The 115,921-nt window shown below is 38.8% G+C and overlaps 8 protein-coding genes and 3 long non-coding RNA genes across 19 annotated transcripts; 8 read left to right on the top strand and 3 right to left on the bottom strand.

The window, feature by feature from the left end:
* Positions 1-5,738: 5,738 nt before the first annotated feature.
* tom1 (target of myb1 membrane trafficking protein) lies at positions 5,739-19,025 on the top strand. 2 transcript variants are annotated; one of them, XM_023293589.3, is made up of 16 exons: positions 5,739-5,925; positions 9,660-9,744; positions 9,837-9,915; positions 9,994-10,143; positions 10,256-10,390; positions 10,498-10,632; positions 11,774-11,890; positions 12,118-12,251; positions 12,988-13,030; positions 13,129-13,261; positions 13,452-13,515; positions 15,439-15,502; positions 15,822-15,887; positions 16,289-16,351; positions 16,974-17,013; positions 18,318-19,025. In XM_023293589.3, the coding sequence occupies exons 1-16, from the start codon at positions 5,874-5,876 to the stop codon at positions 18,410-18,412; spliced, it is 1,455 nt and encodes a 484-aa protein (XP_023149357.1). In that variant the 5' UTR covers positions 5,739-5,873; the 3' UTR covers positions 18,413-19,025. The 2 variants fall into 2 exon arrangements, with proteins under 2 accessions (XP_023149357.1, XP_023149360.1); XM_023293592.3 differs by lacking the exon at positions 10,498-10,632.
* A 12,039-nt stretch (positions 19,026-31,064) lies between these two features.
* On the bottom strand, positions 31,065-34,246 carry LOC129347574 (uncharacterized). The gene is made up of 3 exons (XR_008599761.1): positions 34,213-34,246; positions 33,216-33,316; positions 31,065-31,363 (listed from the first exon to the last, which is right to left on the bottom strand). It is a non-coding gene; the product is annotated as an uncharacterized LOC129347574 (long non-coding RNA).
* A 7,438-nt stretch (positions 34,247-41,684) lies between these two features.
* gcat (glycine C-acetyltransferase) lies at positions 41,685-50,014 on the top strand. Its single transcript, XM_023280645.3, has 9 exons — positions 41,685-41,965; positions 43,909-44,039; positions 44,419-44,520; positions 44,613-44,759; positions 47,442-47,596; positions 48,059-48,141; positions 48,551-48,722; positions 49,437-49,558; positions 49,678-50,014. The coding sequence occupies exons 1-9, from the start codon at positions 41,746-41,748 to the stop codon at positions 49,827-49,829; spliced, it is 1,284 nt and encodes a 427-aa protein (XP_023136413.1). The 5' UTR covers positions 41,685-41,745; the 3' UTR covers positions 49,830-50,014.
* A 1,789-nt stretch (positions 50,015-51,803) lies between these two features.
* On the top strand, positions 51,804-60,565 carry mcm5 (minichromosome maintenance complex component 5). The gene is made up of 16 exons (XM_023280682.3): positions 51,804-52,119; positions 53,146-53,272; positions 53,394-53,522; positions 54,099-54,271; positions 54,352-54,507; positions 54,724-54,893; positions 55,631-55,802; positions 55,906-56,017; positions 56,122-56,265; positions 57,366-57,431; positions 57,521-57,697; positions 57,779-57,891; positions 57,982-58,110; positions 58,211-58,353; positions 59,556-59,683; positions 60,218-60,565. The coding sequence occupies exons 1-16, from the start codon at positions 51,947-51,949 to the stop codon at positions 60,317-60,319; spliced, it is 2,214 nt and encodes a 737-aa protein (XP_023136450.2). The 5' UTR covers positions 51,804-51,946; the 3' UTR covers positions 60,320-60,565.
* On the bottom strand, positions 60,566-63,513 carry hmox1a (heme oxygenase 1a). Its single transcript, XM_023280696.3, has 6 exons — positions 63,435-63,513; positions 63,300-63,349; positions 63,099-63,210; positions 62,798-63,013; positions 61,999-62,271; positions 60,566-60,902 (listed from the first exon to the last, which is right to left on the bottom strand). The coding sequence occupies exons 2-6, from the start codon at positions 63,347-63,349 to the stop codon at positions 60,741-60,743; spliced, it is 813 nt and encodes a 270-aa protein (XP_023136464.2). The 5' UTR covers positions 63,435-63,513; the 3' UTR covers positions 60,566-60,740.
* Positions 63,514-65,987: 2,474 nt separating this feature from the next.
* On the top strand, positions 65,988-75,160 carry foxred2 (FAD-dependent oxidoreductase domain containing 2). Of its 2 annotated transcripts, none has more exons than XM_023280659.3 (10): positions 65,988-66,147; positions 67,858-68,075; positions 68,154-68,459; positions 68,546-68,797; positions 69,610-69,927; positions 70,777-70,943; positions 71,393-71,558; positions 72,157-72,383; positions 72,498-72,668; positions 73,950-75,160. In XM_023280659.3, the coding sequence occupies exons 2-10, from the start codon at positions 67,861-67,863 to the stop codon at positions 74,180-74,182; spliced, it is 2,055 nt and encodes a 684-aa protein (XP_023136427.2). In that variant the 5' UTR covers positions 65,988-66,147; positions 67,858-67,860; the 3' UTR covers positions 74,183-75,160. The 2 variants fall into 2 exon arrangements, with proteins under 2 accessions (XP_023136427.2, XP_023136437.2); XM_023280669.3 differs by having other exon boundaries at positions 65,990-66,147; positions 67,855-68,075.
* A 150-nt stretch (positions 75,161-75,310) lies between these two features.
* ankrd54 (ankyrin repeat domain 54) lies at positions 75,311-82,516 on the top strand. Its single transcript, XM_023280636.3, has 8 exons — positions 75,311-76,054; positions 77,468-77,515; positions 77,601-77,699; positions 77,974-78,045; positions 78,269-78,316; positions 80,709-80,833; positions 80,915-81,022; positions 81,155-82,516. The coding sequence occupies exons 1-8, from the start codon at positions 75,670-75,672 to the stop codon at positions 81,227-81,229; spliced, it is 960 nt and encodes a 319-aa protein (XP_023136404.2). The 5' UTR covers positions 75,311-75,669; the 3' UTR covers positions 81,230-82,516.
* Positions 82,517-83,884: 1,368 nt separating this feature from the next.
* On the top strand, positions 83,885-88,119 carry LOC129347576 (uncharacterized). Its single transcript, XR_008599764.1, has 2 exons — positions 83,885-84,749; positions 86,013-88,119. It is a non-coding gene; the product is annotated as an uncharacterized LOC129347576 (long non-coding RNA).
* Positions 88,120-95,254: 7,135 nt separating this feature from the next.
* On the bottom strand, positions 95,255-99,430 carry LOC129347575 (uncharacterized). 2 transcript variants are annotated; one of them, XR_008599763.1, is made up of 3 exons: positions 99,292-99,430; positions 96,941-97,089; positions 95,255-95,589 (listed from the first exon to the last, which is right to left on the bottom strand). It is a non-coding gene; the product is annotated as an uncharacterized LOC129347575 (long non-coding RNA). The 2 variants fall into 2 exon arrangements; XR_008599762.1 differs by lacking the exon at positions 99,292-99,430 and having other exon boundaries at positions 96,941-99,268.
* On the top strand, positions 99,176-105,518 carry hmgxb4a (HMG box domain containing 4a). Of its 6 annotated transcripts, none has more exons than XM_055005202.1 (13): positions 99,176-99,258; positions 99,891-99,981; positions 100,279-100,385; positions 100,540-100,615; positions 100,727-101,320; positions 101,473-101,676; positions 102,998-103,176; positions 103,278-103,359; positions 103,472-103,536; positions 103,634-103,730; positions 103,851-104,014; positions 104,603-104,725; positions 104,904-105,518. In XM_055005202.1, exons 2-13 carry the CDS (start codon positions 99,927-99,929, stop codon positions 104,946-104,948), a joined length of 1,791 nt encoding a protein of 596 aa, XP_054861177.1. In that variant the 5' UTR covers positions 99,176-99,258; positions 99,891-99,926; the 3' UTR covers positions 104,949-105,518. The 6 variants fall into 6 exon arrangements, with proteins under 6 accessions (XP_054861177.1, XP_023125743.1, XP_054861176.1 ...); XM_023269975.3 differs by having other exon boundaries at positions 100,279-100,415; XM_055005201.1 differs by having other exon boundaries at positions 99,891-99,996.
* A 769-nt stretch (positions 105,519-106,287) lies between these two features.
* Positions 106,288-113,159, top strand: si:dkeyp-69e1.8 (uncharacterized protein LOC100001340 homolog). Its single transcript, XM_023269978.3, has 3 exons — positions 106,288-106,446; positions 106,831-106,979; positions 109,418-113,159. The coding sequence occupies exons 1-3, from the start codon at positions 106,422-106,424 to the stop codon at positions 110,255-110,257; spliced, it is 1,014 nt and encodes a 337-aa protein (XP_023125746.2). The 5' UTR covers positions 106,288-106,421; the 3' UTR covers positions 110,258-113,159.
* Positions 113,160-115,921: the final 2,762 nt, after the last annotated feature.

Below are 115,921 nucleotides of genomic sequence, written 5' to 3'. Positions count from 1 at the left end.
CCAGAAGGTAAGAGTTCCTGTCCTGATTCTCTGTTCTCAGAGGTTCTCTGGTAGGCTGCAGGAGACTTTAGCGTTTGGGTTGTGCTAGTTTGGTTTTTGTATGGTTTCATTTGGACGACTATCTTGAGGCTCCTCCATGTGGTTTAGTGAGGTTTTCTGGAACAGTTCTACATAGCAACCTGCAGCAGAAAAGACTTTGAGAGTTTTTAGGAAGCTCTGGAGACCAGACTTTAGAGCAGCAGAAACATTTGTCAGCAGTTTGAGCAGGAGAAGGTGAGCTTCAGAGTAGAAATGAGACGGAAACCTTCTTGACCCGTGTGGTGAGGTCCTGTACCAAGAGTTTGAGCAGGTTGTGAAGAGTCTGTAGTTCTTTGGTCTGAAAGCACAAGAAGAGTCGACTCATTAAAGGAGAAAACAGGAGATATTGTTGGTTCTTCTGTCACTCTGCAGTTTCCAGTTTCCTTAGACTGAATATCAAGTTTATATTTTAAATGATTTCCCATGTGAGTCCAAGAAGACTTCAATAAACTCCCTCCATCCCCTGGACACAACATATTTTATTACCATGTTAAATGTTTGTTTTTTTTTTTTTTTTTTTTTTAATAAATTAATAAAAGTTTTTGAGTTTTAATCATAGTTTTTTCTCTTTGCTTGTTTAGTTTTGTCATCTGTATAAAAGGTGCTAAACAAATAAAGTTGAATTGATAAACTGAATAATTGACTAACTCATGATTGTGACAACAGAAGTATTTTCATTGTAATTTAAGGGTTTATTTCATTTTTAAGGTTGGGGTTAAAATCTTGACAGAAAAAGAAGATTAAAGAAATAAACTACATAACAAAAAGCAATTAAATCAAACAAGAAAAATTAATACAATAAAACTTTTTAAAAGTTTTATTGTTAAAAAGATTTAAGAAATTAAAGATGTAATTTTCTAATTAAACATTTAATTTTTTAATTAAATGTTTTGTCTTTTTAAAAGTTTAATAATCTAATTAAATGTTTTGCATTTTTTAAAATGTTTAATATTCTTTAATTTTATTTTTTAAATGTTTAATTATGGAAAATATTTTATCTGTAATTTTTAATATTTATATTTTAAAAATGTTGTTTAATTTCATAATGACATGCATTGTATGTTGTTGAATTATCTAATTCAATATTTTGTCTGTTTAATCGAGTTAAACATTAAATACAATTAAATTATATGTACATATACCACCTTTTAATGTTTACTTTTCTTTTTAAATGCTTCATTCTATTTTCTGTTTAATTCCTATTTGAAGTTTTATTGTCTTTATGATGTAATTTTCTAATTAAACATTTAATTTTTTAATTAAATGTTTTGTCTTTTTAAGGGTTTAATAATCTGATTAAATGTTTTGCATTTTTAAAAATGTTAAACATTCTTCTTGTTTGATTGTATTTTTTAAATGTTTAATGATGGAAAATACTTCATCTGTAATTTCTAATATTTGTATTTTAAAAATTTTGTTTAATTTCATAACGACATGTATTGTATCGTGTTGAATTATCTCATTCGATATTTTGTCTGTTTAATATAATTTAATGTAATTTAATGTTTAACTCTATTAAACAGACAAAATATCGAATGAGATAATTCAACACGATACAATACATGTCGTTATGAAATTAAACAAAATTTTTAAAATACAAATATTAGAAATTACAGATGAAGTATTTTCCATCATTAAACATTTAAAAAATACAATCAAACAAGAAGAATGTTTAACATTTTTAAAAATGCAAAACATTTAATCAGATTATTAAACCCTTAAAAAGACAAAACATGTGTTCCCGTATAGCTCAACGGGTTAAGCGGGTGACCTATGTACAGCGGCTGGTTCCTGACGCAGCGTCCCGGGTTCGAATCCCGCTAGTGGCCCTTTGCTGCAAGTCTTCCCCCGATTCTTCTCCCCTGTTTGTCTCTCACTATACCTCTCCAAAAAAGACAAAACATTTAATTAAAAAATTAAATGTTTAATTAGAAAATTATATCTTAAAGACAATAAAAGTTCAAATAGGAATTACACTGAAAATACAATGAAGGATTTAAAAAGAAAATTAAACATTAAAAGGTGGTAAAACATTTAAAAAGAAAAACCTTAAAGATTTAATCGAAACATTAACAGACTGTCTGAAGGTTCAAACTAACAGAGAACTACTCCAGAACTTTTAAGATTTCAGTCCTCAGACTGTGTGAAGGTTCAAACTAACAGAGAAGTACTCAGGAACTTAGAAGATATCAGTCCTTGGACTGTCTGGAAGTTCAATCTAACAGAGAACTACTGTGGGACTTAGAAAATTTCAGCCCTCAGACTGTGTGAAAGCTCAGGTCCTGAGGACTCGGGAGGTCTGGAGGCTTTGAAAGTCTTGGAACTGAGGGTTCAACCCTCCAGCACAAAGGCTAAAGTCCAACCTCCTGAGAAAAACGATCGAGTCGAGACTCAAGTTAAAAAAAACTCGAAAATGGCAAAAAAATAGATGATAAATGCGCAAAAAAAAAAAAAAGTATCACGCGCAGCTTAGAGGGAACAGTGGTCCCAAAACTGTTGATAAATTATTTCTCAGTAAAACCTCATAACCAGTTACATAAGCACACCCTCTTTACTGACCTCTTTACCAATAAACCCCAAGACATACTTTGCCAAAATCCATAATAATCCATAAAATCTTTATTTGCACCAGCCCCATGTGAAAATGACATCAGTCTGTATTTGTAGAGCATCTCATGAATGTAGCAGCACCGTTTAAATGTTTCATAACACAGAATATAAGCAAAGAGTATATAGGGATACAGACAAACATGGGAAATAAGAAACGTGCTCTTCAATAGTTATTGTCATTATTATTACTAGTAATATTATTTTTGTGTCCACTACAACCCATACAATCATCTAGTGTAGTCAAACAGGAATGTGTGCATGGCGAATCAAATCCAAAACAATCCATGAACCAACGACCACGTCTTGATTGCACTTCATATTATTGACCACTAGATGTCCTACTCGAGCACTGTGTGTCATTGAGGCCTCGAGTAATGAACCATGTTTTGAATGAAGTGTCGAAGCTTCAACAAAGCCTCGATCAGCCATCACTAGGTATACTGTGTGGTAATTTTATTAATCAACAATTTCTTTAAGCGTATGCAAAGTGTCATGTTCAAGTAATGCCTTTAAATGAAGCTTCAGAGTCCTGATTCTCTGGAGAAGTTTCTCACTTTGCCCTGTTGGTAATCCAGCCTTGACTGTAGGTCATCAGAGAGCAGCAGGCATTAGAACCTGGAGAAATGTGAAAACAAACAGCACACCCATGTGGCAGAGAAGCACACAAGCATCAGGATGTATAGACAATATGACTTAATCATGAATGTTGTCCAACAATTAACTATACACTGCTAAATCCTCATTAGAGTGGCAGGGGGTCTGGAGTCTATTCCAGCTGACTTAGGGTGAAGGCAGGGGACACCCTGGACAGGTCACCAGTCTATCACAGGACTACATATAGAGGGGTTCATATATAATTGAGAGACTTTTGAAGTCCATGGGATATATCTTGCATATATTTTTAGAAACAGTAAAATTTTAAAAAAACTAATGTTTTTTATGTTCGTTATGATCATGTCTTTACAAATTCCATAATTATTTATTATGGAAACAATCACTTATTTAAAAAAAAGACTGGATATCACTAAAATGTCAACTAAATAACTGTCCTGATTTAATAACGACCACCTTCTAATTAGCTAAACAATCACATCCGTCTTTTGCTTGTGTTTACATTGCTTTACAGCTGGAAACGACCAAGCAGCCTAGACACAGATGAGCAGTGTTTTTACCACTCAGACCTAAATATGGATAGAAACATAAAGGACCTTTGGTCTGTAACTATTACAGTTAACTGAAACACTTTCTGTCAAAATAGACATGTTCCCCTTCAAGGTAAATGGGCATAACACCCCTCTGGTCACCTGTTAAAATGAAGACTGAAGTCACTTAATTTAAACTGATATATAGTATTTATATTATACTTTCCTGTAGGTGTGTTTGAAAACATAAATGCATGTATGGCGTGTATGAAAATACTGCACAGGTCCAGTTGATTCTGATTTCAGATCAAGGTAGGAGAATGAAAAGATCTAAGTGACTTCAAAAGAGTTCTCATTGTTTGGGAACAGATGGCGAGAGCTTCAGTCACAAAGATTGCTCAGCTAGCTGGAGTTTCAACAGGAAGTGACTGAAGCGACATCTGCATATAGATCTGTGGGAGAGACATCAGTAAATAGAGTTGGAAGCCACAGTGAACAGCACATATTTGAAGAGCGGGATTCTCACACATTACAGCGACGTGCAGAAAACAGAGGAAAAAGTCTCCCTAAGGTGAATGAGATTGTCGGTGTATGATATGATCAGACTTTCAGTTGACCACTACATAGAGAAGGAAATGATGTTAGGGAAGCCGTGCATAAACCGTCACTACAAAGATAAATGCACATTTTATAGACCTGTGGTCTACAAACCATATGCACTGCTCTACATAGATGTGAAAAACAAGAGATCTGATCAGTCATATCCTTGACCTCTACAGTGATTAGATCTAGTGTCTCTGTTATTCTGTGCTGGTAATTAGCTGGCGTGGTTTAGAGTAAAGAGTTGCTGTAAGTCAGTACCAGTCGTTCTGAGGGATCATCTTTATCCTATAAATGTCAGAACATATGTGTGGGAAACAGCTCTTTTCTGATGGGAGCCTCTTCCAGGATGACAGTAACTCCCATCTACAGCAAATGAAGAGTCACTGAATGGTTTGATGAGCATGACATGAATCACAGTCATTAGCACTGTTGCTTCACACCTAGAAGATCCCGGGATCTAATCTGCTGATTGTTTTGGGTCTTTCTGTGTAGAATTTGGTTCCTCCAGTCTCCTCCCACAGTCCAAACACATGCATGGTGTGAGTTTACACAGCTGGCTGGTCTCCTGCCATCTTGATACTAGACTGGTGAAATGTCCAGGATGTTCCAGTCCTTTCGCCTGATGTCAGCTGGCATAACTTCCTCACAAAATGAACGGATGGATGGGTGTTTCATCCCTCCAGTAGAGCTCCAGAGACTTAAAGAATCAATGCAAAGTAAACTGTTGTGCCAGCAGGTGGTGATCCAACACCATACTAAGATGCCGTATTCAAAAAAATTCTTTGTGAATGTTCTTAAAGAAAATATTAGAAGTTTTACTGATATATATGTAATCACTAGTTATTTTTAGGATTTTTTTTTTTGGAAGATTTTTACTCATTTTTTGAAAGTATTTACAAGAATTTTCTTGCCATATTTGGGGAATTTTCTTAAAATAAAACTTTTAAGGGAAACTTTTAAGGAATTATTGGAATTTTCTTCCTGAAGGTTTTGCAAATTTTCAGAAATTTGGGGGATTTTTTTGCTGAATTTTTGGATTTTTTTCAGACAAGGAAACAGTATTTTTTTTGGTGCCTGTAAATGAGAACAACAGGAGGGTTAAACGTTGTCTCTTGCATAGAAATCAATTATAGATTTTCAAAATTAAAGCATGATAACTATTTTTTTGCCAGAATAGTTGATCTAAAGACACTTTTATCCTTTCAGCTGTGTGTGCAGACATGAGAAGTGCCTGTGAGTGGCGCAGTTCGTGTTTTAACCCTCTAACACAGAGCTGCTGGAGGCTGCTTTCCCTTTAAAACAGGACGCAGACGGTGTTCAGCTCCAGTCGGTGAGCTGCAGCCTTCATCAGCCTTCATCAGCCTTCAGCGGCTCCTTGTTGTCACGGCTCGGCTCGGTCCGGAGACGTCGCTGCTCTAGCCGGGCCTTTCTCCGCTCACCATGGAGTTTTTACTGGGGAATCCTTTCTCCACGCCGGTGGGACAAATGATCGGTGAGCTCTATTCTAACCGTCATTATTATAACAAAAAGAAAAACGAAAAAAAAGGCTCCATCATCTGGGCTTTGATGCTCCAGCATCTCTGCTGTTTAGTGTAATACATTCCCTCACTATAGGATATAATAAGGATGCATTAAAATCTAGAAATCAAGTGAAATTCATTGGGACTGACAAGAAGAAACAACAGCTTAATGTTTGATTGACGTGTCCGGCGGGCTATGGGGTGTTGGAGGCGGGAGAAGGAGGCCGAGGAGCTCGAAGTGATTGGTTGTTGCTGTGAAGGTTGAACCTGCAGAGCTGGGCGGAGTGGCCCACATCCTCTGACCCAAATCTGATGCACAGAGCCAATGATAGCACATTGTTTTCACAGACTGCTGGACACTGAGAGGTGGTCGTTAGAACAATTAGAGGAGAGCAGATGGATGCAGCAGATGGAGGGAGCATTATTCTGCATAAAAACTGTCATCTTTGACCAAAAAATATACTACATATAATCAGATATGCATGTAAGTGTCCATTATTTCATTATTTGTTAATGTTGGCTAAATTATAGCCCTCCATACTGAAAGAATTTGGATCCAAAGAGCCATATTTACCAGTATTGACTGTGGATATAGTGTTACACTTGTAGCTCTGACACCTGTAAACAGTCTGGTATGTCGTCAGACAGGATTTTTTTTAAACACTTGACTTGCATCTCATTACTGATCCTTATCACCGTCCCTCTGCGTTACTGATTTAACACCTAAAAACTCATCTCTGAAGACATATATAGTGATTTTCCCCCGTGAAAATCATCTCTAACTGCCCTGAAATGGCTCAGATTGGCCTGGCTTTGCAAGATCATATCTCCACAGCATTCTGTCTGTGCCGGACAGCGGTAAAAACTCAGCTATATTTCTGTTTCCCTAGACCACTCATTGCCATCTTGGGCGAGGGTAAACCCAGGATTAATTAAGAATGTCTGCAAAATCGTGATGTGAGAATTGTAATCCCCACCTTCATCCTAACCAGTCGAGGCACATGGCCGCCTTCCTTGAACCTGGTTCTGTCGAAGGTTTTTTGTTGTGTTATTCCTGGTAAAGGGGATGTTTTTAACTTCCTTCCAACTGTCACAAAATGCTTGCTCAAAAGGAATCCAAAGGGAACTCTGGAATTGTTAAGTTCTCTATTGCAAATTTATGAAGTTTTCAACTTACTACATGATATGCTATGAGATGAGATATGCTGTGAATTGGCGCTATATAAAAAAGAAAAGCACTCAGAGAGCGCAGTACTCGGCCAAGGCTGCTCAGTCGTTGCATGATTTCCGACAGATAAGTCTGCAGTGGTGGATTTGTAGAAGGATTGCAATCGTCGGTTGCATTCACTTGTCAGAGTTACAGTGACGCTGTGCCGCTATCTCGCAATGATACAGAAATCTTTAACAAATCCGTGGGTCCAGACTATAAGCCGCATCACTGCCAAAATCTAATCAGTTGGTCCTTTTGTCATTTCTGACCTTCCCTGAAAATTTCTTCCAAATCCGTTGGTCCGTTTTTGAGTAATGTTGCGCACAGACGGAAAGACAGACAAATGTAAGCCGATCGTCACATGACTCTGCCGCGTTCTTTGGCGGAGTAACACAATTTAATTAGATTGGGACGTTTGCATGCAGAGACCTGTCACTGAAATGGTTAATTCACCAAAAGAACCAAGCAGGCCTGTTTTACTGCAAAACAAAACCTGACATTTTCAGCAAGTGGGTTGTTACTCAGCTGTTGTTGTTTCCCAGAACAGTAACACTCAGAGAGTGGAAGAGGAGGAGGAAGCTGCATTAAATCCACAATGGAAACTTATATGTGACCACATAAATTTTAGTTGTAGCTTCTTTGCAGCCAACATTCAAAAGAAGTGGCTTAACAGAGGCATGAAAACCAAGAAAAACAGCCTGGTTTTAATATTAGAGACACATTCCGAACTAGTTATAAATAGGATCTCAGTATTCATGCATTTGAGACCATAAACCTGATTTAGATTTTCTTGTCTATTTTCATGAAAATTAGTGTACTACAGGTGACAAAGGTGGTTAAAAAATTTTAACGAAATGGGCAGTGTGGTTGTTGGTCCTTCCCCTAACTGAACCCCATCTCTCCATATGTCCATCCTTCACGTCCACTGAGCAGTACCAGTTCAACTCTTTCTTTGTTCAACAAAGCCACATTTAATCTGTGGAGGCAAAAAAATATATAGTTAATGAGATTTCCAATGTGTTCAGGCTTTAGTTTGTAATATGTCGGCCATGTTTGACAGGTAGCTGCTGTTTTATTCTGAAAAATATGAGTGAACCAGAAGCATCATTCAGTCATTAGAGTAGAGGGCATGGGAAACCTTTCCAAGAAAAGAAAACTATGATGCATTTTTCTCAAATTTGACATATATATTGAAATACTTTGGAGGAATTATTTTAAAGCCTCACTAAATCCTGTTTTTATAGGTTGGCTACTCTAATTCACATTAAAACACTGTACATTTATTCACAGATTTTCATCACTTTCGTCACTTATACTTGCTGGTACTGTTATTAAAAATAACTCACTTCTACAGTAACATCTACATCTTCTCTGCTTCACCCTGAAATTTTATAAAGCAGAAATTCACTTAAAAAGATGAAGAAAACCTGCCACAATGTATAGAAAGCAGCCTGAGTACAGAAAAGACTATGCAGCCTCCACACAGAACAGTGTCTGCTGCATTGCCAATAAAAGCTCAGACTGAGCGGTAGTAAGCTATTTTCAAACTGCACAGCCTCCTTGAAGGATCCCTCCTCACCATCACTCCCCTCGGTGCACATATAACCTCCAGCCACCCCCTCACATTCTGATGTAACTGGCTAGAAAGGAGGTGTGGGGGTGTAGGATTTTCATTCCAACATTAACATCTGTCTGCAAGACTGCAGAAGGAATCCCTAAGTCTGTCCTAGTTCGCTTCCTGGCTCCTCTGCAACAACCATCAGATCCTTTCGTGCAACATAATAGTGCCAGAAGATTCACACACTTCTCCTTTACCAGCAGTGAACAGGATGTTATGCTACCACAAGTCACAGGAAAATAGCTAATTGTGATTATTCAACTAATATTGTGATTATATTTGTGTTCTAATTCTTTACATCAGTTCGATATTCACCGTGTGACAGATTTAAAATGTGATGGAGCATTGCCACATAAGATGTCATCAGAGGTGTTCCTGTCACACAAGGAGGCATGAAGTTGTAAAACAACAAACACAATTTAAACCCTGACTCAGACATGTCGTGAAATGCATGAGGTGTGGCTACTAAAGTATGATGCTGGGCTAATGCCAGTTAAACCCTAGTGTGCATGTCTGAACCATGTAGCTGTGCTGATCAATAGGCAGCATAAACAACAGGTCAGAATTTGATCTGCAGGAATTAAAATGAAGTGAATTACTCATTTTTAGCAGCCACGTCTTGTGTAGTAAATGTAATTAGCTAATTGTTTTGGAAATCAATTCATTTTTCAGTCCAACTAGTGAGCCAGAAGGCTAAACAACAAGACTGAGGAATGGCTACTAAGGGATAGCTGAACTAACTGTCTCGCAAAGCAAAATGTGCCATAATACTTGGAAAAATTAATAACATCTTATTAGTAGGAAAATTTCTTGTCTAACAGTCTGCAGTTTCATGTCGTTCAGCAGTGTCAGATTTCTTTTTTGCCTACTTTTCACAGAGCGTGCGACCGGTTCCAGCCTGCCAACTGAAGACTGGGCGCTGAACATGGAAATCTGTGATACGATCAACAGCTCAGAGGAAGGGTGTGTGTTAGTGTGTTATCTATCAGCATCAGGAACAAACTCATCAACGGGAGGTTACATGCCTTTGACTGTAGAAAATTCTCTGTTTACAGCCCCAAAGATGCACTCAGAGCCGTAAAGAAAAGGATTGTAGGGAACAAGAACTTCAAGGAGGTTATGCTGACGCTCACTGTGAGTGCTGACACTCATTTTGTGCATAGTTTGTAATCTGTGAAGTTTTTTCCTCTGATTGTCTTCTTTTGATCGCAGGTTCTGGAGACCTGTGTGAAAAACTGTGGCTACAGGTTTCACATCCTGGTGACGACGAGGGACTTTATAGAAGGAGTTCTGGTCCGATCGATCATCCCGAGGAACAACCCTCCAGCGATCCTGCACGACCGAGTGCTCAGCATCATACAGGTGAGGCAAGAGGTGTGACGGCATCACATAAAAACAATCAGGCTGTCGTCAGTCTTTGTGTTGTCACGTTGCTTCGCTGTCTGGTAGTAATTTGTGGCTTTCTCTTGTCAAGGCGTGGGCTGATGCATTCCGCAGCTCACCCGACCTGACGGGCGTGGTGTCGGTCTACGAAGACCTGCGAAGGAAAGGACTGGAGTTTCCAATGACCGAACTAGACGGTTACTCACCAGTCCAAGCTTCAAAAAAGGTGCAAACAGGGCAGGGTGCTCTGTGTTTTTACTGCTGATGGTTGGGTGCTGCCTGTCATCTTTGGTCATTTTTCTCTCTGGTCATTTCTTTACCTTTGCCTATCAGACTTTGCCTGGGAATGGGCCTGCTGTTACTACTCTCCCTGCTGTGCTCCTGTCTTCCAAACCTCCGCTCATCCCACCTCAGACCTCTGAGCTAAAACTGGCCCTTGAGGGAAGCAATGCCCTCACTCCCAGCCAGGTGATGGGACTAGAAGGGGATATTTTACTATTTACATGTTACTGTACACTGTAAAAAAAAAAAAAAAAATGTAATTTTACTCATTTTTCTTTATTATTGCACTGATTTTTTCCCACAAAAATCTCCAAAATTACAAAAATAGACATGATTGGAAATAGTTAATTTATATTAACATTGAAAACCTGTAATTTCAAATAACCACAAATGTAATTCTTTAAAAAAAACTACTTTAAAAGATTAACATACTCTTGCAAATGTATTGTTATTTCACAAACCTTTCTATTTAAGATAAGATAAAATAAATTTTATTGATCCCACAGTGGAGAAAGTTCACCGTTACAGCAGCTCCAAAGGAGAAAAAAAAATATAAAGGCAGTACAAGAATAAACTAGAAACACACAGTAGTGCGAAAACACAGAGAACATTATATACACTCGTTTGTTTTTTTTAAGAAGACTATTTACATGTGGATATTTGATGTAAAGGTAAAATTAAAGCATAATACTATGAATATATTTCTAAAATGAGATACAATTCATGACAATTAAGAGAAAAAGAAAGTATTTGTTTTGTAGTTTTACACACATTTATTTATAAAATAATAGTAATATATAATGAATATTCTAATATAATGTATGTTAAAGTTACTGAATATGTATATAATAATATCCAATAAGCATGGGTAATCTGTCTCAACACAATTTTTTCTTATTGTAACTCACTTATTGTTGTATCTGTCTATCTTTTTATATATCTATATTCATCATTTTTTATAGGTATTTCATTGTTTTTATGCATCTAAATATCCTTCATTAAACATTTTTTTTAAATGCACATAAAAAAATCCTATATTTTAATTAAATGGCAATTTTCCAGTATTTATTTATTTTTAATCTTAATTGGTTTTTTTTTTGTTTTTTTTTTTCGGCAGCCCAGTTGCTGAAATAGTACATTTGGGTTTCTGGGTTTTATTTTTGTTATTTTTTACATTTATTTTTTACAGCGTATTCCAGTTGTACTCCTTTTTGCATCTGTTCTCAACTCATTTTTGCCTCTAACCTTGTATTGTAAAATCAATATTTACTGTCTACAAAGAGTTATTATAGTGGTGTTTATTCAGTAAATCCTGTTGGTATTCCAGATAAAAACGCTGAAGACAGAGCTGGGAGTGGTGCGGAGTAACCTGACCATGATGTCCGACATGATGAGTCAGCTGGATCCAGTCACGGTAAAACAAGCAGACATGGAGCTGCTGGAGGTAAAAAAAATACATCAACTGACTTGCATTTCAGCCAAACTTGTGTTTGATCACGGTGATGTGTGAAGTGTTCTCTGCTCTTTGTGTTGTGAGAGAATCATTTCCTTCCGTTGATGTTGTGTGATGCTGCGTTGCCCTTAACTGATCTCGTACTTTATAGACTTTGTATTGCATCTGCCCCTCCAACGCCCCCCGCCCACGCATTATTTGTCTGATTGTGTCATTAGCAGTTATACACAGTTTGTAAGGAAATGCAAGACAGGATAGTGAAGATTGTCCCCAGACTCAGCGAAGAGAAGCTGATAGAAGAGTTACTGGCAACTAATGATGAAATGAACACAGCCTTCACTCGCTACCACAGGTAACAGCCATGTTGTTATTGGTATTAGGGATCGAACAATATGGGTTTTCCAGGGCCAATACCGATTATTGGTGCTCAAGCAAGGCTGATAACCGATATTTGGAGCCGATATGCACTGCATTTAAGGTTTAACAGCATGTGATAACAGGAACCTGTCATTTATAACTGGGCTTCTTCATTAATAAGGTGGCTGAATATATAAAATGATTTGCAGTCTCTCTCTGTCTGTCATCACTCTGTCATCTCTGAAATGTCTCTCAAGCAGAGACTGTAAAAACTAACCAAGAAACACAAGATGTTTCCAAAAATCAGGAAATTAGCTCTTCTCACAGTGGCTGAAGCTATGCTAATGGCTAGCAGCTAAATTAGAAGGCAGCCACAGATTACCCTGAAACAGAGTCTGGAAAACAATAATTGATGCATTAAGATCAGGACTTTAGTGTAATTATTTGTGTAATTATGTAATTGGTGCATTTAATGCATCAATAATTGGCCCAAAATGTACCGAAAATGCTAAAAAATACCGAAAATCATTAAATTAAATGCACCAATAATTAGCCCAAAATTTACCAAAAACACATAAAAAACCCAAATATCGGCCACAATAATTGGCCAGGCTAATATTTGGTCTATCCATAATTGCTGTTGTTGTCATTATTATATTGCCTTATTTAGTAACAAAATAATCATGTTTTAACATAATGTGTTCGTAATAATTTTGTTTTGTTGTTCACAGGTTTGAAAGGCGAATAACAAACGGTCAAAGCACAGCACAGAAGGTAAATAACATGTCAATCACTTGTGAAGTACTTGTTTTTCTTCCTTCTCAGCTTGTAATGACGTTTAATGTTTGAATTCTGGACTTAATTCCTTTCAGAGTCACACATACGTCAACCTAACAGACCTCGATTTGAAAAGTGAATCTTTTAACCAATCGGGGGTTGTAACCAGCGACAGCTCACTCAGTTTGTCAAAAACTGACAGTTTGTCCAGTCAGATGGCAAAACTAAGTAAGTACCTCACTTTGATACATTCCCAGACTATTTATTTTTATTAATTTGCTTTGATTGAATTATTCCAAGCATGGTTGTTATTAATAATGAATGAATTATGTAAATGCACGTGTCGTCATACATGTTACTTTGTATTCTATGTGCAATAAAATTCACTGTCTGTTACTTTTTGCTGGTTTCTTTGCAGGCACAAGTGAATCAGATGACACATTATCACACAGAGTAAATGTCTTAACTCGACAAAGACCAAGGTACGGAAAGAGTTTCTATTCCTGACATTGAAGACATATATAAAGTACAGCAGGTAGAATATTCAGCTAAAAGTAATGAATGAATGGGTGAAAGAAATACTTTTTTAGCTCAAAATAATAAGAATTTGCTGAAATGATTTGCTAAAAGTATTGAGGAAATAGCCGAGTAAATAACTAAAAGCGATGAACAAGCAGTTGAAATACGTAGCCAAAAGTAATGACTAAATAGCTGACATAAATAGCTAAAAATAATAAATAAATAGTTGAAATTCACCACCATCATGACTGTCAATCTTTACCACTACCAATGATATTTATAGTGCAATCATAGTGGTCATTCTGGTGCAATAACTGTGGACTTTATATGCAATATTGTATACAGTGCCAATGCTCCTATTATGTTTTAAAACTTTACCGTTTATTGAATGTAGGGGTGAAAGAATGTGTATGTTTGTATAGTGTTTGTTTTAGGTGTGGCACAGCAGATGTCGTCCTGTTGGTTACAGTGACAATAAAGCTTTCTGATTCTGAATTAATTAGCTGAAAGCAGTAGAGGACAGGAGATGCTATGCCTTCCCCCCTTGTTGGCAAAATGACAAAAATGCATCCCTCTTGTTAACTTGCCATCCCCCCATCCATCTCCTAGTAGCAGAGAGAGTGCAGGGACAGAGGGGTACTTTAACTGGATAACTTGGTCCAGCCTGCCTGACTCATTGATTCTTTATTCACTGTTGCCAACTCTCACACTTTTGGAGTGAGAGTTGGCATCTTTCAGTCTGTCTCTTGCTCTCACACTTGCTAAACTAGTCTCAGGCAAATAACATGAAGCTTCAAGCCTGTTCTTTATGATAAAAAAAATGTCTGAAAGATCAGGCTTTTTTCACATTTCAGCATCACCACTAGAGTGAGCAAATGTCACAGTTTGACTGATAGAAAGCATAGCCTCTCTAATGACTGATTTAACCACCAAAATACAGTCTACATTAATAAAAACTGGTGTTACTGTAGCCTATAAATAACATGACTAATGTCTATATCAAATTAAAGAATAGACTTCTGTGAAATATAGTAAGCTTAATGACAGTAATATATTTTTTCCAACATATTTTAATTAAAGCAAGTTCAAGACCTACAGTGCAACTGGGATGCAGTCAACATTTTTCTTTTTTCCCCCCAGAAACAGTGAAAAACCAAGTATAACTTCTCTCTATAAACAACCCTCCCAGACCAACAAACACACCTCTTAGTTTAAAGACAAGAATCAAAGTGCAAGAGTGGAATAACTAAATAAAAAAAAATCAACAAGCATGAAAAAAATAAAAGTACATCTGAAAGTAGTATCAAAAAATAATAATAGTACAAAATGATAAGATATAAAAAAGGAAAAAACATTAGCAGGAATGAATAATGTCAGTAATATTAAATCTAAATAATGATCTCAATCATAGTACCAAGAATTAAGCTGTGTTGGTGTGTGTTGCTTGGTAAACCATCGCTCCTGTTAGAAAAATAACAGTTTACATAGTGACTAAAAGTAATCACTGAACAGTTAAGTTTGTCAACCAAAAGTAATGGATAAATGGTTGAAACGTCCATCTTCTTACAACTTCATCAAACCAACCTAACCATCAACACTTCAATGTGGTGTGGGATACTTGAGTGCTTTACAAACAGACTGCTGTGTGATTTTTTTATTTTTTTTTAACCCAGCAGATTCTGTTGATTTGTTCCAGTTATGTCACAATTCCATTTTTACACCAGTCATGAGACTTTTTCACAGGCTGTTTCTCACTTGTAAATATTGTTGAAGCTTAGTTCTGACTCATTCCTTCTAATTCCCTTTAAAGATATAAGCCAGTAAGTCACTTTAACACTCGCATGGCTTGCATGGCAGCTTACCAAAGTATAAATCTTGTTTTTCAGCGATCACGGTGAAGTGGACGGCTTGGCTCAAGCTCAGGACGGCAGACTACAAAACACTGGAACGGTGAGTAAAAACGGCGTATAATTCAAGTTTTACACAGTTGAACAGGTTCAGTCACAAGATTAACCACCTGCCATGATTGAACTTTTTCTTTTCAGTGATGCGATCTTTGGGAAAAAGCTTGTTTTTCTTAAGAAACTCAAAAAATACCAAATTCTGTGGTTTTATGTGCAACAAGTGTACTGATATTCATGGCGCTGTACATAATATCTGAGCTAAAGTACACAAATTCAAGGCCTAACTGCTGCTTGAGTGAACATGTATGTTGCTTTCTCTCAGTAACTCTTTCCCTCTTAAATGAACTCTCCGTCTATGCATGAAGGATGACAGTCCAGCGTCCACCCGCAGCTCCTCACCAAAGTTAGATTGGATGATTAAAAGGGGAATGGTGGGTCTGAGTCCAAAAAATCATGTCCTGGTTTCACACTGATTCCACCCTTCCATCCCCTCTGTCTCTTGGTTTCATCATGAGGTTGTAATTTACTTTTTCTGTGGCCTGGATTGCTTTTTCTTTGGCTCGTTCTGTGGGTTTTGGTGGTGCAGGTGTTGAGATGCAACACAGCAGTTTGCATGCTGGTTTTGGAGTCCAAGAGCATGATGTTGGGTTTGCTCTGTCCTACGTTGTTGTCATACCTGAAATCCTCTTGATTTATTGCTTTGTTTACCCACATTGGATTGTTCTTTTGAGTGTTTTTTATTTTTGTGGTTTTGGTGGTTTGGTGCATCTCCACAAAGTTTAAGCAGTGGTTCATATTTAACTCCAACTCATTGCTCTTCTTTCCTCCTTAGATTCCCATCACCCAGTCCAATGTAATGGATGATATTGAGAAATGGCTTGCATTGGATGATGAGGTTAGTGTCTGGATTACTACATTTAATCAAATTAATATGAGAATTGTGTGTTATGTTTTGTTTTTTTTACTCTATTGCACTTCTTTGCATATTTGTCTGCATATGTATACCATTCATTGAATAGATTAATTTTATTACCTGACTAACTGCTGAGTTTCCTTGGTACACAATCAAACCGGGACAAGTATCGACAGCTAAATAGAAACAGTGGACAGTAAAACCTCTGATCTGACTCCATCTCACCCCTAAACTTTGAAATGGTTGTGTTAAATGCTTTTTAAAAAACAACTAGAGCTTTGTTGGTGTTTGGTCCAACAGTTACATCCTTATTTTCATGCAAACCTCCTTGCAGTTTAAACTTTAAGAAGAAGCAGCTGCACTTTCTAACATTAATTGAAGATACCAGTGTAAGACATTAGAAATTATTAGGTATACTCACACTAAAGTAGTTACCTGTAAAATAAAAGCTTTAACTGCTGTTTTTTATCAGGAGTTGCTGCCATAATCTAGATACAGTTATTTGCAATGAAGCACAAGCATCTTGGTGTCAAAAATACCTGAAATGATCCTTTATCTATCTGTATTCTTCAACTGAAATGAGTCTCTTGTGTTTGTGACCCAGTATGATGACTTTGAGGACTCGGATGGTGTGACCAGTGAAGGTGAGGATCTTTACACTGTGCTTTCTTTTCAAAATGAGGAACTTTTATCATCCCTTTTTTTGGGCTTTCATGTACACCTTCAACCAGGGGTGAACTGGCCATCAGGCATACTGGCCACTATCCTGATGGGCCGGTGTCTTGTCGGCCCGTCAACAGGTCCCAGTCCTGTCCCTTTTGCCTTTAACCAGTAGGTGGCAGTAGAAGCTTCAATGAGCAAATGGTGCCTCCTAATACAACTACTCATATATTTGTAGCATAGACACTCTGTGAATGCTAGTTCTGGTAATTTATCAGTTACTTTGACTCTAGAGTTTTTGCGACTTCAGAAACTACTCATTTAACACAAACAACTCATAGATGTCTCACAAATAATTAAATTCTTATAAGTACAAAATTATAACTTTACACCCCTTTCAGACCTGCACTTTTTTGTGTTAATCTGATGGCATCTAAATGTGTTGGTTTCGTGTCTAAATGAAATCTGCCCACTTTTAAAAGTTGCAACCGCATCCACCCAGTAACAATCACATTTCAGTTTCAGCATGGCACAGGTCTGAAGTGCATGAAGTCCCATTAATGGTTAGGCATATGCAAACAGCAGTACTCTTGAGTTGTGTGAAGGATTAAGGAAGGTTTTTTTTCCATATTTTCTCTACATTATGTCACCAATATTGGTCCCAAAACATGGAAAGAGCAAAAGGCCCAGTATGCTGCCAAACTCCCATAATAAATATAAGCGTCTCTAAAGAGAGAGAATTGTGCACATTTATATATGTGGAACAACGACAGTAGTTTCATTATTTAGTCATAATCATAAATTATCCCCGACATGGAGACAGGGCCATTCAGGATCGAATAGCCGTCACTGTCACACACAAAGTTACAGTTTATCAGCTGCTGTTAAATGATTATTACACATCACATTTAGATTTAGCCTTTTGGTTGTTAGTCATCACCCGATGTTCTGTCCGGTTTTGCGAGTATGACAAATACTGCATGAGCACTGTCTGCCTCTTCTTCACTGTGATGGGCATGTCTGAATGAAGCTGTAAGCAACGTTAATGAAAAGAGACAGTGTCTGAAACGTCACTTTAACAGACTGATGAGGCCACAATGTTACATATATCGTGTGAAAAGGGCTTTACAAATATCTAAGATAGTTTTCTAATATTTAGGTTGACATTTTTCGACAACTTCCTTTTTTGAATCCCTACTTATTCTTATTATTCACATTTTTTCATTTCCATGCAGTAATTTTCCTTTCAGTGACTGATAAAATGAATCCTGTTTTTCTCTCTCTCTAGAATTTGACAAGTTTTTGGCAGAGAGAGCGAAAGCAGCTGATCGCCTGCCATCGCTGAGAGCTTCCTCACAGGACACCAACCACTCCGAGTCTTAAGCCAACAAACTTGCCAAACTAACGTTACCCATAAGGCTCCTGTGCTACCGGCTGGATAACGGGGATTCCTGATTGATGAAAAGTTCGGTGGCACATTTGATGGCGGAATTGCAGTCCGTGTTTGAGGAACTACGTCGTACATGTGTACTCTGCGCTTTACTGGAGAGCAAACATGTTTCTAACTGATAAAAAATAATGTTATTTGATGAAGGACTAAAGTTTTTACTTGATATTGTTCTGGGGGTTTGTCCATGAGCAAACATTTGCACATTTTATATGGTTACATTCCTGCTGTTGAAGGAGAAAGTGGATCTTGTTACAAAAATTTGCAACATAGATTATGTATTATATTGCTGTTATATAAATATATATATATATTGTTCATGATTATGATGATGGGTTAAGGAAAAGGCCCCTGATAAGGTAGCAAACACTAAACTTATAAGAGAAGCTCAGCTAAGACAAACTGTAATAGTTTGATGCTTCACATCGTTATTGATGTTGGATGTTGAAGAGTTTTTTACATCCAAATTTTCCCATGAAAATGTTTTACTTGAAGTTTAAAAGTCATGACACATGGCTGTCATTTATTAAACTAAAATTATTAACTGGAGTTCTGCTTATTCTCGTTCTCACTTGAGTTATTTTTTTGGTTCCAATTTCTGTCTGTTGGTAATTCAATTCGACCTGTGCCTACTAGCTGCCTTCAGTTTAGTTGACAGTAATCACCCTTTTTATTCCATGTTTTATTGTTGTTTGCTAACCCTACTCTAATCACAGTAACAGTGTTGCTAATCCATGCTAATGTTAGCTTTTTCTCAGGAGTAGAAGCTAAATATTTAGCTAGCTGTTACTGCTGACCAAGAGGACATACTGACTGATGGAAAACAGTAAAGAAAAAAGTTAAAAGAATTATCCTGATAATATGCATAATGGGGTTGCATGCGGTAGCGTGAGACAATCAATCAAGGCTGACAATGTTATGAAAATATGAAAAACAGAAGAGAGGACATAGCTTTGCTCTACCCATTCTTTTGGAAAACTGTTTGATGATGTCAATTCCAGCATTTCATGTGCTTCACTATTTTCTTCTACCAACTAAAAAGGCTATGCTAACAGGGTTGTTGTGGGACACGTTCCATGCATAATAATTGTTATTTAAATAATTATGTTGATTTAAAAAAAAAAAAAAACACAATTACAAGAGACATCAATGAAAAAAATAACACCAAAAAAAGAGATTTAAATTTAATTTTAACTGTTTTATTTGAGATTCCATTTGGTCATCTTCGGGGTGGGACGAGAAAAAAAGGCATTTTATGGGGTTATTTGGTATTTAAAAAATACTTTCAAGCATTCTTTTCTCCTAGTTTTTTAGATTTGGTCTAAGTAAATTGGATTATTTGAAATTTGTTGGGTGGGACATAAACTGCCCTCTAATCCTGGAATGACCCTTATGTGAGCAAGTTTTAATATTGTTAATTTAATCTTGATATTGTTTTTAATGTGACTATGCTGCTGCTGCTTTCTTAGCCAGGTACAAAAAAAAGGTCATTTTTTTCATTTTGTGAGACCGGAAGTGGTCATCAGCAAGTGTGGAGCCAAACAGAGTACGGTGCAAAGACCATAGATATGAATGAGTAGATAGGACACGCCCCTTTGAGCTGCGTGCTACTGCGAGGCTAAGCTAGTGGGGGCAAAGTTTCAGTGCATTACGTTGATGTAGACGGCGTGAAAACGTAAACAAGTATGCAGGCTCACTGTGCTGCATACAGTTACACACTACGTCGTACGATTGAGACAAGGAAACTTGGAATGACTTTTCATAGGTAAGAATAGTTTTTGGCTCTTTTTTCATTATGAAATCTTGTTGAGAGCTTCCAGTCTATGAGAGCTAACTAGTTAGCCACTAGCAAAACGCTAAGGCGAGCTAGCAGCTTGACAACCAAATACCAGACGATTAATAGTAGCTGTAGTATAGTTGTACAAGCAGTAGTAGTAATACTAAAAGTACAAGCAGCAGTAGTAGTATAAACAGCTGTTAGAGTCGTAGAAGTAGTATCAGCATTTGTAATAGTATTTCAAGTTGTAGTAGCAGTGCCAGTATCAGCAGCGGTACTGTACTACCACTACTACTAGTAGTAGTCACATTGCTATTACTGCCACCAATACTACCCATAGTAGTTATAAAGCCTAACTCATGTATATCCAGATTACCATCTATGTTCTTCCTCCAAACCCATTTTATGATTGGGATTACAGGCAGTTCTTTAGGACTGCTCTCAAATAATTGAAATGTTACTAAACAAGGTTTAACTTATCAAATTAAATAGCTCTAGTCTCCACTATATTGGCTAATTCGGTTCTTTGTACTTAATTTATTAGCATGATTTCTTTTTAATATGTTGTGTACAGACTTAATTACTTCTCTGTCTACTTTTCTTACTCCATGTAGGTTTCCCAGGGACTATGGGTTGAGGAGGAAGTGGAAGTTTGTCAGCTTAGACCTGGTGTCATTCCATCAGTGTTAAACTTCCCGGCTCATCTTGGAAGAGTACGTGCCAGAAAGACCACGACCAAGCAGCCTTGAGATCTTAGGCAGCGTCTACCTGAGGTGGGTGTCGACGGTGTTCACAGTCAGGTCTGTGGTAATCCTGTCAAAAAACAAAACAGAAGAAAATCTAGATTATAAATCAACATGTAACCAAAGCACTCTGTGTATAACGCTATAGTATAGGATATAGTACAGAAAATGTCAAAGTATGGTATACTTTACTCAAGAATAACATAGTATGGCCTGTAGTTCATAGTATAGCATGTCAGCAAAAAAACCCTATAGATTATTATGTGGTTCAAAAAGCGCAAAATGATAGGATGTTGCCTAAAACTGTCATGTATGATATGTGGTTGAAAAAATGTCATAGTGCAGTATATTGTCAAAATAGTATGTTATTCAAGAAAACATCAGTGTATAATGTCGTCTAAAAATGCCATAGAATAATATTTCATTGCACAACTAAAAGTATAGTAACTTTTAAAACTGTTCAAATTCTTATATGTTGCTAAACAACAACAAAAAAAAACTAAAAAAAATGTCACAGTAATATGTCAATCTAAAAAGCCTATAGTATAGAGTGTCACCCAACAAACGTCATAGTATAGCATGTCGTCCAAAAAACGTCATAGTATAGCATGTCGCTTTAAAAACGTCATAGTATAGCCTTTGGTCCACAAAACATTGTTATGTCCCGGCTGTCTGAAGTAGGTGAGGAGCAACACAAAAACAGTCCAAACGCTGGTTTCCAGAGGGTTAGATGAGTATTTATTTGAAAGAGTAAGTTTACAACAACACAACATGAGGGGGTTTAAAAACAAATGGGTGTTAGTAAAATAAAAATAAATAAACAAAACTAAAAGTGAACTTCATGTTGACATTGATGGGCATTCCAACCAGGAACAAAGTAAAAGATAATCAATACAAAAAAAACCTCTTCCTGTTCACCTCTTAAAACCCAAAAACACACTGCAGTAGCACCCTAAACTAAAACTACCAATGGGTTCCCTGTTTTCCTTTCTGAACAATTCAAAGGTTACTCTCTATCTCCCCACACATCCACCAACCACTGGAACACATCTCCAAAGTTCTGCTGGACCAGCTCAGCTTCCCCTCAGAAGAAGTGCTGCCACCTGCCAGATGAAGGAGCCTTTTGAGAGGCAGCTGGCATCGTGATTGGACTGTACTTTGGTCTGTTCCAATCCAGCTTCAGCTCCAGAGACGGCAGGCGGGACGAGTCAACGGAGGCCTGGTGGACGAAGGCATGAAGCTGAGTACAATCCAGAAAACAACAGAGGAGGAGTGCAGGGCGAGAACAACCAGAGTAGCATGGTATGTCTCTTAGAAAACATCATAGTATAGCCTTTGGTATGAAAAAACGCCATCATATACATCGTATATTGTACAAATAACAAGTCAAAGGAAAGAGACATACATTGTAGAATTGTAGTAATTGTGGGCTGACTGATTTACTGATTATAGGTATTTTATTTTTTACTGATTTACGGTAATAAATATATTTAAAAATGGCGCTACTTTGGCTCTGAATCTTTATCTACCTGTGGTCGCTCTGTCTTCTGGAGTGATTTGATTGGTTATACGTAACGAATAAAACTCCTTTAACTTAACATCTGTAAACAAAACAAAAACGTATCAACAAAGTTTTCTGTTAAAGTTTGTGTTCTTCTAAGTTTAACTCCAAGATTATAAATACTTTCATTTACTGCAAATGAATATCTACTCCAAATGTCTCACTAATAATCATTATCAGCCTTAAAAAAACACAAAACACCCCTCTATACTCGACCACACTTAGTACAGTCCGGTTCCCCCTTCTATAAATCTGCTTGGAATCATCCACTTCCTGTTTGTCAAAGTGGCCTTCTACCTGGACAGGTTTTGTTGGAGCTCATGCAACAAACATTTTGGGTAACTGCACTTTAATATGGATGGATGACACTGAATTAGAGTCTGTTTTAATGAGACTGAGTTAAGATGTGGAGCTCTGTCATTAAATAGTAAATTATTTCTCAGAATTCACAGAGAAAAGTCTGAAATGTTTGCTAGGTTAGCATCCCACATGTTCTTTGGCTCAGCTAAAGCTAACTCTCTCCAACTTCTGGATCTCTTGAGTTGCTTGTTGTTAAAATATCTTGCTAGAGGTGCTGAAGCTCAGAAAGTCTGAGATGTTTGTTCAAAATAAGCTCATTCTCAAGTCTTATCAGAACTGTCCTCTTTTGTTTTAACTTTCCCTAAACTTAGGAGTTAATGACAGAGCAGCACATCCAGACTCATTTATGTAGAGATTAAACTTCAGTGTCATTCATTGATGTTAAAGTGCAGTTTTTCAAATGTTTGTTGCACATGCTCCCGACCAAACCAGTCCAGGTGGAAGACGATGTGAAGAGAAAGAGGATGAATATCACAAATTTACGTTGGAAATAAATGTCCGTTAATTTGACATTGTCATGCAAATGATGTTCAAATCTTTGAGTGTTTGTTGATGTTTGTTTCTAAATGTTTTTGACACTCGGCCCCAAAGATTAAAACCTTTTACGGCTCACAAGCTGCAACAATTCACACATTATCAACTATCTTTCTGACTAAACTAAGATAAAAAGTGAAAAACTGCCTGATTCCTACATCATGAATGTAAATCTTTTTGTTTTTTATGACAGTAAACTGAATATATTTGGGTTTGACATTTTATAAACCAAAACAAGAAATGAATTACTGGAGAAAACAATCAACAGATTAATGGGCAAAGAAAATGTGTTTTCCAACATATATGGCTGAATTACTCCAACATTACAAGATATATACAATTTTAATTCAATTTTATTCATATAATGCCAATTACAGGTCAAATTGTCTCAAGACACTTTATATTTTTTGTCATATTTAAAATATGACAAAGTAAGAAATTTAAACCTCTTGACTAATCCAATTTATTATTTGGTTTGTAAGAGACTAATGGACAATTAAAATAACTTTCTCCACTAAAACTAATAAACATGAGGTCAAATAGAAGGAACAGTTTTAAATACTGCAGTCCCACGACGACAAGAATAAAGTTTGTCAACAAAAACTAAATCTGCAGGTGGATTCCATTAAAGTCCTAATAAATGATAATAAAGTGTGATACTAAAGGTTTGTGGTGCTAAAAATGTCAAAGTAAAGATATCAAGTTGAACATGTGGATGGAGGTTGATAAAAGTTGACCTCCTTTCATTTCTCTGGAGAGACTCCATGGATTTTATGGATGGTGGTTAAAGACCTGCTCTTCTAGTGGTCTTCCTTCTAGTCGCTGTAAAAAGTCAGTCCATCCTGACCGACTTCAACACCTCTTCATGACAACTTCTTCTGCCTCCGACCTCGTGGAAACTCCAGAAACTCGGGAAAACCTGTCGAGACTCGAAGAACTCGTGGAGACTCGAAAAACTCGTCGGGCGGGGGAAGGTGTGGTGGGTGGTGAGGGGAGGTGGGGGAGTAGAGGGGGGAGGCCGCCACCCACCTCCCCGCCTACTCTCCGCCCTGACTCCACCCAGACTCCGCCTTGGCTCCACCCATGTGGTCACTTCGGAAACTACGATGCCAAAGGGACGACGAATTTATTTCTTTTTATCTGATCTGTAGCTCAGTGAGTTAAGGATTTGCCTATGGAGCTGCAGGTCGCTGGTTCAAGACCAGACCCTTCTTAAATTTTATCAAAATCCTGACAAAGACAAAGAAAGAAAACTGCCGGTGGCGGGTCTTGAACCTGCGACCTTCCAGTTGGTAGTCTATCCTCTTATCCTCCTGAGCTACTTGCTCAGATACTAATTCTTCTTTTTTTTGCGCATTTATCATCTATTTTTTGTCGTTTTCGAGTTTTTTTTTTAACTAGAGTCTCGACTCGACCGTTTTTCTCAGGAGGCTGGACTTCAGCCTTTGTGCTGGAGGGTTGAACCCTCAATTCCAAGACTTTCCAAAGCCTCCACACCTCCCGAGTCCTCAGGACCTGAGCTTTCACACAGTCTGAGGGCTGAAATTTTCTAAGTCCCACAGTAGTTCTCTGTTAGTTTGAACCTTCAGACAGTCCAAGGACTGATATCCTCTAAGTTTCTGAGTAGTTCTCTGTTAGTTTGAACCTTCAGACAGTCTGAGGGCTGAAATTTTAAAAGTTTCTCAGTACTTCTCTGTTAGTTTGAACCTTTAGACAGTCTGAGGACTGAAATCTTAAAGTTTCTCAGTACTTCTCTGTTAGTTTGAACTTTCTGGTTAACAGAAGCCTTAAAACTTGTGACCATGAGTCTTGATTTCACATTTAGACCATCCATCTGAGTTCTTCTCAGACCTTCACCTGTGGGTTTTTTAGAAATCCTCAACAAACTTTGATTCTCTTCACTGAACAGTAAAGTTTGTGGAGATCAGAAGGTAACATTAGTTTGATCGATGCCTTCAACTACTGGTAGACTTTATCTGGAAAGCAGTTTTCTGAAATGAGTTCTTAGTAAATCTGTCCACAATCAAACCAAGAACATAGAAAGAGGAAATGTTTGATAAAACAACTTGATGTTTTCATTTCAGACTAGAAAACGCTTCAAGACCTTTATCTGTTTTTGCTCTTTTGATCGTTTTATTGTCTCTTCTGTTTAATTTGATCTTCTAAAGTCTAACTGGTGTCTTTTCAAATGTTTTGTCTTTAGTTTGATTCTTCTTAAACGTTTAGTTTTGCTCTTTTCTCACCTTTTATTCTTTTCTAATGTCTGATTTGATTTCGAAATGTTTTGTCTTTTTAATGTTTAATTCTTTTTTCAAATGTTTTATCGGCTTGTTTGAATTTTTTTTTCTTTCCCAATATTTAATTTTTTGATTAAATCTTTAAGGTTTTTCTTTTTAAATGCTTTACCACTTTTTAATGTTTAATTTTCTTTTTAAATGCTTCATTGTATTTTCTGTTTAATTCCTATTTGAAGTTTTATTGTCTTTAAGATGTAATTTTCTAATTAAACATTTAATTTTTTAATTAAATGTTTTGTCTTTTTAAAGATTTAATAATCTAATTAAATGTTTTGTATTTTTTAAAATGTTTAATATTCTTCTTGTTTAATTGTATTTTTTAAATGTTTAATATTCTTCTTGTTTAATTTTATTTTTTAAATGTGTAATTATCAAAAATATTTTATCTGTAATTTTTAATATTTGTATTTTAAAAGTTTTGTTTAATTTCATACTTACATGTATTGTATCTTGTTGAATTATCTCATTCAATATTTTGTCTGTTTAATATAGTTAAACATTAAATACAATTAAATGATATTAAACACAAAATATTGAATGAGATAATTCAATGTTATAATTAAATGTTATGTAGTTTATTTCTTTAATCTTCTTATCCTGTCAAGATTTTAACCCCAACCTTAAAAATGAAACAAACCCTTAAATCACAATGAAAATACTTCTGTTGTCACAATCATGAGTTAGTCAATTATTGAGTTTATCAATTCAACTTTATTTGTTTAGCACCTTTTACACAGATGACAAAACTAAACAAGCAAAGAGAAAAAAAACTATGCTCAAACTATGATTAAAACTCAAAAACATTTTTAAAAAAGATTTAACATGGTAATAAAATATGTTGTGTCCAGGGGATGGAGGGAGTTTATTGAAGTCTTCTTGGGCTCACATGGGAAATCATTTAAAATATAAACTTGATATTCAGTCTAAGGAAACTGCAGAGCCACAGAAGAACCAACAATATCTCCTGTTTTCTCCTTTAATGAGTCGACTCTTCTTGTGCTTTCAGACCAAAGAACTACAGACTCTTCACAACCTGCTCAAACTCTTGGTACAGGACCTCACCACACGGGTCAAGAAGGTTTCCTTCTCCTCATTTCTACTCTGAAGATCACCTTCTCCTGCTCAAACTGCTGACAAATGTTTCTGCTGCTCTAAAGTCTGGTCTCCAGAACTTCCTAAAAACTCTCAAAGTCTCTTCTGCTGCAGGTTGCTTTGTAGAACTGTTCCAGAAAACCTCACTAAACCACATGGAGGGGCCTCAAGATAGTCGTCCAAATGAAACCATACAAAAACCAAACTAGCACAACCCAAACACTAAAGTCTCCTGCAGCCTACCAGAAAACCTCTGAGAACAGAGAATCAGGACAGGAACTCTTACCTTCTGGACAACCAACGTTGGTTCACAAACAAGAATACAGAATGTGTCTGACCAAAAACCTCTGAAGACTCACTACAGCCAAGATAAAGACACAACTCAGCTGCACCAAACCCACTAATCACTGCACACAATAGCACCATGTGCTAACTGTGGCTAAAGAACCACATTTACCAAGACAACTATCAGTACAAAGCCCTGAAACACACCAAGAAACACTTTAAAGCCGATTTTACTGCTGGAAGCTGCAAGCCAATGCCTAAAAAAACTAACGCAACGGAGCCAAACTCGGTTCAGTGGTGAAGAAAAGCAGAGGAAATGTTTGTCTGCAGCTAAATAAAGCAGGAAGACACTGAGCTGCTCAGGTGTTTCTGATAACACCAAGCAGCCACCTGGACAGCCAATAGGAACACAGCTTACTGGAAGTCCAGAGGGCTGGGTTAGTGAAGGAAATTTAATTTAAAATTGAAGCAGAAAGTTAACAAAGAAAGTTGACAACCACCTTCTGATGCCTGAAATCTCTGTTTTCACACAAAGAACGCCTGAACATGTCAAACTGGTTCCATAGTAGAACCATCATTGTAAAAACGTCATAGTATGGTGTGTTGTTCAAAAAACATTAGGACCCGGCTGTCTAGGGTCGCCGAGGAGCAACACAAAAACAGGACAAACGCTGGTTTCCAGGGGTTTAGGAGGATTTTTATTTGAAAGAGGAAGTTTACAACAACACATGTGAGCAGAAAAATCACAAAGTCTGTCTTTAGTTCAACTGAAAATATTAGTTTTTGTCTTTTTTATTGACCAAACTTTTCAGGAAGTAGATGAACAATAATTAAAGCTCTCATGTAGAAGTCCAACTTATTTTATTGCCGTCCAATCAGATTCGAGGTCTTCACTCTGTAGGTTGTTTGTTCGGTGAGACTCTTGGACCTCCATCAGCTGACATGGGTGTTTGATGGTCTTCCTCTCTAGTGCCAGATGATTCATCCATGAATTCAGCAGCTACAGACTGAAATGAAGCTCATGCTGCCGTTATTGAATTCCTGTTCCAGATCAAATGTTCAGAGCTCACCTTGAATGCAGCCGTCTGCTGTCTGATAGTTTTTCTCATTGTAGTCTTCAATAAAGTCTTTTTCCTCATGTCAGGATGTGGTGAGACTCTTTCTCAGTCTCTGCAGACGTCCCACATTGTGCATCTCCAGAGAAGAAACAGAAAAACTGATCACTGCTTCAGCATCACAAACGCTCTCCAGCATTGAGAGTGTTTTAGGAATTCATTCATTGTGTTGTGAACTTTGAAGGAGCAGAAACTTTACAGCTGCCAAAGATATGAGCTCCAATTCTGGATGTTTGAGGAAATGAAGTTCATCAAATAAACACTTGATTTTTGCTGATAATGCTCATTAAATTACTGAAGAAATCTCAGATAAAAACCTGTAAACTCTCAGGCAGCTTTTGTTAAAGTTTGTCTATAATTCTATCATCATGTTCTGGAACCAGGACTCTGCAGAAGTTCCTTCAATCAGATACTTGTGTGTTTTTATTTAAGGCCTGAGGTTTGAACGTACAGCAGAGGATTAGAAAGGAATGATTTTAATATTTAAATCAGTCCAGTAAATGTTTGGAGTAAAAATGATTACAATTTTGATTTAGATAATTGGTGTCATAAATAATTTTGTAGATTCTAATATATCCAAATGAGTTCAGTGTATTTACATTTTATAGAATATTCGATTTCTTAATCTCAATACTGTAGAGTCTGACCCTAAATATTATAATAATGATGTAAATTTAAATAATATTTTAGTGCAGTCATAAACTTTAATCAGCTAAACTTACATAATAAATATCACTGTACAATCTTAACCTGAACATTCATATTATTGAGGTAAATTTACATAAATCATGATATTCCAGGGTCTCAACTGGAATATTTCTAACATGAATCTTTTTGTATTGTGCTGATAAACAACAATAACCCGACTTTCAGATAATATTTGTTGTCTGTGATTGTGAGACTAAATTCCTCCACATTCTGCAACTGGACTGCATTTCCCAAAATAAAAACATGAACAGAATTTAACACTCATGTATCCATGGCAACGCTAACGTTTCTGCTTCTTACCAAAGTTCACAACACAAGTAAAGATTTTAATGTAAAACTTCAGGGATGACTGCTAACCATAAGTATTCTGATCAATACTTCATGATCAACATCAGGACAGATGTTACAATTCCAGCTGTTCCATTAGACTGCAGTTATTCACAGAGAAATTAAAACATCACATTCCTCATAAAAACTAGATGGGACTTTTATTAAATAAAGTGTTGGTGAATAAACAGTGTAAAAAGTGCAAAGCAGCTCCATTAAATCAGGAGATGTGAGACTTCCACAGCATGGATCACCATCTGCTGTGTTGATTCATAGCTGAATGTCAGAATGAACTGAGCTAGAAAAGCTGCTTTGAGCTGCAACATTACGGTCTGACAATCCAACACCATCACAGTTTTCATCTGGTTGTTTTGCTCCAACATGCTGTGAAGTTCAGTTTTTACCTGAATCAATACAGAGATTCTATTTCCAACCAAGACTGGAATAAAAATTAGAATGTTATGAGTTTATTAATGTGTAACACGTAGTAGAATCAATGTAGCAAAAAGGTGAGTATGAACTATTACTACAATAGGAAGCTTAAATCTCAAAGAAATAATACAATTTAGTGTATATATATATGGGCTTTATTTCTGGCAGTGGAAACATTAGGTTTGCTCAAGAAGGATAATTGGACAAGGACAATATTTTAGTTAAACAGCTTTCATTTGATATTTATTATTAAAACGATCAACCTTAAATTGTAACAGATCATAAACCATCAAGGGGTCCGATAAATGACCATTTATGTCTGTCCAAATTCTAACAGAACAGTAAGTATAAACGATATGCTATCAAGCGCACTTGGAAAATAGACAAAAAAAAAAATGTAAAAATTGGACAATGCGACAATATGTGGTGTGTGTGTATGTGTGTTCAGTTCATCTACCTGGGTAGTATGATTTTGTTCAAAATGTCTTAGCTGGATTTCAGAAGAGACAAGTGCATCCTTCTCCTTTGCCGCCCAATAAAGCAGAGTTGAGGTCTCACACCCTCCACGTGCTGATGCACTCCTCACTTTACGAAGCTCACTGGAATCTGGCTCGCCGTTCAGCATCCACTTCAAACAGTATCAAAAAAAAACAACCTGCATACAGCAGTTGTTTTACAATTGCAATCTATATCTCACCACTCACTGTACGGTTTAATATTTCTCTATTTTGGAAGCATGATAACAGAAAACACAGCACATAAAGCTGTGTAAATGAATTAACTCAACAACATTACAGAATTCCCCATATTTTCATCAAATTAAACATATCACAAGATACATTCATTGTCTGTCTCCAATGTGGAGGTGTCATTTTTAATTATATGCTCAACCACAATGCGTTGCACAGTGAGTGGAGAGATACAGATCTTAATTGTAAAACAACTGCTGTATTTTTTTTTTTTTTAGATTTGCATCAACATGAATAACAGGATGCATAACGCTGCATACAGACACAACGTAACATCACCTCGTGGTGAAATTAGCTAGCATGCTAAGCTAATGTAAGATAAAATTGGACTCAGCGGAGCTTGATCCAACGGAAAACAATAAGAAAGATATCACTCAGCAGTTTAGCTGTGCTTTCTCAGCAGTAAAAGTCTCCACAGTGCAAATACTCCAAAGAAAAATACCTGGAACTAACTTTTAGAAGTTACCAGCTCAACATAATCCGATGAAAATAGTCTTGCTCTCGTCTCTGCTATTAAAAAAAAAAAAAATCTGCAGCACTACTGCGCACTCTGCTGGTGCAACGAGAAAACTGCACTGAGTTAAACCTATAAATACTGCCAGTTACTGTGTAGTGCAATTTATGGGTGTTATAAATGCAACTAAATCCTTTCAGATGGAAGGATTTACTTCTAAGTTCTAATTCAAGTTTCAGTTGGAGCACATTGCATTCACAAAGAAAAACAGCGAAACCTTCATAGCAACATTTAATAAACCTAAAGCTTCCCTGTTGGCTCATTGGTGGAGTTTGTTACTGAGCATCTGAACCTTAAATCCAGTGAGACGACCATCTTCAGTCGAGGCCAGTCAGAGAACTTCAAGACCTTCCATCAGCTGGACCAGATGTGGCATCATCTCCCTCTGAACATCTGGATGACAGGAGAAAAGACAGAAATCAAACACAGATCACAGAAATACAATTTATTCACTTTCATCATTTTATAAAAGTAGCATGAACTTTATTAAAACTTGACAACATCAGTAATGAAAGTAAATGTTTTTATCTCGTGTTGAAGCTAAATTTAAAGTCAATTTTAATCATCATTTATCCTGAGAGGAGTAAGAATGGAGCATTTCTTTCCTTTTTAGAATATTCCCTCGAAACATTCCGTTTATTGGCTTTAGAAGCATTTTTCTTTACTTGTTTATTTTTAAATCCCTCACACTAATGCACTTTGCTGGTTTGAAGATAATTTCATGTACAATGACAATAAAGATCTTCTATTATAACATATTTTGCTAAAACAAGAACTGCAAACCTTCTCAACAATCTCTCAGGCTGCAAAATTCCAACTGCAACAAGGAATTATCTGATGTAGTTCTTATTATAATCTTTACTGAGCCAGCCCTACAATTAATAAAAATCTGTATATGGATACGATTTTCTCTGATGGGACCACCATGGAAGCCGTAGTAATTATTAACTATCCTTTGAAGGGAAAGATTGGGTCTTCATTCAGGTGGATAAAAAAAATGCTCTCCCTTTAAAAAAAAAAAAAAAAAATGCAGACAATAAAGTAAATCTCTTCTGCACTGCACACATACTACACTTTTCTATAACTCTGGATGTCAGAGTAAAGGCAGACAGATCCACCCATCAGCCACAACATTCTGAACACTGACAGCTGAAGAGAACAACATTCATCATCTTGTTCTAATGCAACGTTCTGCTGGGAAACCTTGATGTTCATGTGGATGTTTGACATGTACCACCACCTAAACACTGCAGGACAAACAACCCTCTAGTCTCCATGGCAACAGCAGTCCTTGATGCCAGCTGCCTCCCTCAGCAGGACAAACTCAAACTGCTCAGGAGTGGTCCGAGGAACACGACAGAGCTAAGCTGTTCACCTGGGTTCCACACTCCCCACATCCACATCTGATGGAGCATCTGTGGGATGGTCCAGGATCAGCCTGGTCTAGGTAGGACCCACCCTGCAACCCACAGGATCCACAGAATCCACAGGACATCCCCAGAGGTTCTGATGAACCACTGGGTCAGAGGAGTTTTAGCAGCATAAAGGGACCAACACAGTATTAGTCAGGTGGTCATAATGTTATACTGTTATATTGTCATGCTGATTATATGATCACTAAATGTTACCATCAATTATAACGTCCACATTGATTAGGAAAAACAAAACTATCAGTTCATTTAGAAACTGTGAGGTTAAACCTAAAAACACAGACCTCAACAGCAGTTTGTTTCAAAGCAGAACACCAGCCGGTTTTCACGAAAGAAGCTTTCAGAGCAACAATTAAATCACAGTTTTGTTCTCATTAAGTTCAGAGTCAACCAAAATAATGTAAACACACATCAGGAAAAGAAAAACTTTCATAAATATTTCATTTGTATAAGTACTTCTATACATATAGATTCCTCTTTCAAAGTTTAATCAAATCACAATAACTCTGTGTCCTGTTGTACGATGTTTTCCCAACAGATGGCATTACTCTCATGAATGGAGCATCAACAAGTGACGTCTACAACACAACCGAAATGTCTGGAAGCCAGTGGCCACCACTTTGAGCACCTCTTGTAATTGTAGAGGCCAAAGATAACTTTTATTAATCTCGTGATGTCTGAATAAATTTGGCATTGAAATATTTATGCAAGTTTTTCTTTTCCTGATGTGTGTAAACATTACTTTGGCTGACTCTGTATAATGGGTTTCTGACAGGTCACCAGGCAACATCTTTTTATAATAATGACAAACATACCTGCATTCTACAGCAGTGATTTTCCTCATGTGCAGGTAAAGATGTGTGAGGAGCTTAGAGATGACAGGAGCAGGAGTCATCCTCACTAATTCAGCTTCCACCTAGAAACAGAAAGACCACAAACAAACACACTGATAGACTCTCAAACGTTCAACCTCACAGCCTCAAAATATCTGTTTAGGAAGTGTTGTGTTTCTAAATTCTGGTGAAAGCATTGACAGACATTCTCTTACAAGGTTGTGTAAAAAGCAGCCTGTCCTCTGAACTACTGAGAAATCTTCCTGAACAAAGTTTCTACGTGTAAATCGGCTCAACAAAAACTAAAGCCTCAGTCAGAGATACCAGGTATCGCAAATTATAAACAACTTTCTTTGTTAACTCAGACTTTCTGCTTCCATCTCACATAAAAAGGGGAGTTTAACTCGTCAGGTGACTGAAAATGAACGGCTTGTGCAGTTCTAGATCCAAAAGTAGGATGTTTCAACTCATGTTTTACTACAAATACATGCAAAAATAAATAAATACAATGTCTGGTTGTTAGTTTATTCACTATTAATGTCACTTTATATACTGGATTGAACTTGAGCAGTGGAAGAGAGAAGGGATTTAATGAAATTATGGAGATTCAGAGGTAATGTTGCGCAATGTTAAGCGCGGTTTAATTCAAACCAGCTGAAGGTTAAACTTCAGTGCAGCTGAACGAGTTTCAGTTAACCTTAAAGTATAATAACTTTTTTAAAAGCTAAAATACACAGCAGAGAAATACAGGTTGAGAAGTTCATTCTACTAATGACGGACAGCTGTGGCAGCAATTAACACAGGTGTTCAGCGGTAAGTTAGCCAACTGTGTTAATTAGCCCGCTAGCTCACTTAGCCGCTTAGCTAGCTAACGCGTCCGGACCAACTGCTCAAACACGACAAAACACAACTCTTCACAAGTCGCTGACTTAACGTACAACAAAACAACGCTACTGGTTACAAGTATGTATCTTCTTACCGTGTTTTACTCCAAAAACAAGTGATGTGACGCTGGAGCCAGTTTGCTCGACACAGTGCCGAGCTTTTGAAGTGAAAGTGTTCCGAGACAGCGTTTCGATCCCTGCTTCGGCGTTCCCAACAATCACGTGACTACCGAGCGCGAGGCCTCGTTACGTCACAGCATGTGTTGCGGTGCTCATAGACTGTATATGGCGGTGCTTCACGGGAATTATGAAGGGGTTGGACATTTCAATCTGTTCAGGTCTTAAAAGGGTCTGATTCACTCCTCAAACTGTGGGTTTCTGGGAGGAGATTAAGCTAGTACATTTGCCATTTGGAAAGAAGTCGGAGAGAGAACACATTTAGATAGAATTAAATTTAGATAGATTTAGTTACATTTCATACACTAAATAACACTCATAGATACATACACATAGATTCACACATACACAACACACATTCATTCATTCATAGAAACACACTACACATATAGTAGAATAGGTTATAGATAGGTACATAGAGAGAGTAGTTTGAGTGATTGGAAGAGCATGTTATGAGTTGTGAGAGTGCAAGGTGTCTATCTGAGCCCTACCTCTCCAGAGGAGAAGACCCACTCACTTACTGGGCATCACGTCAAACTGTATCCCTCTTCAGGATGGCCAGAAAATATCTCCACATGCCAGCAACATCTCTGCCATGTGAGTGGGTCTTCTCCAAAGCTGGAGAGGTAGTCAGCCACAAAAGAAACTGACAGAAACCATGCACTCCCTGGTTTAAACTCCATTTATACTGCCACAATGGCAAAGTTGCAGAAGCACTAGCATTCACTTCCACATCACATAATATTAACACAAAGTAGCACAATCACTTTCCTGTCCCCCAGTACCTCTATACACACCATATATATGTATATCTATACATACACACACACACACACACACACACACACACACACACACACACACGCACACACACACATTTAGATATATATATATTTATATACAAAAACACATATACATGCATGCAAACAAACATATATAACGTTTTAAAACGTTTATTGCAAGTACAAAGCAGTGTGAGACAAGCAGTCCTGCGGCTTTTTCAGTTTTCTCCACTTAGATGCAGTTCTGACACAGAGCCAGCAGATGTCACTCTTCTGGTTGTGTCAAATGCTTCGAAGCAGTGTGTCATTCTTGAATCAGTTGTGTCAAAGTGGTTCACTGCTTCATGAAGCTTCGATTTCACCATCACTACCAAAAACAAGGTCAACAGCAGCCAGAGATGCTAGCAGACGTTCCGACCATAGATATATATAGACGACTAGATACGTTAGCGCGCTGTCTTCTATATATATCTATGGACTTGTTGTCGTTTGGCGCCACACTTGCTGATGACCATTTCCGGTCTCAGAAAATGAAAAAACTGACCTTTTTTCTTACTGATTTTATTTTTTTGTTATTCTCAATATAAAATGAAAATCAAAACATTTTTTAAATTTCGTATATCCCTTTTTGATCATGAAAAGGAAAAACGCCTTGTATTTCAATTTTAATTTTTGTATTTTAGAACGAAAACCAAATAACCACTCGTTTTTTGTTTTTCAATACCCGTTTCAGAATGGAAAATCCAATTGCCAAAATATACACGGACGTTGGTTAAATGAATGCTAAGTAAATAGTTTCAAAGGAACAGAAGAAAAAAATACACACAGAGGGTAAACAGGGCAACTGTGAAACACTGTGTTTGTTTAAGGACTTAAGGAATGTCTTTTTGTAGCTGTAGCACACTGTATCCTTGCATTACTCATTTACTCATTACTACAAATGAATTATAAAGTAGTTTTAATTTTAAAAGAAATAAAGACTTAAAGGAAGTCAAATGTTTCAGTTTATATTGACCTCCACAGGCTGCCATGGTGGATCTGAACCAGTGGGGCTGGCAATGAGATTACCGTACATTTTCACATGAAGCACCCTGTTATTCACTGATTACATTGACATTTTACAGACTATTTTTGATTGTCACGGTAATATGAAACAAAGTCGCGTCCCATATGGGACACGTAATTTTGTTGCTTAATATGGGATGATTCCATTTTTCAAGGGACGGCTGGAAACCCTACAATCTCATAACGGTTTCCACAAGGTCGCAGTAAATACGCCTGATTTAGTGCAAGGATCATTTCCGTCCAATGACAATAACTATTGAAGAGCACGTTTCTTATTTCCCATGTTTGTCTGCATCCCTATATACTTTTTGCTTATATTCTGTGTTATGAAACATTTAAACGGTGCTGCTACATTCATGAGATGCTCTACAAATACAGAGTGATGTCATTTTCACATGGGGCTGGTGCAAATAAAGATTTTATGGATTATTATGGATTTTGGCAAAGTATGTCTTGGGGTTTATTGGTAAAGAGGTCAGTAAAGAGGGTGTGCTTATGTAACTGGTTATGAGGTTTTATTGAGAAATAATTTATCAGCAGTTTTGGGACCACTGTTCCCTCTAAGCTGCGCGTGATACTTTTTTTTTTTTTTTTTGAGCATTTATCATCTATTTTTTTGCCATTTTCGAGTTTTTTTTAACTTGAGTCTCGACTCGATCGTTTTTCTCAGGAGGTTGGACTTTAGCCTTTGTGCTGGAGGGTTGAACCCTCAGTTCCAAGACTTTCCAAAGCCTCCACACCTCCCGAGTCCTCAGGACCTGAGCTTTCACACAGTCTGAGGGCTGAAATTTTCTAAGTCCCACAGTAGTTCTCTGTTAGATTGAACTTCCAGACAGTCCAAGGACTGATATCTTCTAAGTTCCTGAGTAGTTCTCTGTTAGTTTGAACCTTCACACAGTCTGTTAATGTTTCGATTAAATCTTTAAGGTTTTTCTTTTTAAATGTTTTACCACCTTTTAATGTTTAATTTTCTTTTTAAATCCTTCATTGTATTTTCAGTGTAATTCCTATTTGAACTTTTATTGTCTTTAAGATATAATTTTCTAATTAAACATTTAATTTTTTAATTAAATGTTTTGTCTTTTTTGGATAGGTGTAGTGAGAGACAGACAGGAAACGGGGGAGAAGAGTCGGGGGAAGACTTGCAGCAAAGGGCCACTAGCGGGATTCGAACCCGGGACGCTGCATCGGGGACCAGCCCCTGTACATGAGTCACCTGCTTAACCCGTTGAGCTATATGGGCACCCATGTTTTGTCTTTTTAAGGGTTTAATAATCTGATTAAATGTTTTGCATTTTTAAAAATGTTAAACATTCTTCTTGTTTGATTGTATTTTTTAAATGTTTAATGATGGAAAATACTTCATCTGTAATTTCTAATATTTGTATTTTAAAAATTTTGTTTAATTTCATAACGACATGTATTGTATCGTGTTGAATTATCTCATTCGATATTTTGTCTGTTTAATAGAGTTAAACATTAAATTACATTAAATTATATTAAACAGACAAAATATCGAATGAGATAATTCAACACGATACAATACATGTCGTTATGAAATTAAACAAAATTTTTAAAATACAAATATTAGAAATTACAGATGAAGTATTTTCCATCATTAAACATTTAAAAAATACAATCAAACAAGAAGAATGTTTAACATTTTTAAAAATGCAAAACATTTAATCAGATTATTAAACCCTTAAAAAGACAAAACATTTAATTAAAAAATTAAATGTTTAATTAGAAAATTACATCATAAAGACAATAAAACTTCAAATAGGAATTAAACAGAAAATAGAATGAAGCATTTAAAAAGAAAAGTAAACATTAAAAGGTGGTATATGTACATATAATTTAATTGTATTTAATGTTTAACTCGATTAAACAGACAAAATATTGAATTAGATAATTCAACAACATACAATACATGTCATTATGAAATTAAACAAAATTTTTAAAATACAAATATTAAAAATTACAGATAAAATATTTTCCATCATTAAACATTTAAAAAATAAAATTAAACAAGAATATTAAACATTTAAAAAAAATGCAAAACATTTAATTAGATTATTAAACCTTTAAAAAGACAAAACACTGAATTAAAAAACTAAATATTTAATTAGAAAATTACATCTTAAATTTCTTAAATCTTTTTAACAATAAAACTTTTTAAAAGTTTTATTGTATAAATTTTTTTTTGTTTGATTTAATTGCTTTTTGTTATGTAGTTTATTTCTTTAATCTTCTTTTTCTGTCAAGATTTTAACCCCAACCTTAAAAATGAAATAAACCCTTAAATCACAATGAAAATACTTCTGTTGTCACAATCATGAGTTAGTCAATTATTCAGTTTATCAATTCAACTTTATTTGTTCAGCACCTTTTACACAGATGACAAAACTAAACAAGCAAAGAGAAAAAAAACTATGATTAAAACTCAAAAACATTAAAAACAAACAAACAAACAAACAAAAAAACATTTAACATGGTAATAAAATATGTTGTGTCCAGGGGATGGAGGGAGTTTATTGAAGTCTTCTTGGGCTCACATGGGAAATCATTTAAAATATAAACTTGATATTCAGTCTAAGGAAACTGCAGAGTGACAGAAGAACCAACATCTCCTGTTGTCTCCTTTTATGAGTCGACTCTTCTTGTGCTTTCAGACCAAAGAACTACAGACTCTTCACAACCTGCTCAAACTCTTGGTACAGGACCTCACCACACGGGTCAAGAAGGTTTCCTTCTCATTTCTACTCTGAAGATCACCTTCTCCTGCTCAAACTGCTGACAAATGTTTCTGCTGCTCTAAAGTCTGGTCTCCAGAACTTCCTAAAAACTGTCAAAGTCTCTTCTGCTGCAGGTTGCTTTGTAGAACTGTTGCAGAAAACCTCACTAAACCACATGGAGGGGCCTCAAGATAGTCGTCCAAATGAAACCATACAAAAACCAAACTAGCACAACCCAAATGCTAAAGTCTCCTACAGCCTACCAGAGAACCTCTAAGAACAGAGAATCAGGACAGGAACTCTTACCTTCTGGACAATCAACATTGGTTCTCAAACAAGAATACAGAATGTGTCTGACCAAAAACCTCTAAAGACTCACTACAGCCAAGATAAAGACACAACTCAGCTGCACCAAATCCACTAATCACTGCACACATTAGCACCATGTGCTAACTGTGGCTAAAGAACCACATTTACCAAGACAACTATCCAGTACAAAGCCCTAAAACACACCAAGAAACACATTAAAGCCGATTTTACTGCTGGAAGCTGCAAGCCAACGCCTAAAGAACAAACTAAAGCAACGAAGCCAAACCCGGTTCAGTGGTGAAGAGAAGCAGAGGAAATGTTTGTCTGCAGCTAAATAAAGCAGGAAGAGACTGAGCTGCTCAGGTGTTCCTGATAACACCAATCAGCCACCTGGACAGCCAATAGGAACACAGCTTCCTGGAAGTCCAGAGGGCTGGGTTAGTGAAGGAAATTTAGTTTAAAGTTGAAGCAGAAAGTTAATAAAGAAAGTTCAAAACCACCTTCTGATCCCTGAAATCTCTGAGTTTTCACACAAAGAACACCTGAACATGTCAAACTGGCTTCATAGTAGAACCATCATTGTAAAAACGTCATACTATGGTGTGTTGCTCAAAAAACATTAGGACCCGGCTGTCAGGGGACAAACATGTAAGAAACATGAGAACAGAGAGAATCCAACCAGTAGGTCACAGTTTATCATCCCCCAGTCATCTCCTGAAGTCCATATGGTGAGAGACATCAGTATCTGGTTGTTCATTTACCAGAGGATGCTTATAATCATGCTGATGTGGTCTGTACTCTACAGTATTTTAGTGACTCAATAAATGCCTAAGTTGTCTTTTTTTAAATGCTTTTTAGTTTTTAATAAACATTTAAGAGCCTATATGTAATCAATAAATGGCCTTTGTCTATCTTAAGAAAAATTCACTCAGAACTCTGATATGTTAACAGTACTAAATAAATCAATAAATACATGCATACACACATAAATAAGTTAATACATTAACTGTGTTAAGATAAGATTTAGATTTTTTCTAAAAAGTTGTTTATGTTTTTGCAGAATCCAGTATTGCTCACTGGTTGGTCATTAAGTTTTATTAGTTTGATTTCACTATTTAAAATGATGCTACCTCTTTTCAGACAGAACCTGTGATCATAAAACAATACAAAATTTTTAGTTCCGTGTTAATAAAGCACTTAAAGCTTTAAGTATGGCTAAATGCTTTTTTCAAAATTAAATATATCACTCCTTAGGTGGTAGTGGCCCCAAGTTCAGTAAAGTTGGAAAGATATTCACAGATTCGGACTTCCAGCATCAATAACTCATTAGATATAGGTTGTCTAAACATAAACGGTGCCTCTTTCCCATTGTTGCAAGGCAGACAATGTGCTACAAGCCCAGTTTTATCAAAAGTAGCTGTCTTTCAAGCTACAGGAATAACATTGGTGTCTATGGAGTGAACAGGGTCCGTCTGCAATTTGCAAAACCGCTGCAACAGTAAAGAGAGACAAATATTCAATAACTTCACTCTTATACATTGTAGTGTCACTAAAATCACTGCAGCCTTCAACTGGCTCCTGTTGACAAAGTGTTTTAACAGAAATGTAAATGCTGTAATTTGATTCTTTTAATGAACCATGTAACTTGAATGGATGTGATGCTGGTGTGACCACAGTGCACACGTCTGATGTTGCTCACAGTGGTCCAAGGGACGCTCAGGGAGTTTGTGTTTGCTCAGACTCATGAAAAATTACAGGGAACATTGTTTGGGACTCAAGCAGTTCCTTCTTTTACTCACTATCTCCCCAGCCTTAGAAAAAAAAAACCTGTTCACACGGCACAGATGAGGCTGAGGTACACAGGAAATGTTTGGCTCCATTGTACAAGTTTGGGTAAACGGTTTTGTGGGTTGCCCAGTAAGCCAGTGGGTCTGCCGTTCTTTCTACAATTGCATTCGCTGTGGCGCTTTGCATTTGCCAGGCTCTACTTGCGTCTTCGTCTAATAGGCTCCACAGTTGAACTGAAAAATATTGAAGATCATCATCATCATCACCAGAAATGTCAGTCATTCCCTATTCAGAAGAGAAAAAGAATACCTGTGGAAGGTGCTGCTGGTGGTGGAGGACGAGGCTGTGGTGGTGCTTGTGACGTAGATGACTGCTGCTTGGTATTCTTTATGTTAATTGTTGTGCATTCTGTTATTAAACGTTCTTTCACACTGGCTGCCACTCTGATTGGTGAATCCAAAAGTTTTGAACTGCAGAGCAACAAGTGTAGCAACAGTCAGTGAACTGTTCTTTTCTTTGGTTTGTAGTCTGTCAGCTAAGCACCTGACAAGGTTCTGTGCCAGGTGTTGTGGCATGGGGGTGGTGAGTTGGGAATATATATATATATGAAATCTGATTGGACAAAACAAGCCTTGCCCTAACGGTCCTGCCCTCTGATTGGTCCGCCACACATACACCCACCCTTGTTACATGACGCAGCCCCGCCTGCTTTCTGCGTTCATCCTGGTTTGGTGGCACTTTTTCACGCCTCAACAAACGACTCCACGCCGACATGTCTCTCGGAAAAGCTGCCCGGAATTTGGTGACACCGGCCCGGGGCGTCCTGCGCTCCTCCGCCGCGGCTCTGAACCGGAGCTACGCCGCCGTGGCCGAGGCCCGAGCGGTGCTGGAGAACGAGCTGGACACGATCCGAGCCGCGGGGACGTGGAAAGGAGAGAGGATCATCACCTCCAAGCAGGGACCTCAGATCAGCGTGGATGGCAGCCGTGGCAGTAAGTGACTGAGTTGACAGTGACAGCAGTTAATGGGTCCTTAAACGCAGCATTGGGTTTAAAGGTGCGAATGATTAATAGAGTCGTGTTGCTCCTCCAGCTGGAGCTCCAAGATTTCTCCATGTTGATCTTGGCAGGAGTTCACTGGAGTCACGTTGTTTCACTGTGGGGACACTCAGGACAAGTTTTAGGAAAACAACTACAAAAGCACAAGATCCAAGTTGCTTCACAATAGGGTAGAACAAATAATATATTACAGTTTAGGATATACATTATGCAGCACGTCTGATGATTGTTTTTATTATTATTGTTGTTGCTTTATTTAACTTTATTACAGAATGAGCAATAGTTGGAAGCTTCTCCTGACCCATAAATAACAGATGTCTCAATATCAGAGTGTTTACAGACAGGCCCTCTTATATTATCTTACTTTAATTATTATTATTCTAAGTTTTTAAAAATGTACCTTAAAAATCTGTAAAACCCAAATATAGAAAAAAATGCAAAAAATATAGAAATTTTATATATATATATATATATATATATATATATATATATATATTATATATATATATATATATATATATATATATATATATATGCGCGCAACAATAGCATATAAATAATAAAATAATAATAATTGGAAAAAATAAGACAAATTTTATTTTGTAACAGTGGGTCTTAAGGGTTAACACAGTCACTGCTCGTATGATAAATGGTCTATCACCTATGTTTGTTTTTTTAAATTTAATAAATACATGTTTGAGTTTTCATCTTTTTTAGGATTTAATATTTCTGTTAACTGTAGTTGTTGTCATTATTATTATTATTATTATTATTATTATTATTATTATTATTATTATTATTAATAATTGTGTAATATTTTATACAATTTAATTTTAAACTTTTTTTTTAGATTTAATATATATCTCGTCTTCAGTTAATATGTTTGTGGTGTCTCCTGATAATGAGCCATCATGTTTTAAATCTATTCCGCAATAAACTTTTAAAACACAATATCACAATATCTGTTTGAAAAAATCACAATTGGATATTTTCCCCAACTCCTTTACCACTACTTGAAATATATACACTACCATTTAAAAGTTTGTGGTCACTTAGAAATGTACTTATTTTTGAAAGAAAAGCAGTTTTTTTCAGTGAAGATGACATTAAATGAATCAGAAATCCAGTGTAGACATTGTTAATGTGGTAAATGACTATTCTAGCTGGAAACGACTGATTTTTAATGGAATATCTCCATAGAGGTACAGAGGAACATTTCCAGCAACCATCACTCCTGTGTTCTAATGCTACATTGTGTTAGCTAATGGTGTTGAAAGGCTCATTGATGATTAGAAAACCCTTGTGTAATTGAATAAGCGTGAGTTTTCCTGAAATTCTCTGGGTGACCCCGAACTTTTGAACAATAGTGTACATTTTGTAACTTTTTACAGAAAAATCCGTCATATCATCATAATATTAAAAGTAAACCTGTGTTTCATATCAGATTTGTAAAGAATAAATTAACTGAGCTCCAGCAGCTGATCTCTGCCTCGTTTGTTCTGTCTGCAGGGCAGCAGATCATGTTTACATTTCAGCATGAACCTTTGCCAGAGATTGACTCTGCTGATTAATGAATGGGCCTTTGACTCCAGGCTGTGACCCTCCTGTGTGAAACTCCCTCTGGTCAATTCACCTGCATGGCAGTCCCACAGTCCTGGGCTTTGTTTTCTTTCAGACTCTTTGTTCTAAAATAAAATGGACTTTTTTACTGTTTTGTCTTTTTGCCAAAAAATCCAGCTGAATCTCTATTGCAGGCTTATAGTTGCTCACAGTGGTTATTGTCTTACCGCTTTGACTTTGAAAGTGTTTGCATTTCATGGATAACAGTCTCAGACAATGACCTTTTCACCTTTGTCCATCTAAACACTCTCTCTTAGCCATTTTGAATTTCTGTGCCAACAATTACCTGGGGCTGTCCAGTCATCCGGAGGTGGTGCAGGCTGGAATTGACGCTCTGAAGTTATACGGTGCTGGACTGAGCTCCGTCAGATTCATCTGTGGGACACAGGTATGATGGTTAATGCACATTAATACATAAACAACAACAAAATGCATTTAAAGTGCTCAATTCATTGGGGTTAATTAGGGGTTTTCCTGGCTCAGAATGGGCCTTTGGTTAGTGACTACAAACAACTGTATATGATTAGATGTGCCTGTGTTACTTTATTTGCAAAAACTCTGAGTATTTTTCTGTTATTTCAGACAGTTTGATGAATAAAGATTTCTATTGTACTGAGCAAAGTAAACCACAGTTAACAAAACTGGTTAACATATTCAGTTGCTATTATATCTGCAATTCTTATCATTTTGAAATTGTCTTTAAGGAGCAACAAAATTTAACCTCTAAAGCAAAAACCCTATAAATGAGTTTTTTATGTGATTTCTAGGATCTCCACAAAAACCTCGAGCAGAAGCTGGCACAGTTTCACGAGAGGGAGGACTGCATCCTGTATGCCAGCTGTTTCGATGCCAACGCCGGACTTTTTGAGGTACAATTATAGATCCTGTCTCCTATCTCAATACAGAGCAGAAGTCATTTCCTTTTAATGATCAGTAAAGTATCAGATGCCTCTCACTACAGGTGCTGTTGGGCCCAGATGATGCTGTGCTGTCTGATGAACTAAACCACGCTTCAATCATCGATGGGATCCGTCTGTGTCGAGCAAAGAGGCTGCGCTACAAACACATGGACCTCAACGATCTGGAGATAAAACTCAAAGAGGCTCAGGTGTGTTTTTGTGTTTATGCTGCTGATAATGTTGTCTTTGTATCATAACATAAGTTGGATTTAAAACGTACAACAGAAATGAATACACTCCTGTGCAATGTCACCTGAAGCTCAAATCATTCAAAATGATGTCACCTTGCAGTAATTGTATGACTTGCAGAGTTCTTGAACAGCAGGTATTTGTTCCTAAATACCTTCCTAAAAATGTTCCTAAAAATTTAAAACTAACAGTTGAGATTTACTACATTTAAAACACAGTCTCCACAGTAGGAACTCAATGCAACTGACGCACTACACCTTTTATTACTGAGATTCTCTTTTTTTAAATACTTCATCTGTCCATACTTATTTTTAATGACCGACTCAGTCCTCCTTGGCATGGAGGGTAGGATACTACATGTCCAGAGATGTTCTTTAAAGACAGTCTTTTTTTTTTCCAGTTTCTATTTGCTGTAGGGGTTGTATTGCCCTGCGTTTTTAACCCTCCTCTTGTCCTCATTTATGGGCACCAAAAAATATTGTTTTCTTGTCTGAAAAAAATACAAAAATTCAGCAAAACAATTCCCCAAATTTCTGAAAATTTGCAAAACCTTCAGGAAGAAAATTCCAATAATTCCTTAAAAGTTTCCCTTTAAAGTTTTATTTTTAAAAAAAAAATCCCCCAAATTTGGCAAGAAAATTCTTGTAAATATTTTCCAAAAATGAGTAAAAATCTTCCAAAAAAATCTTTAAAATATCTAAAGTGATTACATGTATATCAGAAAAACTTTGAACATTTTCTTTAAGAACATTCACATAAAAATCGTTGGACATCAGAAGTTTCACTGTGAAAATATATTTTTTTCCACATTTTCAAACTTTAAAACGAGTCAATTTTGACCCGCAGGACGACACGAGGGTTAAAATACCCTAAAGGTATCATGTTGGATTCAAGTCAGGTGGTATATTTGGCCTAGGTATAGTTTTCGTGTTGTTTTTCCTTGGAAACTCATGCTTCTGCCAAGCGCCTGCAGAGTAGGAGTCCTCTTGTCATCTATCTATAAATTTTATCTCCTCAACAACTTTTGCACTCATGTTATGTCCATATTACAACACTCCGACTTCTGTGCTGCACCGTCAGGACTATGCATTCACTGTGGTAGTCCTGGCCAGGTTTACATCAATATGCTGGACCTCATCCCTTCCAAAGAATGTGTTCCCAATAATTATTAGGCTTCTATTCATGTTGTTCAGCAAAGTTTAATTTTGCAGGTTTCTACCGTGGAGCACGCGGGGCTTTATTTCTCGTACGCTCTTGTACATAGAAGTGGACATTATGCCATTTCCTTCCCACTAGCTGAGCTGTCACACAAAGTAATATCTTTGTCTGAAGCATACACCCATCTGTTTTTCAGAGCTAGATTGTGCAAACAGCACGATGTCCATGGCGTAATTTTAGCAGGACGACTGCTGCAGCTCTGATTAGTGGCACTATGGTTTGTTGTATACCACTGATGACTGCTGCAGCTGTGTTTCCTCCAATCTGTAGTAAATGACCAATCATCCTGCATCCTTGCCCATGTTTGTGAAGGCGCCGTCTTTTCCTTGTGGAGCCATGATGAAGCCATGCAGATGACACAGCCCATAGGTCCAAAAACTGTGAAACTTACTGTTTCTTGATCATTTTCTAACCATGTTCATTCAGTTAGGCTGTATTGCACAGGAATGTACTCACTGCTGCTGTGTACTGTATGTATTTATATTGGAGGAATTTTAAGAGGTTAGTAAATCACCACTGTCACTGTAAACTGCATGATGTGACATGCAATAAAACTTGGAGTTAGTGGGGCAGGTTGAAGACAAAGTCAGGGAAAATAAAACTCAAACTGCATATGGCTTTATGTCACTTCAAGTTGTTTTGTAATTTTGGATGAACCATTCTTTGAGCAAATTTCCCCTTTTCAGTATCATGTGAAGCAACTGAGGTCACTTTTACTGTTCTTTAGCTTCGTATTTCCCAAATTTTCATCAGCATGCATCACATCCTTTGCTTTGTGCACTTTGTGGAAATTTAATATTATTAAAACCAGCAATATGATAAATAATCATCAATGCGTTTCTTATCTGACATGCATACATTATTTCAAGATTCAAGACCTTTATGTTTATAACGCCGCCCTGGTGGCAGCAGAGAGAACAGTCTGTGGCTGGGGTGGGTGGACTCATTAGCAATCTTCCTGACCTTTAACCTGCATCGTTTGTTGTAAATGTCCTGCAGGTTGGGGAGGGTGGTTCTGATGGAGCAGACCACCCTCCTCAGGGCCAAGAAGTCCTGCTGGGTGCTGCTGCCCATCCAGGTGGTGATACTCCCAGCCAGAACACCCAGTGGTGCAGGTGTAGAAGTTCCTGAGCACCTTGAGAGTAAAGCTTAAAGTCCCTCAGGTGTCTGAGGTTTTAGAGACATTGTTGAGCTTTCTTCATCAGGGTGTTGATGTGACGGGATCACATCAGGCCCTGCGTGATGTTAACATTCAAACACTCATTCAGAAAAATTCACAAAAGTCAGTGTCCATTAGAGTTCCACGGTGCATTGATTCCATATTAATGATGTGACAGGGTCAGGTTAGGGGTAAAGTATTGATTAGAATCTGATGGGATCTGTGTCAGCTCTACTGATCATCGGTAGTGTTTTGTCCTCCTCAGTCATCTCGTATGCGGCTGGTGGTGACCGATGGAGTTTTCTCTATGGATGGAGACGTGGCTCCTTTACAAGGAATCTGTGATCTGGCTGAACAGTACGGAGCCATGGTGTTTATCGATGAATGTCACGCAACTGGATTCCTGGGCTCCCGGGGCAGGTGGGTGAGATGCCAACTGAACAAAAACTGCAGAAAATATCTTTAGTTCTGTATCTTAATTGATGTTCTATGTATGGTATAGCACTTTGTCCTGTTGGGTAAAGTGTGTAATTTCACTGGTAAAATGGGATGAGTGATGATGGCAGAGTGCCTTGTTAGATCTTTGCTTTTTGAAAGACACTTTAGTTGATGAACATTACTCATAAAAGAAATTCTGTTTTCAGGTTGTACACTCATCCCTTTGTTGTAAAATCTTTGAGAGAGGATGTTCAAATATGGGATAAATGTTCACTTGGACTCACTGATCAACTGATTAGAGTTTGATGGTTAAAATCACAACATGTTTTTGGGTATAACTAGGGTCATTAAAATCCTGCAGCATAACATGTGTTTTAATAAAGTGAAACTCCCACCATCAGGAAGAGGAAATAAACTTATGTTACTACCTCCTTTAATTTACAGAGGAACAGATGAGCTCCTTGGAGTGATGGACAGAGTTCATATTGTAAACTCCACTCTGGGAAAGGCGCTGGGTGGAGCAGCAGGTACGTCTGGATCAGATTTCTAAAATAATACAAGTTCTGCTTGCATAAAAGCTGCATTGAATAATTTTGGCTATGTGGAGAATAGAGGAATTCTAGTGCAAGAACAGAAGCTCTGGCATATTATTATCTTCCAGTTTGTGTAGGCAAGCAAGACAAATGTTTCTTATTTGCACATTTAGCAAGTGAATTAGCATCTACTTGGTCTGGTGCACTTGACAACCTCATGAATGCAGGTTCAGTCCAATACTGTTTTGTCTCATACGACCCCATTTTCACTGCATATTGTCTTTCGATAAAGATACTGATACTTGCAACTTTACCAAACAGCTGTCATGATACTAATACACAAGGTGTGACGTTTCAGTTCTATGTTCCTCTTTCCTTGTCTAATATGTTGTTTTTCTCTCAGGTGGCTACACAGTGGGTCCTAAGCCTCTCATTGACCTGCTGAGGCAGCGCTCGCGGCCCTACCTGTTCTCCAACTCGCTCCCCCCTCCCGTGGTCGGCTGTGCCACCAAGGCTGTGGAGCTGCTGCTAGCGTCCAATGAGATCGCACAGAGCATGACGGCCAAAACCATGAGGTGGGTTTGTGTGGAGGAGGAGTGGGGCTCTTTATGTGTATTATGTGTATCAGAAACATCCACCAGCTCATCGGTAGGAAAGTTAAGTCTTCAGAACATGTTGGAAGAAGATTAGAGCTGAGTTAGCTGAGATGTACAGTCATGGAGAAATGATTAGACCATCCCTGTTTTCTTCAGTTTCTTGTTCATTTTAATGCCTGGTACCACTAAAGGTATATTACCTGAGGAATACAATGAACACGGCAAAAAATGCAGCTGATTCATTAATACTTTATGTCCTATTTGACATGCTGAAGCTTAATTATATTCCCAGGGTATATAAGAGGTCATTTCATGTCATAAGCAGCACATGCAAAGGCCTAGAGTGGTTTCCTGCTGACATTCAAGCCGTAGCACAACTCACAAGTTATCAGCTCTCACATAATGCCTAAAACTAAAGAATTATGTGAAGCTACAAAGGCAGCCATCTTGGTACTGCTGGAAATTGGGATGAGACCCCCCCTCTTATGAGCTATCATGAGTTATCATTATATTTGTCGAAATAAATATGCTTTAATGGTACCAAGCATTAAAATGAACAAGAAATTGACGAAAACAAGGCTGGTCTAATCATTTTTTCCGTGACTGTACATGCTAATAGTGTTTATATGGATTAACCTGCAGCAACTGTTCGCTGTCTCTGATTTTGACTGTGATGTTTATCTTCATTACCAGATTCAGGAACAACATGACGAAGGCCGGCTTCACCATCGCAGGCTCCGCTCACCCCATCTGTCCTGTGATGCTCGGCGACGCACGGCTGGCCTCTGTGATGGCCGACGATATGCTGAAGTTCGGTGAGACGCCAGATGGAAACCTGATCTACAGAACTCAAAGCTTTGATCCCGTTGTACTGGGAAAGAAATGATCATTAACACAAAGTGCAGAAAATGTCTCAACTAATTTTCTTCTACAGGAGTGTATGTGATTGGATTCTCCTACCCGGTCGTACCAAAGGGCAAAGCCAGAATCCGCGTACAGATCTCGGCAGCGCACACGGACGAAGACATCGACCGCTGTGTCGACGCTTTCATCCAAACAGGCAGAAAGCACGGAGTCGTCTCCTGAATCCAGCAAATGAACAAAAATCAGAAAAGGAATCGGCAAACTGCTTGCCACTGCAGATTGCGCTGCTTGTTCCTCAAGACCTATGAATGGTATTGATGGAAGTGTTGGTTACATTTGTAGGTCAATGGAGCTAAATGTTATGTTTGTGTTTGCTCAGCTGAATAAAGCACTTTTGCTAAAGTCTAGGTGCTTGTGTTTAAAGAATAAGGGCTATGAATTCCATATTCCCCACACTACTTTTTGTGTGAGAGGAAATGTTTGTATTGAATCCTTGTTTCTGTTGACAGTAGATGAATTTAGGCTAGAAATTCATCTATTCTACAGATGGGACTTGGTGATTGTGAGGATTATATTGCTAAATTTAGTGATGCTGCTAGCAATATATTGTTGCATTATGAGCATTTATAATGAACATTGAACTCATCCTTAAAATCTAAAAGATCTGGGACTGGTTGTCTTGCTTTATAGTGAAATACTTTTAAGAAAACAGGCTTTTGATTATCAACTTTTAAAGACCCCTTCTGGAGAAAATCCTAGTTTGAAAGCTGGTGTGTTTTTTTTGTGTTTGTTTTAAACCTTGTCTCCATGTACATATCTTTTTTTGATATGCTGGAAAGGTGAAATTAGCAGTCAAACCATAGCTGAGCGTTTCCACCCTGAAACTGCAGTGTCCTGACAACAGTCTATAGAACAAGGATTCAGACTTCCAGAGTTTTATACGTAACAAACTTCAGGAACCAATCCTGTCAGCTTGCGGGGTGAAACTTCCTGTATCATTATTCCTTTTTAGGATCAGTTTCCACTTCAAACATCCATCAATCCATCATCTATACAACACTTACTCTTCATTAGAGTGGCTGGAGTCTATCCCAGCTGACTTAGGGTGAAGGCTGGACATGTCGCTAGACTATCACATATATTTATACATGAAAATACCACAGAAATATCCATTCTTTATGGTTTCTGCACACAAAAGTCATTCACACATTTCAGGCTATGGCATTGACTGTAATGTTAGTTTGAGCAGCAGATGGCCATATTCATTGTTTCCCTGAAGCCTCAAGTAGTGAACCTTTTGAAGCAATGGGCTGGAAAGCCTCAGTGATTCATGAGGCTTCATTTGACCACCACTACTTTTGACCCCATCATTGTATCATAAAGACAGACACCATATTAATAACTTCTTAATTTGGTATCACAAACATCATTCAACCATTTTATTCAGTTCAAAGCTTCACACACCAAAGCCATGGTGCCATTCTGTGCCTGTTTTGTGTTTATTGTCCACTTGAGTGTACAGTAGAGCAAATGAAGCACCATCATAAAGCTTTGGCCCATTTTTGAACCAGATAGATGGAAAGCTTCAATGCTTCATGAACCTCCACCTCTCCATTGCTATTTTAAAGGGAATTCTACCAAGAAAGAGATCTAAATGGAGAGACTATAAACATATTAAGAAGATAATGTATTAGAAGAGGAATATCTGGCACAAAGAAGTACTCTAAGCAGCATATTTTTGCCTTAAAATATGCCAGAAGTTTTAGTTATTATTATTTTCCTTATATCTTGAAGGATTTGTTCAGCAGTGAGGCTTTGTAAAGTATAACACATAAGAAAAACGAACGTCTTTAAAGCTGGATTAGTTTTACTGTAACTACAATTATTGTAAATACAGATTACTCTCTAATCCAGTGACGGCAGAGCTGCACAAGCATTTAAGGTGTTTTTAAAAATGTTGAACTTGTATTTAAAGCTTCATTTGTGCTTCTTTTTGGCTCAGTCTTGCTGTTCCTCCCATGCTTCTGTCGCCCCTCCTCCTGTTGTCCTTTTTCGCGCCATCACTGCTCTCGAGCCCCGCCCTTGCTGTGACGTAACGCCGCCGGGAAGCCTCTCCGACCAATCAGAACCGGAAGTCTTTCCTTTCAGCCAATCAGCAGACAAGAGCGAGAAGCAGCTCGCGGGAAACAGACGGGAAGTAGTTTAGTTTTTGCCGCGGAACAGTCGCACTGAGCAGTTTTGTCTCCGGCAGGTTACAGTCGGATATCTTTGCAGTTAGAAAAACCCGTTTTTTTCCGCCCAGCTTCTGTTCGTCTGTTTGATCGCCGAGCTGAATCAGAATGTCTGGTTTTGACGACCCCGGAGTTTATTACAGCGACAGCTTCGGAGGAGGAGAGGGACCCGGAGTGGACGAAGGCGGACAGAAGAGGATCCAGATCAAGAAGAGGTTCAGAGAGTTCCTCCGGCAGTTCAGAGAGGGAACCGACCGAACCGGCTTCACCTATAAATACAGGTGATTTACCCTCGTTACTGATTGTTTTAATAGCAGACGTGTGAGCTAAGTGAAGCTAATCAGCTGCATTAAGAAACACGTGTACAGCAACAGATCACAATACAGCCTGAAAATAAATGCCCATGAGTCACATTAGTTTTTAACAAGAAGCCTTTTACAAAGTTGGGATGACGAATTTGAAATAAGTGGACGTTAAGCAGGCAGGTGGCTGAAAGAAGGTGCATTATGGGAAATGTAGGATGCAGCAGGTTAAAATGTCTGAACCTCAGATGTTTCATGAAGAGAGGGGATCAGAGGAGGATTCCTCCAGGAAGTTTTGAGCATTTCATTTCTTGCATATTGCACGTTTTTTTTGCATATTTTTATGCTCCAGCCTTAATTTTTTGTTTGTTATTTTTGTATTAGTTTATGATGGACATGTCTCAGTTAAATTCAACTAGATTTCTTCTTGGTCAAAGCATGCAAAGTTTCATTTCGGTGGACAAATGCACAAAATATTGTCATCCTCCCTGAAATCTACACTTTTTAAAATTCTGTCGTTGGTGATCTTGTCCAGTCTGCCATTAAAGCAAATACTAGCATCAGAGATTTAGTTTTAAAGCTTTGTTTTAAGCTTAAGGATGATCACTTGACATAAGCTAAACTTAAGCTAAAGAAAGATCAGTTAACTTAAGCTAAAGAAAGATCAGTTATCTTAAGCTAAAATTAAGCTGAAGAACGATCACTTAAGCTAAACTTAAGCTAAAGAAAGGCCACTTAATTTAAGTTAAAGAAAGATCAGTAAACTTAAGTTAAAGAAAGATTAGCTCACTTAAGCTTAACTGAAGCTAATGAAAGGTCACTTAATTTAAGCTAAACAACGATCACTTCACTTAAGCTCAAGACAAATCAGTCAACTTAAGCAGAAGCTACAAAATTAGTATTTTGACTTCATACCTTCTGTTTTTGTGTTAAATGTTTAAGAGCACTTGCTTTCAGCCCAACACCATCATTAATTTTTCTGCCTTTTTTTCTCCTTTAAATCAGAGATGAGCTGAAGAGACACTACACCCTGGGGGAATACTGGGTGGAGGTGGAGATGGAGGACCTCGCCAGCTTTGACGAGGATCTGTCCGACTGTCTCTACAAGCTGCCTTCTGAGAACTTACCTCTGGTGAGTGTCGTACTTGTCTGTCTGCTTCTTCCAGTAGAATCTTTGTTGATTTAAAATCAGAATCAGCAGCTATGAAGTCTCGCAGCAGATGTCTGAATTAACGGTCTGTTCTAACTTCCAGCTGGAGGAAGCTGCCAAGGACGTGGCTGATGAGGTGACTCGTCCTCGGCCTGTAGGGGAGGAAACTGTCCAGGACATCCAGGTCATGCTGAAGAGCGACGCACATCACGCTTCCATCCGCAACCTCAAGGTACCTGCAGACCTCTTTGTGTCTCATATCACAGTAATAACAGGCAGTTTGATAACTCTTTCTGAAAGATGGAATGATAAATGATGGATGAAACTGTTTGCTGAAAGTAATGACAGCTGAAATATTAACCTCAAGGAACGGCAATGGGTGAAATGGCTAAAGTGTTAGACTAAAAAAGAAAGCAAAAAGCTAAAATATTTAGCTTAAAATTAATGAAATGTCTGAAATAGTTAGCTTAAAAGTTATTTAAAAATGTAAAATAGAAGTAATAAAATGCAGGAAAATTTTGGCTAAAAGCAATGAAAGAGCTAAAGTATTTGGTCTACAGTAATACAACTGGCTAAAATAATGAGCTTGTAAGCAATAAAAGGGCTAAAATATTTAGCATAAAAGTAATGAAGTAGGTGACGTGGTTTGATAAATCATAAACTAGGTGCAGTTGTTTGCTAACAGCAATGAAATAGCTTAAATATGTAGCCAAAAGTAATGCAATAGGTGAAATAGTTAGCTAAAAGTAATGAAATGGCTAAACTGTTCAGCTAAATATAATGCTTTCGTCGTGTCTCTCTTCTGCAGTCCGAGCAAGTGTCTCGTCTGGTGAAGGTTCACGGCATCATCATCTCAGCCACAGCAATCAAAGCGAAGGCCACCAAGGTGTGTCTGCAGTGTCGCGGCTGTCGCGCAACCATCAACAACGTCCCTCTGCCTCCAGGCCTGCAGGGTTACGCTCTGCCACGCAAGTGCAACAGGTGAGTAAAAGCAACAGGAACGACTTTCAGTTCGAGCTCTTTAAGCAGCTCGACCTCTAACCATTCGGCTGTTCTTCTAGCGAGAACGCAGGCAAGATGAAGTGTCCCGTGGACCCCTACTTCATCATCCCGGACCGCTGCGTTTGTGTCGACTTCCAGACGCTGCGCCTTCAGGAGTCTCCGGATGCCGTTCCACATGGAGAGATGCCGCGTCACCTGCAGCTTTACTGCGACAGGTGAGGAGCATTTAAACCTGGATGGAGCACTGCAAAAACTCAAAATCTTACCAAGTCTATTTGTCCTATTTTTAGTCAAAATGTCTCATCCCACTCGATTTAAGATAAATTCACTTCACTCCTGTTAATGTAACTCAAACGGAATGGTGCTGTGGAAAAAAAAATTCCCCACGGGGACAATAAAGTCTAAAAAAAGTCTTCTCCTCCCCACCGCAGGTATCTGTGTGACCGTGTGGTCCCAGGCAACAGGGTGACCATCATGGGTATCTACTCCATCAAAAAGATGGCTGCTGCAAAGGCCAAAGGCAAAGAGAAAGGCGCCGGCGTGGGCATCCGGGCCTCCTACCTGCGAGTGGTCGGCATCCAGGTGGACACAGAAGGAGCAGGTAGAGATGCTTTAAAATGCTCACGGAAATTTGTAGCATTTCAGAGATTCATAAGCCGCGGGGAAATATACAGGGTGTCCCAAAAAACTTGACATCATTTTAAAAGCAATTATCTTAAACTACGAAGTCTAGCTCAATGAAATTGAACAGTTTAGGTGTTGAACATCAGAAGTTTATTATGGGACCGTCATTCAAGGAATCTGGGTTTCCAAACTTGTTCTCCTTATGGGCTTCTTGGGGCTTTGCAAGAGTTTTTCCACGAACTTGCTTGACCTTCTCTTCTGATGTTGATGATGGTCTGCCAGGTCCTTTAGCCCTGCATAAGCAGCCTTCCTCTTTACATTTTTGGTACCAAGTCCAAATTTGTTTGCCAGTTGGTGCAGTTTTTCCAAATTTTGCATTGAAGGCAGTGTTGGATGACTGTGTGCTAGCATATTCCAAGACGCAAAGTGACTTCTCTTTGGGAGTGAACGGCATGGCTCAACCTGAAAACAGATACTCCTATTGTGGGGGGGCTCTGGAACCTAACCCCCACAATAGATGCGAGACCACTGCATTGCTTAATTCACAGGCTTTTATTGTGAAACAGGCTAACATTTAAACACTGTCTTCATCGGAGAGCTGACCACCCTTTTTTGTACTTTGGGAATTTGCTGTCTTTGAGCTAAAAAGAAGCTGCATTTTTGCTGGAAGATGCCCTGTTTCTCCTAATTCTGTTCTCTCTGTTTGTCCTCCAGGTCGTGGTGCTACTGGATCAGTGTCTCCACAGGAAGAGGAGGAGCTCAGAGGACTGGCTGCTTCTCCTAAAGTCTACGAATCTCTGGCCCACTCTGTAGCTCCGTCCATCTATGGCAGCGATGACCTGAAAAAGGCCATTACCTGTCTGCTGTTTGGAGGCTCGAGGAAAAGGTGAGGCTGTAAACACAGTGCTTGAACTTATTTCCCTCCTTTTTAAGTAGCTTTTATTGAAAACCTCCCTCCTTCCATGCGTGCTTTGCTTCCCCTCCTTTAGGCTGCCGGATGGTCTGACTCGTAGGGGCGACATCAACCTGCTGATGCTGGGAGATCCTGGTACAGCCAAGTCTCAGCTGCTCAAGTTTGTGGAGAGATGCTCACCCATCGGGGTAGTTATCCATTCTCCTGAGCTGCTGCAGTAAAACACAGCGATCACGAAGTGCTGTCTTGTAAATTCACCTACTAATACCGAGCCTTTTCTCTGTGCCCTCAGGTTTATACCTCAGGTAAGGGCAGCAGTGCAGCTGGTCTGACTGCTTCAGTGCTGAGGGACCCCAGCACCCGTGGATTCGTCATGGAGGGCGGAGCCATGGTGCTGGCTGATGGTGGAGTTGTGTGCATTGATGAGTTTGACAAGGTAAATCAGAAAATAAGTAGCAGGAGTTGTGGGTTTGCCCTGTTTCTTCTTGAGGAGATAAACAGTTTGCCGACGCAGTAGCCAGTAGAGGTGATGCATCGATCCAAATATGAACAATATCGATGCCAGCGTTGGTATTGATATTGATCAATACCAGTGTAATAAGATCGATACTTTAGTTTCAGTTCCTCTCCTGTTTGCCAGTTACAAAGACTAGTGCAGTCTGCACTGTGAGGCGTTTAGGGAACATCGGTAAATGTAGTGTCTGATGATAAGCAAATGTGTGTATATATTTATATAGACAGATTTATATAGTTTTTACATGTATATATTGGAATTTTTTAAATTTAGAATAATTTTGTTTTGTTTTTTCAGTCCGATGGTGAGCTTTTTGCATCGAAATTTCAGTCATAATGTGCATCAAGTAGTGTATGTTCTGGTTGACAGTAAAGTGGCTATTCTAAATGCTCAGCTGGTGAGGTGTTTCACCTGTAACCAGGTGGGACCAGGTGGGCGTGACCAACTGTCACGCTTTATCATCAACGACAATAACCATAGGGTGCGAATTTTTTCGTATTTGTCATTAAAAAAGTAACTCTGTGCAAAAATTTTAATGGAAATGCATGTTAAAAGAGCATTTCCTATTTCAGTGACAGAAGTATTTCACAAATATTGACCAACCTGTCAAAAATGAATGCTGTTTAAGGAGGTTATCCCTCACTTTGGGATTTCATCGGCACCCCAGATTCTTCCTGGTCTGACCCACAGAAAACCTACCCAGGAATTAGTCTGATTCTTAAACCCTATAAGCATTTACAATCCCATCTTCATTCCAGATATGGACGACCATATACAGCATGTAACTTTTGTTCTAAACCTACCAGCTACTGAATAAGTTCATCTGGAGTATCGGTATCGGCGATAGTGGCCCTGTATTTACTTGGTATTGGATCGATACTAGTAGCCAAGTGGTTATGGCACATACTATCTTTTTCTGCATGTTTGTCGTCTCACTTTCCACTATCGCTTTGAAATAAACACAAAACGCCAAATCCAATCCTCTTCAACTAACAGACCAAACTGCACTTTTTGTTCTTCAGATGAGAGAGGATGACAGAGTAGCCATCCATGAAGCCATGGAGCAGCAGACCATCTCCATCGCTAAGGTAGTACCCATATATGCGTTTCAAGAAAACCCAACATTCTTGCTGTACTGAGGAGATAAAAGCATAACTAACATGTGGTCTCCTCCCAGGCCGGCATCACCACCACCCTGAACTCTCGCTGCTCTGTGCTGGCTGCTGCCAACTCTGTGTTCGGCCGCTGGGACGACACAAAGGGGGAGGACAACATCGACTTCATGCCCACCATCTTGTCCCGTTTCGATATGATCTTCATCATCAAAGACCAGCATGACCAGCAGAGAGACATGGTGAGGAGGCTGGACGTTTTTTACTGCTTTAAATCCCTACAGCGCTTGGATTTGTACTGATGTTGGATACATCTGTTGTAGACTCTGGCCCGCCACGTGATGAATGTCCACCTGAGCGCTCAGACGCAGACTGAAGGTGTCGAGGGCGAGATTCCTCTGGCCACTTTCAAGAAATACATTGCCTATGCAAGAACGTGAGTCTACCTGCATTCGTATTTATCATAACTTTGTAATCAGGTAACCGTGAGCAAACACGTACTCATTGTTTGCTCTGTTTCTTCCAGTAAATGTGGTCCTCGTCTCTCTGCGGCGGCGGCTGAGAAGCTGAAAAACCGATATGTGGTGATGAGAAGCGGAGCTCGAGAGCATGAAAGAGAGACGGACAAAAGACCCTCCATCCCCATCACTGTCAGGTAGGTTTGTTTTTTACATCTTCACATAAATAAAGAGCATTTATCTTCAACTCCAGCTTGGAATGTTCTCAAGTAATAATCTATGTTTCTGTTTTTTCAGGCAGCTGGAGGCCGTCGTACGAATCGCTGAGTCTCTGGCCAAGATGAAGCTGCAGGCTGTGGCCGGAGAGGAAGAGGTTGATGAAGCCCTCAGACTCTTCCAGGTTTCCACATTAGACGCTGCACTGTCTGGCAGCCTCTCAGGTGTGTGTGTTTGTAGTGTTTTTGACTGGAGCTGTCCTAACTTTCATTTATTATTTATTATTGTGAGTACAAATACATAGATTTGTATCTGCAGTGTGATAGAACCACTGTAAAACCTTCTATAAATGTTTTATTTGAAATGTCTACAAAGATATTTATTATCTACCTCAGTGATTCCACTCCAGGGGGATTTGGCAAGAGGAAAGATTCTAGAGTAGCCCATTCAATCTGAAAAGAATAATCCACATATATAGTCATTGTTCACTACAGCTGTGTGCACAGAAACTACTTAAGTCTAAATTGTTACCTTAAAGTATTGAATAAATAGTTAAAAGCATTGGAATAGCTGAAACAATTAGCTAAAAGAAATAATAGAGCTAAAAGATTTAGCTAAAAATAATAGTTCAAATATTTTGGAATAAGTTAAATAAAAGATTAAGTGATAAATGAAAGTAATGACATAGCTAAAATATTTTTCAATGAACAAATAGCAATAAATAAAATAGCTAGCTCAAAGTAATGAAATGGCTAAACTGTTGGGCTTAAAATAATGCAATAGCTAAAATACTTATCTTAAAAATAATAAAAAGGCTGAAATGCTTTGCTTAAAAGTAATAAAAATATATGAAATAGTTAGATAAAAGTAATAAAACACAGGAAATTGTTGGCTAAAAGCAATAAAATAGCCAAACTATTTGGCTTAAAAAAAAAAGCAATTAGCTAAAAATATTTAGCTTGTAAGTAATAAAGAGCCACAAATATTTAGCATAAAAGTAATGAAATAGGTGCAATTGTTGGCTAACGGCAATGAATTAGCTTAAATATGGAGCCAAAAGTAAAGCAATAAGTGAAATAATTTGCTAAAAGTAATGAAATGGCTCAAATATTTAGCTAAAAGCAATAAAATGGTTAAAGTGTTTATCATAAAATAATGAGACAGCTGAAATAAGTGATTAAAAGTAATTGCTGGTAAAGATTGTTATTGGTTTGTTAAAAATATCCAATTATAGTTTGATAACATCCACTTTAAAATGAGGACATTTGGAGCATGACAGGTGGTGTTTTAATGGGAAACTAGAGTTGATCTGACAGGACTGGGAGAGGAGGAAACTTTAGACTGCAGCTAAACATGTCTTTTAACGGTGTGTACAGTGCAGTAGTTTCCTGCCGTTACCGTCTCTCCAACCACATCTTGTGCGTAGGAGTGGAGGGCTTCACCTCTCAGGAGGACCAGGAAATGATCGCTCGTGTGGAGAAGCAGCTGAAGAGACGCTTCGCTATCGGCTCCCAGGTGTCTGAACACAGCATCGTCCAGGACTTCACCAAGCAGGTCAGTCTGAGGAACAACGAAGGAAACACCGCAACTAATCTGTTGTACATTGGAACCACATTTCCATCTGGACATAATAAAAGGCAGCTCTAATGTTTTCTATTGGATTGATTCTAGCATGTTGTATTCTGTCTCAATTTCCATTCTCTAACTGTTGTACATAAACACGAGCCACAATTAGTCTTTCATTTTAAGAAAAGATGTATAGTGTGTGTATTGTGAGCATATTTAGCCTACTAAATAGGCTAATAGAAATAGTTTTTTATCCTGGCAGTTTGAGTATTTTTGTGACCTGTTCAAATATTCAGTATAGTAAAAATTTGACTCACCTACCACAAGAACAACTTGCAAATAATCTGTCATTTAATGGGATAATGCAAGTATTAACCTTGGTAAGGTGAGTTTTATTTGTACAGCACTCAAAGGGAGTTTAATTGTTGAAATGTCATAAAGCAACAGGTGACAGAAAGTGAAAACGAGGCGTTGTAAAACAAAAATAAGCATGTTTGTCACTCCTTTATCCCCCTTCTACAGAAATATCCAGAGCACGCCATCTACAAGGTCCTCCACCTGATGCTGAGGAGAGGAGAGCTTCAGCACCGCATGCAGAGGAAGGTTCTCTACAGAGTCAAGTAGAGCAAACTGCTCTAATAAAAGCCCATATTGTTGTTGATGTAAATAGTTTTTGTGCTCTTCTATTTGCCAGCAGACATCTTAGAATATTTCATCTTGGCAGCAGCTGTCTGGTTACATGAGTCGGTAAAACGATGCAGAAAGGATGTCACTGTTAGGATGGTTATGATGCTTTGTATCAACTTAAGGTGTTACTAAATGTTTTGCATGTTGTGTAAAGAAATAAATAAAATGAAATTGAGACTTGAATTCTGATGGGACAGCTTATTTTATTTCAAAAAATCATAAAGAAGTTAGAGACGGTAAATCGCTGTTTTGGCTGTGATTAAACGTATAGATGAGACACATTTCAGTCTTGATTTCATTTCATTATCTCATGAGTAAAGTGCAGTTTGTGCGTATCCAGTATAAATGCAGGTGAAGCCTACAAGGAATAGATTCCCACTCCAATCGTGGCCAGTGCCACACACACTCCCATGGTGAACTGCATGATGGGAGAAGACGGGAAGCTGCTGCTGCTGCTGGTCGGAAGTTGGTCTGCCGTTTCTGTTGTGACACTCAACATTTTCTGCAAGTCATCAAAAACCTGGAGAAAACAAGTTTGAGAAACTGTCAGAAACACGGCCGTGTGCTTATTCTGCATGGATCAGATTCAGTTCCTCTTTCTGGAGGATTCGAAGTGACTACACAGCTTTAACCACTGATGCTACTATTGGACATTAAATGGTTTATCTACACCAGGCGGGTCAAACTCATCTTAGTTCAGGTTCCACATTTAGTCCAATTTGGTCTAAAGTGGGCCGGACCAGTAAAATCACAGCATAATAACCTATAAATAACTCCAAATTTTTCCCTTTGTTTCAGTGCAAAAAAGTCCATTCTGAAAATGTCCACATTTAAGGAATTATCTTATTCTAAAACATCATGAACAACTTGAAATTTCTTAGGAAAAAATGAGTTCAATTTCAGCAATATTATGCCTCATTTGACCATTTACACATTATGACTTCCAGATCACAGTGTGTCTACAAAGGAACACAACATTTAGTCACAGCTACCTGGAACTGAATGATACAGTATTTTATTTAATGATCAAAATGGCAAACGTGAGACAAAAAAACAAGAAAAATATTACAAAAATCAGACACAAAATGACAAAAACGAGAGACAAAATGACAAAAAAAATGAGACAAACGACAAAAATCGGACAAAAAAATTACACAAATGACACAAGACCAAAAATGACAAAAGCAAGAAACAAAACAACAAAAAAGTAGAGTAACAACACACGCGAGACAAAAACGACACAAAAGACGAAAACAATGCCAAAGATTGAATAAAGCAAAACACAAAATGACAAAAATGAGACAAAAAGGAAACAAAACTACAAAAACGAGAAACAAAATGACATGAGACAAATGCCAAAAGTCAGGCAAAAAACAATGAAAATAAGACCAAATATTACAAAAATGAGACAAAATGACAAAAGAACAATCTGGCAATCTAGTATTTTACTTTATGATCAGAACAACTTGTCATGATCAGGAAATTATTTTAAATTTATAGTTTTACAAATTTACAATCTGCAGCTAATGTCTTCTCTGGAATTTTTACACTTTGAGTGCCGGATGTTTGACACCCCTGATCTACACAGTAAACTTTTTTTTTCCCTTCCGACTCACCTGGATGTTGAGCTCGAAGGCCGACACGGCCTCCTCCAGCACCGCCTCCCTCTGCTGCTCCGTCAGCTCGATGCTGTTCATGCGGCTCCTGTACAGCTGCTTGAAGCGGTTGGGGCTGCTCACGCCGGGGAACAGGAAGAACGACAGGCCTTCTTTGCCGCTCAGACCCAGAGATTTCTGGGTAATTTTCCCCAGCACCTGTCCACCCGAGAGATCCCCCAGATAGCGAGTGTAGGCGTGGGCCACCAGCAGCTCTGGGTTCTCCCTGCCAATCTGGTAAAGAAGAGATGTGCTCAGCTGATTTGTTCGATTTATTTGGATTTAACCCTCCTGTCGTTCTGAGGATCAAAATTGACCCGTTTTAAAGTTGGAAAATGTAGGGAAAAAAATATTTTCACAGTGAAAACTTCCACATTTTCAACATTTTTGGGAAATTTTTGAACATTTTTTTGTGCAAAAAAAAAAGAAATCCTGAAAAAAATGTTTCTTTAAGAACATTCAGAAAAAAATCAACCAAAATCAATATTAGAACTTTTACTGATATATATGGAATCACTTTAGATATTTGCAGGATTTTTTTGGAAGATTTTTATTCATTTACTTTTTTTTTTTTTTTTTTTTTATTTCTTGCCAAATTTGGGGATTTAAAAAATAAACTTTTAAGTGAAACTTTTAAGGAGTTTTTGGAATTTTCTTGCTGAGTTTTTGGATTTTTTTCAGACAAGGGAACAACTCTTTTTGGTGCCCGTAAATGAAGACGACAGGAGGGTTGAAGATCCCCGCAGAGCATCGTGCTCACCTGTCGTAGTCTTTGCTGGTATCTGTGAGTGGCTGCAGGGACTATCACTCTCTTCCTCCAGTCCAAGCCGAAGAAATGCTCCAGATCTTGTTCCAGTGATTCCAGACGAGCGAGTTCCTGAGGGAAGTATATCGGAGCCACAGCTGGATGGGAAGAATTCCTGTCCAGCTCCTCTTCTAGAGCCTTGTAGATCTCATAGAGGGAGCACAGCAGGACCTGACAGAAGAGTGGAGATCCACTTTCAGCACGATGTAAAACAAGAACAGTGTGTTATAGTTTCTTTTAGGTGTGTAGATGCTACCTTGTACTGGGGCAGAGTGATCTGTCCCTTCTGGTAGCTCAGCATCAGCTGTGTGTTTTCAGCTCGGATGTGGTTGTCCTTTGTGGCTGCTTTAATCTGCTCCGATAAATCACTGAGATCACAAGCACAGAGAGAGGGCACATTATTCATCAAAAAAAGTAAGAAAACCAAAGAATTTTGAGCGATTTCAAATTGTCCTACCTGCCTACATCCCCCGTGTCATTTTTCCTTGCACTCTTCATGGTCTCCATCTATTCAGAGGGAATTAAACGGTTAATTTAGCCAATTAAAACACATTTAATGCAAATAACAATGCATACACCACACTGTACTTACTTTGAGTGTTCAGTGCTTTATGCTGGCTGGTGAGCGTCGTCTGTCAGTTGCCACTTCCTCTGAGTTCCCGGTCGACTGTGTTCTCTCAGCCGCCTCCTGCCTCTTTTATACAGCCGTGATGCTGAGCTGCTGAGTCAAAGGGGAAGTGCGACTGTTGAGTCACGGATCTCAGACTGCAAAAGCTTCACATGACAAGGCGGATGTTGCAAAACATGATAGGGCAGAAATCCAAATGTTAGTAGCAAGAAAAAGTTAGTGAACTCTCTGGAATTTACCAGGATTTCTGTATTAATCCTGCATAAAATGTGGTCTGATCTTCACAGTTAGAGACAATTTCTTCACTCAGCACACTCAGCAATCATTCACAGCTCATACTGATGCCACCCTTTTTCGTCCACTACATTTGTTTGACACTGTTGTAAAGCCTATAAAATAATATACAGTAATATACTGCTACTTAGTAGTATATTGGCTCCACATCAGAATCCTGCTTATGTGTATTAAGCTGCAGTATAATAGTTCACATGTATCACAATCACACAATAAACACTATTAACCCTTGTGTTGTATTTGGGTCTAAAATGACTCTCCCACTATGTTTAATAGCACAGAAAACCCTCTAAATTACCTTTTTTCAGCTTGAAATTCAATGACTTTTCCTGAAGTGAAGTTCTTATTATTGTTAAAGATTATGCACCTTGTGGGTGGGAGCAGTGATTCAAAAGATGTGAGAAGACGAGTATTTTGTAGTTGAGTTTTGTAATTTCCATTGAATTGTACAGTATACAGTACACTGTTTCCCTTCAATAATGCATTTCAAGCTACTTTCTGCACATTTCTGGTACTTTCTTAGGATATAGAAGTACTATCTCTTGCTAAATAAATAATGCTTACACCCATTCAATACCTTTAGCAGCAATAACAGTGATAATATGCCTCTACCTTAGTAAATAAAACAATTATAACATGTGTGATTTAATAAAAATGAGTGGTGTCCAGTCTTTCTGCCCTTTGAAGAGCTTAAAACCCAGACATTCACTCAGAGTGTGACACATGACAGGTTGATTCTTCATGTAAAATAGATTTTGGCAGTTAAGCTGCTTTATTTTAGAGGCTCAGTGGAGGCGGGTCATTTTGACCCTAAGGACAAGGCAAGCGAACAGGATGTTGAGACAACACAAGGGTTAAAAGAGCCAATCTGCACGTTTTAAAGTTTAAAGCACATTTTATTGATAATACTTCCTCACGTTAATCAACTTGAATTCAAGACTTTCACATTTTAAATTCTACAATATGTCAGTATAAAATGAAAAAAAAATGAAAACACTGTACATTAAACAAGACCCCCTGCCCTTTTGTTTAATGGCCTTGTTTGTACAATCATTCCTATAGATGATCCATTAATCTGGAATAGTTTCAGAAGAGACCAATAAACTGAATTTTTGACACTTGGTTCTTTCATTATGGTTACGCTATGTTCTCCATTTGACAGTAAAAGTTATTATCAGCATTTAATAAAGCAAAGATACAGTTAGTTTTAACTGTAAAATGTTGAGACATCAATAAAGTGTAAATAATCAGGATCAGAATCTGGAAGACTTTATTGCCAAGTGAGCTCACACACACAAGGAATATGATGTGGTGAATGAATATAAAAGTGCAAACTGGACATCCTGACAACTAGTTTGAAAAGAATACTTGAAAAAGCTAAATATCCTGGAAAAACATTTGAAACCGTCATGAACTAAGAGGTAGTGCGTACAAACATTGCCAGAGGCTGAATCAGAATTTTAAAGGGAAGTGATTACAGAAGCTAAAACTTTTCTTGAAGTGTAAGCAGTGAATGAAGCTGAAGTGTCAGTTTAGGTGCTGAGAGAAGTTGCGTTTGGAGCACTGAAAGGAACTGACGTGTCAGCTCTAGTCCTGAAGGAAGTGAAGTTTCTGGTTGAAGTCTTAAGGAGGCACTGTGGAGATGCTGATTTTGGTCTGGTTTGGTTTAATCGTTCATCCACTAATAGAGAACATGAGTTGGGCTTAAATTGTTGTGAGACAGGTTAGTTTTACCCTACTAATGATGTGCTGTTGCAATAGTAATCCTGCTCAGGACGAGAGGAACCACAGGTACAGATATTTGGAACATGTGCTTGACTGAGGAACCAATGGTGTGAAGCTACCACCATCTGTGGGATTATGACTGAATCCTGCCTAGACGTGATGATTCGTGAACAACCATATCACCTCTCCTGTAACCAAGATGACAGCTAATGACCGCAGAGATCCAAAGTGAAGTCAAAATTCCAGTCTTTTCCTCCAGTGAAGGAGCAAAGTTTCTCACCTTCAGTCTCTGGTTTGGTCTTGTATGTAAGATGTAGGACTTTGTGGTATCAAAACTGATGTATGGCCATTTTTTAAATAAATAATAAAAATGGAGATGTAATTTTAAGTTGTTTTTTCCCCAATTATTGTCTATTTCTATGTCCATAACGCATCTTGGTGTCCTCACATTATGTTCAGCGCTATCTTCTGACCACACCCCCTCGCTCCATGCAGCAGCCGCCATTGGTGCTCCATCCAGGGGGAAGTGCTAGCGGGTCTTCGGAGGAGCACACAATCTTCCAGGACGCGGCTTAAAATGCTAAACAGCAAACATGTAGCAGCCTTGAGAGCTCTGAAACCCCAGATGTCACACTCGAGGGACCGACTGGTGTAAAAGGTAACGTTTGTCTCCGTGTTTCTGTGTTTTAAATACTAGCAAAGCTCACATCTGGTTCAGCGGGACGCGGCAGCCTCCGCATCCCGGGAACAGTGATGTAACGTCGCACAGAGAGTTCAGGGGGAGCCGGGGATTGTTATTCGGAGCCTGTTAGCCTCTTAGCACTGGTTTGCCTGCATAGGGACGATAAATTATGACGATATCTTTATGTGAAGTTTGATATGTAATAATTCTCGAGTGAATTTGTGTTAATGTTCCAGATTGTGGAGGCAGCGAGCCAGTTGCCCCATCTTGGCCCAAATACCCATGCAGGGCAGTAGCTACCACCTCAGGGGGTTTTACATGAAAACAGCATGAAATCATCATTTTGAGAATTACTCTCACCATAATGGTCCTGGCACCATATTTCAGTAAAAAATCCATGTCGAAATGGTTAAAATCCCTTGAAATTGCTGCAATATATACTTACAAAATGCAGTTTCTATACAATGCCAATGCTTCTGGTCATTTCTACTTGCAAGTTATGACTAAAACCAAAACAGCTAAGACTATAGAACCATGTTTATATAATATACTTTAAGTGCTTATTTAAAATGCATAGCATCACTGGAAAGTACAAGGAGTTCCACACTGGGAAAAATCTATAAGTGCTAATCCAGCCAGGTGGATCTGAGCCACTACCACCATCCCAAGACGGAGACGAGCCACAGGGCTGGTCTCCATGGACACCAACCAAGGAAGACATCATTTCTGCAAAACACGAAAGCTCACCTAACCTATGCAAAGGCTTTGTGTCACTTCTGTGAGTGGATGAGATGGAAATTAAGAGATGTGGCTCTTTTGTTTTGGTAAAAAAGGAGTAGAATTCAACACCAAGAACTCCACCACCATGGTCCAGCATGGTGATGGTGTCCAGACAACCTAATCCAATGAGCCAAGGGAATGATTTTGGACTTAGCATTTTTAGTAAAAATATTTTTTAATTTCTAGAAATAGTGAGAAGTAGCTATCATCAGTCTCTTTAGCACAGTGTCTTACTGTCTTTTCCCCATGGGGAGGAATAAAGTATCTATTTAATATAATCTAATGTAGTATAATCTTTTGTCAGTTAGGTTTCATCTGGCTGCAAATGACTTAAACATCTGACAGTAACTGTTAGTTTGGAGCACAAGTGTCTTGTTTTTAAACTAACTTGTCAGTTGTTTAAGTCATTTGCAGCCAGATGAAACCTGTCAGTCAAATAAATCAAAAATGTGTGTTACTAGAATGTCCTAAATGTATAAAAACAGTGTGCAAATTACAGAAGACGGTGAGCTTGGCTCCTCTTCATAATACATGAGCTCCCCAAGCAATGTTGATTTGTAAATTTTTTAGGCAATTCTAAAATGCTGACAGTATGCAATTGTTGCCATGCATTTCTATTTTTCTGTATCTTCCCTCTGTGGTGCTGAAAACAGGTATCAGTTGCTAGTTTTCATCTGTTCTTTTTTATAATTCTGATCCTTATTTATAGAAATAATGATTTTTAAAAAGCTAAATCGTATATTTTATGAATTTTTTATATTGTCTAATACTATTTAAATGTAAAAAATAAAAAGTGAACTCCCCTGAAAGCCACAGTGAAACTCACATATAGTGTAAAAATCCACTATTGCATTGTTTTGATGCATGTATATAATCTTGTCATATACACACTTTCATGTCCAGCAGGTTATGGATCCCAGCCTTCCTTGTTTCATCCTTCTCACGCTGCTTGGCTCTGTTGTAAGCTCTTTCGATAACCGCCACCACAATGGCACCCGCCACTATGGTTACTGTGTGCTCGGAGCTGGACCTTCTGGACTACAGATGGGATATTTCCTCTCCAAGGCTAGAAGAGACTACATCATCTTGGAGAGGAACTCAGGACCTGGCAGCTTCTTCAACAAGTAAGAAGCTTTGTTAGAGTTTTCCATTAAAATGCTCAAGAAAACTGTACTCATGTGGCATCCTTTGTGCATCCCAAGGTATCCCAGGCACAGGAAGCTCATCAGCATTAACAAGATCCACACAGGGAGGGGGAACCGAGAGTTCAACCTGCGCCACGACTGGAACTCCCTGCTGAGCGATAAACCCGAGCTTCTTTTCAAGAGAGTCAGCAGCGAGTTCTACCCTCCGGCGGACGCCTTCCCTCTCTACCTGTCTATGTTTGTGAAGGAGCTCGGGCTGAAAGTTCAGTATGGCGTCGACATCGGAAGGATCAGAGCCGTGCAGTCAGCCACCGGAAGAAGCTACATTCTGACTGATCAGCACACATCAGACTACACATGCAGGTACATTGTGTCAACCAGAGATGACAAAATCTTCTTGTTTTGAAATTGCATTGCATTGTGTTGTACTTTTGTTGTCTCTGCTTTAGCGTCCTGCTGGTAGCAACAGGCCTATGGGTCCCTCAGAAGGTAGAGTTTGTGGGTTCTGACCTGGTTGAGGGCTACGAGTCCATCTCCACTAACCCTGAGGACTACAAGCACCAGGCTGTGCTGATTCTGGGAAAGGGGAACTCTGCTTTTGAAACAGCACAGAGCATCTTGGGAAGCGCGAGTCGGGTGCACATGCTCAGTTCCAGCCCTGTCCGACTGGCCTGGCAGACACATTACGTTGGAGACCTCAGGTAATGTAAATGCAAGTAAAGAGAGGATGTTTTCAAAAATAATACATTATTTGTTCATTTGGAAGCAGGAAAACGAAATGGTCAGGATATTTAATGTCACATCTTGAATTTCACCAAGGGGATGAATGTAGTATCTATCTACCTAGCAACCAACCTACCTACCTGCCTACCTACCTTCCTACCTATCTACCAACTGGCCCCTCTGACCTACCTACCAACCTACCTGCCGACCCACCGACCGACCTACCAACCAACCAACCGACTGATGGACCTACCAACCGACCAACTGACCCACCTCCCGACCTCTCGACCGACTGACCTACTGACTGATGGATCTACCAACCTACTGACCGACCCACCTATCTATCTACCTACCTACCGACTGACGGACCTACATACCCAACTACTAACTGATAGACCTACCGACCTACCAACTGACCCACCTCCTCACCTACCAACCGACTTACTGACCTACCTACCGACCTACTTACATACATACCTATCGAACGACTGACCTACCGACTGACCCACCTACCTACCGACCGACCGACGGACCTACACACCTACCTACCTGCCTACCAGTTGACGGACCGGCCTACCGACCTACCTACCTACTAATTGACCTACCGACATACCTATATACCTACCGACCGACCGTCGGACGGACCTACCTACTGACCGACCGACCTACCTACCTACGACCAACCGACGAACCTACCGACCGACCGGCTCTATATCTATCTCTCTGTCTGTCTGTCTGTCTATCTATCTATCTATCTATCTTCAACTGACCAACTGTTTTTGCCTTCCAGAGCCGTGAATAACGAGCTACTAGACACGTACCAGCTGAAGTCTCTCGACGGCCTGGTGGAGGCTCGCCTGGAGAAAATAGTTATCGCTCAACGAATGGAGCAGAGCGGGAGGAGATCTGGTGGAAGGAAGAAAGAGAAAAAGCGGCAGTTATATCTAACTTTAAAAAAGTACGTACACTCCAGGGAAGAGAAGAACAGCTCGGATGTGACAGGAGAGGAACTGCCAGGGCATCACATCGACAACTTCCCCACGCGAAAACCTTACGACCGCGTGATTCGATGCCTTGGATTCCGATTCAACTTCAGCATATTTGACAGGTATAAACAACATGGTCAGTACACTGTAAGGGCAATTATAAAGCAAACTGTATTTCTGAGGATTCACTAAGTATTGTCAAACAAGTAAGGCTGAACCAGAATATCTGAATATTCGGTCGTTGTGGTGATATTGGAATACTGATTTTGAGATGCGAATCTCAAAAGCCGAAGACGGAGATATCCATGCTACTGCTATGCTAATGCTGTCGGGTCGGACTCAGACGGCAAACACCCTGAGAAGCGAGATCAAAGTTCTCGAAAATGCGCTTCACTTACCCCCTCCTCCCCACTTGGCGGCTCATGAGCCAATATTCGGATATTCGTCATTAATTGGGCCCGAATATCCGGAGCCCAGAAATTGCTATTCGGATCAGCCCTATAGACAAGTACAAAGCTTTCAGTCAATTCAAAATGTCATGCAGCCTTGAACACAAATGTTTAACTAAGGGAAAGTGAGTTTTGTCTTACTCAGAGAAACAAGTGTGCATAATTATTAGGCAATTATTAGGCAACTAAATTAGAAAAAATGTCTGAAGTGACCTGTTTCTTCTCACATCTGAAAGAAATATCTAACACAAAACACACTTCAGACTTTATTACACACATACATAATACAATACATGTCACCTGGAAATTACTACATCTAATAAGCATTAAATTTTATAGAGTTTAGAGCATCGAAATGTGCATTGAAATTATAAGGTCAGAACACTCACCTGCCTAATAATCATGCAGTGTAATGTATTATCCTGTCATGAATGACCCTCTCTGTTATTATACTACTAAATTCATATTTTTAGAAAGCTTGTTTATTTTGGATAATGTTCAAGTCTTTAAACCTCTCCTCAGCTCCGCCTGCCCACCCAACAGTGAAAATGCGAAAGGCAGGTTGCCGGGGGTGACGGCCTGGTATGAAGGGAAGGACACCCCTGGTTTGTTTGTGCTGGGAACCGCTGCTCACTCCAGAGACTACCGCTCTTCTGCTGGAGGCTTCGTCCATGGGTTCCGTTACACAGGTGAAAATACAACATGTTTGTTATTTTGTGACATTTTTGAAGCAATACTTGTTGAAAAAGGTTCTTCATTTGTTTGTAGCATGAGGGCATCATCACTTCTTTAGGGATTCCAGCTGTAGGACAAACATTAAAGTTAATGGTACACAAATGACAATTGCACATTTGATTAAAGCAGTTTTGTGCCCATTCTTTAAAGTTTTTTGGCCTTTTGTTGGGTTTGTTAGACAGGTTAGCAGAGAGGCAGACAGGAAAGTAGGGAGAAGAAAGGAGGGAAGACCTGCAGCAAAGGGCCGTGAGCTGGAATCGAACCCAGGCCGCTGCGTCAGACACTATAGCCGATGTTGATGGGTCACCTGCTCAGCCAGCTAACTATCTAGGCGCCTCTTTATGCCCATTCTCGATGTGATCAGCATGATATTTAGACCAACTGCGTTGATTTTCTGTCACAGCACGAGCTGTACATCGTGTGCTCGAACATCGTTACCATAGCAACGAGTGGCCATCAACACGACTGTTGACGACACAGCTGCAGTCCTGGATTCTGAAGCGGGTCGGCGAGGCCTCTGGGCCGTACCAGATGTTTGAGGCACTGGGGGATGTTGTTCTTCTTCGAGGGTAAGCTGATGCTATCTTGGTACCGACAGTAAAAATGAACTTTTTCCATCTATGCTGTTTTATTCATGAGATGTGCTCACTGCCAGCTACGTTCAGGTCCTTTTTATGTTACATGATCAGCTGCTGCTCCCCAGCAGATTATTACATCAGCTCCTGGTGTATCCTAAAGCATCCTTACACACCAGTCTACCTGTGACCATGTTTAATCAGAGGAGTTCTGGCCAGGAGGCATTTGACACCTAAACAGTTTTAGCTTTATTTAAGTAATAGGCACTGGGTTGATGACAAGGAAGCAAAATCTTCAATGAGAAACCTAGATAAACCGTCACTGTATAATTCATCTGAGTCATTTAGAAAGTGTTTTATTTTCTAGAATTACATTTTCACAACCTTAATGATATGTGTTTTTGTAATTTAGGCAATTCATCAGGTCCCTGTGTATGCTCATTACATAGAATTCTGCTCCTCACCGAAGTGAAGTCATCATATAATATTTCTAAACATGACATTAAATGACATTTTCATAAGAAGCAAAGCTACACTTAGTCGTCTTTATGCTCATTATGTGTTTGTCCTCTTCTCTCTCCTTGACTCTAAGCTCTCACTGTGAATACTTGGAGGAGTTTCCGATCCAGGCCTTGCCTCAGTTCTCCTCTCTTTCTGGCCACGAGGTCTCCAGCCACGGACTGATTGTTGTCGTCATGCAGTACGGGAAGAAGAAGATCGACTATCTGGGGCGCAGCAGGGCAGAAACAGACTGGACCAAAGCTTGGCAATCCAACTTCCTGCACCCAGTTTTATACTACTATGACACACTTCCTACTGGTGAGGAGAAAGAATAAAAGTTTATCTACTTCTTACAGGGAGAAAACACTGCAGTTTTTTGCAGCAAACAGACTCCAAATGAAAGTTGTTAATGTAGGTTAATTTCTTTCCCAGAGGAGGAAATGAAGCTGCGTCCTCCCGGCTGGCCTTTACCAAGACCCAAAGCAGTTCATCACATGGTTGAGGACTTCCTCACAGAATGGGACGGTCCCATATCTCACATTCAGCCACTGCGACGCTTCCTGGAGCACTGTGTCCAGACTGACCTCAGGGCTTTCTATGCAGGTAAAGCAGCGTATTGACAGTTGATCTGTTCCTCACTGATGAAATATGACCCGTTTTATAGTCTAAGTGCAACATATTTGAATTCTATATTTTGTTGAGTCCCTACAGTCACTTATGGAGTTTAGCCCAATAAAATGTGTTTACATTTTAAGAGATACTATATTCCTCACTCTTATTATTTACTTAAGGGTATTATATGTAACATTTCCGCAGTAAAATGTATTAAAATAACTGGACCACTTGTGTGATTACTTTATCCCAAATGTTACCGACAGTGTTCCAACCTGCAGAAATCTGTGATTTTTTTCAGTGCAACCGTGCATTTTATTTTGCTTACTTGTCAGGGGCAGCACTTTAGAAGTCAAACAAAACAAAAACATGGAGAATATTTTGAAGTTAAAAAAGTGTGGATAAAGAAATCTCATTTATGTTGGATTTTATAAAGAAGAAAAGTATAAACGGGTGGTAAGTTTTTGTATCGCCCTTTTACTGTCTTATTCCATTTCATAATCCTTTCAAAAAACATCTAAGAATTGAGAAAGAAAACAAAAAACTTCTTTGGAACAAGTAAAAGTTTTCTCCTTTTAAAGACTATCCACCAGAGTAAATGAATATACTGCTACCCAGTTATTCATTTACCTATATTTCTTTCAAGCAACTTTTTATTGGTTATTTTTGTGTCCTTTTCAAAAAAAATTAAAAATACCATTTACCTATTTGTGCGGGCAGCAGTTTACCTGCTTGCTGTGTAGAAGAAACATTTAGGCTTATAATTCTATTATAAGATCACAATGCCACATCACTGTGTAATAATTTGACTACTGCTGTGCCGCTTATTTAAATTGCATATAACCTCTCTTAATTTAGAGACCCGATCCTGCCGCTGTATGATGGCTACAGAAGTTAAAGTCAGAAACAAGGAAGCTGCATTCTACATTTGTTCTACATTTGTTTGGGTTTTAGCAATGTCTGAAAGCAGACCTCAAGAATTGTAGGAAAGTTGGCAACATGAGTCAAAGCTTGAAATGCCATTGATGATGTTCTTAAACCTTTTGGTGTACATAACATATTAGAAATGGCATCTTTTAGGGTAATTATTAACAAGATTGTGTTAATGAAAGTGCATTTTAGAATAGGTTTCCCTCCACAATGAATCACAAACCATATGCTGCACAAGTTGTACCTCTAAACCACACATGTAATCAGTGACATCAAAACAGGTGTTTTTTGTTGTTTTTCTGTGCCGAGTTTCTCATTCCTGTGTTTCCTTCTGTCTTTTAGAATCATGTTTCCGCTCATCTCTCACCCACCGCAAGCCGCCGCTGTATTGTCAGCAGGGATACTTGAAGCAGCAGGGCGTCCCTCACAACAGTCGGCTGCGGCAGCACGTTCACGATGCTGGACTGGCACCTGCTGAGCGAAATGCAGCCACATCAGGGGCCGACCCGGCGTTCCCCAACTACCTGGCACCAGCTGGAGCCTCCGTGTCTTCAGGACTGAAACTTGACCTGTGATTGTTTTACCTAAGGGTGTTAATGCTACCGTATAGGATGCTGTTTTTCCAGAGCTTCTACCTCCTGCACCCCTAGTCATTCCCTTTTTGCAAGACCAAATATATGGACAGCATACCGTCCTACAGAACAGGGGTTTCCATCCTTTGTTTTGGTTTGTGATGCATTATAAATACATCGATTTCCAATCACAAACCCTCAACTCCAAACACTTCACTATTTCAACCAAAGACTGATTTTCATTTCTTTAGTTTAAACCTGTAAAGCCCACTGTTACAAAAATGCAACACCAAGTGTTTTTTAATCTAACTAATATATGTTAATTTAGATATAAGTCAAACTAATAATTAAAACAAAACTTGGTGTTGCATTTTTGCAACAGTAAGTTTTTCAGGATGAAAGTAAAGACATTCTTTATTATTGGTTTTTATTGTTTACATATAAATATATGACAAAAAAATAACAAAATAGAGATTTTTTTCAAATTTTTTCTGGATTTGGATTTTACAGATTATATATATATATACCATCTTTTTCATTTTTTTCATATAATTTTGTATTATTGTACATAAATATATATTATTTTTGCTCATTTCATCATCATTCTATATTTGGGTTTTACAGGGATAATAATATTTAAGTATCACAAAGAATTATCTAGCACTTTAGCAAAGGAAAGTATGAAAAATATATTATGTTTACTTTTGTTAATCAATCCTCGCCCCAAACACTTATGTGACTGATTTTTGGGTCCAAACCCGCAGGTTGGAAACCACTGCTTATTACTAGAGGAGTTCTTTGACCCTTGAAACCTCCTGTATTATTATTATTCCCCACAAATATTTCTATACAGTACACTGTCTCATTTTCATATCATTAAAACCTGTATTATGTAGAGCTATATAGGTGGAGGGTGGCTGGGACAAATGATTATACATCTAAGATTATAGAAATTTAAACATACAGAAAAGAAGGAACCCATGTTTCGTTTGTTTGTGTTTTATTCAAATGAATGTCTTTTTGTGATTGATTTTCATAGTACGCATGCGTGGAAAAATCATTGGCCTGCCGTGGGGAAGGTTTGATTGGCTGGCTCGGTTGCTCTCATCCTATTGGACGGGAGCGAATGAACAACAGTTGATGCGATTGGTGGATAGTGCTCAGAAGCTGTTGACTGTACAATGGGTGTGCCTTTTACTACTTTTATCAGATGAAATGGAAAATGTGAAATAGGGGACATTTTGCTGCTGGGAAAGGAAAGGTACTTACTGTTTACACACTTCAAATGATCCAGGATGGAAAGACTTTAAAGCGGGGAGTGCTGTGTTGTCGCCGTGTAATGGCTCCGGGCGTCGCTGACGGTACAAATGCCGTATTCAAAGTTGACTCCCGGTGCAACTGACGGATTTAGTTCCCCGAAGAAGCTTGTGCGGGAGTTGTAAGGACCGTATGTAACCAGCTAAACTAGCCTCCCTATGTCACGGTGAAGCATGGACGGGTGGAGCTTCGTCGTTGCCTCGGATAATGACCGCTCCAGCTCCGAGGGGGAGTACATGGTGGAACAGGGAGCCGAAGACGAAGCCAGGGAGGCGGCGGACGGAGAGCAGCGGCGGGACGCGGAGGGGATGGACGACGTGGGTGCCGCCGCCGTGGGGTTCGGGATAAGCGGGATAGGGGAGGGGAAGGTGGTGCTGGGTCGAGTCGGGCAGAGAGACGACAAAGAACTCAGGTACCTGCACTTGTTGTGGGAGCCCGGACGAGGAGAGCTCGGTCCGGCTGGCGTGGCGAGCAAGCTGGGGAAGATGACGGGGAGCCGGGCCAGGCGACACCACCGAGCCGTTAGGAACATGGGTCCTGTCGGTAAAGACGTTTACGGTAAGGAACACCTACGTAGACTTTATATGTGCATCATATATACACGTTTTCTAATAAGATAATCCTTTATTGCGCCCCACGCCAGGGGACAACACTAAACATATGTATAGTAATAATAATATGTACAATATATATAAGAATAAAACATGAGAATGAATAAATACAGTATAACTACACTATAAATGACAGCAACATAAAGTGGCTTGTGGAATAAATGAAACTGTAAAAGTGCAAAATGCCAGCAGTGCAAAAAAAACTGTTGTGCAGATTTTACCATGGTTTGAGATGGTGATATGACATAAGTCCAGTTTATGTTAACATCAGAGTGATGCTGATGTTGTAAAGTCTTACAGCAGATGGAATGAATGACCTGTGGTAGGATGGATGCCTCAGTCTGCTGCTGAAGGAGCTGCTTAAAGCCCCCACAGTCTCCTGCAGTGGGTGAGAGGGATTGTCCATGTTTGCCAACTCATCCAACAGAAGATAACTTTTCCTCCACCTCCTTCAGCCTACCTGCAGCTCACTGGCTTCCTCCTTTTTCTTTTAGAAAAAGCACCTTTTATCCACAGCCCTTAAGCCTTACCTTAGGAAACTAGTTATCCACCACCAGGTACTAACACTGACAGTCCTGTAGCTGGTGTGCTCTCTTTCTCTTGTGCTCATTTAAAATGCACAAGTAGCAAATAGTTAAGTTAATCTGCTGCTTGACTGACACAGTGAGGACCCAAAACATAGTTCACTTGTGTTTTTAATCAATGATCAGTGATGCCGTATTTTTGAGGGCTTCAATTCATGATCGAAATGACAGACAAATAGATCTAGAACCTTTTCAAGATTTAGGAGTTTTTATTTGTCGCATTCTCATACTGTATGTGCTTTGAAATGCAAGAAGACAGTTCTCAAGGCTGTGCAATAACAATCAGATTGAAACACTGGAGGACATAGCTCTGTCTGGTCAGGTTTAACGATATGTATCCTTGTATCACTGATATGTATGTGTATTACAACAGTGTGTTATAGTGACAGAAGAAAAGATCATTGAGTTTATGTCATCTTAAAACCAAATGTCAATTTAGTGCAGCATAATGCTGAAAAAACTGACATTGTGATATTTTCTTTTCTGGGATATATGTTGTGAAATGAAAAAGTACAGATATTTGCACTAGAATTGTTTTGTAGGGGAATGCATTTGCATCAAAACTAAAAACATTTTAAAAAAGCTGTTTAGAACCTTTCTCATATGGTGTAACACTAGCAAAGGAATCCAAAATAGTGTTTTGCTTTTGATGGCATTAATATCTGGCTTTGCACTCATCACACAGAGCTTTGTGGTGCTACGATTCCTTTTTGTAACCAAATCTTCCTTGTCAGTGTTCATCTCCTGTTCTCACGTTGGATGTTTTATCTCCACAGCTGTGAAAAGACTGAGGGAAGCAGCGAACAGCAATGACATTGACACAGGTATGAACATTGAGCTGATAGAGTAAAAACGTCATGCTCGCAGTGTAAGATTGTGTTTAGCTGATGACAGTGTTTATTTTCTCAGTGCGTAAACTCCTTCAAGACGACATCGACCCCTGTGCAGCAGACGACAAGGGAAGGACAGCTCTTCATTTCTCCTCCTGCAATGGAAACGAGAGCATCGGTAAGTTGGTGGCACTATTGACAATGTCATGATACTCTTATTGGAAATCAATTTGTAATTTGGTGTGCAGAGTTTAAACCACCATGTCATTGAGCGATACACTAAATACGTCCAGCTGTGCTCTTCTGTTGCTGTCCATGTAGCCTTTACTGTGCTGCATTTCATTTTCATACTTATGAAGGGTTTTTCCACACCTTCCTGTATTGTACACAGCGCTAACAAGAGATTAAATACTAACAATCCTTTTCAAATGTCATTTTTTTTACATTTGCAGTGCAGTTGCTGCTGAGCCATGGTGCCGACCCCAATCAGCGGGACAGTCTGGGAAATACCCCCCTCCATCTGGGTAAGAGAGAGCAATCAGCATGACTCATAAAAGCTGTAGCACTGTACCCAGCAATGCATGACTGCGGTTTAACCTTCATAAAAGTTTGTAACTGCCTAAAAGTCACACCTACAAAAGTGGACAGATATGCTGCAGAATACACCAATGTCTCGCTATATGCTATATGTGCATTTGTTAATGTATTTGTGATGTAACTATTACATTTCAACCTGTGTTTCTGCAGCGGCCTGTACCAACCACGTGCCTGTTATCACCACATTGCTGAGAGGAGGTGAGATCACTGCACAGGTGTTGAATTGTTTGTGCCACTGTGACACTATTGTTTTTTTTGTGTGTTTGTTAAAACCCTTTAAATAGCACTCGTTGAAATACTTTGAAATTTAAAATTTTAACCCTAGAGTGTCATTGGAGGACATAAGACTTTTTTACTTTTGTGGCATTTTTCAAAATTTAGAATTTTCATGTTAAAATTCAAGGTCAATGAAGGTACCATATATGGCTCCTTGCCCGTTAGTGGTAAAAAAAAAAAAAAAAAAAAAAGATTCCAAGAAATGTGTGCAGAAGTTACCAAATATGACCACTTGCCCAATAAAGGGCTACCTGAAAATAAGTAAGAGCAAACTTTGTCACATTAAACTTATGCTTTAAGTACTATATTTGTGGGGTAATTTTGGTTAGCTGTCTGTTGCCCTGAATGACCATATGTAAATGCTAATATGTGTTAATAAGCAGCTATAATAGACTTCTTATTGGGGACTTTTCTACTTATTACTCATAGGCTTGTTGTCCCAAAGCTTCAGTATGAGGTGCTATCAAAAAGTCATGAGAATGGGCTTATAAAAAGCAAAAAGTGCCTAGTTTCAACATGCCTAATTTAAATTTGGGCACTGCCTCCTCTGAAGTAGTCTCACACTGCTACAGCAACCCTTAGAAAGCTCTGTCTGTTGGCATGTCAAGCAAACCTGCGACACGCTGGAATCTCCTCCACTGTTGCAAAACGGCAGCCTTTCAAGCTAAATCTCATTTTGTGGAAGATGAGGAAGCAGGACAGATGGAGTGGAGAGATGCAACATTACAGTAGATGTTGGCCTTGAGAGGCTCACCCTGGTGGATGAATTCATATTGCAAAACCACTTAACAGAAAATGACAAGCATCCTTTTGGTGGTGCATCTGACCTGGTGGGCCTTCCTTGGTCTTGGAGTTTGCAGCATCTTCTACTATGAAAACTGCGCTTTGGTCTTTTGGTCGTGGTTATAGCCATGGATGTCCCTTCACCAGTCATGATCCTGGAAATGAAGGTTGGCAGCATACAAGGTCTCTTGACGTTGATCCTTGCAGACTGTGATCTGCTAGTTCCCAACCACTAGTTGTCACAAAACTGCACATAACACAGGTTCTGATATTAGTGATGCTACATCACTCGGAATCCTGAATCATAAAAGTTACTGGTATCACCTGCACCTGTTGGTTATGCATTAATGTGCCACTCTCACTTTGTGCACAACAGTAACAGACTTGTTTTGATTGCACCTCATATTTTTGTCATTAGATGTGTCCTAATATGGGAAAATAATGGACAGTACTCAGCAGTCAATATTTAATGTGATTTTAGTACGCAAACAGGATACCATTCTCCTTCACTAAATATGAAAAAAGCTTTTAATCAATCGATAAGCTGAATTACAGTGTTTCTGACTAAAATGCAATGTGTATATACTTCCTGGCCTCTCATACTTGCAAGAATTGCCATTTGCTTTTAAAATGTCCTCAAATATATAAATTCAACAATTAAAATTCAGATTAAAATTGAGTTCAGTTGTAGTATAATAATTATATAAATGCCTGTAGCTAACCTAGCTAGTGTCAGTTCAGAATGTAGCATGGTTGTGGCTAGGGATGTCCGATAATATCAGTGGGCCAATATTATCGGATATTGGTATAAAAATGTAATATCGGTAAATACTGTTATTGTTTTTTTTTTGCCTATCATGAAAACTGATAAAATAACGCCTGGATTTCACTGGTATTTACCGGACTCACAGAGGGAGGGAGGGAGAGTGTGAAATGTTGTTTGAGACAGTTAAAAAATATATATGGCATAAATATGGCATTTTTTCCATAACTTAAGTTGAAGTTTTCTTATTTTGCACAGACCATGTTTACATTTGGAAAGCCTTGTTGCATCCAATGGGGCATCACAATAAAATTAACCATGATGTGTTAATTCCACGACAGGAGATATGTGATGTTACCTAAAATTAGTTAAATAGCCCACATATATCGGTATCAGAAATTGAGAGTTGGACAGTATCGGCATATCGGTTATTGGCAATAAAGCCAATATCGGACATCCCTAGTTGTGGCAAATTTTGACCGATCTATAGCAACATTCATCCTTGAATCAGAGTTAATATAACTGTAGAGACTATAGTTCATTTTAAATGGGAATGTAGAAACAATTGTATTTTGTATTCTATGTTATTTCTATTTTACTACTAACCTTTGTGTAATTGTGTATATTCCACTAACCTTTGTTTACTGTATTGTACTCTGGCAAAAGAATTTCGTATGGGATGAATAAAGTAGATGTTATCTTAGAAGTAACTGAAACTAATTAAAAAGCATGTGTAACAAAGAGATATATGTCATTGTTTCTGTTCAGGAGCCCGTGTGGATGCACTCGACCGAGCAGGCAGGACCCCGCTGCACCTAGCACGCTCCAAGCTAAACATTCTGCAAGAGGGAGATTCACGCAGTTTAGAAACCCTGAGAGGGGAAGTCACACAGGTAGAGAGGACTCTAACTTACCTGGTTTAGTAAAGTAAGACTCGGGCATTTGATACATTTTCTGACTGTGTTCTCTCTCAGATTATTCAGATGCTGAGGGAATACCTGAACTTAATGGGCCAGAGTGAAGCTAAAGAGAGGCTGGAGCACATTTCAACTCAGCTGCAGCACACACGGACCAAAGAGCAGGTGACACCTACATACTCACTGAATTATCCCATATTCAAATTCATTAAAATGAAGCTTTATGGTCCATCTCAATGGCTGATTTACCGACTCATACGTGGTTGCCTGTTTTTTTATTTGTTTGTGTTTTTTTAGGTGGATGAGGTGACCGATTTATTGGCCAGTTTTACATCACTCAGTCTACAGAAACAGAATCTGGGTGATAGGTAGAAGATGAAGTGTGTGGAGAGCTGAAGCCCTGCTCTGTTTCAAACAAGCCTCGGCCAGACCAGACGCCTGAACCATGGTGCCAGGGTTGTCTCTCCCAACTCAGTGTTTTATTGGACATTTAGAGACTTTCTCATTTTAACCAAGATACGATCCATATGTAGTTAGCATTTAGCAGCTACAGTCAATCAGATATCACTGTGGGTGACACTACTTAAGACCACAGATTGGCGACTACAGATAGAGGCGGCTGCATAAGTGCCAAAGTCGTATGTAGACTTGCAGAATTAGACTTCAGGTGCCTGCCTTTTTTGCTGCACATTTCATACGACTCTCCTCTTTCACTATGTGTGTGGTACTGTTTTATAAATCCCTTTCACTACAGGAAACAAACCTCTAAGTAGAAACCTGCATGCTGAAAAATTGGGATTGAGCAGTAAGGCAGGCCTGTTTGGTTCTTCCAATGAATTTGCCATTTGATGCAAATATTCCACCAGGAAAAATCCCTTCAGCACTTTTTACAGGGGGCTTTGGTTAAAAAAAATATGAACATTCTACAGCATTTTCCCCCATAGCAAAATGATGAGGTGCAGAATTATTGGCACTGACAGAGTGCTGTGGAGATGGGTCAAAATATGTGAGACTACAGCCCAAATTTCAAATTAATTTATTGGAAATCAGTGAAAAAAATCTAAACAGTAATATAACTGAAAACATCCTAAGTATGGTATCCAGTAATTTTCCAGTCAGTCCCTGGACACACAACAACAAAAATTATTCCTGTCTTGGTTAAAATGAGAAGTTCTCAAATGTTAAAATCCAACACTGTAGTAGATGATAAGGAAAAAACTAACATATCAGCTTTGAAGAAAAAGCATAAAAGAAACCCCTAAGGACAAATCCATTGACAACGGCAAGCTGGTGGACAGAAGCTAACCCAGAAATGCAGTGGGACCTTGGCTCTTTATTGTGTGTGTGAGTGTGTGTTTAGTGTGTGTGGGAGAGTGTTTGAGTCAAAGTGTGTGTGTGTCATGTTCTTTTTGCCTGCCGTCATTAGACAAGTTCTACGATAATTATGAGACACAATGATTTTCACTGTTATGCTTTGGGTTGTTTATCGACGGCATCTTTGTATTGTTGCCTTTTGTCTTGTATTGCATGTTTCTGTGTGATCTGTGTCCGTGTACGGATCTGGTAATTGGATTTTCCGTTCTGAAACGGGTATTGAAAAAAAAACGAGTGGTTATTTGATTTTCGTTTTAAAATACAAAAAATAAAATTGAAATACAAGGCGTTTTTCCTTTTCATGATCAAAAAGGGACATACGATTTTTTAAAAAAATGCTTTGATTTTCGTTTTATATTTAGAATAACAAAGAAGTAAAATCAGTAAGCGACAGAAACGAAAAAAGGTCCGTTTTTTCATTTTCTGATACCGGAAGTGGTCATCAGCAAGTGTGGAGCCAAACGACAACAAGATTCTCAGAGGGCGAAACAAGAGAGCAGTGACTGGTCAGACTGACTGAGAGCCAGAGAGCAGTGATTGGTCAGACCATAGATAATATAGAAGACAGCGCGCTGGCTATCTAGTCTTCTATATATACATCTATGGTCGGAACGTCTGGTAGCATCTCTGGCTGCTGTTGACCTTGTTTTTGGAGTAAAACACGGTAAGAAGATACATACTTGTAACCAGTAGCGTTGTTTTGTTGTAAGTTAAGTCAGCGACTTGTGAAGAGTTGTGTTTTGTCGTGTTTGAGCAGGTGGTCCGGACGCGTTAGCTAGCTAAGCGGCTAAGTTAGCTAGCGGGCTAATTAACACAGGTGGCTAACTTACCGCTGAACACCTGTGTTAATTGCTGCCACAACTGTCCGTCTTTAGAATGAACTTCTCAACCTGTATTTCTCTGCTGTGTATTTTAGCTTTTAAAAAAGTTATTTTACTTTAAGGTTAACTGAAACCCGTTCAGCTGCACTGAAGTTTAACATTCAGCTGGTTTCAATTAACATTGCAACATTACCTCTCTGAATCTCCATAATTTCATTAAATCCCTTCTCTCTTCCACTGCTCAAGTTCAATCCAGTATATAAAGTGACATTAATAGTGAATAAACTAACAACCAGACATTGTATTTATTTATTTTTGCATGTATTTGTAGTAAAACATGAGTTGAAACATCCTACTTTTTGATCTAGAACTGCACAAGCCGTTCATTTTCAGTCACATGACGAGTTAAACTCCCCTTTTTATGTGAGGTTGAAGCAGAAAGTCTGAGTTAACAAAGAAAGTTCTTTATAATTTGTCATACCTGTTATCTCTGACTGAGGCTTTAGTTTTTGTTGAGCCTATTTACACGTAGAAACTTTGTTCAGGAAAATTTCTCAGTAGCTCAGAGGACAGGCTGCTTTTTACACAACCTTGTAAGAGAATGTCTGTCAATGCTTTCACCAGAATTTAGAAACACAACACTTCCTAAACAGATATTTTGAGGCTGTGAGGTTGAACGTTTGTTCAGTGTGTTTGTTTGTAGTCTTTCTGTTTCTAGGTGGAAGCTGAATTAGTGAGGATGACTCCTGCTCCTGTCATCTCTAAGCTCCTCACACATCTTTACCTGCACATGAGGAAAATCACTGCTGTAGAATGCAGGTATGTTTGTCATTATTACAAAAAGATGTTGCCTGGTGACCTGTCAGAAACCCATTATACAGAGTCAGCCAAAATAATGTTTACACACATCAGGAAAAGAAAAACTTGCATAAATATTTCAATGCCAAATTTATTCAGACATCACCAGATTAATAAAAGTTATCTTTGGCCTCTACAATTACAAGAGGTGCTCAAAGTGGTGGCCACTGGCTTCCAGACATTTCTGTTGTGTTGTCGACGTCACTTGTTGATGCTCCATTCATGAGGGTAGCGCCATCTGGTGGGAAAACATCGTACAACAGGACACAGAGTTATCGTGATTTGATCAAACTTAGAAAGAGGAATCTATATGTATAGAAGTACTTATACAAATGAAATATCTATAAAAGTTTTTCTTTTCCTGATGTGTGTTTACATTATTTTGGCTGACTCTGACTCTGTGAACTTAATGAGAACAAAACTGTGATTTAATTGTTGCTCTGAAAGCTTCTTTAGTGAAAACCGGCTGGTGTTCTGCTTTGAAACAAACTGCTGTTGAGGTCTGTGTTTTTAGGTTTAACCTCACAGTTTCTAAATGAACTGATAGTTTTGTTTTTCCTAATCAATGTGGACGTTATAATTGATGGTAACATTTACTGATCATATAATCAGCATGACAATATAACAGTATAACATTATGACCACCTGACTAATACTGTGTTGGTCCCTTTATGCTGCTAAAACTCCTCTGACCCAGTGGTTCATCAGAACCTCTGGGGATGTCCTGTGGATTCTGTGGATCCTGTGGGTTGCAGGGTGGGTCCTACCTAGACCAGGCTGATCCTGGACCATCCCACAGATGCTCCATCAGATCTGGATGTGGGGAGTGTGGAACCCAGGTGAACAGCTTAGCTCTGTCGTGTTCCTCGGACCACTCCTGAGCAGTTTAATTTGTCCTGCTGAGGGAGGCAGCTGGCATCAAGGACTGCTGTTGCCATGGAGACTAGGGGGTTGTTTGTCCTGCAGTGTTTAGGTGGTGGTACATGTCAAACATCCACATGAACGTCAAGGTTTCCCAGCAGAACGTTGCATTAGAACAAGATGATGGATGTTGTTCTCTTCAGCTGTCAGTGTTCAGAATGTTGTGGCTGATGGGTGGATCTGTCTGCCTTTACTCTGACATCCAGAGTTATACAAAAGTGGAGTATGTGTGCAGTGCAGAAGAGATTTACTTTATTGGATGCAGTTTTAGTGGCCCCATCAGAGAAAATCATATCCATATACAGATTTTTATTAATTCCAGGGCTGGTTCAGTAAAGATTATAATAAGAACTACATCACATAATTCTTTGTCGCAGTTGGAATTTTGCAGACTGAGAGATGGTTGAGAAGGTTTGCAGTTCTTGTTTTAGCAAAATATGTTATAATAGGGGGCTGCACAGTGTTGTAGTGGTTAGCACTTTCGCCTTGCAGCGAGAAGATCCCTGGCTCGCATCCCGGCTTTCCCGGGATCTTTCTGCATGGAGTTTGCATGTTCTCCCTGTGCATGCGTGGGTTTTCTCCGGGTACTCCGGCTTCCTCCCACAGTCCAAAAATATGCTGAGGTTAATTGATTATTCTAAATTGCCCGTAGGTGTGAATGTGAGAGTGATTGTTTGTCTCTGTATGTAGCCCTGCGACAGACTGGCGACCTGTCTAGGGTGTCCCCTGCCTTCGCCTGAGTCAGCTGGGATAGACTCCAGCCCCCCCATGACCCTAGTGAGGATTAAGCGGTGTATAGATAATGGATGGATGGATGGATGTTATAATAGAAGATCTTTATTGTCATTGTACATGAAATTATCTGCAAACCAACAAAGTACATCAGTCTGAGGTATCTAAAAATAAATAAAGAAAAATGCTTCTAAAGCCAATAATAAACAGAATATTTTGAGGGAATATTCTAAAAAGGAAAGAAAAGCTCCATTCTTACTCCTCTCAGGATAAACTGTCATTAAAATTGACTTTAAATTTAACTTCAACACGAGATAAAAACATTTACTTTCATTACTGATGTTGTCAAGTTTTAATAAAGTTCATGCTACTTTTATAAAATGATGAAAGTGAATAAATTGTATTTCTGTGATCTGTGTTTAATTTCTGTCTTTTCTCCTGTCATCCAGATGTTCAGAGGGAGATGATGCCACATCTGGTCCAGCTGATGGAAGGTCTTGAAGTTCTCTGACTGGCCTCGACTGAAGATGGTCGTCTCATTGGATTTAAGGTTCAGATGCTCAGTAACAAACTCCACCAATGAGCCAACAGGGAAGCTTTAGGTTTATTAAATGTTGCTATGAAGGTTTCGCTGTTTTTCTTTGTGAATACAATGTGCTCCACCTGAAACTTGAACTAGAACTTAGAAGTAAATCCTTCCATCTGAAAGGATTTAGTTGCATTAATAACCTCATAACATTCTAATTTTTATTCCAGTCTTGGTTGGAAATGGAATCTCTGTATTGATTCAGGTAAAAACTGAACTTCACAGCATGTTGGAGCAGAACAACCAGATGAAAACTGTGATGGTGTTGGATTGTCAGACCGTAATGTTGCAGCTCAAAGCAGCTTTTCTAGCTCAGTTCATTCTGACATTCAGCTATGAATCAACACAGCAGATGGTGATCCATGCTGTGGAAGTCTCACATCTCCTGATTTAATGGAGCTGCTTTGCACTTTTTACACTGTTTATTCACCAACACTTTATTTAATAAAAGTCCCATCTAGTTTTTATGAGGAATGTGATGTTTTAATTTCTCTGTGAATAACTGCAGTCTAATGCAACAGCTGGAGTTGTAACATCTGTCCTGATATTGATCATGAAATATTGATCAGAATACTGATGGTTAACAGTCATCTCTGAAATTTTACATTAAAATCTTTACTTGTGTTTTGAACTTTGGTAAGAAGCAGAAACGTTAGCGTTGCCATGGATACATGAGTGTTAAATTCTGTTCATGTTTTTATTTTGGGAAATGCAGTCCAGTTGCAGAATGTGGAGGAATTTAGTCTCACAATCACAGACAACAAATATTATCTGAAAGTCGGGTTATTGTTGTTTATCAGCACAATACAAAAAGATTAATGCTAGAAATATTCCAGTTAATACTCTGGAATATCATGATTTATGTAAATTTACCTCAATAATATGAATGTTCAGGTTAAGATTGTACAGTGATATTTATTATGTAAGTTTAGCTGATTAAAGTTTAGGACTCTGCACTAAAATATTATTTAAGTTGACATCATTATTATAATATTTAGGGTCAGACTCTACAGTATTGAGATTAAGAAATCAAATATTCTATAAAATGTAAATACACTGAACTCATTTGGATATATTAGAATCTACAATATTATTTATGACACAAATCTATCTAAATCAAAATTTTAATCATTTTTACTGCAAACATTTACTGGACTGATTTAAATATTAAAATCACTCCTTTCTAATCCTCTGCTGTACATTCAAACCTGAGGCCTTAAATAGAAACACACAAGTATCTGATTGAAGGAACTTCTGCAGAGTCCTGGTTCCAGAACATGATGATAGAATTATAGACAAACTTTAACAAAAGCTGCCTGAGAGTTTACAGGTTTTTATCTTAGATTTCTTCACTAATTTAATGAGTTATCAGCAAAAATCAAGTGTTTATTTGATGAACTTCATTTCCTAAAACATCCAGAATTGGAGCTCATATCTTTGGCAGCTGTAAAGTTTCTGCTCCTTCAAAGTTCACAACACAATGAATGAATTCCTAAAACACTCTCAATGCTGGAGAGCGTTTGATGCTGAAGCAGTGATCAGTTTTTCTGTTTCTTCTCTGGAGATGCACAATGAGGGACGTCTGCAGAGACTGAGAAAGAGTCTCACCACATCCTGACATGAGGAAAAAAACTTTATTGAAGACTACAATGAGAAAAAACTATCAGACAGCAGATGGCTGCATTCAAGGTGAGCTCTGAACATTTGATCTGGAACAGGAATTCAATAACGGCAGCATGAGCTTCATTTCAGTCTGTAGCTGCTGAATTCATGGATGAATCATCTGGCACTAGAGAGGAAGACCATCAAACATCCACATCAGCTGATGGAGGTCCTAGAGTCTCACCAAACAAACAACCTACAGAGTGAAGACCTCCAATCTGATTGGACGGCCTCCTATTCAGCCACATGTGTGAACAAATGCCTCTAAGCTGATTTGTTTTCTAAAATAAATCTAGTTTGAGTCCTAATCTATGCCTGAGTGTTTGCTTCTTTACACCGCTGTTAATAGTTTAGGCTGTTAGATTGTTCCAGATAAGACAAGTACAAGATACTTCAGAGCCGTTCTACCACGAGCCTGACAGGAAGAACTCCAACAGCTACTGAATGTTCCTGTGGTTCCCTCAAGGCTACAGGAGGAGCCCTACGAGGACGAGCCGGTCCACCTGATGGTGGCCAGTCGCTGCGGTTCAAAGCCAACACCGACTACGTGGACTTCTACTGGACCACACGGAGGCCTTCAAACCGGACCAACAAGTTCAGCGACTCCCCGACTCGTGGGTCTGAGGACGTTGCCGAGCCTCGGTCCAGCTGGCCTCCTGTCTGTGGGTGTTTGAGTGCTGAGAGGTTTGTGGATGCATGTGAACGTATCTGTGTTGAAACAGCAGCTTTGGACTCAGTAACGCTGGGAAAAACCAAGAGCTCCTTTATTTGTGACTTCCACTAAAAAACTGATGAAAATAAGTTTGCCAGGGTTCTGACTGATAACAGATTATTAAATAATGAAAATAATAGTTTAAATATTCCTTTAAACAATCCTTTTAGGACTACATTTCCTTTACACTGACTTCTTGGTATATGTACAAGTATTTTGGGTGGAATATACCATTAAGCCCAGTGTTCAAGGGTTTTTCTGGGAATATACCATTAAACCAACCTTTTAGGTAAATGTTCCAGTTATTGAATATTTGTCTCTCTTTACTGTTGCAGCGGTTTTGCAAATTGCAGACGGACCCTGTTCACTCCATAGACACCAATGTTATTCCTGTAGCTTGAAAGACAGCTACTTTTGATAAAACTGGGCTTGTAGCACATTGTCTGCCTTGCAACAATGGGAAAGAGGCACCGTTTATGTTTTGACAACCTATATCTAATGAGTTATTGATGCTGGAAGTCCGAATCTGTGAATATCTTTCCAACTTTACTGAACTTGGGGCCACTACCACCGAAGGAGTGATATATTTAATTTTGAAAAAAGCCTTTAGCCATACTTAAAGCTTTAAGTGCTTTATTAACACGGAACTAAAAATTTTGTATTGTTTTATTATCACAGGTTCTGTCTGAAAAGAGGTGGCATCATTTTAAACAGTGAAATCAAACTAATAAAATGTAATGACCAACCAGTGAGCAATACTGGATTCTGCAAAAACATAAACTTTTTTTAAAATCTAAATCTTATCTTAACACAGTTAATGTATTAACTTATTTATGTGTGTATGCATGTATTTATTGATTTATTTAGTACTGTTAACATATCAGAGTTCTGAGTGAATTTTTCTTAAGATAGGCAAAGGCCATTTATTGATTACCTATAGGCTGTTAAATGTTTATTAAAAACTAAAAAGCATTTTAAAAAAAACAACTTAGGCATTTATTGAGTCACTAAAATACTGTAGAGTACAGATCACATCAGCATGATTATAAGCATCCTCTGGTAAATGAACAACCAGATACTGATGTCTCTCACCATATGGACTTCAGGAGATGACTGGGGGATGATAAACTGTGACCTACTGGTTGGGTTCTCTCTGTTCTCATGTTTCTTACATGTTTGTCCCCTGACAGCCGGGTCCTAATGTTTTTGAGCAATACACCATACTATGACGTTTTTACAATGATAGTTCTACTATGGAACCAGTTTGACATGTTCAGGTGTTCTTTGTGTGAAAACTCAGAGATTTCAGGTATCAGAAGGTGGTTTTCAACTTTCTTTGTTAACTTTCTGCTTCAACTTTAAACTAAATTTCCTTCACTAACCCAGCCCTCTGGACTTCCAGGAAGCTCTTTTCCTATTGGCTGTCCAGGTGGCTGTGTTCCTATTGGCTGTCCAGGTGGCTGCTTGGTGTTATCAGGAACACCTGAGCAGCTCAGTGTCTTCCTGCTTTATTTAGCTGCAGACAAACATTTCCTCTGCTTTTCTTCACCACTGAACCGAGTTTGGCTCCGTTGCGTTAGTTTTTTTAGGCGTTGGCTTGCAGCTTCCAGCAGTAAAATCGGTTTTAAAGTGTTTCTTGGTGTGTTTTAGGGCTTTGTACTGGATAATTGTCTTGGTAAATGTGGTTCTTTAGCCACAGTTAGCACATGGTGCTAATGTGTGCAGTGATTAGTGGATTTGGTGCAGCTGAGTTGTGTCTTTATCTTGGCTGTAGTGAGTCTTTAGAGGTTTTTGGTCAGACACATTCTGTATTCTTGTTTGTGAACCAACGTTGGTTGTCCAGAAGGTAAGAGTTCCTGTCCTGATTCTCTGTTCTCAGAGGTTCTCTGGTAGGCTGCAGGAGACTTTAGCATTTGGGTTGTGCTAGTTTGGTTTTTGTACGGTTTCATTTGGACGACTATCTTGAGGCCCCTCCATGTGGTTTAGTGAGGTTTTCTGGAACAGTTCTACAAAGCAACCTGCAGCAGAAGAGACTTTGAGAGTTTTTAGGAAGTTCTGGAGACCAGACTTTAGAGCAGCAGAAACATTTGTCAGCAGTTTGAGCAGGAGAAGGTGATCTTCAGAGTAGAAATGAGAAGGAAACCTTCTTGACCCGTGTGGTGAGGTCCTGTACCAAGAGTTTGAGCAGGTTGTGAAGAGTCTGTAGTTCTTTGGTCTGAAAGCACAAGAAGAGTCGACTCATTAAAGGAGAAAACAGGAGATATTGTTGGTTCTTCTGTCGCTCTGCAGTTTCCTTAGACTGAATATCAAGTTTATATTTTAAATGATTTACTATTTGACCCCAAGAAGACTTCAATAAACTCCCTCCATCCCCTGGACACGACATATTTTATTACCATGTTAAATCTTTTTTTTTTTTTATGTTTTTGAGTTTTAATCATAGTTTTAGCATAGTTTTTTTCTCTTTGCTTGTTTAGTTTTGTCATCTGTGTAAAAGGTGCTGAACAAATAAAGTTGAATTGATAAACTGAATAATTGACTAACTCATGATTGTGACAACAGAAGTATTTTCATTGTGATTTAAGGGCTTATTTCATTTTTAAGGTTGGGGTTAAAATCTTGACAGAAAAAGAAGATTAAAGAAATAAACTACATAACAAAAAGGGAAAAAAATTTAATACAATAAAACTTTCAAAATGTTTTATTATTTAAAAGTATTTTTTAAATGTTTAATATTCTTCTTGTTTAATTGTATTTTTTAAATATTTAATATTCTTTTATTTTTTAAATGTGTAATTATCGAAAATATTTTCTGTAATTTTTAATGTTTGTATTTTAAAAATTTTGTTTGATTTCATACTTGCATGTATTGTATCTTGTTTAATTATCTAATTCAATATTTTGTCTGTTTAATATAGTTAAACATTAAATACAATTAAATGATATTAAACACACAAAATATTGATATTGAAAAATTACAGATAAAATATTTTATTTTATTAAACATTAAAAAAAAAACCAAAACATTTAATTAGATTATTAAATCTTTAAAAAGACAAAACATTTAATTAAAAAATTTAATGTTTAATTAGAAAATTACATCTTAAAGACAATAAAAATTCAAATAGGAATTAAACAGAAAATACAATGAAGCATTTCAAAAGAAAATTAAACATTAAAAGGTGGTAAAACATTTAAAAAGAAAAACCTTAAAGATTTAATCGAAAAATTAAACATTGGGAAAGAAAGAAAAATTCAAACAAGCCAATAAAATATTTGAAAAAACAAACATTAAAAAGACAAAACATTTCGAAATCAAATCAGACAATAGAAAAGAATAAAAGGTGAGAAAAGAGCAAAACTAAACGTTTAAGAAGAATCAAACTAAAGACAAAACATTTGGAAAGACACCAGTTAGACTTTAGAAGATCAAATTAAACAGAAGAGACAATAAAACGATCAAAAAGAGTTCTTGGTTTGATTGTGGACAGATTTACTAAGTGCTCATTTCAGAAAACTGCTTTCCAGATAAAGTCTACTAGTAGTTGAAGGCATGGATCAAACTAATGTTACCTTCTGATCTCCACAAACTTTACTGTTCAGTGAAGAGAATCAAAGTTTGTTCAGGATTTCTAAAAAACCCACAGGTGAAAGTCTGAGAAGAACTCAGATGGATGGTCTAAATGTGAAATCAAGACTCATGGTCACAAGTTTTAAGGTTTCTGTTAACCAGAAAGTTCAAACTAACAGAGAAGTACTGAGAAACTTTGAAGATTTCAGTCCTCAGACTGTCTAAAGGTTCAAACTAACAGAGAAGTACTCAAGAACCTGTAGGTTTTCAGTCCTCAGACTGTCTGAAGGTTCAAACTAACAGAGAAGTACTGAGAAACTTTTAAAACTTCAGCCCTCAGACTGTCTGAAGGTTCAAACTAACAGAGAACTACTCAGGAACTTAGAGGATATCAGTCCTCAGACTGTCTGAAGGTTCAAACTAACAGAGAACTACTCAGGAACTTAGGAGATATCAGTCCTTGGACTGTCTGAAGGTTCAAAGTAACAGAGAACTACTGTGGGACTTAGAAAATTTCAGCCCTCAGACTGTGTGAAAGCTCAGGTCCTGAGGACTCGGGAGGTGTGGAGGCTTTGGAAAGTCTTGGAACTGAGGGTTCAACCCTCCAGAACAAAGGCTGAAGTCCAACCTCCTGAGAAAAACCATCGTCGAGAAAAAATAGATGATAAATACGCAAAAAAAAGAAGAATTAGTATCTGAGCGAGTAGCTCAGGAGGATAAGAGGATAGACTACAAACTGGAAGGTCGCAGGTTCAAGACCCGCCACTGGCAGTTTTCTTTCTTTGTCTTTGTCAGGATTTTGATAAAACTTAAGAAGGGTCTGGTCTTGAACCAGCGACCTGCAGCTCCATAGGCAAATCCTTAACTCACTGAGCTACAGATCAGATAAAAAGAAATAAATTCGTCGTCCCTTTGGCATCGTAGTTTCCGAAGTGACCACATGGGTGGAGCCAAGGCGGAGTCTGGGTGGAGTCAGGGCGGAGAGTAGGCGGGGAGGTGGGTGGTGGCCTCCCCCCTCTACTCCCCCACCTCCCCCCACCGCCCACCACACCTTCCCCCGCCTGACGAGTTCTTCGAGTCTCCACGAGTTCTTCGAGTCTCGACAGGTTTTCCCGAGTTTCTGGAGTTTCCACCAGGTCCAAGGCAGAACAAGTTGTCATGAAGAGGTGTTGAAGTCGGCCAGGATGGACTGACTTTTTACAGCGACTAGAAGGAAGACCACTAGAAGAGCAGGTCTTTAACCACCATCCATAAAATCCATGGAGTCGCTCCAGAGAAATGAAAGGAGGTCAACTTTTATCAACCTCCATCCAAATGTTCAACTTGATATCTTTACTTGGAGATTTTTAGCACCAAAAACCTTTAGTATCACACTTTATTATCAGTTATTAGGACTTTAATGGAATCCACCAGCAGATTTAGTTTTTGTTGACAAACTTTGTGTCGTTGTGGGACTGCAGCATTTAAAACTCTTCCTTCTATTTGACCTCATGTTTATTAGTTTTAGTTTAGAAAGTTATTTTAGTTGTCCATTAGTCTCTTAAAAAACAAATAATAAATTGGATTAGTCAAGAGGTTTTAATTTCTTACTTTGTCATATTTTAAATATGACAAAAAATATAAAAATAAAGTGTCTTGAGACAATTTGACCTGTAATTGGCGTTATATAAATAAAATTGAATTAAAATTGTATATATCTTGTAATGTTGGAGAAATTCAGCCATATATGTTGGAAAATACATTTTCTTTGTCCATTAATCTGTTGATCGTTTTCTCCAGTAATTCATTTCTTGTTTTGGTTTATAAAATGTCAAACCCAAATATATTCAGTTTACTGTCATAAAAACCAAAAAGATCTACATTCATGATGCAGGAATCAGGCAGTTTTTCACTTTTTATCTTAGTTTAGTCAGAAAGATAGTTGATAATGTGTGAATTGTTGCAGCTTGTGAGCCGTAAAAGGTTTTAATCTTTGGGGCCGAGTGTCAAAAAACATTTAGAAACCAACATCAACAAAACACTCAAAGATTTGAACATCATTTGCATGACAATGTCAAATTAAAGGACATTTATTTCCAACGTAAATGTGTGATATTCATCCTCTGGAGCTTTCTCTTCACATCGTCTTCCACCTGGACTGGTTTGGTCTGGAGCATGTGCAACAAACATTTGAAAAACTGCACTTTAACATCAATGAATGACACTGAAGTTTAATCTCTACATAAATGAGACTGAGTCTGGATGTGCTGCTCTGTCATTAACTGCTAAGTTTAGGTTAAGTTGAAACAAAAGAGGACAGTACAGATAAGACTTGAGAATGAGCTTATTTTGAACAAACCTCTCAGACTTTCTGAGCTTCAGCACCTCTAGCAAGATATTTTAACAACAAGCAACTCAAGAGATCCAGAAGTTGGAGAGAGTTAGCTTTAGCTGAGCCAAAGAACATGTGGGACGCTAACCTAGCAAACATTTCAGACTTTTCTCTGTGAATTCTGAGAAATAATTTCCTATTTAATGACAGAGCTACACATCTTAACTCAGTCTCATTAAAACAGACTCTAATTCAGTGTCATCCATCCATATTAAAGTGCAGTTACCCAAAATGTTTGCTGCATGAGCTCCAACAAAACCTGTCCAGGTAGAAGGCCACTTTGACAAACAGGAAGTGGAGGATTCCAAGCAGATTTATAGAAGGGGGAACCGGACTGTACTAAGTGTGGTCGAGTATAGAGGGGTGTTTTGTGGGTTTTTAAGGCTGATAATGATTATTAGTGAGACATTTGGAGTCGATATTCATTTGCAGTAAATGAAAGTATTTAAAATCTTGAGTTAAACTTAGAAGAACACAAACTCTAACAGAAAACTTTGTTGATACGTTTTTGTTTTGTTTACAGATGTTAAGTTAAAGGAGTTTTATTCGTGACGTATAACCAATCAAATCACTCCAGAAGACAGAGCGACCACAGGTAGATAAAGGTTCAGAGCCAAAGTAGCGCCATTTTTAAATGTATTTATTACCGTAAATCAGTAAAAAATAAAATACCTATAATCAGTAAATCAGTCAGCCCACAATTACTACAATTCTACAATGTATGTCTCTTTCCTTTGACTTATTTGTACAATATACGATGTATATGATGGCGTTTTTTCATACCAAAGGCTATACTATGATGTTTTCTAAGAGACATACGATGCTACTCTGTTTGTTCTGGCTCTGGGCCACTGCACTCCTCCTCTGTTGTTTTCTGGATTGTACTCAGCTGCATGCCTTCGTCCACCCGGCCTCCGTTGACTCGTCCCGCCTGCCGTCTCTGGAGCTGAAGCTGGATTGGAACAGACCAAAGTACAGTCCAATCACGATGCCAGCTGCCTCTCAAAAGGCTCCTTCATCTGGCAGGTGGCAGCACTTCTTCTGAGGGGAAGCTGAGCTGGCCCAGCAAAACTTTGGAGATGTGTTCCAGTGGTTGGTGGATGTGTGGGGAGATAGAGAGGGACCTTTGAATTGTTCAGAAAGGAAAACAGGAAACCCATTGGTAGTTTTAGTTAAGGGTGCTACTGCGGTGTGTTTTTGGGTTTTAAGAGGTGAACAGGAAGAGTTTTTTTTCGTATTGATTATCTTTTACTTTGTTCCTGGTTGGAATGCCCATCAATGTCAACATGAAGTTCACTTTTAGTTCTGTTTATTTATTTTTATTTTACTAACACCCATTTGTTTTTAACCCCCTCACATGTTGTGTCGTTGTAAACTTACTCTTTCAAATAAATACTCGTCTAACCCACTGGAAACCAGCGTTTGGATTGTTTTTGTGTTGCTCCTCACCTACTGACAGCTGTGGACTAAATGCTATACTGTGACGTTTTTAGAGTGACATGCTATACTATGACTTTTTTGGACGACATGCTATATGATGACGTTTCAAGAGCGACATGCTACACGATTATGTTTTTTGGACGACATGCTATACTGTGACAATTTTAAAGAGACATGCTATACTATGATGTTTTTTGAACGACATGCTATACTATGATGTTTTTCTGGATGACATGCTATGCTGTGATGTTTTTTGGACCAAAGGTTATACAATGACATTTTTAGACCAAAGGCTATATTATGACGTTTTTAGAGCGACATGCTATACAATGATGTTTTTAGACCAAAGGCTATATTATGACGTTTTTAGAGCGACATGCTATACTATGATGTTTTTAGACCAAAGGCTATATTATGACGTTTTTAGAGCGACATGCTATACAATGATGTTTTTAGACCAAAGGCTATATTATGACGTTTTTAGAGCGACATGCTATACTATGACGTTTGTTGGGCGACACTCTATACTATAGGCTTTTTAGATTGACATATTACTATGAGGTTTTTTTTGTTCTAGTTTTTTGTTTTTTAGCAACATATAAGAATTTGAACAGTTTTAAAAATTACTATACTTTTACTTGTGCAATGAAATATTATTCTATGGCATTTTTTAGACGATATATACTCTGATGTTTTCTTGAATAACATACTATTTTGACAATATACTGCACTATGACATTTTTTGAACCACATATCATACATGACAATTTTAGGCAACATCCTATCATTTTGCACTTTTTGAACCACATAATAATCAGTTGGGTTTTTGCTGACATGCTATACTATGAACTGCAGGCCATACTATGTTATTCTTGAAAAGTATACTATACTTTGACATTTTCTGATCTACATCCTATACTATGGCGTTATACACAGAGTGCTTTGGTTACATGTTGATTTATAATCTAGATTTTTTTCTGTTTTGTTTTTTGACGGTATTACCACAGACTTGACCGTGAACACGTTGACACCCACCTGAGGGAGACGCTGCCTAAGATCTCAAGGCTGCTTGGTCGTGGTCTTTCTGGTCCTGCTCCAGAACGCCTTCATCAACTACGTCTTCTTTTGAAGAGGCCCTCAGATGCTGCAATCTCTGACCTTAAGGAGGAACTGCTACTTTCACTCTGTAACGAGACGGCAGTTATTTTAAAGACCCAGCTCCTGGCGGCTTTGAGTGAAAGTTTAACACCTATCAAAACAGAACTACAGACAGTTAAATCTGAGCTGTCGGTCAGTATTTCAAACATCAAGTCCAACCCCGGCGCCCTAAAGCACGCTGTGGATGAAACAGAAACTTCACTCTCCACATCACCAACGACATCGTCACACTCCAAAGCAGAGCACCTGTCTGCTGAACTATTAAAAGTGGACTATAAATGTGAAGAATGTGAGCAGCAGCAGACTGTGAGCAGCGGAAAAGATGTGATCAGAAAGAAGTCATTTTCTTTTTTCTTTTCTTTCTGGTTGACTTGATGCTGTCAGATGCAGATGTTGGAGCTGATTCTGATCTTTCAGAATTAAAAAAGCTGCTTTTCCTTCACAGACTTTTCAGGAAATTATTCTCTCAGGTTTTCTCTGCTATTTATATTTTTATTATCTGTGATTATTTCATTAATTCTTTATTGTAAAAACAAAGTTTGAGGCGTAAAGACTCATTTAGTTATTTTAATCCTGAAATCTTTGATGTAGCAGAACTAAACTTCCATTTTCCTTATTGTACTTCTGATACTAGAACTAAACGTGTCTTCAACACGGATCATCTGCTTTTAATGAATCAGCAGCAACGTCACAACAACAAATGAGACAATTTTCAACAAATTAATGAAACTGATGTCGTTTAAAACTATCAGTCTGTTTTAGTGTCAAATTAAAGCTGATTACTGACAACTAGAACATTAACGTTACTGTTCTAATCACATTTAAGTTTCTTGAACGTTACATTAATGTCAACCAGCCACAGTTTTATGAACTTTATGAACCACATTACAGGAACACAACACACTTCAGCTGTTTACATGAAACGCAACACATTAGCTTGATGCTACGTTAGCTTTAATCAGGCTACGACTGAGCAGCTAGCTCGGTTAGCATCGCTAACATTAAAGCTAATGTTTACTATGCTAACTTTCTTCTCTGGTCAACACACACTGAAACAAACTCCACCAACATCTGGAGTGCATGGCACACATTACATCTGACACTAAAGCTGCATATAAAGTGCATTAAAAGCGGCACCCATACGAAAGTAAACATTTACTTACCGAACTATTAGAGTCCTTAGTGTCTGCTGGTAGAATCAGCCGAAGGTAGAAAACTGGTTAAAACAAGCCAACGGGCAGGAAAACTGTCTGTGGAAAATGTTATGCTGCTCCACCGATAAATAAACTAACAGTTATTATATCAGAATTAATCCAAACGAAGAGAGCAGAGTCTCTGCAGCGTCCTCCATAGGACCTGTCAATCATTCCAGACCGGACTGTCAGTCAAGTAGTCCCGCCCCCTGGCTTTGTAAAACTTTAACACTATAAAAAAAAAATCAATATTGATTTATTTTAAGATCGACCACCTGATCTCTCATTCTGACCATGAAAACTCACGAAAAAAATGTATGCACAGTTATGCACCCTACTCTGTTTGGGTCCACACTTGCTGATGACCACTTCCGGTCTCAGAAAATGAAAAAACGGACCTTTTTTCGTTTCTGTCTCTTACTGATTTTACTTTCTTGTTATTCTAAATATTAAACGAAAATCAAAGCATTTTTAAAAAAAAAAAAAAATCGTATATCCCTTTTTGATCATGAAAAGGAAAAACGCCTTGTATTTCAATTTTAATTTTTGTATTTTAAAACGAAAATCAAATAACCACTCGTTCTTTTTCAATACCCGTTTCAGAACGGAAAATCCAATTACCAGATCCGTACACGGACCGATCTGTACTGTGAAAATGATTGGCAGTTGTTGGAAATGGATATATGTGACATAATAAAGCAATATCTTTGGCTATGTATGGGATTTTGTCTTTCCTACAGTGGCATTGTGAATTTTATTTGTTTTCTTTTATTATTTTTATTTATCAGTGCTTTTTGTATGTTAACACATATTAATCACCATATTAACTGAGGCTTCCTGTAGTTATTTGAGCTTTAGCTGAATGCATTGCTAACATGGCTACTTTTCCTCTCCGCTGATTTGCTGACTTGCCGAAGCTCCTCCCCTCCACCGACACGTATTGTTGTCTCGCCGATAATAAAGATGGCGACCGGACCCGCGTAAATTGGAGATCCCATTGAGGTAGTAAAATTTAATAAACGCATTCTTCCTCACCTCCCGGTGTTTGCAAACTACACATGTTGTCAGTCCAGAGGAGACGAAGACATGAGCAGACTTGAATGCATGTCCGCCGCAGTGTTTTCTCCACCTCAGCCCACTGCGGCCTAGCCGTTAGCAGAAGCCTCGGGCTTTCCTTAGCCGCCGTCGCTGGCCGGCTGAGGGCACACTCGGCGGCACGAATTCAGGTTTTGGAAACGCTTGGGATCCCGAGTGTCAAAGTGAATAGACAGGGGGTGTGTTTGTGTATCTTTACGAAAGTAGGCGGGAATTTGTTTAGCTTGCGTTTTGTGCTCTTTTATACGAAACAAACCACAGCAGTACTGCATTTTCACACAAATTGTGTTTTTCGTCTGGTAGCGGCTAGTCATTGAGCACTTATTCACTTTTGAGCACGTCTTGGTTACCTGCAGCTCCAGTGGTGCTTGATGTGCTCATTGTAGGACTAAGCAGGGATATTTGAAACAACCTGTCATCTGTTTAGGCATGTAAAAGGCAGAAATGTGTCGGTTTTCCACTTATGACTTTCACTGAAATGTTAAACTGCTCTCAATTGTTTCTGACTCTCTTACTTTTTCTTTTTGTTTATATAACAGGTCAGAATCCTGCCTTGATGTGGTACACAACATCCAATGACAAGTAAACGTGTATACGAAGAAGGAACCATGGCTTTTGAGGAGATCAAGGGTAAAGGAGGAATTGGTAATGTCCATGTGTAATGTAGTTGGACTGTACTGTACAGACTTATTGAACATTTTGCATTTTTGTACAATCAGATGATAATCATACATGGAAATAAAACTACATTTATTGCACCTGCTGCTCCTCTAAACAGAGTTTGTATAAGAAAGGAGCAATTCAAAGAGGAAAGACTCATAACATAATCAGTGTTAAATATAGTATTTTCCAGTGCACATGTGGCCAAAAGAATGAAGTGTGTTCCTGATAAGATAAGAATTCTAATAAGGATTTCATGTGTTTTAGATGTGGGGATGGAGGGAGAAAGGGGTCTTGTGGCTGGACGTAGCCAGAGAGAGAAGAGGAGGTCGTACAAGGATCTGTTAAGGGAGGAGGAGGAGATTGCTGCCCAGGTACGAAAGTCTTCCAAGAAGCGTCCAAAAGTAAGTTATCTGTCTCGAGTAACCTAACCTTATAGTTTAATCTCACAGAAGCCTTTTTTTAGATGAGGTGTTGATATGCATTTTGAGATTTCGCATTAAATATTGTTGTGTCATTCCCAATCAGGACTCAGAACTTTTTATGCTGGGAGGAGAGTCACACAAAAAGAAGAAGAAGCATAGTGATGACTACTATTACAGAGGTGAGAGGTTTTGTGTTCATATATTTTTGAGAATATGTATTGTTTTACTTTCACAGATTACTATCTTGTGTTTGTATTTACTTTTTTCCTCCTTTCTCTTCCCCTTATCAGACCACGATGGTTCAGGCCCCCCTCCCCATAAGAAGAAGCACAAGTCTGCAGACCGCTCCCCGACTCTTTCTTCCCCCTCATCATCCCACCCGACAGATACAGCGATGGGCCTCCTGCAAGCTATCACCTCTCCCCTGGCCACAGGTTCGGACCCCAGCCCCCACTTGCACAAGAAACCCTCCTACCCCTCCTTCTCCTCGCACTCTTCGAAGGACCGGAAACGTGAGAGCAGCGGTGGTGGCAGCAGTGGTTCCAAAGGGAGCCACTCCTTCTCGAACTCCCGCCCCATGTCATCGTCGTCATCTTCTTCCAAGAAGCACTCCTCCTCTTCCTCAAAATCATCTCTGTTTCACGGTGGTGCTCCCAAAGAGGAGCCCCTGACGTTACGGGAGGCCGACGGGCTGAAGATGAAGCTCATCATGTCGCCAGAGAAGGAGGAAGGAGAGAGCTTCCCATTCACACCACACTCATCCAAAGGAACTGTGAAGAAGGAAAAGGACAGAGAGCGGACACAGCTGTCAAAGCCACCAAAGAAGAAGCTGCAGCAGAGTAGAGATCCACTGCCTGTAGTAGGAAAAGAGGTGGAGGTGGAAGGTAAGTCAATCTAAATGGTCCGCCATGGATGCAGGTTGTTATTTTTCTTTCTATTTACAGCGTCTTAAATACAGTCATTACACATTTCTACTGATAGTAATTGATACACTGAACTTGATGTTTAGTTCATTGGTGTGTTTTCTGTTTTACAGGCCATTATGGAGGCGGCATAGGAGATGATAGCTCCTCATCTGGGGGAGAACTGGAGGCAGGTGAACTGGTTATAGACGATTCATATACGCACTTGTCAAAAAAGAAGAAGAAGAGCAAGAAAAGCAAAAAGAAAAAGGACAAAGAGAAGGACAGAGACAAGGATAAAAGTTCGAAGGACAAGAAACACAGCAAAGGATTCGGAGGTGAGTTTAGTCAGAAATGAAGGAAGTGATTGTTTCAGCTCTCAGTTATGTGTTGTTTAAACATTGTCTTTTTTAGATTTGAATAGTAGAAATTCAAAGGCATGATTCTGTATTACTACACCTAATCATTTCTGCTAACGTCTTTATCGATTAGACATGAAGGTGCACATTTGTTTCAGTCACATACAGCCTGTAGCTGTCATGGTCATGGCTTACTAAGCAAACATTTGATAGCTGACAGAACTTACATTACATATGACTGACAAGAGGAAACTCACAGCATCAGGATCTCAAACAGATAATCTTTAATCAGCTTCTGCCTTTGGATGTTGTTAGTGGCTGTCCAAATGGCAGGCTTCCAAGAGTACAGTGATCCCTCTTCTGTCACAGAGGTTAGGTTCCAGAACCCCCCATGATAGGTGAAACTCTGTGAAGTAGCGACCTTATATTTATTTTATTGTTTTTATATATTTTAAGGCTTTATAAACCCTCCCCACACTGTTATAAACGCTTACTATGCTCTTTAATATTTTTTATATTTTTCAGGCTAGGGAATTTTACCACAAAAATAGTTGCACAATAAATATATAAACATACCTATTTACCGCAAAATCCTTTGATATAGCAAAAAATCTGCGATACAAAATTAGGTATATACAATTTAAAAATCCGTGACAGAGTGAGACCACTGTTGGAATTCATTTAACCATTAAAGCTCCTTAAAACACTGAATGTCCAGCTTCCTCACAGCCCACCATCAATCCCTCACTAGAGCTTCTTCTGTCAGATCAACATCCCTCTGCCTATACTTGTCTTGCCTATACTTAACAGTACAAAACTAACGTTGCCTCAGTTTTGTCAGGTCAGCTTACCAGTCAGAGTAAACTGAGCTTTTTGGGAGGGGACCCTAAAATAACAGCAGTTTCAGACAGAGGGTGAGAAGAGGTGCTGCAGCATTGGAGAATGTCAGGAAAAATGTCTGTTTTGAACATTGAAGCAAGTGAACTTATTTCAGTAGACCCCAAAATACAATAATAAACCTGTAGAAACCTTGAGGTGCTCTAGCGTTACCGTCATATTGTGCCTATCTGAGACCAGCTGAAGTTGATAATGATAATACTGTTAAGCAGAAAAGAGTACTAATGAGACTATTAAAAAACTTTTCACCACAATACAGGCAGTTTCTTTTCTGAACCTAGAATTAAGGATCTCTCTCGCTGTACATCCTTCTGTTTTCCATTTTTCAGATTCTCAGACTTTCAGCCTCTGCAGTTGTCATTACCTTTGCTTTATCTTTGTGTGACTTTTTGACTTTTTTCAGACTCATCAAGAAGCCACAGTCACTCCCATCCCACCGTCACTCACAGTGCCGTTGGCCCAATGTACGCCATGGGCACGCCCATTCCTACACACCACCACCAAGGCAACGACGGAGTGACAGAGAAGAAGAAGAAGAAAGAAGAAAAAGATCGGGAAAAGCATGAGAAGGACAAAGATAAGGTAGGACAGTACCCAGTCATAATTCTTGGAGTCTTGTAAGCAATTCTCAAGTTTTGTGCTTCCTCATTGATTCATTATTGAGTGTTTTTTTCTGCTTCTAGCCCAAGAAGAAGAACACAACAGCATATCAGGTGTTTTGTAAGGAGTACAGGGTCAACATAAATGCAGAACAGCCGGGACTTGGTGAGTACAGTTTTGATATACAGTATAGTTTGTATTAACTCTGATTCTGACATGATCCATGAAGATATGACTATAAGTTACCATGTAAAATAACATTATGTCTGCTCTTCAGTGTTTGGTGAGCTAAGCAAAAAGTTGGCAGAGGTGTGGAAATCCATGCCAGAGAAAGACAAACTAGTAAGCTTATTCCTTGTCCTTGTTAACAGAATACAGCTGTTTGCAGTTGTGGTGGTTGACTGAGTGTAATTTGGTTTCTTTGTGCTCTTCTGTCCAGGTTTGGAGGCAGAAAGCTCAATATCTGCAGCACAAACAGAACAAAGCTGAGGCCACCACAGTCAAACACAAAACCTCCAGTGAGAGCAAAAGCAAAGGTATCGTTGGCTCTAACATGGAAGTTTTCAGCAGATTGATCTTTTAACCTCATCATGTCTCAGTTCTTTGGCCTCTCATCTCTTTGCTGTTGTCTCTAAATTCTCTTTTTGTCCTCAAAGTTGTAGGAACAGCAACAGGGCTGGTGTCTCCAAACAGAACGCCAGGCACTTTGTCCCTGTCCCCGGCTCGAGTCCCAGATGTTGATCCCATTGATGCAGCGGCTCACCTGCAGCTGTTAGGAGAGTCCCTGTCCCTGATTGGACATCGGCTACAGGAAACAGAGGTGAGTTTCCACGAGCACACATTTTCAGGCAGCGCTTAATTTGACCACTAACCTTTATACAATAATTAAACCACAAAAAGGAAGTAGAGCTTCCATGTCTATGTTTCTATTGATTGCTCTGTCAGATTAGCTGATAAATCAAAACGGGGAATTTTCCTTCAGTAAAGCAAAATGATCATTTCAGTAAGTTTATATTGTTTTGACAAATTGTCACTGTAAGATGCAACACAGTACTAAATGGAAATCGTATTGTTAACAGTGTGTCATTACTGTACTATTTCATTTTCATTTCTCATCCCTGTACATATTGTAAATATTATTTCTACTATTTTATTTTTATTTTATTACTATGTTTATTGCTACATAAGCTTCTGTATAAATGTGAATTTCCCCTGACGTGGGCAGAAATAAAGGATTATCTTATTTTAAAGAATTAAACTAGAAACGCCAACATGATTGAGCCCCTTAACTAAGCAAAAAAGTTCGGTCTGTGTAACAAACAAAGTGCAACACGGTGGATATTCCAGAGGCTGATTTTATCAACAATATGCAGTGAAATCAGAAATCCATGTGACTGATGTTTCCTAGGGGATGGTGGCTGTATCTGGGAGTCTTTCTGTCCTTCTCGACTCCATCTTGTGTGCTCTGGGTCCCCTGACGTGTCTCACAGCACAGATACCACAGTTAAACGGATGTCCTCGAAATGTCCTGGTACAGTATTTACATTTATTAGAATATTTGATATATTATTCATTAGTTTCATCACTTGTTCACAGTAATGCAAAATGTTTCTACCGTTGGGCTACATGCTTAAAACCCTTCAGGGAGTAATTACTGTCTACTTTGCTGGGATCATTGCAGTTTGCTGACACTGGTCTGTCTTTTTCAGTCAAACACGTTGGACAACATCGCCTACATCATGCCTGGACTGTGAGTGAAGGACGATCGTGAACCTCAGAAAGTCAACGGATTGGACTGGAGGAGTCCTCTACCCTCGAAAGAGCCTCAGACATTTAATTTAAGCCACTGCTCGGCGTCTGAAAATTAGAATATTTTTAGTGTCGACATATTTTTAAAGTGTATTTTTTTAAAAACTCTGTTCCCCTTAATTTTCTAATTGCTGTATTTTTAAATGGAACATTTTACTGAACACGTTAATCTCTCTCGGGACGTCGGCGTAGTTTCACTGTTACTGTACAGCGCTCTGTTTTATGAATGACTGTGTGTGTTGTGGGACTGTATTCGTGCGAGTGTTCATACAGAAACCTTTTAAGTTCGCTTCTTATCGACATAATGTAAGATATTTTAGACCTGCTTTCATTTTACCATGTATAAAGTACTTGTTTTTTACATTTGATATTTTACTGTGTATACAGCATTTAGACTTCTCAAAGAAAGCGATAGAACACACCTCTGGGTGCAACCCTGGCATAATGAAGAGCAACAATTCACTGTCTTAGAACTGAACAAGATGGAAACATTAAAATATCTCTTCCCAAATTCAGCTGCTTTTTTTTTTTTTTTTTATTGGCTCTGCTTGGGGTTCTAAGAATCAAAACTGCTATTTAAAACAATGCAGTTAGTACATTGTAAAGTCTACAATTCGGGATGCATAACATGCATCTGCCTGTAAAAATAAGTAAAAACATCATGGTATGTTGTCCAAAATGTGGAAAAGAAGGTGCACAGGTAGCTCGGACACGGATGCAAGTTGTTATTTTTCATATAAATTTTGATATATAAAAAAAGAAATATCTGTCATGATTAACTCAATACACAGAACACACTCAAAACAATTATTCAGTGAGCTTATTTTATTATTGTTTAGCTAATTAGAAGGTGGTTATTAAATTTGGGCAGTTATTTAGTTTATATTTTAGTGATATCCAGTCATTTTTTAATTAATGTGATTGTTTCCATAATCAATAATTGTGGAATTTGTAAAGACATTATCATAATGAACATAATTTTTTAAAAAACTTTTAATAAAAATGTATGCAAGATATATCCCATGGACTTTAAAAGTCTCTCAATTATATATTGACCCAAATACACAGTGAATATTATACTTGAGCTTGACTTCACTACTGCAGTGATGGATTACTATAAAGTCTTCTGCAGAAGTTAATGATTCGTAGAGGTTGAGCCTAGATTTAGATTTCCCCTTCTGCATTTTCACCTGGTGCCACTATGAAGCAGATATCTGTGGATCTGAGTGAAATGTCTGGACCTTATTTTCTGGATCACAGTGAGGTTAACGGACCTGAGCTGGTGCCATCTTCTCATCCCCACCACAGATGGAGCTGTGTTCACCTCTGCTCGGCGCCAGAGGCAGGCCTGAGTCACTCTGCAGGAATTAGGAAGTCCGATCGCTCTTTATTCAACGCGTCTGAAAGCAGGAGCAGAAATGTCAGCGTCTGCTTCACAGTCAGGTATGGATTGTTCTTTTATTTTTATAGGTGCTGACTGTAGATCTGTCAGAAGGAGCGGCGATAGGCGGCTCCTCGCTGCGTGTTCTCGGTATTTGCGGCTGTAGAAGGGCGCTGCCACTTCTGGGGAATTTCAAAGCGATTCTCAGCAGATAAACAAGACGATATAAACTGTCATAAACTGTCTCTGTCGGTGTCAAATAAGCACACATCGCCCAGTGCTTTGGCAAAAGAGGAAATAAGTGTTTCCTTATTGTTGCCCAAACTGCCTCTAATGAATTTAAAAAACTTGCTCAGTTTATCAAACACTTGTTTTTCTACAGTATTGACAAAGCAGAGTGCATCATGAAAGCCTTGTTTTTGTTTTTGTTTTTTTTTACTCTGCAGAGCTGAGGCTGGTGGTGCTGGGCAGGACTGGAGCAGGACAGAGATCAGCATTGAGCTCCATCCTGAGCCTGCAAGACCAGGATCAGGGCCCAGAGGCTGCAGAGGTCCAGGAGAGCAGCAAACACAGAGGAGAGGCTGCAGGTAGACAGGTAGGAGACACACACCTGGATAGCAGCAGGATGCAAGGACGTCTCAGAAAAAGTTTTATTCATTAATCTGGTTGTTTACCAGAAGTGCAAATAATCTAATTTCATTTTTTAATATAATTAACCCTCGTGTCGTCCTGCGGGTCAAAATTGACCAGTTTTAAAGTTTGAAAATGTGTAAGAAAAATATATTTTCACAGTGAAATTTCTGATGTCCACATTTTCAATATTTTTGGGAAATCTTTGGACATTTTTTGGTGGAAAAAAAGAAATGTTAAAAATGTTTCTTAAGAACAGTCACATAAAAATCAACCAAAATCCAGGAAAATTCGCTGGATTTTGGTTGATTTTTATGTGAATGTTCTTAAAGAAAATATTATAAGTTTTATTGATATATATGTAATCACTTTAGATCTTTTTAGGATTTTTTTGGAAGATTTTTACTCATTTTTGGAAAATATTTCTTCCTGAAGGTTGTGCAAATTTTCAGAAATTTGGGTCATTTTTTTGCTGAATTTCTGGATTTTTTTCAGACAAGGAAACAATATTTTTTGGTGCCTGTAAATGAGGACAACAGATACAAATACAGTTGTCTGCAAAATCATACCCAACTGCAATTACCATGATCAATGTAAAGTAGAGCTGCAAAGAGTCATTGATTAGTTGTTAACTTTTAAATTATTATCTAACCATTGTAATAATCGATTTTTTGGCCTGAGCAATTTTTTAACAAATCATCCGTTGAGCATGTTTGTTTTTTGAGATACAAGACAAACTACTTCTCTCCAATTAAGCTGTTTATTTTCTAATGTCAGTGTCTCAAAAGAATCTTGTGCAAGGACCTTTTCTGTTTGGAACAACCTCCCAGAAAAGGATAAAGTTTGACATGAACAGAACATTTCATACAGTATGGTGAAATGCGACTGGTTATAGAACACACACATATAATTCAAATATTGAATTGTGATTGGCTAAATGTGGGGATAAACCGTGGTTTAGACTTAGTTCTCCCATTAGTTGGTGCACAGATCTGTCCATATCTCCTGGCACACGATTCAACCAATCTCCAAGAAGCACACCCTGTAAAAAGAACCTCCTAGAGCCCTCTTCCTGCTCTCTACCTGTCAGTTTTATTCCTTGTTAGCTGTGATGTGATGCAGCCACTGGTTGTTACCTTATAGGGAAATGGGAATATACTGTGAAGCAAAGCCAAATCTCTCTTATCTTTTTGGTGTGTGTATGTGTGAAAACTTTCCAGCTTTCATGCTCAGGTTAATTGGTCATTTTAAATTGTCCATAGGTGTGAATGTGAGTGTGATTGTTTGTCTCTATATGATAGACTGGTGACCTGTCCAGGTGTCCCCTGCCTTCACCCTAAATCAGCTGGGATAGACTCCAGCCCCCCACGACCCAAATGAGGATGAGGTGGTATAGATAATGGATGGATGTTTTTGGACTGTGGGAGGAAGCCAGAGTACTTTGAGGAAACCCACACATACACAGGGAGAACATGCAAAGTCCATGCAGAAAGAGCCCAGGCTCAGACCGGGACGCAAACCAGGGATCTTCTAGCTGCAAGGTGACGGTGTTAACCACCAAGCCACTGTTTCAGCTTCTTAGATTTGAAAATTTTAAAGTTTGTTTTCCCCATATGTGACATTAAACTGAATGTCTTTAGTTGTGAACAAAAGACATTTGAAGCATCTTGGGCTTGAGGAAACACTGAAGTTAAGTGACATTTTTAAATGTTTTTTTTTTTTTTACTATTTTCTTACTTTTTGTACACTAAACAACTAATTGATTTATCAAGAAAATTGAACCATTTATCAACAATGAAAATAAGTTGCAGATACAAACTTTTATCCCCAAGATTTTCAGTTCCAATGTGTTTGGTGATACCTGTAGTTATTGGTGGTAAAGACAAAAGCACCCTTTCCTGCCAGCCTGAGCAGATGACGACGTTGTAAAACTATATTATTGTTTGATAACTTAATGTAGTTAAATTGACTCCCTGGACTGGTTGTTCTTCTGGTTCAGATTATGTCAGTCATTTACAATGCAAACTACTTCACAGTGAGGTAACTGATGAGTGTAAATGCATGCAAAGGAGCTGTGTATGGCCTTTGAAACAACTGGATGTCATCACAGTGCTAGCATCTCAGACCAAAAACAAATAGCCCTGTTAGCAAAAACAGCACAAAAATGATTGAAAGATACTTTTTTCCCCTCGGTTCTCAGGAGGATATAGAAGAAGAGATATCATCACTGAAAATTGGGGGACATCTTAGGATTCTAACTTAAGTAAAGAAATGTCTTGCACAAATGCCATCACATAAATGTGGAAAAATAAAACCTCTGGTTCCCAATTCAAGTGATGATTGCAAACTTCACATAAACACTACTACTGCGACTGTTTAATCCTCATATAATCCTCTCTGTAGGTGACGATAGTCTCCAGTCCAGCCTGGTTCAGCTCAGACTGTAACCCAGAGGAAAGAAGAAAACATATCTCCTCCTTCATCTCCTTATCCAGCCCCTCTCCACACGCCTTCCTGCTGTGTGTCCCTGTGAACCAGCCTTCCGATGGAGAGGCGAAGGCGTTGGACGTCCTGACGAAGCTCTTTGGGCCTTCTGCCATCAGCGGACACACCATGGTGCTGTTCACCCACACCGAGGTGCTGGAGGAGGACGAGCAGCTGGAGGAGTACCTCGTCATGTGGCGCAAGGACCTCCTGGAGCTGGTGGAAAGATGCGGCGACCGCTACCACACCCTGGAAACCCGCGGGGGAGAACCGGAGGAGAGGAAAGCCGTGGAGGAGCTGCTGGAGAAGGTGGAGCAGGCGGTGAAGGAGAGCGGGAACGAGGATTTCAGCTGCCCTCTGTACCAGGAGGCTGAGGAGAGGCTGAGACGGAAGCAGGTGGAGTTGGTGAGGCAGAGGAGAGGAGGGGAGATGAACAACACAGAGGAAAACGTGACAGAAGAAGAAATGGAATCAGTCCGTGAAGAAGCAGAGAGGAGCGTAGGCGATCTGGATGTGGATGTTGATAGCATTTTCCCTTCTACCAGCGTCTCACCTTCATCCTCTGCTCCCTCTTTCCTCTGGAGCTGGTGGGAGAAGCTGACAGGTTGGATTAAATGGCCCAGTTTTGTGAGAAGGGAGGCCCTGCTGGGGGCCCTGGTCGGCCTGTTTGTGGGAGGGCCCTTTGGAGGTATGGTGGGGGCCACTGTGGGGTCTGTGGCTACTGAGGTGGGGAGAAGAAAAACACAGAAAACTAAATGAGCGATAATATATTATGCAACAAGTCGCACCTTAGAGTATTTCACTGAGTGGTGTATCGCTGTGCTGTGGCCTTGCACCCTCCATATAGTATTTATGCTTGATCACTGTGCTCCACTACTTGTTTTCAATTTCACACTGGATTCTACTTTCTATTCAAGCTTTAAATGTTAAATAAATTGTGCTTCATAGATCTATAATAATCCTTTAATAGGAATAAGCTTGGATTTTCCAAATTTGAAAAAATTCATTTGGCTGTTTTCCATTCTAACCTTCCATTTTGTTAATTGTTAGTTCAGTAAGTCATCTTGATGGCATGAATGGGTTTGACTCAAATCTTCCACTACAGTGGAACGTAGCAGCAGATGATTCTCTCAGAAATTGGTGGAGACCAAAACCAGAGCTAAAATGTCAGGCGAGGTGGACAATAAATGCTGATGTTAAGGCCAGTTTATGCTTTCCGTCTCATAAATTTCATCAAAAATTTGCGTCTGCACTTCAAGCGTGCTCGGTGCACATTTGCTAGATGTACAAGAAGATTCTCCATCATCCACACTTAAAATTTATCATTAATGGAGTTGTAATTAAAGTAGTTGATGCCAGACTTTGGAGGTGCTTTATTCAATCTGTAGATGTAAGGAAGTGTGTCCACCAAAATGTTATTTTTTTTGTCAACTGAAAATGCCAGGAGCTCTTCTGAAAACATCCAGCTAAGAGTGGTTGAGAGTTGTTTGGAGGTTTGGCCTTTTTCAGCTGGGATGCTTTCGTTGCTTTGATATTGAATATCAATGGATGTGAGGCGTTACATGTAGCAATTCACAGCTAACAAAATGTACCTACAAGCTTTATTTTTCAGATTTATATTGTGGTCGTCTGGAGATGTCATCTGGTAGAGACATGGATCCTCAGAAAACAACAGTATTGGCTTCTATTGTTCAACCCTTGCACTTGTAGGACAGTTTCTGGGGGTTGTGGTATCCGTCCTGCCTCGCCTCCACTTTGATGCGATGACTGGGTAAAAAGTGTCATTTATGATTGCAGCGTTTTCAGCTCTCAGCCAACAGAAAAAAAACTTCCAGCACTTGGCACAGAAGAGACACTCATACTGTCACACTGCTGCCTTTTTTTTAGCAGCGAGTAAATATGTGGCACTTGCATTAAAAACAATTTAGAAACCAAGCTGGCCTCCAGAAAGAATACTTTGGTAGATACACCCCCTTAAATCTGCCACTTAGGGTGCATCAGTATACAGTATTATCACCTTTTATGTAGGTATTGCTATGTGTTAGCAAACAGTTGGTTATTTAGACATCCCTGATGCAGAATAAAAGGCCAATTCATGTTTTCCACATGAGCGATGTAGACTTTGAAAGTGGACATGCATGTGATTCTGTTCATAATCCTCATAGCTTCAGTATTTCCAGTCTATTCATACTACAGTAGTGTGTGTGGTATGTACTGTAGATGGTTGCATTGTGCCTCATATTGAGCACAGAAAAATGCACATGGCTCCTGTTGATGTTTCTGAAACTGTGCACTTATTACAAGATGTAGCAGGGAGACACAGATCGGACTTTGTTCCTGAGGTGTCAGTAATTATTCCTGAGGTGTGGCGAGCACAGTGGGTGGACTCAGCACAGGATTTCTGGAGAATTTAGAACTTCCTACTGTGTTTGTGTGTAGTCGATGGAAAGCATGTACAAATCAAAGCACCTCCAAAGTCCAGCAGCAACTACTTTAATTACATCTCTGTTAATGATGAATTTTAGGAGTGGATGATGGAGATGCTCTTGTACAGTCAAACGACCATTTGTTTTAAACACCTGGCATGCTTGCAGTGCAGACAGTGGGCACCTACAGAGGGGTCACGGACTTGGAGTGGATGATGAAATTTGTGACGGAAAGCATAAATTGGCCTTAACGTCAGTATTTATCGTCCACCTCGCCTGACATTTAACTCTGTTTTTTGGTCTCCACCAGTTTCTGGGAGAAATATCTGCTTTTTTAGCCACTCATGTTCCACCGTGTTTACAAGTCATTTGCAACTTAGTGTATATGTTGTTTACTGCAGAACAGGTAGTTTACACTTTTTTTTTTTTTGGAAGCTTTTTCCGGCCTGTAGACAACATTATGAGAGCTGTGAGAGTGAATGAAAACTGTTGGAGGGGGAAAAAAAGCAAAATATTGAGTATAAAGATGCTAAAGGTTTATAAAGCTGAGGTGAGGTTTCAGACCAGGTTGGTGGGTTTGTCGCTATGAGAGAGACCAAAACACATATCAATTCATTTATTGTTATTATGAAATTCTTGACTATAGCTGCTTTAACCAAAATCTAACAAGCAAGTGGAGCTAACCAACAGAGTCTGCACAGTGGCTTGGTGGTTAGCACTTTGGCCTTGCAGCTAGAAGATCCCTGGTATCTTTCTGTGTGGAGTTTGCATGTTCTCCCTGTGCAGGCGTGGGTTTTCTGGTACTCCAGCTTCCTCCCACAGTCCAGGATAATTAGGAACTTTAAATTGTCCGTAGGTGTGAATACGAGCCCTGTGAAAGACCCTAAGTCAGCTGGGAAAGACTCCAGCCCTCTGCAACCCTAATGAGGATTAAGCGTGTATAAATAATGGATGGATGGATGTCCAACAGCCAAAAACATACTCATAGTCTGGAAACCAAGCTGTATTTATGAGTGATCTCTAAAGGAATTATTTATTAACAATTAATCCTTTTTAGAGTTTTTAAAAAATGCTACAGTGAATGGTTGAAACATTTTCGAGAGGAGGCAATGCCAAGAAAATCCACAAGGTGGAGACATTGATCTTTATATCCTAGAGATTTAAAGCCTTAAGATGAACTGAGAGATACATATTTACTGCTTACCAAGCAAATAAAAGCTGCTGTTTTAAGTACATTTCACTGTCATTATTCTTAAAATCTTTGTCATTGACTTGAGGGAGAACAAGTTACGGACACTTTGATCTAATTTTAATTGTATCCGGGCTTTAACAAAGGCCAGCATTAAGCGTGTGTTTTGTGAGATGCACTTTTTGTAAACAACACCAATTATGCTGCAGAATAAAGTGAGTGGATATAGTTAGCTGTGGATTCATGCCGGGACAGACGTGCCTCCCAGACTCTCCGCTCCTCACACAATGGCAGGTTCCAGCTTTGACATTGATGTAATTGATACTCTGCTAAAACGGTCCGTCATAACCCATCCTTACATCTCTGTCGCTCTCCCTCCATCTCTGTCTAAGCTGCCGGCGGCTCTGCCTCAGGAACAGCAAGGCGTTTCCGAATGTGGGTGGTCCGGCCGGGGTGGGAGAGAGAGAGACGGAGAGAGAGAGAATTAGCCCAGCTCTCATGTTTCCCAAAAAAAAAGGAGAGAGGAGGGAGGGAGGGAAGGACACGAGAAAGAGAGAGTGAGTGAGAATCAGCGAATGTGAGGGAGAGAGAGTCAAAGGCGGAGAACAAGCTCTGGGACTACATCTGTCCTCCAGATGTGGCCTCCTCTTGTCTGAAACAGGAAAAAAGAAGGTTTTAAAAGTAAAGGAAAATTGGTGCTAAACAGTTTTTTATTGTTAGGGATTACACATATAGCATTGAGTACAGTATACAGTACCAGCTTCACAGTCCACCCGCCTGCTTTCTTCTTATGAAACGGACTCCTTGAAGTTAATGTATATGAGGGAACACCTGTCCAAATATTATTCCGTCTTAGCGGACACACATCACGGATACAGGAGAGAGCGCAGTGATAGAGTTGGCACTGTGCGGAGAGAAATTAATGAGAATTTTTTATTTTTTTGGGAGGGGAATTTATTTCTTCAGGGAAGATATGAGACACAAAAGTATCCAAAGCTTAAAGAGAAAAGGAAAGTTCCACGAAGATGAGCCCCAGCCAGGACAGGGAAGGGAGAAAGAGGTTGATTTGTGCCTGTGTGAATAAGCAAAGCCAAAATGTGAACCAACATGTGATGGAATCAGCAGTGAGCCATCATTAACTCACAGGCTGGAACTTCTGCTCGTCTCCCCTCAGAGCAAAAATGTTGTTGTAAGGGCCTTGTGGTCCCTCGCCGGATCGGGGGGCAGTCCACTGTGAGACTACGGACGCCGCACTATTTTCTTGTTATCATCGCGCCCTAAGGGCTGGATAAAGACAGCAAAACCAAAGGAAAATAAACAAGATGACACAGTTTTCCCTGAACGGCGGTTGTCTTGCCGTTGGTTTACACAGAAACATCCCTAAATCATAAAAACAGCACGAGTGTAAACATATTTTTCATGTCACTGCAAAGAAAGAAAAGTTGAGAAAACTTTAAATTTCAAGGCAACCTTTTGCAGGAAAATTTTTGAACTGTCTCAACGATTTGCTAGTTCATTGTCCTAAGTCATATTTCATTGTTGTACAGTTGTTCTGTGAATAGTCACTGCTATTAATTCTTCATTTGGCCGATATAAACTTATTTATTAGCTGAATAGTGTGACTCACAGAACTACCAAAAGTTAATCAACCCCACGATCATCTTTTTTTTTTGTTGTAATTTATTTTTTTGGCCTATTTCTGGTTTTATTGACAGACAGGAAAGTGGGGAGAAGAATGGGGGCAAAGTGCTGTGATCAGGATTCGAACCAACGACCGCTACGTACAGCTCCTGTTTATGGGTCGTCCCCTCAACCTGTTGAACTACTGGAGGTCATGTGTGAGTCGTTCCTGCTGTGTATTCTGGGAAACCCTGTGTTTTTTTCCCAACTTTGCTGCACCAACAACAAATTACATTTTCAGCTCACTCACAATTACGAATTTAGGCATAATGAGGTCCACATGATTGGTCTGATGTGTGTTTTAAAGTCAAGTATAGTTATTTTAATTTTCATGTCCAAACAAATCAGAACACCAACTCTGCTGAATAGACTGTACTTTTCTTTTTTTTAATTTTTACAGTGTCTACACATACTAGTAAATGGGAGAATTTAAGTCAAATCATTTTTAAATAATGAAAGGACTGCAAATGTAATTTTAAAAAGTGAAATTAAGAAATGCATCTGATTTAATTCTGGCATTTTACCTCTAAAGAAAGCAGCAGTGTCTTTAGTAATACGGTAAAATATCCCCAAATAATACAATGTGTGTTGTGCAAAGTAACCCACAAGACTCTAAAATAACACACTAGTGCTGTGAGGCGACTGAATGCAGTTGAAGCCAGCGGTTCCAGTGGACTCGGCGTTTGTGTGATCCGGGTCTGTTTGTGTGCCAGCAGGACCGAGAGAGGCAGCGCTGTCCGACAGCCTCCTCTCTCCTCCTCTCTCTGGGTGTGCTCGCTGTGAGCCCTCTCATCTTTTTCCCATTAGTGCTGTTTTCATGTTCCTTCCTAGCGTGAGCGTGTGTGGCTGCGATTGTTTATGAAGCTCTGTCCGACTGAGAGAGAGTGTGTGTGTCCAGCAGCAAACCGCCCACAATGTGTTGGACAATGAAATGTAGTCCTGGAATATTTAGTCTCATTAGTATTTATTCTATTTTTAGTGCTGTTATATAGTGCAAAAAATGCCATGGTGGAGGAAGTAGTCAGATTTTCAGTAAAAGTAACAATACCACAGTGTAGAAATACTCTCTTACAAATAAACTCCAGCACTGAAAATTCTACTTTTGTAAAAATGCAGAAATGTTAACAC

This window comes from Amphiprion ocellaris, chromosome 19 (genome assembly GCF_022539595.1).
Source record: "Amphiprion ocellaris isolate individual 3 ecotype Okinawa chromosome 19, ASM2253959v1, whole genome shotgun sequence".
NCBI classification, from domain to species: Eukaryota; Metazoa; Chordata; class Actinopteri; family Pomacentridae; genus Amphiprion; species Amphiprion ocellaris.
The sequence above is the reverse complement of the archived record's forward strand: the minus strand, read 5'-3'. Positions and strand labels throughout refer to the sequence as shown.

What these genes read in the sequence shown, in the direction of transcription:
- tom1 (XM_023293589.3), top strand. Translation starts at nt 5,874, where the DNA reads ATGGAGTTTTTACTGGGGAATCCTTTCTCCACGCCGGTGGGACAAATG. An exon ending in CAGACATGGAGCTGCTGGAG is followed by an intron (nt 11,891 to 12,117) that starts GTAAAAAAAATA and finishes TTGTGTCATTAG; the next exon opens with CAGTTATACACAGTTTGTAA. An exon ending in CAGTCAGATGGCAAAACTAA is followed by an intron (nt 13,262 to 13,451) that starts GTAAGTACCTCA and finishes GTTTCTTTGCAG; the next exon opens with GCACAAGTGAATCAGATGAC.
- gcat (XM_023280645.3), top strand. Translation starts at nt 41,746, where the DNA reads ATGTCTCTCGGAAAAGCTGCCCGGAATTTGGTGACACCGGCCCGGGGC. An exon ending in GATTCATCTGTGGGACACAG is followed by an intron (nt 44,040 to 44,418) that starts GTATGATGGTTA and finishes TGTGATTTCTAG; the next exon opens with GATCTCCACAAAAACCTCGA. An exon ending in ATGACGGCCAAAACCATGAG is followed by an intron (nt 48,723 to 49,436) that starts GTGGGTTTGTGT and finishes CTTCATTACCAG; the next exon opens with ATTCAGGAACAACATGACGA.
- mcm5 (XM_023280682.3), top strand. Translation starts at nt 51,947, where the DNA reads ATGTCTGGTTTTGACGACCCCGGAGTTTATTACAGCGACAGCTTCGGA. An exon ending in CTGCCACGCAAGTGCAACAG is followed by an intron (nt 54,272 to 54,351) that starts GTGAGTAAAAGC and finishes CTGTTCTTCTAG; the next exon opens with CGAGAACGCAGGCAAGATGA. An exon ending in TTTGGAGGCTCGAGGAAAAG is followed by an intron (nt 55,803 to 55,905) that starts GTGAGGCTGTAA and finishes CCCCTCCTTTAG; the next exon opens with GCTGCCGGATGGTCTGACTC.
- hmox1a (XM_023280696.3), bottom strand. Translation starts at nt 63,349, where the DNA reads ATGGAGACCATGAAGAGTGCAAGGAAAAATGACACGGGGGATGTAGGC. An exon ending in GACACGGGGGATGTAGGCAG is followed by an intron (nt 63,211 to 63,299) that starts GTAGGACAATTT and finishes TTGTGATCTCAG; the next exon opens with TGATTTATCGGAGCAGATTA. An exon ending in TCACTCTGCCCCAGTACAAG is followed by an intron (nt 63,014 to 63,098) that starts GTAGCATCTACA and finishes CTCTTCTGTCAG; the next exon opens with GTCCTGCTGTGCTCCCTCTA.
- foxred2 (XM_023280659.3), top strand. Translation starts at nt 67,861, where the DNA reads ATGGATCCCAGCCTTCCTTGTTTCATCCTTCTCACGCTGCTTGGCTCT. An exon ending in CCTGGCAGCTTCTTCAACAA is followed by an intron (nt 68,076 to 68,153) that starts GTAAGAAGCTTT and finishes GTGCATCCCAAG; the next exon opens with GTATCCCAGGCACAGGAAGC. An exon ending in CTATGACACACTTCCTACTG is followed by an intron (nt 72,384 to 72,497) that starts GTGAGGAGAAAG and finishes TTTCTTTCCCAG; the next exon opens with AGGAGGAAATGAAGCTGCGT.
- ankrd54 (XM_023280636.3), top strand. Translation starts at nt 75,670, where the DNA reads ATGGACGGGTGGAGCTTCGTCGTTGCCTCGGATAATGACCGCTCCAGC. An exon ending in CAATGGAAACGAGAGCATCG is followed by an intron (nt 77,700 to 77,973) that starts GTAAGTTGGTGG and finishes TTACATTTGCAG; the next exon opens with TGCAGTTGCTGCTGAGCCAT. An exon ending in ACACACGGACCAAAGAGCAG is followed by an intron (nt 81,023 to 81,154) that starts GTGACACCTACA and finishes GTGTTTTTTTAG; the next exon opens with GTGGATGAGGTGACCGATTT.
- hmgxb4a (XM_023269972.3), top strand. Translation starts at nt 99,927, where the DNA reads ATGACAAGTAAACGTGTATACGAAGAAGGAACCATGGCTTTTGAGGAG. An exon ending in CAAGGGTAAAGGAGGAATTG is followed by an intron (nt 99,997 to 100,278) that starts GTAATGTCCATG and finishes CATGTGTTTTAG; the next exon opens with ATGTGGGGATGGAGGGAGAA. An exon ending in ATCGGCTACAGGAAACAGAG is followed by an intron (nt 104,015 to 104,602) that starts GTGAGTTTCCAC and finishes GATGTTTCCTAG; the next exon opens with GGGATGGTGGCTGTATCTGG.
- si:dkeyp-69e1.8 (XM_023269978.3), top strand. Translation starts at nt 106,422, where the DNA reads ATGTCAGCGTCTGCTTCACAGTCAG. An exon ending in AGCGTCTGCTTCACAGTCAG is followed by an intron (nt 106,447 to 106,830) that starts GTATGGATTGTT and finishes TTTACTCTGCAG; the next exon opens with AGCTGAGGCTGGTGGTGCTG. An exon ending in GAGAGGCTGCAGGTAGACAG is followed by an intron (nt 106,980 to 109,417) that starts GTAGGAGACACA and finishes TCCTCTCTGTAG; the next exon opens with GTGACGATAGTCTCCAGTCC.